Source organism: Petaurus breviceps, unplaced genomic scaffold (assembly GCF_028583685.1).
Source record: "Petaurus breviceps papuanus isolate PSGF00001 unplaced genomic scaffold, PetGlider_PUasm1.0 207, whole genome shotgun sequence".
Classification (NCBI taxonomy): domain Eukaryota; kingdom Metazoa; phylum Chordata; class Mammalia; order Diprotodontia; family Petauridae; genus Petaurus; species Petaurus breviceps.
In genome coordinates, this window is record NW_027185850.1 from 35,727,879 (window position 1) to 35,872,057 (window position 144,179).

A 144,179-nucleotide genomic window follows, 5' to 3' on the forward strand; every position below is an offset into this window, starting at 1 on the left:
GGAGGAGGTAGGTCCTAAGTCCTGCAGAAGACACCTTTAGGGAAACCAGATATGAAAGAAATAATGACTAACCAATTGGAGGGTATTTAGAGTAGGCTACTCTGAGGCTTTAGAGTCAGTCAATGGGTTCAAGTATAGTGGGTTACAATTTGCATTGGTAGAAGTTCTTCAATTGGAAGCTCCCCACATTGATGAAATCCTGGGGCCAGTTGAAAAAAAATGTAGATCTGCTAGTGATTTGGAAGCTTTCCAATTGGCATTCCGTGGCCATAGAAACCAGAGCAAAGTTAGTTACAAATGAGAGTGGTATTCCAATGAAGAGTAGAAGGAATTCTTGTGTTCCTTCTAACTTCTGTGCTTTCTGGGAGGGGTTTGGTCAACTCAATCACTTTACCAGAAGGCACATCTCATGTCTCTGCTCCCTGGGAGAGTGACCTACTGGAATGCCACTGGTCGGGCCAGGCCAGGGGATGGAAGCAGTATGGAGATGAGGATGTTTCAATCACTGGGAGAGGGGACAGAGAAAAAATGAGTTCCTCTAAGACTTTTCTTTGTCCTCTCTGCTTGAGAGACCTAATCATTCTTGTTCATTCTTCATTCAAGGACAAGGACCAAAATAGAGACCTTGGCCTCTGATGCTCTAAGAGGCCAGTTTGGGAAAGTGAACAAAGCATAGGATGGCAAGTCTAGTTCTAATTTTTAGATTAAAAAGATGTAAGATTAGATGAGATAGTGCCATATGAATACTAGCTAGGATTTTTAGAGATAGGGTGTGTTCATTCTGAGAACTAGGGTACCTCTAGAAAAGAAAGAGGGAAAGAAGGAAACTGGAAGAGAAGAAAGAAGGAAGGAAATAAAATTATACAGCATTTATTTATTTATTTATTATTATATAGTATTTTATTTTTCCCAATTACATTTAAAGACAATTCTTAACATTCATTTTTGTTAAAATTTTGAGTTCCAAATTTTCCTCTTTCCTCCCTCACCTCTCCCCTTCATAAAACAGTAAGTAATTTGATATAAATTATATATGTGCAATCATGCAAAGCATATTTCCATATTAGTTATATTGTGAAAGAAGAAACAGACCAAAAGAAAAATCCACATAAAAATCAAGTGAAAAATAGTATGCTTTGATCTACATTCATACTCCATCAGGTTTTTTTTTTCTGGATGTGGACAGCATTTTTAATCATGAATTGTCTTAGATCATTGTATTACTGAGAAGAGCTATATAATTCACAGTTGCACATACTATAATATTACGGTTACTGTGTATAATGTTCTTCTGCTTCTGCTCACCTCACTTTGAATCTGTTCCTATAAGTCTTTCCAGGTAATAAACGTTTATTAAGAACCTACTATGTGCTGCATTGTGCCAAGTGCTGTGTATATAAAAGAGGCAAAAGATAATCCTTGCCCTCCAAGAATTCACAATCTAATGGGGGAAGACAACAAGCAAATATATACAAACCACCTATATAGAGGATAAATAGGGTATAATTAAGAGAGGGAAGATGCTAGAATTAAGAGGAGTAGAAAAAGCTTCCTGAAAAAGATGAGATTTTAGTTCGGATTTGAATCCAGGTAAGTCAGGAGGAGGAGATGAAGAGGGAAAGCATTTTAGGCATGGGGAAGAGTCAGAGGAAATGCCTGGAATAGAGGAAGCAAGGAAGGAAAGAAGGAAGGAAGGAAAGAAGAAACCCCACAAATTAACATTATTTATGTTGTATTGAAGTTTTTTATTTTCTTAAACATTTCCCAATTACATTTTAATCTGGTTTGGACCCCACTCAGGAAATCAGTTGAGCCAAGATCTGCCTATTTGTAACTTCCACCCTCTGGTCTTAATTCTGCCCTTTGGAGCCAAGCAAAACAAGCATATTCCTGCTTCCATATGATGTTTCCATAAAGGGAGGGTATCTGAAGGAGGCAAGGGGAAAATGTCATAGAATAGGACAAAGACACCATCTATAGGATCCACTTGGCCTCCTGTATAAATGATCCCAGGAAAGATTTTTTTCTCTGCCTCTATCTCTATCTTTCTCTCTCTCGCATGCCAACTTTTCATTTGGGTCAGTTCACTCCTACCATTGCTTAGACTCTCTCTTCTAGTGCTGTTCAAATTACTCTATGCAGGAGCTCTACAGGTTGCTTCTGTAATTGCTTTACCCATGGGAAGCACTGCTACTGAGACCGAAGTCACCTAAGCATTTCCAGTTCTCACACATTCTAGACATATTAAAAAAGAGGCGGCCCCATCCCAGGCATAGGTTTTACCAATGCAGGTCAGAGGACTGCTTCTGCTCCCCCCACCCCATACTCTAGAGCAGCAGTATCGAACTCAAATAGCAATGGATCTCTATGGGTTGCATATTGACTTAGAAAACCACAAATTAACATTATCTGTGTCATATTTCATTTTTATTTTGTTAAACATTTCCCAACTACATTTTAATCTGATTTGGGTCCCACTCAGGAGCTTTGTGAAGGGACCTCAGAAGACATCGAGCCTAATACTCTCATTTTACAGATGATTGCACTGGGATCCAGGGAAGGCATCTTGCAGAGGACAAGAGCTTTGTTTATCCTCTAGCTGACAGAACAGAGGATTGATTCCATTTGGATGCTTTTTTATATACCAGCAGTAGAGGGAGCTAGAGAGCAAAACATGTTCTATTTCCATTCTTATTGAAACAAACAACATGTTTTTGTTGGAAAGGTGTAATTTTTCATCCAGTCTTCTTAATGGAAGGGTTTTAAAGCTAAACTGTGGCAGAGCTGTCAGTCTTGCTGCCTATGCACCGGAAGTGGCCTGCAGAATTTCCAAGTGCAGACTGACCCAGATTAAAATGTTTAAATAAATAAAAATACAATGCAACATGAAAAGCATTAATTTGTGATTTTCTTTTTTTCCCACTTTTAAAATTTTAGACAAATACGAAAACTTAAATACATAATAAGAAAAGAAAAAGAAACATTATAAACTTAATATCAAAGAAATATAAAATAAAAAAATAAAAATGTCACACGCGCTGCTGAACATAGGAGAGGACTCAGAATATATAGCAATACTTATCATTTCAAGGAAACCTATATGTTCAATACTGTGCCTTATGTTGAAAGCTGTTCGTCTTCTTTGCTTCCTTGTAGGTTTTCTCATGTTCTCTGTTGTATACTTTTTACTTTGTTCTTCCCCCCCTCCCAAGGCTACAACTGAGGAATATATTTATATGTAGGTTTTGATATATACATATACATATATAAACATATACTTTCCCTGAGAGATTCTACTCCAAATCTAATTTTTATGTTTGTGCATATCTCTTTTTTCTTTTTTCCTATCTCCTCTACTTTGCTTCTACCTGCTACCTTGCCTTCCTATTACTTAACCTACCTCCACTCCAGTAATCCCTCCCTTATCCTCCCATTCCCCTAAATCTAAAGACCCTTCTACCATGTTTCCCCGATAATAAGACACTGTCTTATTATTTTTTTTGGACAGAAAAACACCAGAGGGCTTATTTTCAGGGGAGGGCTTATTTTAATGAACATTGACAGCAATTTTAATAAACAGGTAAATGTGAACAAAAAAATGTACCTTTATTCAATAAGCAAATCACTGGGGAAGAACAGGATGATGCGCTCACTGCTGCAGCTCTGATTGGATGCAGCTTGGAGCGCGGCGTGCGTTTCGTGGGGGGGCACGGTGCATACAGAGGGTACCGTAATGTAGCGTGTAGCGCAGGGGATCACCTTCACTACAGCAGCAATCTCAATAGGGCTTATTTTCGGGGGAGGGCTTAATTTAGAGGAATCTTACACAGTAAGGAGAGGGCTTATTTTCGGGATAGGTCTTATTATCGGGGAAACACGGTACATCCCACTTTTAACCTATTCCCTCACCCTCCCCTCTAAAGATCCCCCCTTCATCCTCTCCCCCCCATCCCATTAGAGTTTTATTTCTTTCTAAATTTAGAAGACTCATACACTTCTAAACATCTATGTACTTTCCCCTCTTAAGCCCATTCTTGATGTAAGCAGACTTCCAGAATTAACAGCCCTCCCTCCCCCATCTAATTCCTCTGTATCAGTTTTTCCTTTTGCACCTCATCTGTATAAGATAATTACTCTTTTAGCCATTCTTGAATGGTTTTACCTTTTGAAGTTATATCACACTCAGGTCTACCTCAATCTTTCTTATAAGCTACCTAACTACTAGTAACAATCTGAGACATAAGTTTTCCATTTTCCATTAAAAGGTAAACTTTCTATCCTTATTTAGTACCTTGTATTTCTCTTGGCTCTTGTATGGTATTTCAAATCTTCTATTGAGTTCAAGTTTTTTTTTTTTTAACAGAGTCCTGAAAGTCTGACATTGATCATTCAGAACTATGCTTAGCTTTGCTGGGCATGATATTTTCAGCTGTCACCCCAGTTCTTTTGCTCTTCAATTAGTGTCACCAATGCTAGGTCTTGTGTGATCCTAATTGTAGCCTCATCATATGTAATTTTTTTTCTTGTTGCTCGTAATATTTTGTCCTTGATCTGGGGGCTTCATAATTTATAATATTTCTGTGAGTTTTCCTTATAGGATCTCTTTCAGCTGGTGATCAGTGGATTTTTTTTTCTATTTCTCCTTTCCCCTCTTGTTCTAATGCTTCAGGACAATTTTCTTTAATTGTTTTTTGCATTATTGTATTAAGATTATTTTTTCGAGCAGAAATTTGAGGTAATCCAATTATTCATGTTTTCTCTTTTTGATCTGCTCTCTAGATCCATTATTTTTCTTATGAGATGTTTCACATTCTATTCTTTTTCATTCATTATATTTTGTTGGGTTTAAAAAAATTCTTCATCTCTTATAACTTCACTGGCTTCCCCTTTCCCAATTCTGGTTTTCAAGGAGTCATTTTCTTCCTTAAGATTCTGAATCTCCTTTTCTAATTGGTTGACTTTCTTGTCACAATCTTCTTTTTCTTGTATTATTGTTATTTTTCTTTTTAATTTTTCCTCAGTCTCTCTCATTTTATTTTTAAAGTCTTTATTAAGTTCTTCAATGAATTCTTTTTTGGGCAGGTGACTCTTTGGGGTAGAAGAGGGTTCCTTTGCTTCTGTATCCTCCTCTGAAGATGAACCCTGGTCTTCCCCATTGCCATAGTAGCTCCCTATGCTTGGATTCTTTCTCCTTCACCTGTGCATTTGGGTAGGGGATTGGTTTGTTTTTATAATCCCCTCTAGTCCTGGGGGATGGTGCCTCTGGTCTTTGATCATCTCTCCCATCTGACCTTGAACTCAAACCAAGGCATCCAGCCTCCTGTAGGTACCCGCACAGCCTGGGGCTTTCTGCCCCACTGCTTCTGCACACACTGGGCATGCGCTGGTTCCTTCTTGCCCCCGCTGCTCTTGGCAGCACAGCTGGGTCTGGCGCTCCTGGGCAGCACAGCTGGGTCCGGCCCTCATGGGCAGCAAAGGTTCTTCCATAACCAACTCCCCTCACTGTCCCAGGGGCAAATGTTCCTGTAGCTGGGGCCGAGGTAGCCCCTCAAACCAACTGACCCCAGAGCTTGCTGCTTGTTGTTAAAGCAGACGCTAACCCAGAGGTGTTTACTCTTCATGGGGAGTAAACCTAGTCCTGGGATTTTCCTTCCAGTCTTCTCAGATTGTCCCAGGAGGACCCCAGTTCTGCACTTCTCTTATTTGTTTTCAGTGCTCTATGTTCACCCAGAGGTGCTATCTTCTCTCTTTTGTGGAGGAAAATCTCGAGAACTTGAAGCTTTCTGACCTACTCTGCCATCTTCCCAGAATCCTCTCCTAATTTGGGATTTTCTAGGTCAATATGTGGACCCCAGGATCAGGTTCTATTAGCGATTGAGACCTCATCATTTGCACTGGCCTGAATGGGAATAGACATCTAAACAAATACAAAAGAAATAAATAAAAGCTGGCATTTATATGGTTCTTGAAGATGGCAAAGGCTTTACAAACATGTAATAGGAATGCAAATTTGGAAGATCTTCCCTGCCCCTAGGCTAAAATGCACCTGAAGCCTGGGGAGGGAGGCTTGTTTTTCAGTAGATACTTCTTGATTGGCCAGTGAGTCAATAAGGTTGTTATATTCTCTGAGCCAGGAGAAGGCTATATAAGCCCTGATGTGTAGCTTTGTTTTGGGGCTCACTTTGAGAAGTGTTCTGTGATTTGATCTGAATTCTGGGAAGCCGTTGTTGAGAGTCCCCCGGCTTTGAAAAACCCAGATGTGGAAACCCAGATGTTGACTGGGTATGGATGTAATGGTTGGACAGTTTGGAAATCTGTCTACTTGATCTGTTTCTGTCTTGATAATTCTGCCTGTATACTTTGAAGTTTGGGGTGTTGACCTTTTCCCCTGAACAAGGTAAACGATATATGTCTGACTGATTAAAGTAAGCTTGTTAACCCATTTTGAGTTGCTTTCCTTTAACAAAGCAGATCCAAGAACCTGTATGGGCGGCAAACCCTGAGGACACTTGGGGTGCTTGCTGCTACAAAACATTAACTCATTTAATCATCACAATAACTTTAGGATGTAGATGCTGTTGTTATCCCCATACTACAGATGAAAAGGCTGAGGCAGGCAGTGCTTAAGTGACTTGCATAGTGTCATTTAGTTAGCAAGAATCTGGGGTTGGACTGGAACTCTGATCTTCCTGACTCCAGATTGAATTGAATTCTACCTCCCAGGGTTGTGATAAGGATGACATTAGATACTATTTATTTTGCAAACCTTTAAGTGTCATATAAGTGGTGATGATGATGGTAATGTCGAATTGTCAAGCGCACTGACCATAGGGGACATATAATAATGGATATTTGGAAAATGTGGCCCTTTTTCTTCTGTCAGACACTCAAATTCCTCCAATTTAGGGATATTTTGGAGGCAGCTTGTATTGGCTTAGGAGACCAATGGCTAAATTTTCAGTGTGTGCATTTCCACCTCATTAATTGGCACACATTATAAATCAGGGATTAATTTACCGTTTTCTTGATTGTTTAGGCTTTAAAAAGTGCAGAAGAAAATGTTGATAATGTGGATAAAACTAAAAAAGTGTGTTGTGAATACATTTCTTCCAGAGAGTTGGTTGTTAAATATTTAGTAGCACACCACTAAAGCTAGTTGGGAGGAGAAAAAAAAAAGATAAAGAATAGCCAAGAAAAAGAAACGTTACCTTCCTTTTTGATATTCCAGAAGGAGATATCCATCCACTTAATATTCAATCAAATGAAATTCATTTCTGAAGAGAGGAATGCTATACTATACTATATATTATAGTTAATAGTTATAATAGCTCATCTTAACTTTCAACTTTAATGGCTTAAATCCAAGTCTCTGAGGACACCCGTTATCAAAGAGATTGAACATGGGGGTTGTTCAAAATAGTCAACCAGAGGATAAAAGGAAAGAAAAATATTAAATAATCCACAAATTGGATCAACACCTGAACATCCAAGCAGGGATACATAATGTTAAGTCATGTATTGTATACATTATGTATGTATGTGTCCCACAATGACACACATCATTTTATTCAGCCAAGACTATTAAAAAATGAACTTCAAAAACTTTATAGAAAAACAAAAAAAGCTTTCCTGATTATCAAAGTCTACATTTACAACTTCTGAATAATCTATAATTTTATACTATTGTATACATATTATAATAAATAGTATATACTATAAAAGATATAAAAGATGTATATCAAAGTATTATACTTTTTGTTGTGCAACTTAAATATGCTCATTGCCACATACTGAGAGTCTACACATATTTGTCATTTTTAATATTTAGAATTTTAGATCTATTATGGCAGTATGCTATCATTTACATGGAAATGTTTGCAAGTCTCCTCTACGGAGAATAGCTATTTCTGTGGCTGTTGTATTTTTAAACTTCAAGTATAACATACCCTTCATCATGATGGTATCGTGAGTGCAAATTTTACAAAGATGAATTGACGAGCAGGATAATCATTTGACTATCAAGGGATGCTGTAAAGGGTGCATCGAGGGGGAAGTTATGGACGTGGAAGAAGAAACCTTGAAGTCTAGTGATTCAATGAAACAAAACAAAGCCAACTTCTTTCAACATTTAATCCAGTTTTATTTTTTCATTATAAATGCCAACTTTTTATTTTTCAGAAAAGAAACTTTAAAAACTCTTAAAGAATTTATCAAAATACTACTGTAGTTGGTGGAAATGGATTTCCACCAAAAATCAGGTTTCCATCAAAAACTTGGGGTGAGGAGGGGAGACAGAAAGATTGTCAAACCATTATAAAATTCATCTTTTTTTAAAAGAACTCATTAGGAAGAGATTTCACACTAGATTAAAAAAAATGATCTTCAACTGCACATTTTCCAGAGGTTTGGTTTTTGTTTGTTTAAAAAGCAAGAGATGCTGGCAATCACAATATGAAGAACGCAGCCAAATGAAATTTCCTCCCAAATTGATTTCTTAACATTGGTGCAGTATTCATTGAGGAAAGTTCATTGGAGTTTTTAGAGATCCTCTCCAAGATTTAGGCTTTATACATTTCTTTACACACACCCACCCACGTTTGCACCCTTCCAACTGTAGTACTGCTCTTGGGACCAACATACAGCACCCAAGGGTCATCAGTCACTTCCTGTGCCCACCTCTGAATTAAATAACGCTGAGTTCTAGAACTTCTGGAGAACTCACGTGCAAAATGCATCATCCAGGTTCCCTCTGGCTTCCACTGCAGCATATGCTTGCTCAAAAACTTCCCAGGGGCTTTCCCTATCCATGACTTTCTATCTTCTATTCAGCATTGACTCAGGAGTGCTAATGGAAGTTATTATTTTTGTTGTACAGTCATGTCTGACTCCTCGTGACCCCATGTGGGGTTTTCTTGGCAAAGATCCTGGATGAGGAAACTTAGGCAAACAGGTTTAAATGAATCGCCCAGGGTCACACAGCTAGTAAATGTCTGAGGCTGAATTTGAACTTAGATCCTCCTGATTCCAAGCCCAGTGCTCTATCCACAGTGCCACCTACCAGCTGAAAGTTGCTTTACTGTATTTCCTCCTAGTGAACACTAACAGGACAGGTGGAGAAGCAGGAATAAGCCAATTAAGTGAGGTGATGGTGGTGGTCTTTTCCATCCTGCTGATTTGCACACCAAGTGCTCGGAAGTCTTAGCTTTAACTCTAGATATCTGACATTGCTCATTCACATATACCCCAGCAGATCACTTAACCCTGTTTGCCTCAATTTCCTCATTTGTAAAATGAGCTAGAGAAATGGCACACTACTCCAGTATCTCTGCCAAGAAACCCCAAATGTGGTCATGCAGAGTTAGACAAAACCGAACTACTAAGGTAACAAAGCCTTAGGTACACTGTCTCTCTGATCCTCACCATAATCCTGTGAAGTAGGGATGACAGGCAAAATTACATATTCATTTTACAGATGAGGGTACAGACTTAGAGAACTTCTAAGTAACTTGCTCCGGGTCACATGGAGAGTTGGCAGCCATGCTAGATGGTAACCTGGGTTTTTTTAATTCCAAACCCAGGGCTCTCTCCTTTCTACTGGGCTACCTTCCTTGTTTATCATAGGAAAGCTTCTCAACTTGAGATTTCATTTCAAATATTTTACAGGAGTCCTCTAGCACTAATGGAACATATTTAAAGGGGATTTAAGGAGTGCAGGAAAGGTTACTGGCCCCCATAACTTTTTGGACCAATAACATTTAACATTATTTGTGACAGAATATTTGGAGTTTGTTGGGAGAAATTGACAGATGGAAGGAAAATGCTGGGAAATTTAGAAAGATAAAAGACAGCAATAAGGTCACAGCGTTCTCATCCAGCCATTTTAATAACTTCTGAACCAATCACACAACATTCAGTATAATTACACGAAATTCTGAATCATGACATCATAGAAATGGACGGTCTTTCTCATCAAACAAGATCCCATGCCAACAAATCCTCTGTGGTTCACACTCCTGAATCATCCATCATTTGGGCTATGAATCTCTTCAGTTGAATCCCTGGGGAAATCAATTCATCCTGTTTCACTTCCTAAATACATGTTAATGTCCAGTGACAGTGCAGAATCTGCTTAACTTTCCCTTTTCTGCATGTTGTCTGAGAACAGAGACTAGAAATATATGGTTTACAGAGAAGAACTACAGATGGCATCCTGTAAATGGTCTAGGAAAGTAAACTAACTTCTTATTAGGAAGCTCGAACTATCCCATGTGCAATTTGAATGCGTTTCAGTATTTACCTTCCCTTCAGTTATGACTGAGGAAATGAAACACTTCGACATGAGAGATCATGGTGAAAAGGGAAATATTTTAGAATAAATCTACTCATTTTTGGAAGGAAAAACAGTTAGGAAAAATAGAAGTTAGTTATATTTTGATGAGGTTATCTTTTAAATGGAGCAAAACCATTGATGAAGCCACATGTCTTTGTAAAAAGCCATACTTTTGGCTGAAAATATACGGTTTTACAATTTTTAAGTAATTTTTAGTTTTAAAAAAGATTTTAGTGGCTACAACAGTTTTTAAAGTGTATTTTAACACACTTTCTCCCAATATTTAGAATTCTCTTAAATTAAGTTGGTTGTAGAATAAAAGCTTGCTTTTAAAATGATCTTAAAAGTTCTTTCTTCACCAACCTGTCAACCAGTAGCTCAAATTTAGTATAACCATATTAAAAAAATTTAATTCTGCCTACACATGAGGATTATAAGTGTGGACGACACCTTCTTCTGGTGGCACAGATAGCACTGTTCTAATGCCAGGATATTGCCAACTGAGTTACCTCGCCATATCCTCCTGCTGGTAACTTCTTTCCTGAAAGTTAGTGCAATTGGGGGGGGGGGGAGGGGGAGAGGGGACGGGGGTTTGCATAGATACAGGATCACTTGGAGAGGACATTAGCTATCCAGGTCTAGTTGCATTAATTCAATCTAGTAGCTTGCTACTCACTAAGAGCAAATCAAATCTGGTTAGCTGGGTTGTAGAAAACTCACATTTCATTAAAGAAAACCTACTTCCTATTTTTTAGTGGGGTGGAGGAAATAAAAGTATTATCGGCTAATTTTTGTTGTTCAGTCATCTCAGTTACATCTGACTCTTCATGACCCCATTTGGGGCTTTGACAAAGATACTGGAGCAGTCTGCCATTTCCTTCTCCAGTTCATTTTACAGGTGAGGAAACTGAGGCAAACAGGGTTAAGTGACTTGCCTGGGGTGTTTGAGGTCAAATTTGAATTCAGAAAAATGAATTTTTCTGACTCCAAGCCTGGTGCTCTATCCATCATCCCATCTAGCTGCTTTTATGTGCCAATTATGCTATCTGAAAGCATTTCTACAGCTCCCCAAGAGACTGAAAGACAGAGAAAATGACCAAAAATTGGGGTAAAACTTATGATAATATTTTTCTATTAAAAAAAATTAGATTCGGAAGGTTTTGGTTCCATATTACATAAATAGTGAGTGTGTGCATATATATATATATATATATATATATATATATATACACATATACATACATAGATATATGCACTTATATACACATGCAGCAAATATCTCTAGATCACCATATTTGCCTATGATCTATGAGTTGGGTTATTATTTTTGATCTAGACCTGGGTTTCATCCATTTGAGGGTAATCCTGGAAACTCCCTCCACTGAAACATCAGTAACTTATAACTTAAGAGTCTCAGAAAATTGCCTAGGGTTGCTGGAAAATGGAAAAAATTGCCCACAATTACAAAGAGTGAAGTGTTTGGGACGAATTTGAACTTGGATCTTCCTTTTCACTAAACCATGGTGCTTGTCATTGCTTATGACTGGAAGGCATCTATCTCTATATAACTCTCCCCATCTATATGTATTTATCACTATTTGGATATGTATATCTGCATGTGTGTGCACACATGTATATATGTATACACATATATGCATGCATGTACATTTGCACATATCCATACACACATATCCACAGAGACATATGGATGGAAAGTGTGTTATACAGATATATACATCTTTTGGGGATGGTATGTCTACTGCCTATGAGTTTTTTCTAAAGTCTCAGAACAAAATCTGACCACCCTCTGCTTGGATCCCTGAGAATGTGAATGCCCTGACTGTACGGTTTGGGTAAGTCTGGGTATGGAGGGATATTTCACACTGTTTGCCTAAGTAGCTCTAAGGAACCTTGCTCTTATCCTCTGGCCATCTTTTTTTTCTGGCCCCCACCCCACCCTAGCCCTTCTGTTATCTGTATCACCATTTTAGAGAAAAATAAATAAAATAAGTAGACCTTTCCATGACTGAATGACTAACTTTTCACTATTTGGCAAATTAAGAAAAACAAACCAAAACCCTATGTTTATAGTGCTCTAGTCCCAAAATGTTTTCCAGTCTGAACAAAAGACTATATAGATTAGGTCCTCAATGAGGCATTTTAATGCCATGTTACATTACAGAAAAAGACTTTAAAATGTATACTTCCTGAAAGCGTGCCTATCAATTTTATTATTTATTTTTGCAATGTTGCATACAACAGAAGGCAAAACACAAAGTTCTTTATAGGAAGAAGCAGATATATTCTTAAAGAACTAGATAAAGATTAAGATAAATTTGTGTTTAAGTGACATATTTGCAATTTTGAGAACTCATCGTGAGCAAACATCAGGATATGGCAGAAAATTTTTATGTCACTAACTACAGATCATGCAAAATGGAAAAATTGAATGTTTTGAGTTAACAGTTACTAATTTTTCTGTATTTAATTAATTAAATTAAGATTAAAAAGCTCAATTCTGTACCTCCCTTCTCCCCTTTCCCCGAGTTTTTTTTTTTGTTTTGTTACATATTTTTTGCAAGTAAATAAAGAGTTTGTACCCGTACAATAGTTCAGCAACTGGGGAAGAGGTAGACTTTGAGGATCTCTCTTCTTAGATGCAGGAGTCACTAAATAAATACACCAGGGGTCCCCTTATCCCCTAATGAAAGACTAACCATGCTCCTACCAACAGTAGCAGATGAAAGCAATTGATTATAGACAAGTAAAACACTGGTATACTGAACGCAAAATAGACCTGAGAATCCCAGTAAAGAAGCAAAAACAGGAACTATGTTACTAGCAGGTGCTTAAAAGAAATAGGAGATTTCCCTAGATCCTCTGTACCTTAGAAAAACGAATCTCTTTGGATTCGGAGTCCCCAGTTACGTGATCAAAAACAATTGTACGCCATACATTCCATGAATAGAAAACTTTGGGGTTGATTTTTAAAATGGTGCTTTGGGGGAAAATGGGAAGAAGGGAAAAGATTTTTAAAGAGCATGCAAGTTTTTCACCTCTCCCAAATACCCTGTTCTAGAGTTTGTGCAATGGCCTAAGGCAGGAGATTTGTCAGTCAATGTTCCTCACTTATTTCCTCCCACAGTGAAGAGTAAGGAAGACTCAGTCAATGAAAAGAAGTTAGTGTTAAGAGGGGAAAAAAATCCACCTCTTCAATAATGCATCTGGGTTAATATGTTTTAAGAACATGAATCAAAGTTGGTGGTGAGGATATTTCCAGACACTTACTTGATGATCTTGGTCTGAAAGGTCAAAAGGGAGTGAAAGCCATTTAAAACCAGAGATCTCAGAGAGCTAATGGGGAAGGGGAGGGAAGGGGAAGACCACCACTCAACTCTTCCAGTTCCAAAGACAAGTTGGGGATGGTTTCAGTGGCTGCCTCTCCCCACATGACCATGGACATGAGGAACAGCTCAGTAAGTTAAAGGTGGTCACTCCCAGAAAGCACAAGCTCTTCATTGTTACTCTTTTTTACCCATGGGCTTTAGGGCTAGCTGAGGCATTGTGTATATATGTCTGATGCATAGATCCTCCGCTCAGTTTTTCCTCTTTTCAACTCAAAAAAAAAAAAAAGGAATTAAAAAAAAACAACTTTTCATTCAAAGTCCTAAGGAATATTTCTTTCTCATTATTATTTTGAGATGATGCATCTCCATCCTTAGCTCAACATTTATCCAAGCACGTCTGAAGCCGTTCTGCGGTGGGAGGAGACAGGGTGTTCAGCAGGCTTTCTTCCACAAGCACACAGCTCCGCTTCAGCGACGGGCATGCTTCCAGCTCTGGAGGGAGGGCCTCCAGGTGGTTCCCAACGAGCTCTAGCTGCACCAGGTTCGTCAACTCCCCAATGAGGGGGGGCAGAGAAATCAAGCTATTCCTCCCCAAGAGTAAGGTCTGCAGCTTTTTGCACTGAAACAATCCATTGGGCAGCGTCTCGATCTAAGGAGAAATAAAGAGAACATGGAAACTGAAGGCTCAGCTCACAGAGGGAGAGTCTCCCTTGCTCTAGGAAAGACGCCACCCAGACCAGCCCCTAGAGTGAGGACCTTAACCTAGGGTCTGGGAACTTTCTGAAAAAAACAAATAAACAAACAAACAAACTTCAATAGCTGAATTTCGATACAATTAATTAACTTTGCATTTTACTTTATGCATCTAAAAACATGCTCACGGGAGTCCATGATGACAAAGGGTCTCTGCCAGCAGTCTTTCCTCAAATAGGGGTTGAGGCAGAAAGCAGAGGGGCAGGCTTGTGTGTTAGTAAATATGTGGTAGTCAGGAACCGAAGGGCTTAACTGAACTCACACCCGGCACTGATTCCTTGCCTCATATTTCCATATTTATTGCATGTTATTCTCCTGTTCATGTACTGTGTTCCAGACACAGGCCAGACTTCTGGCTAACTTCCCATACAAGGCATTCTACTTCCTGCCCCTGTGCTTTTGGAAGCCTGACCCCCATTCTGGAATGTACTACCTCTTCACCTCTCTCAGAGTAAGAGTAAATAGCAATGGTTTCTGTTCTGGCCAGAAACCCTGAGAGTCTTCCCCTCCCATGTGACTTTTTTTTTTTTGTGACTAGTTAAAAGAGGTCATTCTTTGCCTCATTTCTTACCTAGCCTTAATCACTGAATGGGTGTTTCCTCAATCAAACTGAGACCTGGAAAGACCTTCGTTTAAAAAAGACCAAGGGACCATCGCCAGTCATCCTGATCTATATATCTTGCCCCTGAACTCAGATGGTTCCAGAGGAGAGAATGAGGCTGGTGACCTTGCACAGTCCTCCCTCACTTAAATTCAATTCACATGCAAGTCATAGCATCACCTTCATAGTCGTCTTCAAGAATGAAGGACAGATAACACCACCTCACCTCTGTCTTTCTTCAAGGCTCAGTTCAAATGTTCTATGTTCATAGAACCTCAGTTCTATGAGTCGATCTGTCTTGATCTTTCCCTACCCCAGCAGTTACTGATGTCCCACCCCATCTCAAAATTACCATAAATCAGGCTTAGAAAGGTACTAGAGAAACCTGTGACATCATTAGGGAAAGTAAGGAACTTCCTCCACCAATGCCATTAAGGGCTTTCTCTGCCACTTGGCCTCAGAATTAGCTGTGGCACTGAGGGATTAAATGGGCTAGAAGCAAGACCTGAAGAGAGTCCCTTCTGTCTCTGAGGCCAGCTCTTTACCCATGCTCCCTCTGAACTATGCCTGGGCTAGGAAAGTCCCAGCTTTCACTCTGTTTCCATGAGATTCTGCTAGCATCTGCAGAGGTAAAAAATTTGTTCCTCCTTCTTTCTTCTCCATACTCTCAATTTTATCCACCCCAGCCCTGCCTTTCCAGTCAACATCCTCTTCCAGACTCCCTCTGCTTTGTGTACTTCAGAACTCCTGGACAAGATCCCCGTCATCCAGCTAAGAAGAAAATGGCAAAAACACGCCAGTATCTGTGCCAAGAAAATCCCATGGACGAAAGTCCAGGGGGTCATGTAGAGTCAGTCATGGCTGAATGACTGAACACCAATGTCCAATCCAGCTTGTAGTCAGTCATTTATAGACCTGTGTCATTCTTTTTCCAGAGAGTTTGATGCCTGGATCACACTCTTCTTTCTTCTCCACCTTAAACCTTATGTTGATATTTGGGATGTCGAAGGGGCATCAACACTAATCATATCCACCCATCAGTCCCCATGACCTCAAGCTTCACTCCATGCTCACAACCCGGACCTCAACATTACTAAGCTGTCCCCTTTCCCAGACTTGCCTATCTCTATCCAAGGCATCACCATATTATCTTCCTCTCTTTGCTCTCCTTCATTCCATGTACCCAACCTGCGGCCAAGTCTTGCTGTTTCTCCCTTTGCAGCATCTCTCAGATGAGACCCCTTTTCTCCCCTCATGCAGTGACCACTCTAGTTCCAGCCCCTTCCACTTCTTGCCCAGATTATTCCAACAGCTTCCTCCCTCTGCTCCAGTCCATCCTTCACACGGATGCCAGAGGAATTTTCCTTTCGTGCAGATCATGATTCCTCTACTCAATTTACCCTCAATGGCTATCTATTGCCCCTAGGGTAAAGTAGAAATACCTCTACCTAGCTTTTAAAGCCTTTTCTGACCTGGCCGCAACATGCCTTTGCACCCTCACTGGATTACACATTGTGTGATCCAGACAAACAGCCCTCCTCTCTGTTCCTCCTGAAGGACATTGCATCTTCCATCTCTGCACCTTTGCACTGGCTTTCCCCCCATGCCTGCAGTGCACTCCCTCCTCTTGGCCTCCACCACACAGAATCAGTCTATTCCTTTAAGATACAACTCAGGCACTGTCTGCTCCATAATGCCCTCCCTTCCAAACTATCTTGTGTTGGATCTATTTATATTTATTACATATTTAATATCTTACCCATTAAAATGTAAACTCATTAAGAGTAGAGATTGTTTAATTCTTTACAGATACCCCCAGAACCTAGCAAAGAAAATGCTTCATTAATATTTGTTTCTTGATCAATGATCTGAAACTCTGCAATTCCTCTATGATTGTAAACTCCTATTCTGGCATCATTCTGTTGAACTTATTCTTCCCAAACACAGGTGAGACTTGGCTGGAAGGGGGCTGTGGAGGCCATTGAATCCAAGCTCCACATTTTACAGGTAAGGAGGCAAAGCGACTTATTTAGCATCATACAGCTAGCAAGTATCAAGAGCAGGATCTGAGCCCAGGCCTTCCTAGCTGCAAGCTCAGAGCCTGATCCACTGTACCAGGAGGCCTCCCACTGACATGATCTTCATCTTCCCCATGGCTTCCAGTCCTCCTCCTCATCCATGTCTTCTCCAACCACATCCCACCTTCTCTTCTTGAATCTCTCGGCCCACTGTCCTTCTGCATTTCCTGCCTTGCCAAACCCCAACATTCAGTCCTCTTCCATTCTCCTACTCAAATGCTGTTGAACACTGCTATAGAAGCTGAGTAACCTCTCCTACTAAGTTTGTTATGGATTTACATTATTTAATTTTAATAGGGCCGTCACTGCTTCGTGACCAGCCCTTTATCTTTCCCTGGCTGAACTCTGCACAACACCTATTACAAATCTTCATCTTCCCTATTCCCTACCGCATGGTTCTTTTCTCCTAGAAAAAGCTGTCTAAACTACTTAACCCTTTCACTTCCAGACCTCCCTCTTAGCCCCTTGCAATCTGAATGTCTCTAAAGCACTTCCAAAGTCAATATGTCTGGCCTTCTATAGTGCGGGGTGGGGAAGGAGGAAGGGAGGGAGATAGTGCAGAACTTAAAATGCAACAAAAATAAATGAATAATTTTTTAAAAAAGCAACAAATTCAACACATCCAAAGCAGACATCATCGACTTTCCTACTAAACCCACTCTCCCAAACTTCCTTATTCTTGCTGAGGGCACCATCATCCTTCCAGTCACTCAGGTTTGCAATATTGCTGTTGTTTTCAATCTTTTATTCACCCCCTATATCCAGTTTCTGGGAGGAGGCAAATTGTTGGGTTTTATCTTCTTAACTATCTGGTCATTCTTGTATATTTTATTGGGAAGTTTAATCCATTGACAAAGTTATAACTGTTGGATATTTATTTTCTTCTACTTAATTATATTGTATTGATTTTTCACTTTCCTAGGTCTCTGTGATTAGCTTTGCTTAGGATAATTTGATTCCAGTCTCCATCTCCTGGCTTTTCCTATCTCCCCCTCCTGTTTCTTGCTGTGTCCCAAGTTCTTGAATTCACTTAATTTTTTTTATTTATTTATCCTTATAGTCTATTTCCTTTTCAACAATACAGCACAATTCCGAATCCTTAACATCTCATTCCATCCCCACCCCAGCCAATCATTCCTTTTATACTGAGTGACATTCACTTGTGGCATCCTTTCCCAGTAAGTATTAATTAACTTCTCTGTGTTTATTTCTTTCCACTTTGGTCTAATCTGAAATCTAGTTTGCCATTCACAGCATCATGGGACCTTTTTTAGAGCTTACTCTGAGAAATGTGTCTCCTGAGATACATACCCCCTCCCCCAACAAAATGAATTTTTATCTCACTCTTCCATATTCCCAGGCAGGTCAAGGAATCCAAAGGATGGAAGAGACTGGCTTTGTCCCACTTCCCCTACAAACACAATGATGCATTTATAATGTAATGTAGATTTTAGTCCCCAGATTATTAATTACATTCTTTATCCTTTGTGTGGCCTGATTCTTTTAAATAGTTGTAATGGGAATGTAAATTTTAAAGATCTTCCCTGCCTCTAGGCTAAAGTGCACCTGGAGCCTGGGGTGGGAGGCTTGTTTTTCAGTAGATACTTCTTGATTGGCCAGTGAGTCAATAAGATTGTTACATTCTCTGAGCCAGGAGAAGGCTATATAAGCCTTGATGTGTAGCTTTGTTTTGGGGGCTCACTTTGAGAAGTGTTCTGTGATTTGTTATGGAATCTGGGAAGCCGTTGTCTGGAGCGCCCCCCCCTTCCCCCCTGCTTTGAAAAACCCAGATGTTGACTGGGTATGGATGTAATGGTTGGACAGTTTGGAAATCTGTCTACTTGATCTGTTTCTGTCTTGATAATTCTGTCTCTATATTCTGAAGTTCAGGGTGCTGACCTCTTTCCTCTGAACTAGGTAAATGATACATCTATGGCTGATTAAAGTAAGCTTGTTAACCCATCTTGAGTTGCTTTCCTTTATCAAAGCAGATCCAAGAACCTGTGTGAGCAGCCACCCTGAGGACGCTGGGGTGCTTGCTGCTACAATAGTCCTCTTAGATCTTTTCTCTCTCTCAATAGTGGATAGAGCACTGGACCTGGAGTCAGGAAAACCCAAGTTCAAATCTAGTCTCAGACATTTACAAGCTGTGTGACTGACCTAGAGCAAGCCACATAACTTCTGTCTGCCTCAGTTTCCTCAATTATAAAATGGGGATAATAATAGTACCTACCTTGTAGTATTGACATGAAGATCAAATAAGGTATTTGTAAAGTGCTTAGCACAGTGCCTAGAACACAGCAGTGGCTATATAGATGTTTACTCCCTTCTCTTCCTTTCCCTTTTCTCATTAATTCTTCCCCCATGTAAGAAAAACCCTGAACAATAGCCTAGTCTTGATCTAGAACCACGAGTTAACTTTCTTGCTTAGTCCTTCTCTGTTGATGGTACTTACTTAGCTTTCTTATGTTTCTCCTCTTTAAAATGTTTACATGCTGAAGTCTGTTCACCTGTGGTCTCTTTCGAAGGAATGACCTATTTGTTGAATGTCTATTTTCATTGGAAAGAATATTCAGCTTTAAAAGATGTAATTTTAGCATGCATCTCATCTTTGGAAAAAAAAAATCATTCTGAAAATTAATCCTTTAAGTTGTTATTTCCTTGTAGATAAACAGGTATCTTGGATTATGCATATTTATTTTCTTAATAATTAAGGGCTATCTTAATTATTCATAATACTTTTCATTTTGACACAAGTATAACCACTGTATTCCCTAGTGACTGAACCATAAGGTTATATTCTTTAGGTGATTTGTGGATTTTGTGAATCAGAACTTTTCTTTCAGTTTTCAACATTTCTGGGCAATTGTCTTGTATTTTTCTTGTACTTAGGCTCTCTACTTCATCCTGTTTTTTTTTTTTCCATGAGACACAGGTCTCATGTTATTTCTGAATATACTATCCTCAATGTTGGTAACTTTGATTAGAAAATGCATGTAATTCATCCAATTTTATTTTTGCCAAATCTTCCTCTGAAAAGTATTTCTGAGAACTATAGTTGCATTTTGTCTTCAAAGTCTCTGTTTTGAAAACATCTTCTGCTATATGTTCTAAATTACCTATTATTTGCATTTGTCTTATTTTTCAGATTTCCCCTGCTATGACATTCCTTTCCTTCCCTATCTTGACCTTTTTTTCTAGTAATGTCTGATTCTTTGTGACCCTTTTGGAGTTTTCTTGGCAAAGATACTGGAGCGATTTGCCATTTCTTCTCTAGCTCATTTTACAGATGAGAAAACTGAGGCAAACAGAGCTAAGTGACTTTCCTAGGATCACACAGTCAGTGTCAGAGGCCAGATTTGAACTCAAGAAGATGAGTCTTCCTGACTCCAGGCCTGCTACTCTCTGCACTATGGTGCCACCTAGCTGTCTAATCTTGACCTTACAGTTAACTTCACCCAGTCTTTCGCTCTTGAATTTCTTGCTCTCCCTTTCTTAAACTCCAGCCCATATGCTCCTCCACTCCTGTAATCACATGCTGAATCAAGCCAGAAGTCATGAAAGTGTATATATTTGGTGTGCTACAAATCCATATTCATCCAACTTTGACTGGGTGCCCTTAATACAGCAACGGAATTCTCCCTAATTGATTTGCTGCTTCAATCCCCAAAGATGCTGTATAACATCTTTTTTCTCCTTTCAATTACTGCACTCAGGTAAGTACCTCACCTTCTCTTCCTCTTCCTTAGCTCCTATTTCCTCTCCTCGACCCTTTTCGTTCTATTTTCTGACCTCATCATTCAACTGAAATGCTCCTTCCAAAGTTATTTTCTCTCAAGAATTAACTAATAGTATTTTCTCAGGTCTCACAATTAAAAAACCCAAAATTTCTTCTATTTTTCCTGTTCTCCCTTAGTTCTAGTGCATTCCCTTTGAGATGACCTGCAACACATCTTGTATGCACCTAATTATTTGCCCATTGCTTCCCCATTAGGTCGTGAGCTCCTTGAGGACAGGGATTATTTCCATATTCCCAGCACTTAGTACCTGGCACATAGCAGCTGCTTGAGAGATGCTTGCTGATTCGACTCTGCCCTAGCAGTTGGGGCCCAAGGAAGGGTGGGTGAGGAGTTGGAACTGGGACAACCTCAATGTCTACTAAAGCAAATTCCAGAAGTGAAGGTTGGTTGTTGATTGGTACAGAATGATGGAGGGTGTTCAGGTGCTTCAAGTTACTCAGGGAAAGCTCCTCAAAGAAGCAGATTTTGAGCTGATTTATCAAAGATGAGAAGAGTGTAGCAAAGTGGCCAGAAGAAAATTGGCTTGGTTGGGGCAGTAACGCCGACTCTGGAGAGGAGGACAGCAGTTAAACTCATAGGAAGAATGGGAGAGGGATGCCTTAAAGAACCATTGACTCTGCACATATCTAGTGTACATTCAATTGTTTACATGTTGTCTCCCCCACTGGAAGGAGTTCCTTGAAAGCAGGTTCTGTTTTTGCCTTTTTTTTTTCATTCATCCAGCGCTTAACCCCATGCCTTGGCACACACAGTAGGTGTTTGGTAAATGACTGGTTGACCAAATGACTTTGTATGGACATATCTATTCTATTTCTCTATATAGCCTCCTTCTTCGATGATAGTTTCTGAGGCAAGAGTCAGACAGTAAATAATCTGAGAGCATCTCATCAGCCCTATGACTCCTACAGGCATTTTCCAATTTGAATCCATAAACATTTGTTCAGTATTGATTGTATGGGGGCCCTGTGCTCAGTACTGGGACTGATGCAAAATCACAGAGAAAAGGTGTCCCTTGTCCTCATGCAACTGAAGGGTTTACATATGGGGACATGACACAAATACAAAAATGCCTATAACAAAAACACTACACCATTTTTCTTATGGTCATTTATGGTCCGCAAAGCACTTGGCAAACACCTCAATAATACCAGGAAATGAAGTGCCATTATCTTCATTTTTCAGAAGAAGAAACAGAGGCTAAAAGGCTGACCTTCCAAAGAGCACACAGAAAGCAAGTAGCGGAACTGGGGCTCGAACTCAGCTCTTCTTATTTCAAATCCAGAGCTCGCTAAGTTATATGGGAGGTGGAAACAAAATGAGATATGATGTCAGAGGGAGAAAATTCATTAACAGTTGGAAGGCAGCATGATGCAGTGGGAAGAATATTAAATATGGAGTAAACGTAGTCAAATCCTGGCTTTGCCATATCTCTCTGGGCCTCAGCTTCCTCAACTGTAAAAATGAAGAGGGCAAACTAGCTGGCCTTGTTTTAAGGGTCAACAGACCCTATCATCAAGGAAGGTTTTACGGGATCAGATGGCATCTAAACTGGACTTTGAAGGAGAAACATTCAATGACTGGAAGGTGGGGGGGGGGGGGTAGGGAGAGAAGAATATTCCAAGCATTCAAGGCAGCAAGACCAAAGTATGAAGGTAAGAAAGCTCAGGGTCTAAGTGGGAGAGGGAGGGTGGAAGGTCATGGGATCATCTCCTTGGAGAGAGGACATACAAGCAACACTGCATCCATTTTATAGAGGAAGGAAAGTGTGGTTGAGAAAAGGAGATGAGTTACTGATGGTTGAGTGTTTAGTAAATGTCAGACCTGGCCCTCAAGCCTTAATGTTCTGGCTACAGTTTAATTCTTTCCCCTTCTTCTAAAATAACCAGTAATCACTGGGTGGTAATGCCATATAAGCCCACATGTTCCTAAGGAGAATTCTGCCTTAGGGGATCAGTTATTTGGACAAATGAAAGTACACTTGAATGGAAGAGCCACATTTGTTCAAGGTACTTTTTTTTTAATGAATATATGAGGATCCTATTCCCATGACTTTCTCATAGAACATAAAAGCACATATTCTGATGGCCAATTCAGATTTGAGTCTTTGAATTTCCAAGTTTGGCAAATGTCAGTTACTCCATGGGCTAAATTCAGCCTAGGCTCAGATAACAAGTAAATCAATTGTAGTTTATGAGTTCTGCCCTGATGACAACAAATTCATGTTTTGGTGAGTTTCTTGTAAAGTCTCTCTGAGATCCCCTTGGGAAGTGGTGCATATCTAGACAGAAAGCCCCTGAATACTTAAGCTTCCTTGGCTGGGAACCCCTCTCCAGGCCAGTCCTAAGGAGCTTTAGAACCCTGTAATCTTTTAAACTCTTGAATTTTCCTTCTATTTTCAGAACAGCTTTGCTCTTTCTTTTTAGAGGACCAAAGTGTCAAAGGGATAAGATAACTTATCTTGCCTGAAAAATCAACTTTAACATTTGCCTTCCTAATTTTCTAGTAAATCTCTTATGTTTCATGGCATTCTCAAATTAACTGCATGGGGATGATGCACAGAAACACAACAGAGGTGGCTTAAAAAGGAGACATTTTGGAAGACAGAGCAAGGTGCTTCTAGTGACGTTTTACAAAAAAGGCAAAACAGTCACGATCATATGTCAGGTCTGGGATCCTTTTGATGTAAGAATTGTAAGAAGAATCCTTTGATTCTCCTACTGAAGGACAGACCTGAGCTCAGAATACTTTCTACAGCATGTACTCTAGGCTGCCACTCAGCACCTCATCGCAATGAAGAGAATGCTGGTCCTGGAGTCAGGAGGCCCCAAGCTCACATCAAAGCTCAGACACTTACAAGCTATATGACCCTGGGCAAGTCACTTCATCTCCGCCTGCCTCAGTTTCCATATCTGTAAAATGTGGATAACAGAAACACCTACCTCCTATGGGGTTGTTGTGAAGCTTGTAAAGTATTTTTTTAATTAATTTTTTTTTTTTTGCTTTTTGGAGGGCAATCGGGGTTAAATGACTTGTCCAAGGTCACATGGCTAGTTTTTGTGTTAAGTGTCTGAGGCTGGATTTGAACTCAGGTCCTCCTGACTTCAGGGCCAGTGCTCTATTCACTGCACCACCTAGCCGCCCGTAAAGTATTTATCAAACCTTAAATCACTACAGAATTGCTGTCACCAGATCCTAATGCAACAGCTCTCAAATTCAAAGTATCCAAAACACAGCTTGGAATCTTCCCCTCCCTCCTTTCCTACTCCTAACTATCTCCACTATGTCTGTTGAGGGCATCCTCAGCCTTCCAGTCACCCAGGTTTTCGACCTTGGGAGTCAAACTCCCTGACTCTTCCCCTTTCTCTTCACCCCTCATATTCAAGCAGGTGTCAAGTCTCAGCAATTCTACCTCCATAATATATCTGTCTCTTCCCTTCTCTCCTCTCATATGGTCACCACCCTCTTTCAGACAATTATCTGGTCTACTGCTATGATATTCCTAAGAGATTCTCCTGAATGCCATCTTCTCTCCCCCCCGCTCCCCACCTTTCATTTCGTCCTCCAATCCAATAGTAGGCTGTTATTCCTAAAGCAAAAAGTCGGATCATCTCACTTCTCCTGATCAAGAAGTTCCAGTGCCTTCCTATAATGTTAATGGAATAGGAAGATCTTCCCTGTCCATTAACTGGCCTATGCAACCCCACATCAATCACAGATGTCTTCCTGCTTTCACAGTTGTGATACATCCTGAGTCACACAGAGCCCCTTGGGGGAGAAGCTTGCTTGGTGGGGCGGGGCTTGCTTGCAGGAAGGCTTTCACACCTTTTGGTACAGAGCTAATTAGGCACTGAGCCACCTTGGGTTGTGATGCCTTCTGGCTCTGAGCCTACACTATATACTGGAAGGCTGGTATTTTACTTTGGGGAGTTCACTTATGAGGACTTCTTGATTCCCTGGACAGGACCCTGAGTAGCCTTTGTTAAAAGCTCCCCCCAATTACTCAGAGGTTTGCGCTCTCTCAATCTGGTGGTGTATGTAGGTGGTTGTATTAACTTTGTTCAGACAGTAGGAGCCCTGCTTGTTGAATCTTTGTGCTAATTTCTCTGCTTGTATTTTCTACTTATCTATAATTAAAGTAAGATCCTTAATCCCTTTAAAGCTGAATTTCCTTTAGCAACTTGTATCAAGAACCTGTGCTAGCAGGCCATCCTGGGTGTGCTAGGGTGCTTGCTAATACATATTAATATATAATAATATAATATTAATACATATTAATATAAATATAATATATAATACATATCAATAAAACATTAAATTAACTTATTATTTAGTTTATTCAATTAAATTATTAATTAATAATATGTATTAATAAAATATTAAAATGTATTAATATAATATATACTACATATTAATATATAATAATATAATAATAGCATTTCCCCCTTTGGTTTAAGGGTCTGCTGTTGTTTTTGTCTGGTTGTTTTTCATTCTTTGTGGCCCCATTTGAGGTTTTTTTGGGCAAATATAATGGAGTGGTTTGCCATTTCCTTCTCCAGCTCATTGTACACATGAGGAAACTGAGGCCAACAGGATGAAGTGACTTTCCCAGGGTCACACAGCTAGTAAGTGCCTGAGATCACATTTTAAATCAGGTCTTCCTGACTCCAGGCCTGGCATTCTAGCTGTACCCTCTATGAACTTGATGGTCTAAGGCAAACAGGTCTAAATGTTGCACCTTCCAGATGACATTCCATCTCCTCCCTGGCCCTTTGCCTAGGCCACCCTTGTGCCCACAATATAATCTGTGTAGTTTCACCCTTAGCTTCCTTCAAAGCTTAGCTCCAATGTCACTTCCTAGAGATATTCTATTCTGATCCCCTCCCTTATTAATGAGTGTCCCCCACCCAGAAATCACCTTGTACTGTACAAATTCTAGCATGCATGTTCATGCTGTTTTCTCCCACAACTAGTATGCAGTAAGCATGTAATAAATGCTGATTGAAAGACTCTTCTGGAGCAGGCCCAGAATTTTCACATCCCCTCACTAATATATGTGCGTGGCATTCCTCCTCCACCTTTTGAAATTCTACCCTGATTCAAGACCTAGGCAATGATACTTCATTCATAAAAAGGGATCTCCCCCTCAGTTGGCCTCAGCACTCTGAGCCTTTATCACACTCTGTCTGGCATCACCTTTGCACAAGCCCCCTTCCCAGAATGGAGGTGTCTTAAGGCTGAGGCTTAAGTCTAAGGCTGTATCTTCTTAATGACAACAGCTTGCATTTATATACATAGCAATTTAAGGCTTGAAAGTCCTTTCTTCACAACAATCCTTTGAGCCAGGTAGAGTGTTCTCCCCCATTTTATATGTGAGAAAACAGGCTCTGAGAGAAGCCCACGGCTATACAAGGTTCCAGATTTTAAGTCTCACACTTTCTTGTCTAAGCCATGCCCAGCTGCTACTCACTGATGCTCATATCCCCACCAGGCACAGCAGCAAACATAGGAAGAACCCAGGCCTTCCTGAGGGCCAGGATGTCCACCCCCAGCTGGAGCTCACAAGCCAACTGTGACCCCATGGATAAAGCCTGGGGAGCTGCTGGAAGCACATAAGGCTTAAGTGACTTAAACACAGTCACACAGTCAGTGGCAGAAGTGGGGATTTGAACCTGGGTCTTTTTGGGTCAAGCCCAGCACCCTAACCCCTGTGTCATGCTGCCTCGATACCCAGGACACATCTATGTACCAGATATCTGTTATTTCATCAGTGTGGGACACTTCAGGTGAAGAAACTTCCTCTAGACAGAGCTCTGGAATCTCTGGGTGACTCAGAGATATCCGGGGTTAAGTGACTTGGGCAGGACCACAGAACCAATGTATGCCTGAAGGAGGACTTAAACCCACATGTTCCTAACTCCCAGGGTCTGCTCTTTATCCATTATGCCACTCTGTTTATCAGCTGGCACTGTCTACCTACCTGCCTACTTTTCTGCCAATTTATTTGCCTCCCTCCCCACCTATCTGCCTCCCTTCCCAAATATCTGCTTCCCTTCCCAAATATCTGCCTCCCTCCCCACCTATCTCTTTCCCTTCCCAAATATCTGCCTCCCTCCCTCCCAATCTTCCTCCTTCTCCACCCATCTGCCTCCCTCCCCACGGATCTGCCCATCTGCTTTTCTGCCTACCTCTCTACCTGTTCACCTGCTTAACCTATCCACCTATCTATAGTGCTGAATACCTTCCCTGGTCTTACAAGGACACTGGTTAAGTGGTGGAAAATAATGCCAGAACGCTGGGAAAAGGAGTGAGCCAAGCCACTTACATAGTTGTCTGTCACTGCAAAATACAGCAGGTTGGTCAGGAACTGGATCTCCTCGGGGATGAAGGTGAGGTTGTTGTAGCTGAGGTCCAGGTGGGTCAGTTTGGTGCAGAGGAAGAGCTGCAGCGGCATGTTCTCGATCTTGTTGTGGTCCAGGTACAACTGCTCCAGGTTGGCGAGGGTGCCGATCTGGGCGGGAATGTAGGCGATGTGGTTGTGCCACAGCTTTAAGCAGGAAAGGTTCTGGAGATGCTGGAAGCTGATAATCTCTTCGATGGTTTTGAGATTGTTTTCTTTCAAGTTTAATTCGTGCAGATGGATGAGGCTGAAGATGGAGTGAGGAATGCGCTCCAAGTCACAGTTGATGAGTTCCAGACTTTTCAGATTTATCATCTTTTTTAAATTATTCAACACCACCAGCTTGTTTCCCTCATTGTCAAGGGACAATTTCTGCAGCGCAGGCAGCGTGTCGGTGATCACCTGGGGGATGCGGGACAGAGTACTCTTTAGGTAAAGTGTCCTCAGGCTCTTGAGGTCCTGAAAGCCCTGGGAGGGGCTCTGTACTGGGCTCAACGGGCTCAAGGTGTCAGATATTATGTAGCCGGAGAGATAAAGTTCCTTGAGGTTTTTAAGGTGAAATATCCAACGCGGAATCTTCCCCCTCTCTGTAAATTTCAGGCGCAGTATTTTCAAATTGTCTTCCAAAAAGTTCAGCGCGGGGCGGTCCACCAGGAGGGAGGAATGGTAGAGGTTGAGCTCTTTGAGGTTGACCAGCGTGGAGATGGAGGGCGGCAGCTTGACCTCGGGGATCAGCTCCAGGGTGAGCACCTCGATCTCGGTCAGCTCGAAGATGTTGTCGGGGAGCCCGCTCAGCATGAACAGATGGAGTTCCACCTTGTCCTGGGCGTTCCGCACCAGCTTGTTTTTCAGCTTCTCCATCGTCCATTCGTTATTGAGGTTGATCTGTTTCAGCTTGTTCTCACTCACTTCCGAGAGAAAGATGGAGAAGCGCTTGGAGTAGAGAGGGTCGTATTGGTCTGCCAGGTGAAGGATGAAGGCGAAGTCATTCTTGACATCGGGGATGTCGCTGTAGTTGCTTTTCTCTCGCAACGCCTCGAAGGAATATTCCTTGAGGGAACTCCTCAGCATCCACCACAGGCTGTATGAGGACGTGAGACCGTAGAAGATAACCATGATCACGTAAAAGGAAGCGAGTACCTGGAATATCTCCGCTAAGGCATAGACGCAGTGGTAGCGCTTATAGCCCGTGAAGGCCTGCATGTCAATGATGCAGTCGATTTCTAGGGTGATATAGGTCAAAAAATACGGGACATAAGCTATGATGATGATGAATAAAATGACTTTGATAATGATCTGCCTCATGTACACTCTATAGATGACGTCCTTCTGTTCCACGTGAAGTCGGAACCTTTTTACTTTTTCAAAGATGGCTTTCGCCTGCTCCCCTTCTTTTTTGTCCAGGACGCTGGAGGTTGGGCTTTCGAGACCTGACTCCATGCTTGCCTGCCCGACCAGTAACGACTGCTTGCTAGTATTGATGTTTGCAGCTAAGCCAGAGGTTGAAAAGAGACCCCTGGACTTTCTGAGCGGGACACTCACAGACTGTTCAGCTACGGTTTCCGAAAGGGCGCGAGTGGTCCAGGGAGAGTCGAAGCACTTATGAAGGATGGAGACGAAATGCTCAATTCTGGAACTGGTGCTGGGGTAGTGAAGCCAGAAATTACTGCACGCGGCAAAAATGAGGGTGTGCAGGAGCACCAGGTAAGGGAAAAACTTGGCGAACCAATGGAGCTGCTTCTCGTAGCACACGGCATCAATGTAGGAGTACTGCTGCCTGTGAAGGTCGTTCTGGATCCGGATCGGCGGCGTCACTTGGGACAGGGAGCTCGAGGGGGTGCTGTTGAGTTTAAGCACATCCAAAGGCACTACACAACGATTGTTGAATTCTACTTTACAGGGAAGACAGCACAAGATTTTGGTATCAGCAAGCTGAAGAGCTCCAGACAACACCGCAACCAGCAGCATGATTAGGGTGAGATAGTACCAGAAGACGTCCCACCATGGTTTCAGTATGTGACAGGAGGACTGGGCGTCTGCTATGTATTTGAGCTCTGATAGTGAGAGCATGGCGTTCACTTGGAAGGAGACAGCAACTGGAAAAGAAGAGCAAAGGAAAATCAGCGCAGCAGGGATCTCCATCGCTTCCAACCACATGAGGTAATCATGGACCTCCATAACTAGCTATAGACAGCCCTTTAAGGTCCACAGGGCACTTCACAAAGATCATCTCGCTTGGTGCTCACGACAAACTGGTCTGCAGGTGCTATAATTATTCCCATTTTTGAGATGGAGAAACTGAGGTTGAATGACACAAGGTTAGGATATGTCAGAAGCTCAAGTCTTTCTGGCTCCAAATCCACCAGTCTATCCACTGGGCCACCTAGCTGCCATAATGATAATTGATGATAATAATAATAATAGCATTTATATAGTGTTTTAAAGTTTTAAAAAAGTGCTCCAAAATATTATCACCTTTTATCTTCATAACAAATTTGGGAGAGAGGTGCTATTACCCCCCCCCATTTTGCAGATGAGGAAACTGAGGCAGGCAGAAATGAATTAAATGACCTGCCCAGGGTCACACAGCTAGTAAATGTTTTGAGGATGGATTTGAACTTAGGTCTTCCTGACCAGGGCCAGAGCACTCTGTTCACTGTATCACCTACCCCTCTCCTCCTCTTCTTTTCAGTTTTTTTTTTTCCAGTAACGTCTGACTCTTCTTGGCAGAGATACTAGAGTAGTTTGCCATTTCCTTCTCCAGCTCATTTTACTGATGAGGAAACTGAGGCAAACAGGGTTAAATGACTTGCCCAGGGTCACACAGCTAGGAAGTATCTGAGGTCAAATTTGAACTCTACCCACTGTATTATCTAACTGTTATTATCAATCCCCTATGTCACCTACCTGCCTCTAAATATAATCTTTACATCCCAAAAGGAGATGATGGGATAGCTAAACAAGTTTTTTATTAAATACATCACCTTTTTAAGAAGGAATAAGTTGAAGGCAGGTGGATGGGTTGACTAGCCAAACCACTTGCCTGGTTTTTACTGGGACTCTCTCAAGGCTGTCCTAGGCAGGTCAAGTCCTCTAGAAGGAAGAGGCCAGACTTGGCTTGGGGACCTTGGGAGAGAGCCTTCTTCTTACATGACCAGATCCACACCTGAGCCTCTGGGCAAGGAGGAAAGGGGTGGCACTTGATAACGGACCCTTTACCCTCACCAAATTCTATTCACAGTTGAGCTTCTAAAGAAACACAGGCCAAACTTTTTTTTTTAATTAACAGTAGGTACGTTGTTCTCAGAACATTTCCAGTCTATTTTCTTTTCCTTGAGGAGTCTGAATAAAATCCTCAGAATTTGGGGTGTGTTATCCCCCATGAGCCTGACCTTTACTCAACCCAGTGGATCTCCTCTGCCACACACAGCCCTGTGGAGCAGCAATTCTCAAGCTGGGGCCCAGGGACAAAGTCCATAGAAAGAATTCAGGGGGGTCTGTGAACTTGGATGGGAAAAAATTACAATCTTATTTCATTACAATCGGTTTCTTTGACAATCCTGTATATTTTATTTTATATATTTAAAAACATTTTTCACAGAAGGGGGGCCATGGGCTTCACCAGGTTGTCAAAAGACATCCAGGCCACAAAACTATTAAGAATTCTAGCTCTAGAAAGCTTCCTCCCAGCTTATCAATCCACTTAGCACATGGTCTCATTTAAACTCTACTTAGGGAATACATCACAGTTCTATTCTCCTCTGAGCAAGTGATCTTTGAACATTCTGGTTCCACGTCAAACTTCAGAGTCTTTGAAAGCTTGGAAATAACAGGGTCAGCCACCAGAAGGGATGGAAAAGAGTGACCTGCCCTGAACAAATGGCTGCACTCTGAGAAATGTCTCTCATGCACAAAATTGTCTGCAGCTTTGAAGATGAGACCACTGCTTCTGAGTCACAGATTTTGACAAATGATTAAGTGCTTGGCATAGCTGTTATTTAAGTGGTGTTTTCTCTTTAGGAAAACAAACTGGATTTTCCAGCCCAAAGTTAGAAAGTTATTTGTTCAATACAGAGAAGAAAATGCTCCTCCCCCTTGTTCTCCCTTGCACTCATTACTAGCTCTTCCAGAATCATTCATTCCTCAAGGCTAAAGACCACCACTCACTGGCATGTGGAAAGATCAGTAAAGTGGAACATGGGATGCCCAACATCTAAGTCTACACATGCAGCCCCAAACTGACCGCAGTCCCACAGAGTGGGTCAGTGAAAGATGTAGGTTTGGTAAGAACTCCCATCACAACTGTGTTCTCAGAGGATGGGTGGTTAGGGAGGGGTTGAGATTTGCACCGCAGGAAGGCACATCCCCACGGATGAGATCTGAAATCCCCTGGAGTCCTGGACTGCTACCAATGATGTCGGGCTAAAATTGCACTAACATTTTGTTTTTCTGTCTTCACAGATACTGAGGGCTCTTGGATGAGGTTTAAAATGTACAAAAGAATAAAGGAGAAGCAATGCCCCAAACTGGTATTAGCCTATGGTAATACTGCCAGGAAGGCAAAAGCCTGCAACGAGGTAAGGCTTGTGAAAACAAGAAAAACATAAAGGGAACCAAGAAGAGGAGAAGTGAAAAGACCAATGGCCAGAGAAAACAGCATGCAGCATAGACAGAGAAAACAGAAGGCCAACTCTTATATTGCTTGATCTTCCAAATGGGACAAGGAGGAAATGAAACAAGTATGTCTATGTGCTAGGCACTGGGCTAAGATCTCTACAATTATTATCTCATTTGGTCCTCATAATGACTTTGGGGGGTAGACACTATTATTATCCCCATTTTACAGAGAAGACAGCTGAGTTAGAGAGAATGTTAAATGAATTGCCCAGGGTCATACAGTTAGCAAGAGTCTAAGGCTGGATTTGAACTTGTCTTCTTGATTCTAGGTCTAGTGTTCTATAATTATTAACATGAAATTGAAGCTTAAAATGGGAGAAAAGAGGGTGTCCAGCCACTTTAAAAATGCCCAAATGTCTAATAATAGGTGGCATTTCTATTGGACTTTAAGGTTTGCATAGCTGTATATGTGTGCGTGTGTATACATACCCCCACCCCCCCAACACACACACACACATTCACACACATTTCCTGCTGGATATACAAAGAAAAACATGAAATAGTCTCTGATCCCCAAAGTACTTATCTTCATTTGGGAGGCATCAGCATATACACATATAAGTACATACAAAGGAAATACAAAGCCATTTTAGTGGGTGGAGAGTGCCAACAACTAGAGAGGTCAGGAAAGGCTTCCCATAGAAGGTGGCACCTGAAAGGAGCCAGGAATGGTGGGAGATGATGGTAAGCAAAGGAGAGTCCCCCAGGCCCTAGGGACAGCCTTTACAAAGGTACGGAAGTGGGAGATGGAGCTCCCACTTCTGTGCAGCATGCATGCCCATGTTTGTACCCGTGCGCGCGCACACACACACACACACACACACACACACACACACACACGGCATCCTCAGCTTTATAAGACTTTTGGGATACCCTATATGACCTTACTGAATGTCAAACCCAAATGACTCGGTAAAGATGGGAAAGACATCTTTAAGGGTTTGAAGGACCGTCTCCTAGAAGAGAGGTTAGATTTATTCTGCTTGGTTTTACACCATAGAATGGAGTGCAATGGGCAGCAGATGTTGCTTGTCCTTCATTCTTTAAGAGGCCCATGTAACATGTAAATGAACCTACTTGCTTCTCCCACATGGAAGCCCATCTCCTACTTGCCTGGGTCTTGGCGGCTTTCTTTCCTCTAGGTCACCTTCATCTCTGACCATCCCTGGTTTCCTTCAGGCTCATTCAGATACCCCCTCCTAGAGGAAGCCTTTCCTGACCTCTCCAACTCTTAGCACTCTTCACCCACTGAAATGACTTTGTATTTCTTCTCTGTGCACATGCTGACACCTCCCAGAGGAAAGCAAGATCCTTGAAGACGGTGGACTTTGTTTTTGTTACCCAGTGCCTAGCACAGTTTTGCCAAGTGCTTGATAACAGGTGCCCAGTAAATACCTATGGAGTTGAGGGAAACCTTTCTACCTGAGTTATCTAAGTCTGGTAGAGCTGGCTGCCTTTAGGGGGTTTCTGTGCAGTTGAGGTTTTCAAACCAACATTGGGTTATCACTGGATGGGATGGACAAACAGCCCATCGTAGACCCTTCCAACTCCATAATTGTGCACTGTATCCTGCAAATGGGACAAAACAAAACCAACTGGAATATGCCATCATATGGTATTTGGAGAATATGGTAATTTGGAGAAAATTAGAGAGAATGGGAAAGATGTAGTTTTGCCATTCAAGGAATGTCAAAGGAAGAGAGATAAGATTCCAGAAATTTTAGAATGGTAGTTCTAATATTCATTTCTGGAAAAAATTCTACAAGGAAACAGAATTAAGTTGACTAGGAACATGACATGCCAAATGAATACCACTGGCCCCTACTCTAATATCCCATACTTATGGCATGGAGGTAACCTAAAAAAAAAGGGAAAAGGAGAGTCCAGAAACTTGAGAGTGGTAATCTTGAGATCTGCCTCTAGAAAATTCCAGAAGATGCTGGAACAAACTGATTAGAAGATACCATGCTGTGACTTTTCAAAGCATGAAGTCTCAGTCTGAGATTCTAGAAGGCTTTGCCAATGGAATTTCAGCGAGGAAGGTTCTTAGTACTTTATGACCTAGAACAGACTGCGTGTCTACTATCTAAGGAGCAGTCTAGCCATATTTAGAGAGGTTAGCTGCAAAGAGATGGCTTTTTATTTTGGCCATGCAACTCTTGAAGGTCAATGATGGTTTGTGATCCTTTACTGAGGGACAGAGGATCCCTATTTTCAATTCTTCAAGGATGGGTGATTTTGGAAATGTGGGTAATTCTCCTGCTGACCCTGATCAAAACTACAAGTAGCCTGGTAGATTGTAAGAATGACAGAGATGCAGGGCACTTGATTTAAACAAGGCCTAGGAAAATGTCATGGTTTCTTTGTGGGAAAAGATGGAGAAATGTAGGGAAGAGAAGGCAAGGCAAGAAGAATTTCTTTATTACCTGTGGTGTTAAGTACTTTGCAAATATTATCTCGTTTGTAAAAAGCACAATGTAGACTGGATGAAAATGCAATCAGCTGGATCTGCTGCTGCTTTACTCGAAAGAGGGCTGCTTAATGGACTGATATAAGTCTGGAGGGCTGTGGAGTTCTAGGGCTCTTGTCTTGTTTATCATTTTGTTGGATGAATCACATTAACCAAATTTGCAGACGAAACAATGCTAGGAGTGGTAATGAATACAGTAAAAGAGAAAATGAGTATTTAAAAACTTGGGCAAGCTTGAACAAGCCCAGAACAACAAGATGGATTTCAACAGGGATAAATCAAAAGGCCTGCATGAATTCTTTAAGTACAAGATGGAAAGGCCTGAACTGGACATGGGAAAGAAGCCTCTATGATTTAACTGAGTCCACATAAGCTGGCCGTGTGATGTACAAAAGCTGATGCAATTCTAGAAAACAAAACAGAAGCGGAATGTTCAGGAAAAGGGAGCATACACTCTACATTGGTCGGGCCACAACTGGAGATGGGCATCCACTTTTCAAGAGGGTCACTGACAAACTAGAGTGCATACAAAAGGAGGACCCCAATGGGACTTAGAGGATTCCCAAAGACATCCTCCGTGAAATGATTGAGGAAACCAGGGTTTGGTGTGGAGATAACAGAGCTGTCTAAGCATCTGAAAGGCTGTTATGTAGAAGGAACCGCAGGCTTATTCTGTATTGAAGTGCAGAGGGTACAAGTCAAAAGGGAATGACATCTCTAAAAGAAACCAAATAGCTTTAATACTGATGATGGCATATACCACATATTAACTGTTCAATAGTGATTTTACTAAGTGTCCTCATACATTATTGGAGTATAGGACAGCACAGATGGAAATGGACAGAGTTTCAATAGTTATACTTACTATAATGGTAAAAGGGAGAAAAGCAGGTGGACTACTCTTCAGTCAGGAGGTCTACACCTTTTGAAGTTTCTTAGGCACACCATCTCTGCCTTTGTCTTCATTCTAGATGGAAAAAAATAGAGACACCTTGAAGTGGTGACAATTGGAACAAATTTATCATTTTTATTGCAAGGCATCCCCTGCAAGCCAGGTTGTAGAGAAGAGAAGTTCTTCTAGTTTCATTTCATCTATACATGACACACCTTTTGGGAAAGTTGTTTCTCCAGAGACTTTGCCTGACTTCCATTGCACACCCATAATCAATGTTTTCACATGCAAGGTCAATTTCACTTCAGGATCCTAACATTCTATACATGAGCTTTCTGCTTATGTCAACAGTGATCATTTTCCCCCCAACCCCCCATTCATTCCCAAGTAAATTACTTGACCCACACTAGTTTTTGAATATGTGATCAATCCATACAATCTGAGGCCCTCCTATGGGGCACATGCATTAAAATCCATCACCCAGGGAATTCCTAATTCACCAGAAATCCTTGGCCTTGAGTATTTAACCAAGCACTTCTTCCTTCAGTCTGGCTTCTGACATGGAGGAGACATTACTAATTGGAAAAGCCTCCTGGAGAAACTTTTTCAGATTCAGAAAATGGAAGCAGGGACCAACTTCTGCTCAATGGATAAAGATGTTACTATCACTTCTTGTGTAAGGGAGCCCTTAATTTTTTTTAATCAGTCACTAGGTCAAGAAAGAGTTTCTAGACCCCTAAATATAATTTTTATATTGTCTGATTCAATTAAACAAGTACTTATACTATAAAGCTATTTTGAAAAAGGCACCAACCATGCTATGAGCTGAGGGCTGAGTTAATAGGGATCTCTGATTATGTCTGGTCCATTCCAAATGGGAAGGAAAATTCCAAACATTGATATGGCAGTGGCCTATGGACATTTGTAGACAGAGCGCTGAATCTGGTTAGATCTGGCCTCAGATCCTACTAGCTTGTATGACCCTGGGAAAGTCATGTAATCTCTGTCTGCCTCAGTTTTTTCGCCTGTAAAACGGGAAATAATAACAGCACCTACTTTCCAGGGTTGTTGTGAGGATTAAATGAGAGGATTTTGTGAAGTGCTATGTAAACCTTAAAGCATTGTATGAAAGTTAACTACTGCCCCCACCACCATTACGTTCAATAAAGTACTCAGTGTCATTTAGACTTAAGTTGAGAGACATCTCCATTCTAAATGTTCATACAGGCCTTTTGTGCCCAACCTGTGGCAGAGCTTTCCAAGCTTATGTTGGTCTTATTAGACACATTTGGACACACTGTCCATTGACCTTGACATAGTGATACCATTTTGGCCCTCTTCAATTATGAAGGACAACAACTGGTATCATTTAGAGGTAAGAGGATAGATTTTCTGCCCAAACCTGATGTCTAAAGTGAAGAGTTTTATAATGCAATGATTGTTTTCTCTCTTTAACACTAACTTGTGCATTTTCTCTCTCCCAATCTACTAATTGCCAGACTAGGAGTGTCTAGAAAGCAGAAAGTCCATTTTCCTGCCTTCCCTCAACCCCATCTAAACCCCAGGGGCCAAGGGAGCTGGCCTATAACTTGATCAAACGTTTTTTTTCTTTTGTGTGGCCATCAGGATTAAGTGACTTGCCCAGGGTCACAGAGATACTAAGCATCAAATGTCTGAGGTCACATTTGAACTCAGGTCCTGCTGACTCCAGGGTTGGTGCTCTACCAACCTACCACCTAGCTGCCCCGATGAAGCATTTTTTAAAGGTAACTTTAGCAATTCATATTAGCTTTTCATATTTGTAAACATTTCAAAGACTTAAAAGTGACAGTCATATCATTTCAAGCAATAATACCACAAAGTCCTACCCCTGGATAATGTAAACAGAAATATGTTAAACCTTTTCTCTTCGTTGGACAGAAATGAAAATAGCTCCTCTTCCTAACAGCATGAACAAGTCAATAAATTTGAGAGCAGAGCTCTCTACTTAAACTAACCACCCAGTGCCATCCTTGAATGAAAGCTAGATCATAGGACAGTACTGAACGGACAACAGCAGCTAAGGGCCCTCACAGAAGCTGACATTAGCAAGCTCTTGTACTCAGTTATCCTGACCCTGTCAGCCTCAGTTCTGTGGTCTTCAGGTAGGACACAAGACTTCCCAGTCACCTCCCAGGCTGACAGAAGGCTGTAAAGATTAGATATTATCTAGAAAGCACTTCAAGAGTTGGTCCAGAAGTCAATATATGAATGTATATACCAAAATAATACTAATGCTCAATTAAAAAACTTTATTAAGCCCTTTGTAGGCACTTAATAACTTTATTGATCGCAAAACTTTCAAGAAACTCAAAGCCCTTTGCAGTGAGGCTAGCTAGGAAATTTTCAGGCCATTAAAAAATATTGATTTTCTTTAAGTTATATAATTGAGGGAAAAAAAGAAATCAACCTAGGCAGACCATGTCAGAATTAACTAGCTGGAATTGATTGCTAGAATTAACATCACCTAGTTGACTTTGAGATCTTTAGGTCATATTTTTTTAGACTTAGAACAAAAAGCACCTCCTTGAAAAGGTGAAAGAATTAGACCTGCCTGGTTTTTTTTCCTCCCAAAGAGAAGCAAGAGAGCTCTTTTAAATGAATCTTTGTAATGAGCTGTGTTTATCTGTCTATCTGCACCCCCACAGAGACTGCCTTGGGGCTGATGATGTTTCCTTTGGGAACAGACTATTGCTTCAGTATGGTCAGCTGGATTCTGATAATTCCCTTGGTTGAGAATGACTGAGCCAATGTTAGAATTCAATTCAATTCAACAAGTATTTATGAAGTGACTTCTATGTATGATGCTGAGGACTGAGAATACAAGGACAGAAGGAAAAAAGTCTTTGTTCTCAAAGAGCTTACATTCTACTGGGGAGGGAGGAAGAGAAACAATATTTACATGGATTAACGATAATGATAGCTAGCATTTATATAGCATTTTAAAGTTTGCAAAGCACTTTATAAACATTACTTTAAATAAATAAAATAAACATAATCTAATTTGAGGAGGCAGAGTTCACTAAAAACCATGGGAGAATCTTTCAGAGGTGTTGGCATCTGCATTGAATCCTTAAGAAATCTAAAAATTCTAAGAGATGGCACATTCCAGATGTGGCAGGCACAGCCTAGGCAAAGGTCCTGAGGTGGTAGATGGGAGAATCTGCTACAGAGCTGGCAGAGTTTGGGGAAAAGCAGTTTGGCCATATTGGTTGCACTATTGAATTTGGAATAAGGAGTTGTGTGAAATCAATATGGAAAATAAGGCTGGAGCCAGGTTGGAACAAAGAGTTTTTGTACCTTTTCCTAGAGGTGAGAGGGTCAGTAAATATTGTTCTTAAACAGAGGAGCGATGACATCAGACCAGGGCTTGAGGAGATGGATTTTGACAGCTATGTAGAGGACAACTGGAGAAGTCAGGCAGGCAATAAATATTTATTAAGTACCTACTATGCATCAGGCCCTGTGCTAAGCACTTAGGACACAAATACAAATAAAAAAATAATACTTCCTGCCCTCAAGATGCTTATAATCTGAGGGGAGTGAGACAATACACAAAAAGAAACTGAAAAGGGGGAGGGAAAGAAGGTCCCTGAGGTCTCTGGGGGCATGTTGAAGTCCAAAGAAGTCCTAAAGCAGTGGAACTGGTGGGAAAAGGGGAGAAGATTGGGTTAAGACCCTTCTTTAAACAGAGGACCTGGAACCCATGGCCCTGCCTATCAGTCAGAGTAGCAGAAGGCACTGATGAGCTGTGAGTACAAACAGAAGATGAAGAACCAGAACAGATGCAACATGGAGTCTGGTGAGATCGCTACTGGAATAGTTCAGGTAATTATACTTTTATGGCTTGTGGCCTCGTTTGCAGCCTTTTCATAGAGCAATAATATTTAGGAGCAGCTATTGCTAATAGTCTCCTGTTCAGGTATCAACTATGGGAAGTTTTACTTTCTATTCATAGAAAGCAAGACTAAAATTTTCTAGGTTTTGGTCCTACAAGGATGACTAACCATAAATTCTAACATTCAGATAAACTAAGTGAACAGAACCATGAACTGACCTCATTTCACTGCCTGTGAGAATGACCACAGAAATAGATACACTTAGACACTAACAGTGCTGACTGCTACAGAGGATGCACTTCAGACATGGGCACCCTCCTTGGGCACATGGGAAACTTCGGAATCTGGTATAATGTAGCCTTGGAGGGATTCATTAAGGCAAATAGACTATGACTTTAAAATTCTTCTTTTAAAAATGGTGAGTGGCAAAAGTTCTAGTCACAAGTAATGCTTTAGCAACAGAAAAACGATATGGGCATGGGGGACACTCAATTCACGTGTTTCCCCTAGAGGGGATCATGTTTGGAACAAACAGCCCACAGAGTTTTAAGGAAGGAAAAAAACTGGTCAGGGCATTCACCATTTCCCTAATTAACACAGGAGTAGTAACACACCTCTGACTATCTGAGACCACTACCAAGAACCAAAGAATGGGATGAAAATGACAGCTTTACTCCAGCTACAGCCTCTCATTCTCTTGCTGAAATCATCTATACAAGGTGCTATGGATTCCACAACTATGCACCACCCCAAATAAATCAACATCATCTATATAAAAACCAGGTTGTTTTATTACTCTGAAAACCCTCCTCAAGACCACTGTCATGGGGCTGTGGTCCTCACAAGAGGGAAGAGATGTTGGTTATGACATGCTTGAATGGTATTAGCTATCATTTCATGGAATTAGTTTAAATAAAAAACAATGCCCAATCATACGCATGTATGGAGTGTGTGGCAAAGACATTTTGGAATGGGAACAGTTATTGCACATTGAGTTCCATAAAGGAGACCAAAGATAATTAGTGCATAAATCTAAAGTCTTATGTCTTATTTGCTCTTTGCTTTCTTCAATATATTTGCTTGAAATATATACTTTCTCCAAAACATGATTCTCTCTCTCTCTCTCTTTCTCCCTCTCCCACCCCAACACAACCTACACTAATAAGAGGGGAAAATGAGCTCCTAAAAACTGGTGATATTCTCAAATGATCTTAATGAGATCACACTGTAAACTGATCTGCCAGGGAACAGGATAGGAACAAAAAACCCCGGGGGATGCAATCTGAGCAGTGACTTTCTCCAAGCTTTCCTTTCACCAGGTGTTCCGTGTTAAATGTGTGTGTGTGTATGTGTGTGTGTGTGTATTAAAATAAACTCCTACATCTGAACTCCCATTGACATGATCCTTTATCGACCATTGCACAAGATACAGCAAAAACCCAATGTAAATCTCCCCAAGGTTCTATAGGATTTTAGCCAAATAAAGTGTTCCACATATGCAGTCATGTGTAGAGTGCACCTCTCTCATTAAAATAAAGGAAAAGTGTAAAAATGCTGTCATCCTTGTGACTCAACAACCATGTGTAATGGGAATGCAAATTTGGAAGATCTTCCCTGCCCCTAGGCTAAAGTGCACCTGAAGCCTGGGGTGGGAGGCTTGTTTTTCAGTAGATACTTTTTGATTGGCCAGTGGGTCCAAAAGGTTGTTATATTCTCTGAGCCAGGAGAAGGCTATATAAGCCCTGATGTGAGGCTTTGTTTTGGGGGCTCACTTTGAGAAGTGTTCTGTGATTTGATATAGATTCTGGGAAGCCGTTGTCCAGGGCCCCCCCGGTTTTGAAAAACCCAGATGTTGATTGGGTATGGATGTAATGGTTGGACAGTTTGGAAATCTGTCTACTTGATCTGTTTCTGTCTTGATAATTCTGCCTGTATACTTTGAAGTTCGGGGTGCTGACCTTTCCTCCTGAACAAGGTAAACGATATATGTCTGACTGATTAAAGTAAGCTTGTTAACCCATTTTGAGTTGCTTTCCTTTAACAAAGCAGATCCAGGAATCTGTGTTGGCAGCCACCCTGGGGACGCTGGGGTGCTTGCCGCTACACCATGGCATAACAGGTTTTCTACTCCTGGAGGAAAAAGAATTTGGATGTTGTATTTCATGTGTTATGCCCATTAATACAGGTGGCCTTAGTAGGTAAGAGTGTTGGACTTTGGAATCAGGAAGACCTAAGTTCAAGTCCTAACAGTAGATACTTATTAGCTGTGTAACCCTGAACAAGTCACTTAACTTCTGCCTGCCTCAATTTCCACAACTGTAAAATGGGAAAAATTCTAGCTGTGTGACCCTGAACAAGTCACTGAACCTCTGCCTGCCTCAGTTTCCTCATTGGAATTTACCTTCTAGGTTTGTTGTGAGGATCAAATGAGATATTATATTGGAAAGACTTTACAAACCTTGAAAGCTTTCCATAAATGCTGGCTATTATTATTAGATTATATAGTATGCTCTCTACTTTCTCAGTGTAGAACCACTATTTTACCACAGAATTCCACAATTCTTCAGAATTAAGATTTTATTTAGAATTTAATACTGTGAAGAGCAGGGATTTTGTTGGTTTGGACACTCCCTTTCACCAATACAGATCATCTCCTGCTAGGGGCTTGGTAAAAGGTTTTCAAGAGTCAGCTTGGCTGAAAGTTTCCTATTCCTGAAGATGACCTGGCAATGAGCTCCTCTGACCTTTGTTAGGTCCTTGGACCACAGAGATATAATCTCTTGCCAGGCCCTTACTCAAGGCTTTTTGAACTTGGCACAGACTGTCAAGGCCTTGTGCTCTTCTTCTGACATAGACTTTGAGGTGCCAAGGCTTTCTTCTAAGTCATGATTGGGCATCAACCCGGATCTTCTGTAAAGTCTCCAAGATTTTAATATTTAAAAGGATGTCCACCCCAGCTGGATCTGATGCTAGATAACAAATCTTAGAGACCTCTGTAGTCTATCTGATGCTTGTTTCTCATTCCAGCGCTAGTTGGAGAGTATTCCAAAAATACCCTTTTCTGATCTTGCTGCAGTTATTTAGTTCCATGTTTTTAAGGCACTCCCCCCTCCTTCCCAGCTCCCAACAATATCTTAGCAAGCCACCAGGATTCAGTCCAAATCAGATCTTGATTGTGAATATATGAATGTACTAAATCAGATCAAAGAAACAATGTGAAGCGAAAGGGGTTTTGTGGTCTTAATCCTATTCCCTTTACTTTTTGTCTTCATTATAAAGCCATAAAAGCTTTTCAAAGTAACATGAATGCATTTGGCAGTCTCACCCCTCCTCTTTCAAACCAGAATAACAACAATAAAGCAAGGCATATTTATGTCCCAGTAATCTGTACTTTACAGTAAAAACTCTCTAAAATAATCAAAGAAAAAATACACAAATATGAACTACAAGTATTTATATTCATAAGATCCCAAGAGCTTAGGGCAACTTCAAAGATCATTTAAGTCTCGGACCCTGGTCTCTAGTCAAGGCTTCAGCAAAACAATTCGAGGTAGGTAGCATAATGGTTACAGTGCTGGACTTCTGAGTCAGGAAGACCTGAGTGTGACCCTGCCCTCAGACACTTACTTGTTTGACCCTAGGCAAAGTCACTCAACCACTCTGTATGCACATCAGTCTCCTCATCTGTAAAATGGGGGAGTTGGACTCAATGACCTTTAAGTCCCATCCAACTCTAAAACTATGAACCATCAAAAGCTGTTTACTCTCATCTAAGGTTCTTAAAAGATTTAAAAGTAAGAAGCTTACTATCAAGAACTCTTCTCGTATCACCTTATTACATTTCTCTAGACCATTCCCTTAGCCCCATCCCTCAATAGATCTTTCCTCTTTTCAATAAATCTACAAGTATTCTGAAATCCATGCAATCTTCTTCCCCTCCTTCTTGCTATGATGTCTCTACCCATCTCTCAGTTATTCTCTAACCTTTCTCCATGACTTCTGGATTTGGATGATGGCTTTTCCTCACCACCTCATCCATCCCTTGATCCCTGTCCTTGATGGACCCAAAGTTTTCACATCAATAACCCTGCTCATATCCTACCAGAAAGCTCAAATCTAACCACCTCCTTTTCCCATCTTTCTTCAGCAATTCAGACGTGATCATATCTATCTTAAAGTTCACCCTCTCACCTCCAAGATCCAGAATGCTGAGATGTCACTCTTCAAATGCAATCTTCTCACAGTTTCTTCTCTCCCACATTCTTGCCTTAAGCTTGCTCACTCTTTACCCTTTCCAGCCTAATCTCATACTCTGGTCTCTATCCCAGCTGGCTTACCTTTTGACCTCGGAATGCATAGAGGGCTTTCCCATCTTTATATATTATTGCATATTGTTCTTTACCTTTGGTTCCCCCTAGTCCCCTAAATTACTACCCATCCTTCAAAGCTCAAGCCACATGCTGACTAGCTACTCTATAAAGTCCAAAGCCTACTTCCACTGAGATAAAGGCATCTACCAAACTTATGGCCTTTTGGGCAGAAGGATGGCATGACTGGAGTGGTATATTCAGTGGGTTGGAATTGGAACAGACTGAAGGCAAGAGGACCAAACAGGAAGCCAACAACAGAAGAGCAGAGTTCCTGTGTTTGATAAGCCTCGAGTTCAAAATTTTCCTTACATCCCATCCAAATTCTCTCCTGAAGAAAATGAATCACAATCCTTCCTGTTCAGTATTTTGTGGAGACGGAGAGCAACAGCAAGTATTCTCTCAATAGACTTTCATTTTCTTAAATGTCATTACTCAGTTATCCTTGAGGAACTTATTTCTCATCTCTGCTAAAGACCCTTCTTGTGGCATGGATGGGACTCCAGTTTTTCAAAGGTTTATAAAAGCAAAATACACATTCTTTTTTTCAGTTCAGATTAAGTAAGACCAGAAAGAAAGTGACAAATATGTATCCATCCCCTGAGGCCAAACTCAGATAGGAGCATCAGGATAGAGGTGATCATCAGATAATAAAAGGACCAGGGGCAATTCATTTCACTTGCATGGGCCTCTGTTTCTTCATTTCTAAAATAAGGGGTTTGTAACAGATGAGCAATGCAGCCCCTTCAAGCTCTAAATCTATGGTCCTATGAATTTTTTAAAATCATAATTCATGAAAATCATCTACTAAGATATAGAAGTATTGTTATTTGTAATCACAGAGAGAGTACACACACCTGTAAAATTATAGTTCCTTTAAAATGGAATTATTTTCTTATGCAGATATTAGAATTAATATACTAATTAATTTGCAAATACAGGCCTATTAGTTATTCCAGATAAGCTATGTACCCAGAGACAATACATTGGCTCGATGTGTGAATTAACCAATGACCTGCCCAAGTATTGCCTATAAAATTTAGTCTTAGGAACTGGCGATGATCCCAACCTTCTGGAAATAAAGTCTGTCCTAAAATACATTTCATAAGATATGTACAAGCCTGAGTCATATTTGAATTTTACTATTAGAAGCATGGTCACGATTTCAAAAAAATAGAAATAATCAAGCTGCGCACAGTTATAGAGAAAACCCTAGAAGCTTTCCAAGGTCTGTTGGGTATTTGCAGGCCTTCTTAGGAGTTGTATATTTGAAATAAGATGCTCCCAGAGCTCGGAGTCAAATCAGGCTTTTGATGCCCAATATTTTTCATAAGCTGTTGGCACTTGAACACAATTTTCCAAAATGTTTGAAGCCAATGTATAAATCATTCATCATAATAAACTATAAACTTTTGTAACAGAATTAAAGGAAAGATTCATCTTTCAAAACTCTAAAAGCAAAATAATGCTTTAAAGAAGTAAATCTAAATGACCCAGGATTTGTACCTTTTCCACACTGTCCTCTACAGCTGGGGGAAAGCAAACCAATAGTTCTCAGACAAAGAGCAATGCCCTTAAATCATGAGTCATGATGATGGGAGAGTTGGTTCAGGCCCTTCTGACGTTTTAAGTTTCCCAGCATTTTAAAATCTTTTAAAGCAAGTTTTCAAATGGAATGACTTTTTATAAAGTAAGGTCATATAGCTGACTTCTTTATTGAAACCTAAGTAGATGATTTTTTAAAAAAGCAATTGGGGTTAAGTAACTTGCTCAAGGTTACAGGGCCAGTTATTTCTGGGTGTGGTGCTGAGTGTCTGAGCCTGGATTTGATCCCCAGGTCATCCCGACGCTGGGGCTGGTGCTCTTACTCGCTGTGCTACCTGGCTGCTCCGAGATGATTTTTTTTAATCCCAAGAGGTTTATTCAAAATCTCTTCAAAACAGCAATAACAACTATTAACTAACAGTAATAACTGAATGGTAAAAAAAAAAAAAAAACAAATACAACTAATCAGTGACTTTGTATACCATGAATTCTTTCAAATATCATAAGCCAGTCCTTACACTAAGATTACAGAATATTAAAGTAGCAAGGATACACACACACCACAAAGTAGAATGTAAGAGAGGTAACAAAGAAGTATAGCAGGTGAGGGTAACCAAAGATTGTGTGTGCATGTGTGTGTGTGTGTATGTGTTGGGGAGGAGCTGAGAAGTCAATATCAAGGAAGTTTTCAGGAAAAAGGCAGCATTTTAGCTGTGTCCTGAAGGATTATTTCAACAGGCAGGGACAATAGAGAGACTATCATAAGTTAGGGCACAGCTAGAACAGGGCACTGAGGCAGGAAAGCAAAATGTGATCATGGAATTTTAAGTAATCTAGTTTGGCAATTGTGTGCCAAAAGACTTACTATTTTAGGTAATAACCACCATCATCATAACTGACTTTTATACAGTACTTTACACATATATAAGCAATATGGAGAGGCTGGTTGTAGCCAGACTGAGCATATCCTTTAATGCCAGGATAAAGAATTTATACTTTATTTGGTGATAATTAAGAGGTAAGGTTATCTGCTTGGAAAGCAAATTTGGAGGTTCAACAAGAATGGAAAAGATCTGGAACAGTCACTGTGAAGAACGCATTACAGAGTCTATAAGAACAAAAGCTTGTTTGAACAACAGTCAGGGCCCAGGGGAGACCAAGACAAATTTTCAGACAATCAGTTTCAGGGCAGCTAGGTGCAGTGAATAGAGTATCAGCCCTGGAGTCAGGAGGACCTGAGTTCAAATGTGACCTCAGACACTTAACACTTACTACCTGTGTGACCCTGGACAAGTCATTGAACCCCAATTACCCTGCCTTCCCCCCTCCAAAAAGACAAAAAAAAGAACCAGTGTCATGACAGAGTTACAGAGTTGAAAGGCACGATCATTTAGAACAATATCTGTGAATGAGTTGCCTCTATAATATTCAACAACAAGTCCCCCAGTTTGTTCTTGAAGATCTCCATGGAGGGGATACCCACCATCATCTGAAACCTACTATTCCACTTCTGGACAGCTCAAAAATCCTTACACTGAATCAAAATCTATCACTCGGTCAAACTTCTACCCTCTCTGGCTCCTAGGTCTTCCTTCTGGAGCAAATTAGGATATAATCCTCCCACATGACAGTCCTTTAAATACTTGAAAACCATGACTAGATTCCCCTAAAGAACTTTATTCTCTAGGCTGAACAAAAAAAGGAATAATTCCTGACCCTAAAGAGCTTATATTCTGGCCAGGAAAACACATACACTTATAAGTTGATATTAAAAATATACAAAGTAAATATAAGATTTTTTTCACTCATATAGATGATGGTGCTTCAGCTGACCTTTGAAGGAGGCCAGGGATTCTAAGATCTGGAGATGAGGAGGTAGTGTATTCCAGACATGAAGGACAACCTGTGAAAGGACATGGAGAAAGAAGATAAAATATACACTAGTGACAGCAAGCAGGTCAATGTGGTTACACTGTAGAATGTATGAAGGGTATATCATAAAATTTGGAAAGGCAAGCAAAAGTCAGTTGGGAGAGACTTTTGAATGTCAAGCAAACACATTTTTATTTGATCTGAAGAGCCAATGGGGGCCAGTGGATCTTCTCGAGCAAGAGAAGAACATGATCTGATATGTGCTTTAAGAATATCATGTGGCCAACTATGCAAAGAATGGATTGGAGAGAGGAGAGGATGGAGGAAAGGGGACCAATCAGGAAGCCATCATGATAATCTAAGTGAGGTATTCCAAGGGCCTGAAGTAGGGTGGTGGTTGTGTGAGCACAAAAAAGGAGAAAGATGTGAGGGATGTTGTGAAGAAATGAGACGACTTGACAACTAATTAGATGAAAGGGTTGAGGAGTGTGAGTTGAGGATAATTCCAAGGTTACAAACCTAGAAGATCAGAAGAATGGTGCTGCCTTCAACAGAAACAGGAAAGCAGGAAAGAGGGATGAATTTGGGAGAGAAATATGTGGAGCTATTTTGGACAGAGTGAGTTTGAGATGCCTGGATAACATCCAGTTGGCAAAATCCAATAGGCAATTGATGGGGTAGAACTGAAGCTCAGAAGAGATTGGGCCCAGATACACAGCTCTTTGGGGAACATCTGCACAGAAGTGGTAGTCAGATCAATGGAAACTGATGAGATTGCCATCAATTGAGAGAGTGTAGACAGAGAAGAGGTCCCAGGACAAAGCTATGGGATGTGCCGACAGTTAGTGGGCCTTAGCTGGATAATGTTAAAGCAAAGGAAACTGGGAAGGACTGGTAAGAAAAGCAGGAAGAAAATCAAGAAAGCAGTGCTGAAAAAACCCAGGAAGGAGAGAAAAGCCAGGAGGGTTATGTGGCCAACAGTGTCAGATGCTAGAGAGTTAAAAAAAAAGAATGAGGATGGAGAACAGGTCATTTGATTTGGGAACTATTCTATTGGTAACTTTGGAGAGAGATTTTTCAATTGATTTATGAGGTTAGATACAGTTTAGCAAAGGGCTGAGGAGAGGAAATGGAAACAGTGTATATGCCTTTCTTCCTGGTTTTAAAGTGAGGGAGTAGAGATGGGATGGTATCTGGAGAGGATGGCAGGTAGGATCAAGTGCTTTTTTTTTTTTAATGGGGGGGGGGCGGAGACCTGGTTGGTGTGCTTGCAGAGAAGGAGCCAACAGATAAGGAAAAACTGGGTCTCATCTTCCCCATTAGATTATAAAGTCAAGGAAGCCAAGGACATGCTGATCCTTGTGTCTCTCTCCAAGTATCTGCCGACCTCCCGGCTAAACTAACACCTGCTTTTTGCTGTATTTGTGTGCTCATACGAGTGGGGGTGAAGCATACATTTGTATTTCCTTGTTCTTTTTCATGGTCAGTGAGTACGGGGAAGTTAGATAGCAAGTAACTACGTAGGAACATTAACAGAACATTCCCGAACCTGCCGTATATTCAGGAGGCTTCCTCCTAGGCAGACAGTGAGCCTGAGATTACAGAACGGGCCAATGAGTTCGATCTAAAACAAAAAAAGGATGACTTCATCCATCTCAAAAGGCGGGGGGGCGGGGGTATTTTGGAAGGGAAAACAGAATTTCTCTTCTGGTTCACAAGAGATCCTGACACTGGGATGTCGGACTTCTGACCCACAGAAGATATTGAGTGAAGCTACATCTGGGGAACTTGGGCGAGGCAGACTTGGAAAGTTTATCTACCTTGACGTAGTTTTCCTGTATATGCACATCTAATTACCTTACCAGGCCATTCCATTTCTAATTTGTTTTTGCAAATAAAATATAGCAACACATTTCTTATGATCTTGAGTGTGTGGTCTCAGGGGATAGGCGAGGATAGAGATACTCCAACTGAGTACAGACTTGCAGGGGGCAGTGGTGGCAGAAGGGGGGAGCTATTGGGTTTGTCAGCTCTCTGAACTCAAGAAGCTAAGCAGACCCAGGGACCACAAGTTTCAGGAGCTCAGACTCCTCAAACTGGGGTTTGGCAGTAACGGCGAATTTGGGAAAAAAAAGTGAAAGGCAGATGGCCTTAGAGTCCCCTCAATGATAAGCTGTGGATTCCTTGAGTAAAGGGGAATACTGTATCTTTGTAACTTCAAGCCTAATAGGCTGCCTTCTATACAAAAGATACTTATTAAAAATATCTGTTGAATTTAAAGAAATCTCAGAAAGTTGTCTTTCTTTAGGCAAGGCCTAAGGGGCAAGACTAGATCCCTCCCAAAAGGCTTTTTAGTTTGCATTTCCTTATTTGCATGTGCCTAATCTTCTGCTATTAAAAGGTTTCTTTGACCCTACTGGGGTCCAGTTATTGATCAGAGACATATAGGAAACCAGTAGACAAGATATAAACTGGGAAAAGTCAGTGACTGATTTTTATATGTTGGAAACTCTGGAACCCTAGAGACTCTACTGGGGGGTGAAGCTAGTAATGGATTACTCCAGCAGGTAGGCAAAATTGGGGGACCTGTGAGAAACAAAGTTCTGGTGTAAGTCTGGGGCTCAAGAACAAGGAATACAATTTCCCTTTCCCTCACTGGGATCCAAGTTCAGTCTGCTGGACTTACCCTCTGAATGTCGTTCAGCTAGAACCTCAACAATTACAGTTTCTGCTGGAGGAATTCCTAAAGAGAAATCAGAGGCATGTTGTTATATTTTCTGTATGCAGTACAAATATCAAACACAATCTATTTATCTGCCTATACAACAGCTTTAATTGTGATAAATTCATAAACATGTACAAGTGTCGGATTTTAAATTTCCACTATTTCTAAAGAGCTCACTACCTCATTCTATTTTTAAAAAAAAGCTTTTGAAATGATATGAAGGGTGTTTCCCTAAATAAGAAATCATTGAATATACTATGCTAATCTAATTCTGTAGGAATTTTGAAGGTTTTATCCTCAAAAAAGTTGAAATAAGACTACATTATTCATGTAGAACATTACAACTAATAAAGTATGCATTATGCTCCTGAGGCCCAATCCATTCTGAAACTGCAGGGTCCAGCTGCTGTGCTCTCAGACATTTACCCCTATCCACAGGGACATTTTGCTGGGAATATATGCATAATGAAGGCTTTCTCATGGTGTTGATAACCCATCATCCCAGCTTCCGGATATTACTCTCCAATGGCAGAAACAGTGAAATGTGGCTCCATTTTCCAATTAAGGTTAATATTATACCATGTGGCCTAATTTTAAAATGTCTTGTTGGTGCCTTTTGTCTGTACATCATTGTCATTAGGAGGAAATCTGCTCTCCACCCCACCCTTCACACACAGACAGACTAAACTTCCCCCTTACTCCATAAGATAAAAATAATTAAGGAGAAATATCTGATACAGTAACCACATCTGTCTGTATAACATTCGGCCCCAGTTACTACCCTGCTTGCTTTAGCTTTGAAGAATATAAATGCCAGCTATATGCAACCCACTTTCAAAAAGCCACAGCAAATCATCACCCCTCTCTTCTTCCCCTCACCAGTGACACACATAAAGTAAAAAGAAAGGAAAATTGAAAAGTCTGCAGATACTTGTGGTCACACAAGAATGAGAAAAGAATACAGCGGTCCCAACAGAATCAGTTGCCTATACAGTCTGCCAGAATGACTATTCTGTTGCCTGAATGCAATACGTTGGAGTCAAGACTGCAGAAAAACTGACTTTAGCCAATTCACCAAAAGAAATTAGGCGAGGGAGGGAGAGTTTGTTTTGTTCAGGGCTAAGAGGCAATATCCCAAATGACTAACTAATATTTATACTGGAGGATCTGTAACTGATGATCAGAATGCCACCCTTTTCAACATATTACCTGTTGTTTTCAAGTTGCCAAATGACACCCCAAGGAGAATAGCAATGCTTTGCATTAGCTAAGGATAAGAAGGCCACAGGAGGCTAATCTGCTTTTGAGTAGAACACCAGGCCCAGGTATCTTCATCGGGAGAGCTGAGAGATCTGCCTTTGACACCTGCACCTGCTTTTTTCTCACTGGCTGAGATCCTATGAACTGACAAAACCTCCTGAAACCCAGCTCCACATCTTGGAGAAGGTTCTCCAATACTAAGCATCTGTCTTTTAGTTTAAGTTTGGGAAATCTTGCAAGACGGAGGGCTAGAAGGCCCACGAGAATGCCAAAGAGGTCTGAATGCCAAGTGAATGGATGGGTCTCTCCCCTCCATCTCTTCTGTCTGGTGTAGAATGAACAATCACCTAGAGTTCACAAGCTCTTCTGGGTTAACCAAGGGGGCTAACCAACTTACAGGGCCATTTACTGGCCTTTAAAGGTTTGCACAGTGTTTTCTAGGAAATAATCTTCATGGATAAATAACAAAAAGATTCCCATAGTAGCTCTATTAGATTGTTAGAATGAAGAGTTGAACTTTGAGTGGAAAAAAAACTTGGCTTAGTAGAGGAATTTTCTTTGCTGGAAGTTCCCTCTACCAATAAAATCAGAGGTCTAGTTAAAAAAAAAATTACCTGTCATGATGATGAAATAAGGTGAGTCTCTAAGCTGTAAAACTTAAGAGTTCACTAGAAATGTCCACCTCTCTTATTAGTGGGTAAGCTGACTGCCTGCTCTAGGCCAGGGTCTTGTACACCACAGCTATTTGCCAGCTACTCATAACTAATTAAAGGCAGTTTTGTTGTTTGCTTAGACTGCATGGGTTTTTAACCTGAGGTCCATGAACTTTTTTTTTTTTGCTTTTTGGAGGGAAAAAGGCAGAGCAATTGGGGTTAAACGACTTGCCCAAGGTCACACAGCTAGTAAGTATTAAGATTTGAACTCAGGTCCTCCTGACTTCAGGGACGGTGCTCTATTTACTGTACCACCTAGCCACCCTGTCCATGAACTTTTAAAAAAATGTTTTGATAACAATATTTCAACACTTGGCTTCCCATATAATCTTATTTTATTTTATGTAATTGAAAATGTTATTCTGAAAAGGAGTCCATAGCCTTCACCAGACTGCCAACAGGGTCCATGAAACAGAAAGCACAAAAGTTAAGAACCCACAGCTTAGAGATGTTTGTTCTTATTCCCTTCCAAAACTCTACAGGAGTAGGATAAAGGTGTAGTTAAGACCCTAAAGGAAGGCAAAAGAAAGGAAACTTGGTGTGGTTGCCAAGGTGCTAAGGGGCCAAGAGGGACAATGACAGCTGATGACCCACCCTTCCCCCCCATACCCAAAAGAGCAGTTTGTTACATCAGTCCATAGGGGAGTTATTAGTGAAGACAAAGAAAAAGACTGAGGGTCTTATTTTCAGCAAGTATGGAGAGCACAGTGGATTCTGTAGGTATCTGCACTATGTGATGCTAGTGTTTCTGATATGGTCAAGTAACTCATGGATATCAGTGCATTGATGTGATTCAATGGAAAGAACATGGAATTTGGAGTTGGAAGATCTGAGTACTCCAGATCTCCCATGTAATGCTTGTGTGATCTTTGGCCAATCACTTAAGTTCTGAGGTTATAACTGCTGTGAGAAGCCCATTCCCTCACCTAACAAAAGAGGAGCTTGGACTAGATGACCTCTAACATACTTCTATAAGTCTATGATACTGTGACTCTCCCCCCGTAAGAGACTGTGATGAGGCTCAAGGATCGGCCCTTGCGTCTGAAGATTGCGAGGGAAAGTGAAGAATTCCTTAGGTGAAAACCAAAGGGAAGCAGGAAGCGTTTCAATGTGAAAATGAGAAGAGATAGAAGGGAATCCTGACCTGTGTGAAATGGGGTGAGTGTGTGTGTGTGTGTGTTTGTGTGTGTGTGCACACATAGGCATGTGTGTGTATACACACAGGTGCCCACACACATCATAGTATGTACTGGTTTAAATAAGAAAAAGAAAAGCCTTAAAGAAGAAATAAGAAAAGATGCCCAGGATCAGAAACTATGGGGAGCAGTTTTTCACTCAACAATTATTTTGCCTTTGTTTCCTGTCAGGAAGAATGATCTTTGAACTGGAAAGTTAAAAATGACTAATAGGCAGCTGAAACTCAAACTAAGTAGGGAGATGGTAAGAGAGCACTCAGTTGCCATAGTAAGGAAGCACTTAGTTGCCCCTGATGAGTTCTGAAGTCTCCAGATGCAAATAAAATTACATCCTTTGGTATTAAAAGAACTGGTGGAGAGATGAGTGCTGAGCCATTCCCTGGGGATGCTGGAAGTACTGTCAAGAACAGGAGAGGGACTGAAGGATTGGAAATGGGCAACTGTCCTGATTTCCATCCCCACCCCACTCCCAAAAAGGGCATGGGTGGAGTAAAGAAGAGATTCTAGGGGCAGCCAGGTGGCTCAGCAAGTAAGAGCACTGGCTCCAATGTCGGGATGACCTGGGTATCAAATCCTGGGCTCAGACACTTAGCACCACACCCAGAAATAACTGGCCGTGTAACCTTGAGCCAGTTACTTAACCCCGATTGCTTAAAAAAAAAGAAGAAGAAGAGATTCTACAAACTAAGATCAATGAGTTTGATTTCAATTCCTATTGGTGGGTCCATGGGCCAAGAGGTCCAGTAAGGATCAGGCCATTATAAACTTTTTACAAAGGGTGGGAGAATACAAGCACTGCCAGCCTACCTCCCATGGCATTATTTCCCACAGATCTGAAAGGATACAACCTACCAAATTCAGTACCAGTGATTCCAGTAAGCCAATGGGCTGACCTATACATAAGGGAAGAGATGCCAGGACATTTGTGAATAATCTGTATAACCTTAGCATGAAAATTAAGATTAGGGAAATCCACTGTCAGAGCAGCAGAGCAGATAGTGGCACTCTAGGGCCAGGAGTCAAGAAGACTCTTGTTCCTGAGCTCAAATCTGGCCTCAGACACTTACTAGTTGTGTGACCCTGGGCAAGTCACTTCACCCTATTCACCTCAGTTTCCTTGTCTGTAAAATGAGCTGGAGAAGAAAATGGCAAATCCAATGTCTTTGCTAACTCCAAATGGGGTCACAAAGAGTCAGATATGACTGACCAATTGTCAGAATAAACATGGAGGCAGCATTGATCCCACATCCCAATGAATCATGTTTTGACTAACTGGCTTCCTGAAAGTTCCAGCTAAAATCCCAGCTTCTAAGAGAAGCTTTTCCTGATCTCCCCTAATGCTATTGCTTGTCTCCCCCTTATCACCTCCAATTTTTCTTCTAACTTTTCTGTATACAGCTGTTGCTTTCATGCTGTCTTCCTCATTAGACTGTGAGTTCATTGAGAGCAGTTTCTGTTTTTTTTGCATTTCTTTGTATTCTCAGCATTTAGCACATAGTAGGAGCTTAAGAAATGCTTACTGACTGGTAAAGTGCCCAATATCTCTTAATAAAGTTATTAAGTTTATAATAAGACTGCACGTGGTTTAGCTTGGTGGTTCAGTGGATAGAGTGCCAAGCCTGAAGACCTGAGGTCGAATCCAGACTCAGGCACTTACTAGCTGTTTGATCCTGGGCAAGTCAAAAACCACTCCAATGACTTTGCCAAGAAAAGCACCAAATGGAGTCGCGAACAGTCAGACCCAACTGAAGTGACTGAACAACACGTAGAAATGTATAAGACAATAGGGGATTTGGTTTTCTACCTGACTTAGCAACTTCCATGCTGAGATTCTGACACAATTATTTCTAATTCACCTTACAAAATGCATAGTGTAGGCAGTTAGTGTTTGAATTAAATGATTTCCAAAGAGCTTGGCAACATAATCCACAGTGATAGAAGAGCAGCCCTAGCTATGTTGAGGCTTCATTGTAAAAAGGCTGGTGACTAGGTGATAAAAATTTAGGCTCCAGCAACTCAAGAAACTACCTACTAAGGTTTGGAAGAATTTTAGGTGGAGATTATACCCAAAGTTGTAATGAGGGTGAAGTGATTAGGGCTTTGCCAGGGTAGGGTGGAATATTTCGATGGCTCCAATGGTACCATCTGAGGAGTTCTTCCTTCACTGACAGTCCTGCCCCAGCAGCTACTTTCCCCATATTCCGAAGCTCCTAGTTAGAGCTTTAATGTATATGTATACATGAATGCAATCTCCCATCTTTACCCACACAAAGACCCACGTACATCCCACGTTCCCCTAGAGCCCTGCACCAACCCATTGAGATTACCTTGGTTTTTCTAGGGCAGTCACAGAAGGGTTGAAAACTGGCAGATCATATCAAAAAGCGGGAGTCAAAAGAAACATCAGATGTCATCTTGTCCAACCCCTATAACATTCATTACAAACAGCCATCTTACCACTCTCATTCCTTCCTCTTCTCCCTCCCCTCCCCTTCCCACTGCTTAAGGTCTTATTCATTTATAGCACAGTGCTTGCCACGTAATAGGCACTATATAAATGTTTATTCTCTTCAATTCCCCTATATTTTAAACATGGAGAAGTAAACTTACTGCCTCACGAGTTAGCCCATTCTACTCTGGACAGCTCCAAAGGTTACATCCTCACCTTTGGATCCTTGAATGTGGGTGTTTCCCTAAAGGTCTGTTCTTAACCCTTTCTTTCTCTATTTTTCATGGCAATTCTGTTCTTCCCTCTTTACTACCTTTTCCTTCCTTTCTTCATTCTTTCCCTCCCTCTTCCATTTTCTTTTTGAGACTAAGTCCCCCCTCCCCACCCAGGCTAAAATGTAGCAGTCATTCATAGGCCAGTTCCATCACTGACTGGCACAAAACTTTGACTCTTTCCAATCTGAGCTGGTTTATTCTACCTTAGGCAGCCTGGTTCCCCCTTGTCTGCCTCCTCCCTGTTTTCCCAGATTCTCATCATATCCATACCAGAGACTGAGTATAGATGCCTGATTGACTTTGGTCCTGCCACAACTTAGAACTCTAGAGTTCAAAAGATCCACCAGCTTTAGCCTCTCCAGAAGCAGGGATTATGGCTGTGGGCCACCATTATTGGCTATGGCAGTAGCTTTCACTTGCCATGGTCTCAACTACTACCCTACTGCAGATGACACTCAAATCTTAACCACAAGCCATGACCTCTCTGAGCTCCAGGTGGTTTCTAAGACATATCCACCTAGATGTACTATAACTCCTTCAATTCAGTAACTAAAACCAAGCTCAATAGATTTTCTACCAACTCTTCTCTTTCTCCTTCTCAAATGACTATTTCTGTCAAACAGTGAAGGCAATAATCTCTTAATTTTCCATGTCTGTATCCTCAAGAGGTCATGATTGTGACCCTTCCCTTCTCTCACTTCCATTCAACAAATATATATTAAACACCTCTATTTAAAGCATGTCCAATCAATGACCAACTCTTGGTTATCATTTTCCACATCGGTCTTTTCCTTTCTAGTCCTATGTCCACTACCCCAAAAAAGGCCTTCATCACCATCTGTCTATGAAAGAAGTTTTCAAACTTTTTGGTCTGATGACCCCTTTACAGGTTTAAAAATACCAAAGCCCTCAAAGAATTTTTGTTTGTTCAGGTTACATATATTGATATTTAAAATGAAAAAATTTAGTATTATTATGAAAACAATTTTGGCCTTGGAAATCCCCCAGGAGTCCTCAGACTTACTTTGAGAACCATTGACCTAGATTATTGACTCTTTAAAGAGCTTCTGCCTCAGTTCTCTTCCCACCCACTTCCAATCCATCACTCATCAGCCTAACAGGCCAAGATGGCATAAGCCTATATCTGATTTTGTCAATGAATGTTTGAAAAGGGATTATTAAACACTTCTGATGTGCCAAGTATTCTGCTAAACTCTGGGATACAAACAGAAAAGGGGGACAGGCCTTGCCCTCAAGGTCCTTATGATATAATTAGGAGGCAACACATATAATAGTTTAGCTGCTGAGGACCAGAACTTAAAAATTTTGTCATTTCCTATTAACAATCAAGCTAAGTTCAACTTCCTTTCCCTGGCATTCAAGGCCCCTTGTGATCTAAAACAATTCTACCATGGATCCCCTCCAAACCCTCGACATCCAGCCAAACAATGACTTTGCTCTCTCTTACATTCCTGTGCCTTTATTTACAGAGTTCCTTTTTCCTAGAATTCCCTTTTTCCTTCTTCACTTGTTGAATTTCTATCATTTTTTTTGGGGGGGGGGGAGGCAAGTGGGGGTAAGTGACTTGACCAGGATGACACAGCTAGGAAATATCTGACACAGGATTTGAACTCAGATCCTCCTCTCTTTGGGATTAGTGCTCTATCTACTTAGCTGCCCCCCATCCTTTAAATTTGAATTAAAATGCTATCTCTTTCAGGAAGGCTTGCTTGCTTCCTTGGGTCAGTAATAACTTTTCACTTCGGACTTCACATCACACACTGCCCTTCTCTCACACTTACTAAAGCTGGCTACAGCACTGGGCCTGGAGAAAGGAAGACTTTAATTCCAATTCAACCATATGTGAGGTCTAGTTACCAGCTATGTGACTCCAGACAAGTCACTTCATTTCTGTCTGCCTCAATTTCTCCATCCATTAAACAGTGTTAATACTAGCATCTACTTATCACTGCTGTTGGGAGGAGAAGAGGTAAAATGCTTTCCCAACCTTAAGGTGCTACAGAAATGCTCCCTCTTATTCTATGTGTGGTGCAGTGAATACAGCACTGAGCTTCGAATCAGGAAGACTCATCTTCCTGAGTTCAAATCTAGCCTCAGACATTACCTACCCATTTGACCCTGGGCAGGTCACTTAACCCTATTTGCCTCAGTTTCCTCATCTGTAAAATGAATTAGAGAAGAAAATAGCAAAACACTACAGTATTTTTGCCAAGAAAACCCCAAACGGGGTCATGAAGAGTTGGACATGACTAAGACAATTCAACAACAAATTCTAAGACAGCGATAGGTAACTACTCCCTCTATTTAACTGTAAGCTCCCTGAGAAAAAGGATGTGGACTTCTCCCTTGCTCTTTGGACAGCACTCTCTCAGAATAACAAACATTTGTTGTTATTTATTGTATGTCTTTGGTGTTTCTCCAAAACACCCAAAACCTAACTGCGAAACATCAAATGCTTAACTACTGTTGTTGAAAAGCATGACTTCTTGTGCCCATCCACCCAATGGAAATGGGTGTGGAAGAGGTTAATTCCCAAGGGCAGCACCTTAATAGGTCCTTGTCTGGCAAAAGGCCCCCTTTGAAAAATAGTTTGAACAGGAGATTGTCTATGACCTTGGGGATTTATCTTGAAAGGAAAGAAAATTGTTTAGAGAATGAAATTTATTTTCAGAACTTGGTCTGCAAAGAAGACAAAATAGCTAACATCTCAAGGTCAGTGTCATTCTCTAGCATCTAAACTCTTAACCGGAGTCGAAAGAAACCTCCCAAGGGTTTAGCCAGAAAGAGAAGCAGCTCCTTCTTTCACTGTTAAAATCCAACAATTTCTGGGTCATTCTGCTGCTCTTCAGCCCACTTATGCAGGGTAGTCACAACAGGCCATTATTTTTCTTAAATGTCATTTCATTCAATCAGATGTTTTTAAATCCCCAATTTTTCTGGCTCCTATCATCAATGTTTCATGCACTTGTCAAAAACGAGTATTGGCCAGTGGCTCTTAACTACACCAGAAAATCAAAGTGACTTTAAAAGCATTTTCCTGAAAAAATTGCTCAAACCGATACTTGCACATTAAGTTGACCAAATGGGAATGACATATTGGCCAGCATTGTACTGGAATGGAAGTCAGAACCTGGGTTCAAATTCTTCCTCTATCACTTCCTAGCTATGTGACTGACCTTGGGCAAGTCACTCAAACCCATCTTTGGGTTAAATAAGAGGGTTGGAAGAGATGTCCCCGAAGGTCTCTCCTACCTTCAAACTGGTAATCTGATGACATCAGCAGGAATTGCATAGGTCAAGAGGGCACATTGGGGGGGAGGGGAAGCCCCCACAGAGATGAGCTCACCACCTCATCAAGGTATCCAAGGATGTTGTTCATGAGGTAAAACCAAATCAGGCCCTGCCACTTCTTTACCACATCCCAGAAGGAAAAATATGGAGAGGTTCTGGGTATGAGCACTGGGTTAGAAATAGGTCACCAAGGAGAAAGTATGCTTCTATGCCGGGTAAGCTTTTATCCTCTTCTAAGCAATCAGTCAAAGCTGCACAGCTATCTCCTCTCTGCCTAATGGACTGCTTCACTTTGTCAAAATCACTGGTTCTCACATTACTGCTCCTGCTGGGTCAAGAGTACTTCTGGCTTCTATAACAGTGAGGCTAGGTTTTTCTTATACAGAGTTTTTAACATGGCATTATGCATGAAAATTGCCTCATTTAAGAGTTCTCTGAATTCAGAACAGCTGACTCACTGAGATGTGGTGAATATGGCACTGGACTTGGAGCCAGAAAGGCCTGAGTTCAAATCCTGTGTGCTCTTGGATAAGAATCTCTTTGTGTTTCAGTTTCCTCTAATGTAAAACAAGAAGGTTGGACTAGCTGTCCCCTATGGTCTTTTCCAGACCTTAATCTAGGACTCTTTAATCAATCCTATTCTATAAACTATTCTTTTTAAGACCACATCCAGGTCTCCCCAATAACTGCTTAATATCTTCAATTATTTATTTATGTTAACTAAAATCTGATCTCTCAGAAAGGCTGGAAGATGGCAAACACCACAATCGCTAAGGTATCTGCCACAACAGTTTACTCTCCTCCATATTGGCTTCCTTTAGTGTTCATCTAAGAATAATACAGGGAAGGAGACATAGGAACATGCTAGAAATATCCAGGGTTAGTTCTATGGAATTGTTTGGGATAGAACTGGTCTGACCTGACAGATGGGCAGAAGGATGTTCAGTTCATACCAGGAAAACACAAGTAATTAAAAGAAGTCAAGGGACCAAACCCATTGGCACTGAGCATCAAGTATTTGGACAAACTCTTGGATCTCTCTGCAGATGACTCCCAAATCTATCTGTCTCACCCATATCTCTCTGGTGAGTTCCAGTCCCACATCTCTAACCGTTGGCATGACATGTCAACCTAGATGTCCCATTGGCATCTCAAATTCAACAGATCCAAACAAAATCCAGCATCTTTATTGTAAGTTTCCCTCTGCCCCCTAAGTGCCTTCTTTCTATCCAGGTTGCCACTATCCTTCTAATCACTCAAGTTTGCAACCTTGGAATCATTCTTGACTTGGCACTTTTAATCATCTCCACAACCAATCTATTGCCAAGTTTGCCGATTCTGCATCCATAATATCTCTTGTATCTTTCCCCTTTCTACTCTACCACCCTAGTTCAACCCCACCCCCTTCACCTGCACTACTGCAAATGGCCTCTTAATTGGTCTCCCTCTCACTAACAGTCTCTACTCAGCTGCCAAATTCTTATTCCTAAAGCCTAGACATGACCATGTCACTCTCCTGCTGACAAAGTCTTAGTGACTCACTCTTGCCTCCAGACTCAAGAATAAATTCCCTGAACATTTAATGCTTTTTACAATATGACTCCAAACAACTTTTTCCCGTATAATTACATATCACTTCCCTCATGAACTCTATGTTCCAGCCAGATTAGCCTACCTACTGTTCTCCATATATGACATTCCACCTCTAGCCTCCACAGCTTTGTCCAGGCTGTGCCTTATGCCTGAATTGGTCTCCAACCTTAGGTGCCTTGAAGTTTATAAGTCACTTTAAGACTCAGTGCAAATTGTACCTTCCACCTAAGGTTTGAGGGAAGGGGATTAGAGCAGCAAGTGGTGGTTGGAATCGAGTGACCCACACTGACTTCATTCAGTTCTGGAGCTAGCTCAGTTCTCCATTCAATTATGGGTCTAGTTCAATTTCTGTCCTATGAGAAAAGTTTATTCAGTTGTGGAAATTGGAAGAAAACCCTATAGCATTGTTTGAACCTAGCCCCTGTTTGGCTGGGAAACTGCACCACCTTTCTCTGCTGTTTAGAGACCCTTGACCAAGGACACAGGTTATGCTGACCAGAAACACATTTAGATCCAAAGACTGATTCAAGCAGTTTTCTCACAACTGTACATCTCAAGCAATCCAAATGGCCTGCACTGATCAGTTATCCCCAGCTCCTTCAGTCATCACATGGCAAAGGTGCTAGTCATCATCCTGGTCACCCTCCTCTGGACACTGTCCATGTAGTCATTGTCCTTCATTCAGTGTGGTGCGTGGAGCTGAACACAATTCTCCAGAAGCGGTAGAATCACAGTAGAGTATTCTGGGAGAATGACTGCCTGTGGTCTGGATATGATGCCTCCTTAAAGGCAGACTAGAATCTCAGAAGCCCTTTGAGTCTCAGCGAGACTCCTGCAATGACCTTCCAGTTGGTCTATCTCACACCAACCCATCCTCAACTCAGCTGCCAAAGTGATTTTTCCAAAGGGGAAGATCTGATCATGCCACCCTACACCCCCCCATTCAATAAAGTCCAAATATAAAATTCTCTCTGGTCTTTACTGCCCTCCACAATATGGCCTGGTCCCTTTCTGTCTTTTCAGCTTCTTCATGCAGTCCTTTACTCTTAATTAAGTCAAGTAGTCCTTCTTCCTATTGCACACATTCTCATTCTGTCGCCCTGTGTTTAGTGGACATCCACCATCAATGGACTACACTCGTTCCTCCTACCTTTCTACCAACATTTCTTAGAAATCCCTTACTTCTCCAATACTCAGTCCAAGTACCACCTTCTGTACAAAACCATTGTGATCCTCTCTCAAAATTATCTCGTGTGTGTGTGTGTGTGTGTCTTCCTATGTAGAATATAAGCTCTTTGAGGCCAAGGATTGTTTAATTTTTATCCCTGTATTCCCCCAACATTAAGCACATAGTATGTGCTTAATAAATGCTTAATGGCTGACTGGCTATCTGTTAAGCCTAACATTAACTGACCACAACATATCATGGCAGGTAGTTGGAAAAGGGTCCCTTCATTCTGAGGGCCAACCTGGGAGCTATGGCTGTGGAAGGGAGCGTAGAGGAAGAGTCTCTCCACTTGCACAATAAGTTTGGGATGACCTTCCCTATATAAAACCATCTAATATAGGCGTTACCTGGAAATATAAGCACAGGATTTTGGAATCAGGGCAAGGTCGTGCTGTGGTGCAGTGACCCAAATTAAGACATGGAACACTAATGACACAACTCTGGAAAATAATTTATCTTCCCTGGGAACTGATGCCCAGTGATTGCCTAGGAAACAGATGTGTGAGGAATGGGAATTTTTCCCCCAAATTGCTATGACATACTTCCTTCTGTTTTCATTTGTCTTGACTGTATAATCCATATTCAAGAAATATTTTTCTATTTATATTTGAGAACACCATCTGTTTCCATTCTCCTTCTCCCAGAGGAGGGCATTGGCTGTGGAGGGTCGGCTTCATCTTTACGGGCTGAGTTGGTGGGATAGAGCTGTGTGTGTTAGCCCCAAATGTAGCCAGAATCATAGCACCAGGGGATTTTAGAACTGGAAGGACCCTTCCGAGAAGAGCTAGCCTAGCCTCCCTCATTTTACAGACAAGAAAACTGAGTACTCAATAGGTGAAGTGCCTTGCTCAAGGTCCCCCAAGAATAGAAGGTTGAGTGCAGGATTCAAATCTAGGTCTTTTTGACCTTGGATTTCATGCTCTTCCACTAACCCCGGGGTGGGGAACCTGCAGCCTGGAGGCCACATGTGGCCTTCTAGGTCCTCAGGTGTGGATTTTGACCAAGGCCAAGTTTTACAGAACAAATTAAGAGGATTTGTTTCATGAAGTTTGGATTCGGCCAAAGGGCCACACTTGAGGACCTAAAGGGCCACATGTGGCCTCGAGATCACAGGTTCCCCACCCCTGTGTCCAAAATTGGAATGGACTGGGTCTCAGGATGTAGCAAGTTTTCCATCACTGGAGATCTTCAGTCACTGAAAGGTTGCTTGCAGCACAAATCCTAGAATCACAGAATCAGACACTGAACAGCAACACTTACTATTCTGTGTTGAGTGCAGCAATGGGGGAGAGACAAGAAGTCAGTAGTCAATAAACACTTATTAAGCTCCTACTAACACACACAGGGCTTAGTTCTCATAAGACATTACCTGACATTATGGAGCAGAGGAATGCAGGATTGCAGGTTAGAGCGAGAACTCTGAGGTAGTTTAGTCTAGCTTAGCCCAGTCCAGTCCAGTCTAGTCTAATCCAGTCCAGTCCAGTCTAGTCTCATCCAGTTTTCTTATTTTACAGAAGAGGAAAAGGGGGCCCAAAGAAATAAAGGGAGCTGCTCAGCATCACACAGAGGCAGATCCAGGATTAAAACCAAGGTCACCCAGAGCCTCAGAATGCAGGGTTTCTTCCAGTGCCACTCTAGTCTGGGAGGGTGTAATGATAATGGTAATTTGAAGATCTTCCCTGCCCCTTGTATTCGCAATCAAACAGGTACTTAGCCTTTTGTTCCAAGTTCATGATTATGTCAAGTATGAAGACCCAGAACTTGGAAATCCCACAGTGGGATGGACTTGTTGACATAACAGGAAGGGTCAGAACAGGGAGGAGCTAATACCATATATAAGGAAAAGCCCAAGGGAGAGAGGCCAGAACTTCTAGGAGCTTGTAAGCATCTGGAGGCTGCGTTGCTATTGCTGGAGAGAGAGAAGAGAACTGAGAACTGAATTGAGAAGAAATGAGAAGAGAAATGAGAACTGAGGACTGAACTGAGAATTGAGAAGAATTGTGAAATGAGAAGAGAGGAGAACTGGAAAAAGGCACAGCTGTGGTGCTAGAACTTTGTCTGGCTGTTTTGATGTTACTTTGTCAGATTCGTCTCCTGATAGAAGATGGTGCTGTTGTTAGAAGCCCTGGGACCTTGGTGCTGATTCAGAAGCCCCGAAAGAGGCTTTTCTTGTTGTATGTTTATAGAAATCCTGGAGGAGGGTCTTCCTGATGTTTTCAGAGGCCCAGGAACTATACTGATGATTTGTATTGATTCCTCAGACCTTGTTGTTGGGTCTATGTTGATTTCACAGGCAGAAAGTAAATTGATGAGGATGCCGGCAAAGTATATGAATGTTATTGTGGATTTGTTAAGCTTTGTCTTCCCAGGAATAGAAACTGTGAAGGACTTGAGGTGGACCAGACACTGTGAGCTTCAGTATGGAACAGGAACTGAAAAAGAAGCTGGACAAGGAATTGAGAGCTATCTGTCTTTGAATCCAGGTGGCAGTTAGATAGATTCAGGCAGGAGCTGGGACCATGGAAGAAGAACCATGGAGGCTGAGAGCCTGCCTCAAGTCAAGATGAAAAGACCTCTCCTTGGGTATTTAATGCAAACTGAGAAAATCGTGACTTACTGTGGCCTAGGGGTGGAGAACTCTGACCTTTGTACTTTGTGTCAATTAAGGAGGCAAGCCTCCTTAAGGATGGTTGAATTAAGGACTTACTAAATGAATGTTATCTTTTGCTTAAAACTATGTGACCACTTTGGTGAAAACGATGTGGCTACTTTAGTAATAAGTTGTTAAGTTATAACATTGTGAATGCTGTACTTTGATTTCTGTGAATGTTTTGTCTTAGTTTGTTACTGAATAAATAGAGAGTTCACTACACTGCATAATCAGAATCTTGAAGCTGTTCATAGCAGCAGTACTCTGGAAAGCTGCCGGGTTAATACACAAACATTGAGGGGAACAGAATGCACAGCCCTATGTAAATGAGGGTGTTACTGCACCTCAGGGATAATGGAGAAGGTCCTAGGTTACTTAACCAGGAAGGAGCAGTCAGAAAGGTGGTGGCTTTCCAATGGGGCTTGAAAGGAGGAGTAAGAATGCAGCAATTAAGTGACTCAGAGCAGGGCCTGGAGTCAGGAAGACTTATCTTCCCGAGTTCATATCTGTCCTCAGACACGTACTAATTGTGTGACCCTAAGCAAGTCACGTAACCCTGTTTGCCTCAGTTTCCTCATCTATAAAATGAGCTGGAGAAGGAAATGGCCAGCCACTCCAGGATCTTTGCCAAGAAAACCCCAAATGGGGTCAAGAAGAGTCAGATGCAACTGAAAATGACTGAACAACAACAAGAATTCAACAGATAAAAGGAAGGAAGGAGTCTTTAATTTAAAATGGCTGACAAGCAACCTCCTGGTGCTAAGCCTGGAGGATGCAAAAAGAAAAGTGAGGGCTTCTGCCCTTGAGGAACTTACATTCTAACCTGTCTAGACCCATAAATCTCTTCAGCCTCACTCCCCAGCTGAAATATCTATGGCCTGCCCACAGAGGAGAAACTACAAACTGCTTAACCCGACATTGAGAGCCCTCTACAATCTGGCTCCAGATTCCATGACCAGCTGCATTTCATCCTCGTCCCCTTCATACAGCAAGACTAGGCTACAGGCTACTGTCAAAACTGATTAAATTGTTAACATGATGTTAAAATGTTAGAAGTTGGGAACTCCTGCTCGAGACAATCTAGGTTATAGATTGGGGGAGGGGGCTGGATGTCAATATGGGAGAATATGGGCAGGATTTCAGGGAAGAGAAGATGGGCCAGGTTTTGGGAGATGGTTAGAATCTGGGTTGTTGTGGAGGTGGTGGTTGTTATTATTATTGTTCATCCCTCATTCTCCAAGAGGACAATGATATCCGGGAGGTGATGCCATGACAGAAAAGGAGGAAAAGGGGTACAGAAGATCTCAAACTTCAAGGCATCTTACAGACCCTCTAGAGAACCACTGCTCTTTATTGATGAAGAAAACGAGGCTTAGACAGGTTCAATGATTTGCCTCGCATCACAGGGTAGGATTTGAACCCAGGTCTTTGAATCCAAAGTCATTATTCTTCCCAATGCATCATGCTGCCTTTCCATAAAGGCCCAAGGGGTATTCACTTGGCATCAAGCAGGACAGTTGGTTAGAAAAGGGTTTCTTGGGGGTGGCTAGGTGGCACAGTGAATGGAGCACAGGCCTTGGAGTCAGGAGGACCTGAGTTCAAATCTTGCCTCAGACACTTAACACAAAAAACTAGCTGTGTGACCTTGGGCAAGTCATTTAACCCCAGTTGCCCTACCTTCCCCCCTCAAAAAAAAAAAAAAAAGAAAAGGGCTTTTACAGAAAGGAAACAGGAGATATGGTTGGAAAGAGTGCCTGGGGTCAAATACAAAGCTTAATAATAAACGTTTGGGACTTTTTTCTCCTTTTTTTTTTTAATCTTTAAGAGATGGAGCTCTAGAAAGGAAAGGTTCTCTGTGCTTCTTCATTGAAAAAATGTAGGTGACATAAAAAGCAAAAGATAACAATTAGGAAAAAAATTAAATTTTTAAAAGTAGATGCCTATTCCTTGAGGAAGGTTTCAACAAATTATGGTAGAGGCACAGGATGGAAACAATAAATACAATGAAATTAGAGAAGCCTGGGGAAACTTACATGGACTAATGTAACTAATAAAGTCAGCAGAACCAAGAAAACAAAATGTACTGTGACTATGGTGATGTCAAGGGAAATACCACCATAAAACAAATCAGTTAATCGATTAACATTTAAATAAATCATCAATAAACATTCAAATAAATGTTTATTGACTGATTGAACAAATGAAAATGCATGTTGAAAAATTACAAAGAATTGGAGCTTGGCACCCCGATGAGATTGGAAAAGATAACTGTCCTATTAGCCTACTCTTTTGCAGAAGTGGAGGGGTCCAAGGCTATAGAACAACCACACAGAATATCAGATGGTTTCCTTCCTTCCGGCTTTTTGGAGGGCAATTGGGGTTAAGTGACTTGCCCAAAGTCACACGGCTAGCGTGTCAAGTGTCTGAGGCTGGATTTGAACTCAGGTCCTCCTGACTCCAGGGCCAGTGCTCTATTCACTGTACCACCTAGCTGACCCTTTTCTCTTTTCTTTAAAAAAAAAATCCCTTGCTATATAAAGGATGGCTCTCCAGGAAAGGAAGGAATAAGCATGGGTTTTGTTTGTTCTTTGGAATTTTTTTTTGGAAGGGGGAAAGCAACGCAATTGGGCTTAAGTGACTTGCCCAAGGTCACACAGCTAGTGTCAAGTGTCTGAGGTTGAATTTGAACTCAGGTCCCCCTGAATTCAGGGCCTGTGCTCTATTCACTGTGCCACCTAGCTGCCCCAATAAGCATGTTTTCAAGTGCCTACTATATGTACTTTATGTACACTGTGCTAAGCAATTTACAAATATCTCATTTGGCCCTCACAACAACCCTGGGAAGTAGATGCTATTGTGATCCCCATTTTATAGTTGATTAAACTCACCTGGATAAAGGTGAAGTGACTTGCCCAAGGTCACACAGCTAGTAAATGTCTGAGGCTGGATTTGAAGTCAGGTCTGACTCTAGACCCAGAGTTCTTAACCACTGGGAAACTTAGCTGCCTCATGGGAAGGCATGGGGTTGGGAATGAGCCACAGAGGTAAATTTAGGTGATGTTAAGAAAGAGATAACAATAAAATTTATTTTTAAAAATGAAACGAAAGGTTTTAAAATGAATTACTGGGAAAGTCTTAAATGTGATGCTAAGAAGCTTGGCTTTTTCCCCTTTGGTGATAGGAAGCTATTAAAGGCTTTTTAATATTGGGGCAGTGTGACCACGCATGAGAAAGATGAGCCTGCAGGATGAATTTCAGCAGGTAGAGACTGGGGGCAGGGAAGAGGCCATTACAGGTGTCCAACTGAGAGATAAAGCTCAGAAGATCAATAAAAATGACAGTCTTCAAGGAACCCCCGCAGTTTAATGTCTGTGAACACAGCAAAACAGATGTGCTGAAAAAAGTAAACTTTCAACAGGATCATGAAAATAGAAGGGTGGAAATAGGGGCTTTTTTTTTTCTTTCCAAAAAAAGAGTATTTTAAAGCATCGAGTCCTTCTGATGCTTCCTGCCTGTGTAATCTTGGGTCAATCCCTTTTAACCTCCAAGGGCACCAGTTTCCATGTAGTTCTAAGTCAATAAGCACATGTTAAGGGCCTATTATGTGCCAGGCACTGTGCTAAACGCTGGGCATACGAAGAAAGGCATAAGATAGTCCCTGCTCTGAAGGGGTACACACAGTCTAATGGGAGAGACAATATGCAAACATCTTTGTACAAACCAGATAGAGACAAGATAAACTGGAGATAATCCAAAAGGGAAGGACCAGAATTAAGGGGGACTGGAAAGGCTTCTTGTAGAAGGTGGGATTTCAGCTGGGACTTGAAGGAAGCTGGGGCAGTCAAGAGGAAGAGATGAGGAGAGAGGGCATACCAGGAAGGGGGCACGGCCAGAGGAAATGCCCAGAGTCGAGAGATGGAGAGCCTTGTTTGAGAAACAATAAGGAGGTCTTTGTTACTGGATTCCAAGAGTATACGGTGAGGTGTAAGGTGTAAGAAGAAGGGAGGGGCCTGTGCATGGGGAGGGGGAGGGAGTGACAGCTGTGCTTTAGGAGGATCACTTTAATAGATCATACAAGGATGAACTGGAGTGGGGGAGAGACTCAAGGTAGGCAGACCCACCAGCAGGCTGTTGCAAAAGTCCAGGATCATTGTGATGAGGACCTGTCCTGCACCAGAGTGGCAACAGTGTCAGTCAAGACAAGAGGGAGCATCGGAGAGGTATTACAAAGGTAAAATCGACAGGCCTTGGCAACAGATTGGATATAAGAAAGGATTGTTCCTGGCTACACAGTTCTTTGATACATGTTAGAATTAGGTATCTTGAACCCTAGCTTTCTTGACTCAACAGTCAACACTCTATGCCCTATGGGGCCTATGCCAACCTTCCTTCTGACTTTTATGTTTACTTTAAACCCCTCATAGAGGGGAGGCTAAGTGGCGCAGTGAGTAGAGCACCGGCCCTGGAAACAGGAGGACCTGGGTTCTGATCTGGCCTCAGATACTTCACACACACACACACACACACACACACACACACACACACACACACAAACTAGCCATGTGACCTTGGGCAAGTCACTTAACTCCAATTGCCCTACCCTCCCCCCTCCAAAAAAAAACCACTCATAGACCTGAAACAACACCCCCTAATTCCAATAAGTACAACACCCTCTAATTCCAATAAATACTCAACAATAGCAACACATAGGTCACCTTTGTTTACGCATGGACACTCTGTCACCATGAAATATCCTTTTTCACCGTTGCCAGGATCAAGTTATAGACATTGTAATTAGGTAACCAACATTTTATTAGTTTCGGCAACTGGTGCTTCATCTAACAGCTGTTTGGAGGAAGTGATGGTGATTTTACAAAATAAAAGTAATTCACTTAAGGGCCCTAAGAAGAGATTTTTTTTTTTGATGATGGATTGGGTGGTTCAGGTTATCTGAATGCTGAATTCTGAAAAATTATTGCAAAAGAAAAAATCCACTTTGAACTATTTTGAGAAGTGAAAAACAGTTCCCTTCATTATCTCACATTTCATTTCTCAGAAGGCCTGGGGTGGGGTGGTGGGGGAACCAGGAAATGAAAACAGAAAAGTCTATCCATTGTGAAAACCAAGTCAAATGAAAGAGGGTCTTTTGAATGAGCTAAATCACTGTTAGATTTCATTTTAAAATCCATTTCCTTGGAAATATCAATTTAATTAAGGCACTAATAAGAGGGATTCAAAAGACCAAGGTTTTGTTTTGTTGTTTTGGCAAATCTCCTATCGCTGAGAAGCATCCTTGCAAATTCTCTTTTCCCCATAGCATAGAAGGAGTCTGCATGACAGAATTCCTTGGCTGTCCTGGATGTGGCCCTACATGCCATCTTATTTGGTGATTCTATTGTGAATTTCCATGAGAAACCAATTTTAATTAATAACCTAATAATAATACAGGACTTCATGAATTTGCCAAGCATTTTCCTTAAGACAACATCGATCACCATTTATCAATCCCTGCCTACACTGGGGCACTGTGCTAAGTGCTGGTGGAGGCAAAGAGACACAAATCAAAAAGCAAGCACAAAGACAGCATAATGTCACCCAGAGGTGCACAAAGTAAATATGACCGGCATTCATCCACCATAAAGACACTTCAGGAAAAGAGTGCAGAGTCAAAGAAAAATCTAGGGAGAAATACTGGTACATCACCCGCCTGCCCCTTGTCACACAAGCTCCCAGCATACCTCAGCACTGTCTACTTCTGAAAACTAAAGGAAACAATTTCCCTGTCAAACCAGCGAGCTCCTTACCGGAAGAAAGACTAAAGTTAATGATGAGAGCTAAGGAATTATAGTCAGTTGTGCAGTTGTTTTCTTGCAAGAGAGATCAGAACACAAAACTCATCTCACTAAGGCTAGAAAATTAATCTTTCCTTGCTCAGTCTTCTATTGCCGACTTACCTCACTTTATTGTGCTTCACAGACAGTGCAGTTTTTTGTTTTGATTTTTTTTCCAAATTGAAGGTTTGTGGTACCCCTACATTGAGCAAGTTTATCAGCACTATTTTTCTATTAGCTTGTGCTCCCATCATGTCTCTATCACATTTCAGTAATTCTCACAATATTTTAAACTTTTCCAGCATCATATATCTGTTGTTGTGATTTGTGATCAGCAGTCTTTGATGTTACTACTGTAACTGTTTTGGGGTGCTGTGAACTGCACCCACAGAAGGCTCTGAATTGAATCAACAAATGTATTTGTTCTGACTGCTCCACCGACCAGCCCACTCCCCCATCTGTCTCCCTTTCCTCGGGCCTTCCTATTCCCTGAGACACAACAATAAGGAAATGAAGCCAATTAATAACCCTACAATGGTTTCTAAGTGTTCAAGTGAAAGGAAGAATCAATTGATGGGGCAAACTTCATTGCTGTCTTATTTTAAGAAATTGCAGCAGCTACCACAACCTTCAGCAGCCATGGCCCTGAGCAATCAGCAGCCATCACTGAGGCAAGACCCTCCACCAGCAAAAAGATTATGACTCACTGACAGTTCAGATGATGGTTAGCATTAAGTAATAAAGTATTTTTATTTAAGATATGTACATTTTTAAAGATACAATACTATTATACACTCAATAGACTATAGTGTAAATATAACTTTTATATGTATTGGGAAACCAAAAATTTGCATGACTATCGTGATATTTACTTTATTGCAGTGGTCTGTAACTGAATCTGCAATATCTCTGAGGTATGACTATACTTTGAAGCTGGTGGTTATAGAATTTGTTGGGGCTGGCATATAAACTGACCAAGATTATAGATATGGGGGTGACTAGGTGGCACAGTGAATATAGCACTGGGCCTGGAGTCAGGAGGACCTGAGTTCAAATGCAGCCTCAGACGCTTAACACTTACTAGCCATGTGATCTTGAGCAAGTCACTTAGCCCCAACTGCCCTGCCTTACCCCCTCCAAAAAACAAAACAAAAATAAAGATTATGGATATGGTCTACATTGGCCAATTATATTCATCAGGAAGATGGCTTCCAGTCACCCTTGGTTTCATCTTGATGGGACAGTCCCTCATAACACTACATTCTCATGGCAAAGGTGGTAGAGTCTAGTGGCAGGGAAACAGACCAATTAGGTGGTCACAAAGGTGTAAAAGAATGGCTCTATTATGACCAATGGGAGTTGCAAGGAACCTTCAGTATCACTTACATTAGTCCCTGACTCCAAATACAGAGCTCTTTGCATTATACCAATTTGTGACTTCACTCTGGGCTATGGTGGTAGCTGTGGGAAGAGAAAGGAAGGCGAAGGATTCAAAGAGATATGATGAAAGAAGATTTGGAGATAGATGAGAAACTGGTTGGTGAGGAGCAAGGGAAGATTTTTTTTTAAAGAATGACTCCACAAAGTTTTCACCTTTAATGACCAGGAACATAAAGACAAATGTTAAAAAAATAAATATACATAATACATACATGTACATATATATGTCAGGAAAGGCAGCGACTTAGTTCAGTTTTAGACACTATAAATTTGAGCTGGCAACAACACGTATAAGTGGAAAATACAGAGGGAATTTGGCATACTGCTGTGCTAGCCTGCATAAAGAAAAATCATGCAAACCAGGCAAGAGTGTGGGGGCTCTGGTATTGAGTCAATGGAACTATGGACTATGTGGGCTATACCTTTAAGCCTGGCCAGCCTGTGTGCAAACATGTACCTTGGAACATAGGGGAAGAACCAAGTGAAGGATTGTGGATAAAAATCTATAATCGTTGCTGGGGAAATGACCCCAAAATTCAGGTTCTATGGACAGTCTTGCTGTCACTGGATAATATAAAGGAGGAAAGACAGGACAGTGGTTGGAATGAGCAGTGGACTTGTCAGTAGAAGAGAACCAGCTCTTCCATTTAATTAGCTTGGTGACAAGTCACTCTTAAAGCTAGAAACTTGGAGGTCATCTAGTCCTGCCCCCCATTCTATAGATGAGAAAACTCTAGGAATCAAGGTCACAAATGACACAAGTAGCAGGGGTGGGAGTTGAACCCCAGTCTTGGAAAGGAAGAAGAGTGCTAGCTTTAGAAACAGAAGATCTGGATTCGAATCCTAATTCTGACAATATTTGTCTGAGCCTCAGTTTCCTCATGTGCAAAAGGAGGAAGTTGTACCAAATGGCCGCCAAGACCTCTAGCTCCCTATCTATGACCCTATGTATTACCCTATATAAACCAGGGTTTATATTATTGCATCCCAGTCACTTAAGTTCTTTAAGACTCCGTTCCCTTAAGTGACAGATGGATATGATTATGTGGTCATTATTTGGAAAGCATTTTGTTAGTTATAAAATGCAATGTAAAGATGATTGTTATGCAGGAAGACACTTTCATTTTGTTCTTGGTCATCAGGGAAGAAGGATTTTTGCACTCAGTTGCGCTATCAATATGGTCAAGCCAGGAGAATGATCCTGGATGCCAACTAAAGGGTTCACATTTGAAGCAACAACTCACCATTTTAAGCCCTGTTCCCATTGATGTTACTTCCTTTCCTCCCTGCCTGTTTTGGCCTTTCTACTATCACGGTTACAGGAATCAGAGAGAACTCACCTTCCACACTGCCTAAGTTCTGGGACTACAGGACACCAGAGGTAACTCTAGATCAGAAAGAAACAACATTTGATGGCCCCGAGAATTGCTGACTGTCAAGCCCCATAAATCTGGAGAAAGCTATCAAATCAAGGCAAGTCAGGAAAGGAGAGGCTGGGCGTGCTAAATTCTATTTCATTTTTTTTAAAAAAGGAAGTTCTGTCCTTCTCATCTGACCCTCTGAAGCAGATTCTGTAGGAGTATCTCACTCTTAGCAGGCTCACCTATGGGTCCTAACTACATGCCCTCCTTTCCTTGGCTACATAACCCTTGCTTCATCATTAGGTCCAAGGAATCTTGTTTAGGTGAGGGTGTGTGGGTAGGGGTGGGTAGGAGGGTCATAATCTAGAGGCACTCCTGGGGAAGACTTCCTCTAGGTCTGGGAGCTCTAAAAGAAAAGTGGGTAATGACTTCTTCAGAGACACTGAGTTCTCATAAGACATTTTAAAATGACTCCAAATCTTGAGTTTGTGACAACACCAGGGAAAGAAAGCTTGTGCATGTGGGTGATTGGGCATGTGCAAACAAGTATAGCCTAAGGGTGTGAAAGGTACTAGAATATAGCTCAGACAGATTTCAATGTCCTTCACTTCAGATTCTTCTTTCTAAAGAAGGAATTGTCTCTCTCTTTTTTTTTTTTCTATCATGGATCCCTTTGGAAGTCTGGTAAAAAAAAAAACAAACACCAAAAACCAAAAACAAAACCCCAACCCCAAATTTCAGAATGTTTTTAAATACATAAAATAAAATATATAGAATTACAAAAAAAGCCAATAATATTGAAATATTTATCAAAATATTCAAAGTTCAAATTCATTGATCATCTGCAGATCTCATGGGGATCCATGGATCCCAGATTAAGAACTTCCATTCTAGGATATCTAATCATGGTCAAGTCAACAAGCAATTACTAACCAAACAGACTATTTGACAGATTTGGGCAGCTAGGTGTTGTAGCAGATAGAGCACTGAGTCTGGAGTCAAGGAGATCTGAGTTCAAGTCTCCATCTTAGGCTCTATCCCCTAAACATAAAAAAAAAAAAACCCAAAAGGGGGGAAAGGGGGGGGGGGGGGGGGGGGAGAAGGAATCACTAAGCTGAAACTTTCATGAAGCTATGCTGAGCCATCTGGGACACCACCTGTTTTTATATGTGATGGATTCAAAGTGACCATAACTTCATTGCTTACCAAAAAAAAAAGGCAGTAGCCTTAGTCAAAAATTTCTTAGGTACTGAACCAGATTTCTACCTCCTGTTCACTGAAATTCTGCTGCCAAAATCTTTCGATAAGATCTTATCATTCAATTTGGAAGCCATTATTTTCTTAACTGGCTCACACAAATGAGTCTGGGTTGCAAAGCCTGTTTTCTCATCAAATAAAATCAGGACATTGCTATGTTCAGTTTACCATTCCATCAGGCAGAGGAATCAAGCTACAGACTCCCTAGGGTGCTGGGAGAAAAAAAATGTAAAAACCAAAACAAACTAAGAAAACCAACATTTTTCCCCCTTCTTTGCAAAGGGGATCGGGGTGGGGAGAGTCTATCTATGTATGCAACCCCAGCAGCGCTAGGCAGGAAGAATGAAAGCAAGTTACTGCTCAGCTAGCCGCAGCCACTCGACAGCTGTGAAGCCCTCGGATTTATTTTCAGTTTAGCAGAATTGAATCATTGCCAAAGGAAAGGAGCAGAGCTAGGCCAGTGGGAAGTGTGGCTGTCAAGAGAATTGTCTTCTGTGCAGATGGCCTTATCCTGCGCCAACGACTGATGGGTCTGGAAATGAGTCAGGCTATAAATGAAATTAAGGCTCCATCGGAGGGACTGAGGTCATAGCTTAGTTTACATACAGTCCAGGTTTTCAGAGAACATAGCAGGGCAACAGGTCTTTCTAATTAGATGTGTGGGCATCAGAGATAACTGGAATGCATTCCTCCTATCTTATCAAGTATAATCAGTTAACTGAATGGATGTATCTTTCTCTAACATTCTGTGAGTCTATTTCTTGATATGAAACTCATCATATATGTAGCTTTCCATCCAGAAAAATTAGCTTCTTTATATAGAATATAAATTCTATTTATATTTACCCATATAAATTCCAGTTACCTAAGCAAAAAGCATGCTGGGGAAGGAATGGGATACTCCCATTTTACCAGATAGGAATATAATAAAATTACTTGCAGTGGTGAAGAATCAGGGCAAACAATATCCTTTGAGACAATGCATGTCTGTGACAGAGAGATCCGAGACAGTCATAGAGATACATGGATCTTGTACAGGGGATGCTTCCTGCTCAACAATTATGGCTGGAAGGTAGGGTAATGTCCACAAACAAGAATGGGAGAACTCTACTGTCAAGCAATGAATGGAACATCAAGAGTTGTGTTCAGGTCACCAGGATGGAGTGAGAGAGAAAGAAATCAGGACAGGTTAAAGAAGATATATAACCAGAAATGAGGTCAAGATCACTGGAGGTTAGAGTTCAGAAGGATAAAGGAAAGACCAGCACAACTCAAAATAGATAGAATATGACTTGTTTTTCAGTCTTCATGACCCCATTTGGGGTTTTCTTGGCAAAGATACTGGAGTGGTTTACCTTTTCTTTCTCCAGCCTATTTTACAGATGAGGAACCAAGGCAAGGGTCACACAGCTAGTCAGTGTCTGAGGCCAGATTGGAACTCAGATCTCCCTGACTCCAGACCAGCACTCTATCCTCTGCACCCCTAGCAGCCCTCATAGAATATGAAAGGATCAGAGAATTAAAACAAGAGTAGAAAAACTGAAGGTTCTTCAAGACCTGGCTGCTTCAATTAGCATCTTCCTGGTTTGAAGGTTAAAGACTGTGTGCCTGGCTCTCCTCATACCCTGTAGGGTGCTGACACTGTGAGACACAGAATTCCTTTACAAGACACGAACAGAAACTACAGGAGGTTATTAGAAAGCAGCAAAGGAAATGAGAGTGAAGCTCTAAAGGTCATTTGTGTTCAAGAGAGACAGCTGTAGTGGAGTAGAAAGAACCCCAGCCTGGGAGCCAAGGGAACACGTTTCTAATTTCATCTGGTCACCAGGCTGGGTGACCTTGGGCACTGCACCAAGTCATCTTGGGCTTTAGAGGATGCGATTTCTAAATTCCCTTTCAGTTTTATGGTTCTCTAAGTCTAACTCATCATATATATATATATATATATATATATATATATATATCTAGTTGAGTAGGGGTGCCCTAATTGATACAAGAAGCCACACTGGATTAGGGGGGAAAGTCTGATCTTGGATTACCTAAGAATATATTTTTCAGCTCTTATATTATGAAAGAGAATGCTGCCAATTTTAATTTAAAAAATTTTTTTACACCCACAAATGTACAGACTGAATTTGAGATTCTGGAAAGTTTTCTAAAAACCTAGTAATACAATTTATCTTAAGTACACTTTGTAACTTCCCCATGCTCTACAAACAGCAGGGCTTAATAAATGCCTGCTCTTGTGGTCTATGTGAACAGCCACTAAAATGAAAAATACGACATGGTGCCCTAGAGTCATTATGATAAAGACAAACTTCTCAGTCTGGGATCTAAAGCCCTCCCTAATCTAGCCCCCACTTACCTTTCTAATTCTTTTTTTTTTCTTTTCATTTTATTACAATACAAAGGACAGAGTCAGGAAGACCTGAGCTCAAACCTCATATGTTTCTTAATTGTGTGACCTTGGGGAAGTCACTGAACTGCTGTCTACCTCAGTTTCCTCATCTGTAAAATGGGGATAGTTCTAACAGCCCCTACCTCTCAGGGTTGCAAACTTGAAAGTGTTAAATGATAACAGTTATGACTGATGATTCCCCTCCAGGCCCTCTTGGTTTGGGTCAAACTGATTTGCTGTTTGTTGTATGCCCCAGACATTACATCTCACCCCCACACCAATGTGCAAAGGGTCCTCCATGTTTGGAACGCTCCCCCCACCCATTCTCACCTCCACTCCATATGATCTGCGGGTTCCCCTCAAAACAGAGCTCAGGCCCTGCCCTGCCCTGCTCCGATCCCTCCCTCCCCCCCCCCCCCCCCCCGCTTCAGGAGGCTTTTCCCAGGTGTCCCACTTGCTAGTGTTTCCTACCTCAGGGAACTGCTTCGTGTCTGCTTTGGTTTGTCGTGCAGAGAAAATGAGAATAGAGGTAGTGTTTTATAAACTCAAAGGTGCTGATAGCATTTATTGACTTCTGTACATGTACATCCCTTTGGTAGAATGTAAATCTACTCCTGGAGAGCGGGAACCTGTAATAATAGTGATAATAATAAAAATAACAACAATAACACTAACATTTATATGGCCTTTAAGGTTTACAAGGTACTTGCCAAATGCCAGCTCATTCATTCCTCTCGACAACCCTGAGAGGCACGTGCTGCTACTATCTCCATTCTACATATGAGGAACCGGAGACAGATAGAGGTTAAGCGACATGCTCAGGGTCACAAAGTGAGCATCTGAGGCTGGATTTGAACTCAGGCCTTCTTGATGTCGGGTCTGTCGCTCTCGCACTGTGGTGGTGCCCCCTAGCGGCCTTTATCTGCCTCTACACCTGTCTCTTTCTCTATTCCTCAGTCATGTTTCTACATGAGGGAAGGAAGCTCCAGTGTGTATGTATGTATGTGTATGTGTGTGTGTGTACATGTCTATACTGCCTCAATACCACAGGTGTCAAGGTTAATATATTTTAATGCCTGTGTACATATTTACACTAAGAAGCAAAGGAAAATCGATTCCCATTGCATTATGCTTTAACAAAAATGCTGCATTTACAATAAATGCTGGATTTTTAAATACTTTGTATTTCTCCTGTTGCTTCTGGATCAAGCTCAATCCAACATCCCATTGTTTATTATCCTTTGAGACAGAGCACATTACACAGCTGATGCCCATCCCACTAAAAATAAATGATGCGACCGACGTCAATAATCTTTTTTTAAAGATATGAGCATATAACTATGTTACCAGAGCAATAAACGAGGAAAGTTGGAAAATATGAAGAGTTAATTGTTGTAACCAAGTGAAACTCACACCAATGGTAATCTCACATTTTGTTGCATTGTAATTGGGCATAGATAATCTCATCTCATAAATTACAATAGGTCGTTTAAAAGTAATGCTAAAACAAGAATTCATTGGGCTTTTTTCTCTTCTTTTAAAATTTTCCCACTTTATAATCAAAGAGAATACTGGGGAATTTCCCCTTAATACCTCGTATACACTCAGCTACATAAAGTAAAAGATGATAACAATAACAATAAGCTTTTATGTGGTGCCTTACAGTTTGCAAAATGCTTTAATGTTATTTAATGTTATCTTATTTTATCCTAACAACCCTGAGAAGTAGGTGCTATTATTATTCCCATTTTACAGAAGAGGAAACTGAGTCAGGTGGAGCTTAAGTGACTTGCCCAGGGTCCCACAGCTAGTAAGTGTCTGAGAGGGGACTTGAACTAAGGGTCTCCAGAATCTAGGCCCAATGCTCTATTTAAGCCAACTAGTCACAAAGATATAGGACTTAGATCTAATATCTGAACATCTGGGGTCCGCTTCCCTTTCAGGGGCCCAAACACGAGATTTCCTGTCAAGACCAGTGAAACCACAGATAGAAGGTACTTTGCAAATGACTTGGTCCCTCCCCCTTATTTTTCAGCTGACCAACATGACTCACCCAAAGGTCACATGGGTAAGAAGTCACACAGCCAGAATATGACCCTCGGCTCTCTGACCCACTCTAGTGCTTTCTCTCCTCTAGCCCAACACTTTTCCCTTCCCCTCCCACACCCACCAATCCCCAGCCAAAAGGGAGCATGGATAGCAGGAGGGGGCTCTTAGGGTCCAGGGCTTAAAATCCTATCAAAGCCACATCAGATATGCTGAACTATCAAGCCTGGCTCAATGTGGCCCAAATTCATTTCATTTCAACTGGGAGAAGAAAGGAGAGCAGTCATTCAACAAGCATTAATTAAGTGCTGACTACTCCTCCTACTACCATTAGTACTGCTGCTGCTACAGCTGCTACAACTGATATTTATTGTGTTTACCAAGTGCCAGGCGTTGGTGCTGTTTGGGGATAGAAAGAAAGCCAATAACATGGTCGATGCTTTCAAGGAGATCAATCTAATGGAGGGAGACAACATAAAAATAATATGTACACGCTCCATATAGCGTAAATATGGGAGGTCATCCTAAGGGAAGGCTCTAGCAGGAGCTGGGGTGGAGGGAGGGATGGGAAAAAGCCTCGTCCTGCAGGAGAAGTGGGAGAAACCAATGGGTGTTCCTTTCTACAGTTAAAATCAAAACTTAAAATGAAAACAACTCAGGAAAGCTAGCCCACTGCAGGAAATGTCAGTTGCTGGGTCCTTGCCTCTCATAATAATGAGGAGAGTAAATAATGGAAAGGTATTAACAATCTGTAGGGGCAAGGGGAGGGCAATAAAGGAGGAAACAGGCAGAAAATGGGAATGTTTTGAAAACAAATTGCTTACTTCAAAACATTACTGTGACTTCAAATGGGTATTAATGGTTTATCTTCAAATAGGTATTAATAAATATAAAATATCTCCCAATACAACTTCTTTCTAGAATACTTATGCTTTCTGGAAGGAATTATGGCTGTGATCACAGGAAATTTATTGCCAAATTTGAATTATTCAAGGAAAATGTTCAGGAGGGAGTGTTCTAAAACCATCTCCTCAGAGATGGAGATGCAGGTGGAGTTGTATTTATTTATTTTAAATTAACAGACAAAACTTCAGACTCTTTGGCATAGCTGCCTAGGAGCCAATGCTGACTTCACGTCTTCAGCAGGAAAGGACAATTAGCAAACCCACCAGTGTTCTGTTTACATTTCTATTCCCAAAACTAATTATTTCATAAAGGGAAGCTGCTTTATTTATAATCATTAGTAATTTACAGTGTTTTCATTTTCATAAATTTTGCATTTGACACCAGAAAGTCAGGGCTTAGATCAATACTATTATACTTTTCCAGTCTAATTTTTTAATCTTTCATTTTTATTGTTTTTTAGTTAACAAACATTTATTTTCTTTCCCTCCCACCCCACCCCCAATTTATATGAAAATAGAAAACAAAAACCCCGTAATAAGTATAAAGTGGCTTTTCCAGTGCTCCATTTGCCTAACATGGGGGTTGCTGTCTCCTAGCACATGAGTGGGACAGTCTGCTTTCCTTGGCTGCCCGCATCTTAAAACTGGTGAGGCGGGTCAATCATTTTTAACATCTTTTGAACAACTCCACCCTGCCTCTCACACAGGGTAGGGCTTTCATGTCCACCAATGAGGAGAGCTTTCCATATCAATGGGCCTTGGGATTGGGGTTACATTCCTCCCTCAAGCAAAAACTCTTTGCAATCCCTTGCAAAAATCATCTGAGGAAAGTCCCAAATCTGCTTTGGGCTCTGGTTCCAGGCACCCTGGCTTCTCAGGTTTTCTATGGGGCCTAGCTGGCTGCACCACCCATCCGGCAATGCTAGCTTCAAGACTGCCACGACTCAAACTCCCAGTTCCCATGGGGATCACCTCCAGCACCAGAAACTGAGGACAGCAGAACAGCCAGAACAGAAACAACAACGTCCAGACCATTTCTTGGAGCCTGGGTAACAGTGGGAGACAAGAGGACAAGTCCCTCCTCCTTCTCGTTGGTTCAGTTCATGGCTTCCATGCTGGGCACAGCAGCTGAGAGCACAGCCCAAAAGATGGTGGAAGACAGAGAGATGACCAGCTCAGTCTCAGCAGTATTAAAGAGACAACTGTTTTTCAGTCGTGTCTGAGTCTTTGTGGTCCCATTTAGGGTTTTCTTGGCAAAGATACAGGAGTGGCTTCCCATTTCCTTCTCCAGCTTATTTCACAGATGAGGAAACTGGGTTAAGTGGCTTGCCCAGGGTCACAGAGCTAGTAAATGTCAGAGGCTAGATTTGAACTGGATTTGAATCAAAGGAGGTTATCCCATTCATGTATGGGGACACACTGGGCTCCATGCAAACTGAGTGCACTCAGAGCCTAGTTATACATGTAAGCAGTCCAGCAAAAAAAAAAAAAAAACAAACCCAAATTTCCATGCCCCAAAACATGTCCCAATCTGCAATTTGAGGTCATCACGTCTCTGGCAAGAGATCGGTGGCACACCATCAGATCTCTGGAAACAAGCTTGGTCATGCAGGAGTCACAGTTCTTAAGTCTACCAAACCCAGTGTCTCTAATATTAAGGCATATAGCTTTCAACTCATAATTAGTATTGATTATAGGAAAATGAAACAGAGACAGAATTGTGAATTTGCTCATTATTCTTTCTTGTTTTGGCTCCAGTCTTGGTCTATGTCCTCCAGATAACTCTCTTTCAAGATTATAACTTGTGGAATAGTTGCTGTTCTGAAGTGGTAGAGGGAGTTCCCTCAACAGGAGTTCCTTATCTTAGGTCCCCAGGAGGAAACCTGCCTCTAGGTCCTCAACAGCCCTTTGACTGAATTCAAACTTCACAGAACAAATTGCCTTAATAAAAGGATTTGTTCATAAAACTTGGACTCACTCAAAAGGCTGCACCCAAGGACCTAAAAGACTAGACTATGGATATTCGTCAACCTTTCCCAATAGACAGCATCCTAACAAAACTCACCTCTCCCTTCTCCCTTTTTGGTATCACATCAATTACCGTAGACTGTTAATTTTTCCTTCTTAACGTAATTTGAGTTTTCCAACCTTTCCTTTCCAATCTCAATGTCGTCAGGCCAGTCTGGGCCTTCAATATCCCACCCAGTCTTCCTGCCTTCACTCTTTCCCAGTCCCATGTGTACTATATACAACCACTGCATTAATTATCCTGAGATATTTTCAATATATCCTTCCCTGCTAAAAAGTCTATGTATGGTAGCTCCCCATCATCTTCTGAATTAAGATGATATTTTTATGCTGGCTGGGCCCTACACAATCTGCACAACTCCTGCCCCACATTATCTGGACAAGCTCTTCTCCTGCTCTTCCATAGTGTGAATCCTCCCTTCAAACCATATCTCTTCACAGAGACATCAAGCTAAAAAACTACCTCTCTCCCTTTTTGCTTATGCATTTCCCAACCTAGGATGTTCTCTTTCCTCTTCTTTGCATATCCAAATCCTACTTAATCTTTACATCCAATTTTATAAAGCCTTCCTCTATCTAAATCCAACCACTTTAGCAGAGACTGGCTTTTACCATCTTGAAAGACTATTTTTAAGTGAACAAGCATTCATTAAGTTCCTACTATGGACAACCATTGTGCTATGGCACAGGTGGGGAACCCATGGTCTCAAGGCCACATGAAGCCCTCTAGGTTCTCAAGTGCAGCCCTTTGAATCCAACTTTCCTTGAATGAATCCCCTTAATAAAAGGATTTGTTCTGTAAAACTTGGACTCAGTCAAAAGGCTAATCCAAAGACTCAGAGGGCCATATATGGCCTTGAGGCTGCAGGTTCCCCACCCCAGTTAAGGGAGATATAACTATTGCTGCCTGCCCTCAAGGAGCTTAAAATCCAGTGAGAGTGGTTATATATGTACACATATACATTTAATACCTAACAACTACTGGGAACTTCTCAGCCTTTCTCCTTAGAGCAATCTCCTTTCCCAAATGACAATGACATTTTTTTCTTTTAAATGTCATTAATGTTTATGTTTTTTTAAACTAGTCATTTTCAGATTTCTGTCTCTTTCCTATACAAAGAAAAATCAAAATCAACTAACACAGAGAAGTATGTTTCATTACCATGTCCTCTGGGAACAAGATTTATAACCATGTAATAATAGGAGAGCAAGGAATTGGAGTTCAGTTGGGTCCCTTGGTCAATCTGCCTGGGGGCAAGACTAACCCAAACTGCCACGGATCAGCACCAAAAATTCCTCACATGCAATTGATATAGCTGGGGTTAGGAGAGTATAAATGTGGATGTGATGGGTCAAGAAGAGGGGCTACTTCCTATCTATCTGATTTCACCAATATCCTGACCCACAACTGATTCCTATTGGACATCAATTCAAGATGTACACAAGGCAGCTGGTGATATAAGACTGGAACTCAGGAGAAAGCCCAGGGTTGGAAATAGAAATCAGAGCACCATCTACATAGAGATAACTAAAACCATGGGAGCTAATGAGATCACCAAGTGAGATGGTTCAGAGTGAAATGAGAAGAGGGTCTAGGTGAGAGCCTTGGGGGGAACCATCCACAGTGCATGATATGGATAAAAAGCCAGCAAAGGGGCTTAAGAGGGCATGGTCAGACAAAACTAAGAGGGAGTAGTGTCACAAGAACTGAAAGAATCTCCAGAAGGCAGAGAAGCCAAGGAGGATGAAGACTGAGAGAAGGCCATTAGCTTCAGTAAATAACAGAACATTAGTGACTTTGGGAAAAAACAGTTTCAGTTGAATGACGGTGTTGGAAGCCAGACTGCAAGGGGTTTAGGAGAGGGTGAGCGGTAAGGAAGTGGAGGCTTAAGTATGGCCAGCTTTCTCCAGGAGTTTAGCCACAAAGGAGAGGAGGATGATCTCTAGCTGGGATGAAGGGGGTCTAATGAAGTGTTTAAGGTTGGAGGAGACATGAGCATGTCTGTAGCAGCAGAAAAGGAGTCAGGAGAGAGGGAGAGATAAAAGATAAGAGTGGTGATGAAAATGGAGTCAACCTGCTATAAAAGACAAGGGGAATCAAGATAGTATGTAGAGGGCCTGGTTCTAGAGAGAAGAATGGAGTGAAGGAGGAGATAGTGGTGGGGAGGGGGGAGATGTTTGAAAGATGTGAGATGAAAATGAGGAGAGAAAGGAGAGATCTCCATGAATGGTCTCAATTTTTGCCATGAAATGTGAGGCCAAGTCCTTAGCTGAAGGGGAAAGGGGGGAGCATGCCATGGGAGGCCTCAGGAAAGAGGAGAAGATTTGGACCAGTCAGTGTAGGGAACAAGATAGCAAACAGATTGTGATCTGCATTGGCAGGAGTTCCACATGCAAGACAGTGTGTATTCTCATATTAGCCTGGTAGATGAGGGTCCAGGGAATATATTTTAATTTTACATATCATTAATATATATTGATTTCAGCAACATATGTAACAAAATTTCTCACGATATCTTAATGGTTAAGATGGACAAGAAGAACAACTAGATGACAGCATAATTGGTGAATTCATATATCGTTATACATCTGTGCCCAAAGATTGGGGATGAATTATTGACTGTTTGGAGGGAAGGCTCTAGTCGAAGGCCAAAGAGGTTTTTTTTTCCTTTTTTTTTTTTTTAAAGCAACAACCCTGAAGATATAGAAGACATGTAACTAATACAAAGTTGGGGGAGAACAAAATTATCAAGATAAAATTTGGATAGGGAAAATTTAAAGTCTCTCGTTAGATTAAATGCCTACGTTTAATAGAGAGGGAGATCTGGCTTGGCAACTCTTCATGTGAAAGGTGAGGGTTTTAACAAGATCTCCTTAGGGTATAAGTCCAATAGAAGCATTGCTGCTGGGCAAAAAAGGTTAAGTTTAGGGACTTTGGGCACATATTCCAAATTGCTAGGCCAATCTACAGCTCCACTAAAAGTGTAGCAGCATTTGCCGATATATTTTAAGAAGGCCATTGACAAACTGGAACCCCTACAGAAGAGAGCAGATGTGAGCTCTGGATGAGATCTGAAAGAAAGCATGTCATGAAAGGAATGGGTGAAGGAAATGAGGGTGTTCGACCTGAAAAAGAAAAGGCATCAAGGCGTGACAGCTGTCTTTAAGATTTGAGAATTCTGCTGTGGGAAAGGGTTTGGGCTCTTCAATCCAAGTGACAAGCTAGAAATGATGGGAAAATAGACAGCATTTGATAAGTATGAAGAGTTCCAAGGATAGCAGCCCCTCCCCCAGCTCTCAGATCATCAGCCCAGCCCCCACAGCCACAGTCCAGGGAATCAACATGCAATTGTCTTTGCAGGGGTTGAAGCCCTCCTCACCTAAACATCCAGACGACTAAGAAAATTCTCATTATCAAAGTCCTTGACATCATCAAATGATTGGACATTAGAAAGAGATATGAATTTGTCAATGAAAATGACTTTAAAGATGGTGGATCATCATCTGCTTTGCTGCTGCACCCTAAGGGCCACTGGGCCTTTCAACTTGCAAATGAAAACTCTTACAAGTCTGGTCTCCCTGTATTAGAGTATGAGCTCCTTGAGAGAGGAATTGTCTTGATTTTTTATGGGTATTCCCAGCTGGGGAAACTGAGGGAAATGGGGGGATTGAAACAGTAAGTAGTGGTAGGACTCCATCTTGTGACTCAATTCTGGAGCTAACTCAGTTCCCTTTTATGGGTCTAGTCCAATTTCTGTCTTGTGAGAGAACATTTATTCAATTGTCGGAATTGGGGGAAAAAAAACTCTGTTGCATTGTTTGAACCCAGATCTGTGTGGCCAGGAAGCTGAATCACCTCTACCTGCTGTTTAGAAAACCTTAACCAAGGACGTAAGTTATGTTGACCAGAAACTCAGTCAGATCCAAAGAGTGATGTAAGGAGTTTTCTCCCAATTGTACTTCTCAAGCAGCCCATATGTCTTATTTGAAAACTGTTCCATATTGATCAATCAGTTATTTTTCAATGGTCCTTTGTTTACAGACACTTTAGGGAGTGGGACACCTCCTTTTTTGAATTAAGGGAATGGCACCTGTTCACTCTTCTCCCAACTTGGAAAGTCCCTAATCTTTCCTCCAATTAGAGATCAGATTAGCTAATATTATATTTTATTTCCTTCTAATTAATTGGTCTTATCAGATTAATTATTTTTAATGTGTAACAGTTTGTCTCTCTCTGTATTTGGGGTCCAGTGCCAAAGCTGAGGAAGGTACTGGCCCCAATTTGTTGGGCAGTTGTCATGTGTTGCTTAATAAATCAATATGTCCTCAGTCATTTCATCTTTTACTCTCCACACAGCACATAGTACAGTGCCTAACACATAGTAAGAACTTAATAAGTGAGTTAGTTTATTCATTCATGGGCAGCATAAGGACTAACAATGAAAACTGAATAGACTACATCATTAAATAATGAACTTCTGGGCAGGATCTATGAAAACAGAGAGTGGATAATTACCTTTCAGGGACACTGCTGATCCCTGAATGGGGAAAGGTGGGATTAGACAGCCTGCATGGACCATTACAACTACATTGTAGTTTCTATTAGTGATGCCCCAAATCAAAGACAAAAGCTAAATAGTCTACATCATCAAGAAACCTAAATTCTAATGTGGAGTCCCACATTTATAAATAATTGAAGAAATAATTGGGGAAATTGGGGAACTATACAAAACACACTCGGAATAGTTGAGTTCAACATGAATATTGAGACCTAGAGGAGGTCGGAGAAGGTAATCCTGTTGTCCTTTCAGGCGAAGTAAGTCTCACGTCTCTCTCGTTCACACCCAAACTCCCACAAAGTTTTTTATACTCACTGCCTCCATTTCCAAACTTTCACTACTTCTCAACCTTTGAAATTTGGCTTGGGACCCAAAATGACTGAAACTGTCTTCTCCAGAGTTGCCAGTGGTCTCAACCCTCCATCAAGTGGTCTTTTCTCAACTGCCCCCTAAACTTAGATCCTCTGAATCCAGGGCCAGTGTTTGTTCCCCTGTGCCTACTATGTATATTCTGTTCCCCCCAACCCACCCCCAACAATATTAGCAATAACTCAAGGGCAACTACTAAATTGTGTATTTTAGGGGGGGGGGAGAAGAATGTTGAAGGGGATAAATACCATCCAGCACCAAGTACAATCCTAAAAACAAAGGATCATATAAGCAGAGCTGGAAAGGGACTTAAGGTTCCTGCTAATGTAACTCATTCACTTAAATGAGGATAAGAGAGGAAATGACTTCCTGTGACAGTCAGGATTTTAATAGGGACTCCCTATTAAAGCAACTAGCCCAATCAAACAAACACACAAAAAATCCTTGGCATTCCCAGAACAAAGATCTCAGCATCGACATCTTTTGTCACTTCTATGAGACACCCATCGAATCATTCAATTTTATTTTTCCTAATATTATCATTGCTCATATGACTGGCTTTCCTGCCTAGATTATAAAAAAGTTCTTTGAGAGCAAGGCTTTACCTTATTTTCTAATATACCTAATTCTGAGGCCACTGGTGGCACAGTGGATAAACAGGAAGACTTAAGTTAAAAACCAGCCTCAGCCACTCACAAGTTGTGACCTTGGCCAGGCCATTTCCTTCCCTTCCCCTTATTTTTTTCATCCATGATCTGTCTCGAAATGCTGGTAGCTGCTTAATACACTTTCAAATTAACTGCTAATTTCTCCAGGGTTTAGATCAAATACAGCTTTTTTTCTTTCTCAAATGTGATACTAACATTTTTAGGGAGAATCTTCACCAGTCATCTGTGCTAGAAATGTTTCAAGAGAGAAACTGGCCTGGCTGTTGGCCTTGGAACACAGGGGTCTTCTATTGCTTTGGGCTCCCCAAGTTTCAGAAAAGCAAGAGTGAGAGTATCAGCAGAAAAGAGTGTCAGATGAGTCTCCCTATTAGTCAGGACTTAAGATCTACAATGGTAACAGCAGGTTTCCTAAGTGATCTTGGGGCTTCAGAAGGGAGAACAAAGGGACACACATAAGAAACACCACTCTAGACAACTATTTGATGCCTGGTGCACCACAAATTATACAAAATGCAAAGTTCCTCAACAGCTGACTCCCATTTTCCCTAACATATTAGAAACAATGCAATTAGCATCCCCGAGGCATTTTCCAGTTCTTTGACTTTCAAACTCTATTCTAACATATTCACTCTCTTTTCAAAAGCAATCCATTAATATCAAAATACAAAATATAAAAGCTGCCAGGTGATGCCTTCATCTAGGAGAGAAGACAAGAAATAAGTTTTTCGAAAAAGCTTTAGAAATCACATTGGAGTGGTTTGTATGGAAATTAGAAGGCTGGTTGTCTTTCAAAATAATAATAGCAATCATAGGAATAGGCTTTAAGGCTTGGGAAGCACCCCAATGTTATCTCAGCTGATCCTCATTAAAAATGCTGTGAGGTGGGTGTTGTCATTACCTCCATTCTAGGAAACTGAGGCTGACAGCCTTTAGGTGAATAGCCTCGCCCATCATGACTCAACTAGTAACAGGTCAACTTAAAACTCAGCTCTTCCTGACTCCAAATCAGCACTCTATTCACATTGCCATTCAGCTGCCTCAAAAAAGAAAAAGAAAAATCATAGATGGTAGATTAAAAGGTGGTGGAAGGGTCTCAGAAGTCACCTACCTCTCTCCCCAATTTTATAAATGAGGAAATCAAGACCCAGGGAGATGAAATGACTTGTCTACCAAGGTCCCACAGATATTCAGGTCTTCAGACTCCCAATGCCCTATCCCTAACCACTGCACACCACCTCTTATCCTCAAATTTTAGTAATGCTCTTCTTATAAACTGGAACAAAAATGCTCCAAGTTGACAAAATCTATTTTGCAATTATTTTAAAAATGGGAGAAGCACTCACATGTTCTAAAACAAAACAAAAACAACAACAACAAAATCCAAACCATAGCTATTATGAGGCTTGAACAAGATGATATTTCAGCAAAGAAAACTGGTGGAACTGAATACCAAAGAGAAAAAACAACAGCTGTTTGACCAGTAAAGTCAAATGATATTAGCAGGTCAAAAATGAGAAAAGACACACGAATGTCAAATTCCCAGGATGCTAAAAATCCAACGATTAAAATGGACTCTCATGAGTGAAGGAAACACATTGTTTAGGGAAGCTGGCATCATATTTTATCTTGCAGAGGGCTTCCTCTAGGGGAAAAGTACACCAGGACTTTTTCCAAAATGGTCCTTCCCTTGATTATATGCTGAAGGAGCAAGTACTCTTGAAATACACTTAATACAAAAGTCAGAGTTTCTGTGAAATGTGAAAAATGGTTCTAGGCTCTAAAGTGATTAGCGGCTTTTTTAATTCATGTCTGGGATGGCCATTTATTTTAATGTGTCCTAAGTGTTCCTGTTAGGTCAACAATTAAGCATCTCTAACTTTTTACAGCACCAAGTAATTTGGCCACACTTCAAAAACAACCTAGGAAGATTAAATAAAAGCATGGTTAAAAAAAAAAAAAGGCAGGTTCTGAATCGAAATAAGTAAATCCATGAGAACTTGCCCAATAAGTCAGGGGTAAGGTATGTGCCGGAGGAGGTGAAAACAAAATCAGTCGAGGATTAGCATGTACATCCAAAAAACATTTGATGAGAATCTGAAAGAATCAAATAATCCCATGTTTAAAGGGCCACCCTCTTAAACAAATGAACTCCCCTCAGGAACGAGAGTACCATCATTAATCAAAAGATGATACAGTAAAAGGAAGGCTGGATCTGAAGTCAAAAGCCTCAGTTTCAAATCTTGTCTTACAATCCTTCTTTACAATAGGTGTGGAATTAGGCCAGTCATTCAACTTTTCTAAGCCTCTATTGCCTCAGGTGAAAATGAGGAGATTGGGTTTTAGATGCACATAACAGTCCTCCCTTCCAGACCTAAAGCTAGGACCTCTATGGGACAATTTGAGGAAAGAAGGGCAGAATCTAGACCACAGAACCTAAGAGGGTCCAGAACAACAGGTACCTAAACAAAAATCCCCATCGACCCTGGACACTAATCACCCACCAAGCCTTTTTTTGAAGGTCTCCAGTGAAAGGGCAGCACCATGTCCAAGTCAGCCCATTTCACTTGTAGACAGGGTCAGAATGTTAGTAAGTTTTTCTTCCACAACAGCAAAAACATGGAGGAGCATGTTCATGTCTCACAAGCCAAGACACACACTAAAGTGAGTCACAGGAAACAAAGGGAAGAAAAGCAGCCCAGGGTCATGTTATGGGAATGGGAATCTAAGATCTTCCCTGCCCCTTGGCCCATTAATAGGCTTAAATGACTCTGAGAACCTTCCTTGATTTGAAAATATACTCTTCCCCCTAATAGGTTGAATGTGGTCACATGAAGCCTTGTTTTTTCAGGAATGCCCTTACCTTATTACTTTGTGATTGGGCAGTGGGTCAAGAGGGTTGTGACATTCTCTGAGCCAGGAGAAGGCTATATATACCCTGATGTGAGTTTTTTGCTTTGGGGCTCACTGAGAAGAATTGTGTGATTTGACCAGATGAGATTCTGGGCAGCCATTGAGCCCCCCCGGCTTTGAAAACCCAGATGTTGGTGCTTCCCTCTCTGGTAACTGACTAGGTATGGATGTAATGGTCAGACAGCTGGAAGCCTGTCTGCTGATCTGTTTCTCTGTCTGTATTTTTTGTCTGCTTGTAACTTTTGTCTGTATTCTCTGAAGTTCGGGGTGCTGACCTTTTTCCCCTGAACTAGGTAAATGACATACATGTGTTTGATTAAAGCAAGATTGTTAACCCATTTTGACTTGCTTTCCTTTAGAAAAGCAAATCTAAGAACCTGTGTTGGCAGCTACCCTGGGGATGCTGGGGTGCTTGCTTGCTACAGGCCAAGAAAGACTGCCATAACTCTCTAGGCTTCTCAGTTTGTTTACAGGCTCATAGAGATAGTTGCTCTTAACCCTGCCTAGCTTCCCAAATCAACAAAGCCCTTCCTTTAAAAGTGGCTAATTACCACTCCCACAGTTCCAGGATCTTCAGGTGGTGTTTCCCAGAAAAGGGAGCTCCACCTGGTGATCCTGTAAATGTGGCTTCCTGTTCATGCACCTCCAAGGACCCAAAGCCTGAGACTTCTCTACCTTGCTTCCAAACTCACCCCACCTCCCTTTCAGTAGGGTTACTTGGGATTGAGGGGATGCCAAAGCCAGTCTATATTAATATTCTTCAGCATATGATCTGGTAATCTCTGTGTAGCCCTGTGGACAAAAGAAGAATTAGGGGTTGGATGATAGGACAGTTAAGTGGCTTAAGAGCTGGCTGGACAACCACACCCAAAGAGACTCAATACCAACACTATCTCAAATCTCTTATTGCACCATAGGGGGTGATACTTGGCCTTGTCTGATTCAACTGGATGATTGTTCCTTCCTATCAATTTCATTGGCACAAATTTGCAATTTCAAAACAAGCATCATAGCAGAACTAAATGTACAAGCCTCACCATGCTATTCCCTTCCTCAAAGAAGCTTCCCCATTGTCTTTCTAGTGTTTAAGGCTCTAAATGGTAGTCGTTGAAATGGAAAGACGTAGAATACCGGGCCTAGAGTTAAGAGGACCAGAGATCAAATCTGGCTTCAGACCCTTACTAGCCCTGTGACCCTGGGCAAATCACTTCACCCAGTTTATCTCACTTTCCTCTTCTGTAAAATGAACTGGAGAAGGAAATAGCAAATCATTCCAGTATCCTTGCCAAGAAAATCCCAAATGGGGGTCACAATGAATCAATATGACTGAACAACATTGAACAGGCACCTAGGCAGCTCAGTGGACAGAGTGGTGGACCTGGAGTCAGGGAGACCTGAGCTCAAATCCAATCTTAGGAACTTAGTAGCCATGGAACTCTGGACAAAAAGAAAGAGTTCACTTTGCACTAGAATTTCCCCCTCCTTTCCCCAGTAATTTCAAAGTTAAATGACATGACTGAAGTTCATTAGAATAGGTCTATTCCTTCATGGTTATATTCATTATCTCATTAATTGTTAACCAAACAGAGTTGTCTGCCACCCTTTTCCAAGGGCATATAATCTGTGGGCCTGTGGCCATGATTGTCTTTGGCATTCCAGAGTGCCACTGACCTCTTTTATTAAAATGCTTGTCTTATTAATAAAATGACTAATTGCCCAGAAATTATGTTTCTTGAACTTCTGAAACATCACAATCCTGTAGTCAATTTTCCTTTGCTGATTTAGAGATACAAAACCATCACAAAGAAACTGAAAGGAACAGAATAGAAAGGACAAGAAAGGGAAGGAAACCTTGTAAATTTTTGCTAAGAAAGAAGTATCTCCGGGCTCCTGCATAAAGACAGATCAGTAAGACCTTCATTTCAAACAGTCACACAATGAGATGAATGGTTTTATTTTTTTAATTTTAAATCATTTTATCAAAGTCTTAGGTTACATTATTTGTAACTTAAAACCATGAGTTTTTGTCACTTTAAGCAATGCTGAAATTATAGACTGAAACTGTAATTCAAGGTGCTCTTTTGTTTCCAAGTGGACACTCAATGCTGGTGACCTCAAACTCCTTGAAATAACACGTAGGCTTTGACCTGACTAAACATACCCTCTAGGCTGTATTTTCCTCACACAGAAAACAAGATCTCTGCCATCAGTTACTTTTATGAACCCCAAATAGAAAATAAGTCAGTGTCCTGGTTCCATCTGACTTCTTCCCCCCAAAAATTATGTCAGTCATAAAAAAATAGACAGTAGCATCTTTTCTCCCATTTCCTATTAGTTAATTTTAGGGGAGAATTTTTCAACCAGTTCATTCATCCAATGTTTTATTACTGCCTGCTACATACACATTCACTATCTGATATTCAGGGGTGAGGGTGGTGAGGAAGAGACCCAAAGTTTAGAGAAGAAATAGCCTCATGCTCAAGGAAGCTTGTAGGCTGGGTGGGCATAAGACTCAAACACAAATAATGATCATATACAATATTAAGTAAGTTCATATGAAAGCCATAAAACCAAATGCTATGAAAGGCTTAAGGAGAAAGGTTGCTGCTGAAGGAATATGGAAAGGTTCACAGAAGAGGTCATATTGGAATTGAGAATTCAAAGATGATGAGGAAGGCAATACATTAAGGTAGCTGAGGGTAGGGCAAGAAAATCTTAGGTATGGGCAACAGTGGTTACAAAGGTGTGGAGGCCAGAATGTGTAAGGCATGCTAGGAAGTTGAGTGGTTGGAGTATAGAATGCCCAGAGAGGAATCATATGACCTAAGTCTGAAAAGGGAAGATGGCCCTGGGCATGGGAAGGCATGGAGAGTGGCATCTGGGAGCCACTGAACATTGCTGAATAAAGACCACATCCATCCCCAAGAAAGGTTATTTTGGCAGTGGTATGAAAGGCAGAGGCCAAAGTAAAGAATGTTGGATAAGTAAGGAAGACAGGTTCAAATCTTGTCTCTGACACGTGCTGGTTATATAATCCTAGGTAAGTCACTTAACCAGTGTTTCAGGTAACTACCTGAGATTATAAATTGAAGGGAAGGTGACAACCTACATTAATAGAAGGAATTTCACCTCCAAGTTCCCTAGAAATGAAATCACAGGATCAGTCCCTATCCCATGAAAGAAAGACTGGAGGCAGGAAGACAGTGAAGGCTGGAAATTGTGATACTCTGATAAATACTCTGGTGACTTGAAATTTGAAGACTCTGGAAGTTCAAAGGACAAAGATATGTGTAGAGTAATTCTGAGAGGGAAACATCCATGTTGTTTCTAAAGGTGGTGGTCACTCCTCCATTTAGAACCATGATTTATGTCTAGCTCCCTTTTATTGAGGAAAGTGAGGAAAAATCTTGGCTTGGACCATGCAAACCTATTACTTAACAGAATGCACTTTCTAAGTGTGTGAATCATTTCTGTGTTTTCTTCTCTGAAACTTCCTAAATCTTATATTTTTAAGGCAACAATCACTATTCAGCATCACAGAATCTGAGCTGAAAGGACTCTAAGACACATCTTGTCCATCAGCCACTCAACAAATATTTACATGTGCCAAGTGCTTGAGATACAAAGCAAGGCACACAGTCCCCACTCTCAAGCTCATAACTGAATTGGAGAGAAGACAAGCAAACAAGTATGTACAAATAAGGTATAAACAGCCTAGATTCAGCATAGTCTCAGCTTGAAGGCACTAAGATTAAGGAGGAACGGGAAAGACTTCTTGTGGAAAGTGGGACTTTAGTTAGAGACTTAAAGGAAACCAGAAGGCAAAGGTGAGGACACATGCCATACTGGTACTGATGGACTATCACAAGATCAAGAGGAAGGCCTCCAGCATACAGAGTGAACACCCTATGGCAGGCTTACAAGAGGAAAGGGATAAGAACAGTACAGGTAGCTTGTGACCTGCATCATTTGAGGGAAGGACCACATGGATGAAATCATGGATCTACTGAATTATCTGACTATAAACCACTGAGGGAGAGAGGGAAGGAAAAAGGGAGGAAGAGAAGGAGTGGAGGAAGTAAACAAGGAAGGGAGGGGAAAAGGAGGGAAGGAAAAGCGTAAGAAGGAAGGAGGGAAGGAAAAATGGAAGGAAGAAAAAGGGAAGGAAGGAAAAAGGGTAGGAAAGAAGAAAGAAAGGAGGAAGAGAGGGAAGGAGGAAGAAAGGAAAGCCTTCTTTGTTGTCTTCAGCAGGTCTGGGAGCTCTTGGTTCATAAACGATTCCTGACTGTATTCTTAAAGGTTCAAAATATTTCTTGACCAGCATCCAACAAATCAGTCAGTCAATAAGCATTTATGAAAGCCTTTACTGCGTAGCAGGAACTATGCTAACAACTGAGGATACAAAGAAAGATAAAAGAATAAATAGTCAGAAATCCAGGTCTTTGCATGTTAAAAACAGGACTCCTAATCCATGCACTCAGTGTCCTGAGAAACAAAAACAAAACTACACAAACAGAAACCACCCTCCAAACATATGAAGCTCAGCAGCAACAGGGTTAAATTTCTTGTGCCCAGCGAAGCCCACACTCTCAGTACTCCCTGTTCCTGCCTCCCACTGCCGAGCTCAGGCTGCTTCATTCATTCAACAAGGAAGAAAAGTCGCCCAGGGGAGACAGAAGCACTGAGATGCTAAGTAGATTTCTAAGTGGTTTATTAAGCAAAGTGCTGGGACAGGCCAGATGATTCCAAAGAGATTTTGGTGGCAAGTCAATGCCTAAACAGTCCCAGTGTAGCCTCCCCAAGTAAGAGCAAAGGTGCTACATGCTGAGTTACAGACCTAAGAGTTTGATGGGACCCTGAGAACCTTTCCTTCTTGCTCTCACTCTGGAAGAGACATGCAACCTACTTCACATTAATTTCCATTTTTTTTAAACCTGAATTGCTTTTTGTTAAGGGTTTCCATCTCAGGGTATGTATACCAAAAGGGGGGACAAGAAGCTTGTCAAAGGTTATGGGAAACAGCTGAGAAATAACTACATTACCCAATTTAAATTAAACTACTTTCTCTTGTAGGTATGCATGGTAAATTCTGGAATTTTTATATCCTTTTGTATTGAATAAGGGGCATGGGAAGGAAGGTTGTACCTAGAGCCAAGAAGTAAGGGAACAGAAAAAGTCTGGGAGCTCCTGCTTTGGAGAGTAAACCTTGGTATCAGCAAGATCTGGGTTCAAATCCCACCTGCGACACATACTTGAGGTATGATTTCTCATTGACCTAGTGCCCCTGAGCTAAAATCCCCTTCATAGAATTCCACTTCAGTCTACTAGCCGGTATGTCAGTCAACTATGGAATGAGAAGCTGCAGAAGAGGGAGTGATTTGCATCAGCATGAAGGGAGTTTCTACATTAGGGCTCCCTGAGATCATTGCTTGAGATCTCCACTACCCAACCCACCATACACACATGCAACTCCAAAAATGAAGTACCCTCTATCGAAAAATCATTTTTGTAACTGATTTAAAACTTCAAGCGATCCCATAAACCCTAAAAGATATGTTAAATTTAATAAATTCAAAACTTACTCCCCCCCCAAAAAAAGTACATCTAGAAAACAAAAGGAAGTGAATGAAATATTATAGAAAAGAGGCGCGTTCATAAAATCTTACTAAAAGATCACTCATTGCACATTAACATTCACGGGGTTCTTGAAGCATTGTGCTTCTGATGAATAAGGAAAACTATTAATAAGATTGCTATTTTGAGTATAAAATTGCTCAGGTTACTTCTAGAAAAGTTACTTGTGGGTAATTAATCTCCACCCAGCCTTTCAGCAAGATGGTGCCTTTCTTTGTAACTTTCCCCAGCCCCTTAGAAATATTTCATCAGATTCCAAAATGAGCAGAAATCATGGCTCTAGCCAAAACTTATTAGTAATTTACCAGGTCTATAAAAATCCTGAGCCAGGCCTATAGTCAATAATGTTGATCTGATTCACTAAAGGAACACAGATGTCTGAGAGGGGAAGGGCCCAAGTTAATAAATGGTCTTCATTTGCTCACAATTGGACAAAACATGAGCAACAGGATGATAGAGAATGGGAGGAGAGAAGGGAAGTTGGTGAATCTCACAGCCAGTCCAAATTCCACAGCATCACTGCCCCAGTAGGACCAGGTGGCTGAGCACTTGGGTTCCTTCAATGGGTAAAGGAGGAAAAGTCAGTACTTAGCAATCCTCTAGTCACTTCTATGCATCCTGAGGGGAAGGGTGAGGTGGTTCTGCCAGGGGTTTCCCACTATCCCAATTATGCCTGTGCTCTAAAGCAGCTATATCCAGCTACACCGGTCTAGTGATACCACCGAGAAAGAACATGTCATGCCGAAAAAACCTGATCTCTTTTTAGAATTGTAAAACATGTTGGGAACATATATTCCATCTGCTTTGTTCTCTATTTCTATGGTGCCTATCGCCATAGTAACAAGGCACAAAGATGGAACAGCAGGCTAGAAATACCCCCAAAAAAGGCACAAGGGAAAAAGTGAGCCAAAAGCTATGTCTAACCGTGCAGGAAAAGGACTGAATCCAGTCGATTCAATCTGTAGGAGTTTTAGAAGCACTGGAGGGAAGTTTGGATGAAAAATCAATTCAATTAAAATATTTAAGTACAAGGAACTATGTTTGGCACTGGAGATTCAAACACAAAAACAAAGTCATCTCTGCCCCCAGGGATCCAACATCCTACTAGAGGGGTACAACATGTGTTTATGTATAGCTATATTATATAATTATAAATATACATACATGTGCATAGGCATACATATATATAGACTATGTGTATACACCCACATATGTATGTGTATGTGTGTGCATATATACATACATATATAATATATTGTCTATATCTCTACATACACACATATACATATACATTTTTTGTTTCTGCTTTTTGGATGAAATAACTTGCCCAAGGTCACGTGGCTAATAAGTGTTCAATGTCTGAGGCTGGATTTGAACTCAGGTCCTCCTGACTCCAGGGCCGGTGCTCTATTCACTGCACCACCTAGCCGCCCCACACACATATACATATATACAAAAATATATATAAAGATAATTTAAGAAGGGAGAAAACATTACTTGAGGTGGAGAGGGTAGTAGCAGGAGGAAGAGGAATCAATAAAAACTTGAAAGTGGTCCTAGGATGAGCCTGGGAAAAGGTTACAGATTTTAATGGACAGAGGTGAAAGAGAAGCATATTTTGGGCATCTGGAGAAAAGCCTGGAGGTACAAGATAAAATATTAAATTCCATTAACAGCTGGGACATAGAAAGTGTAAGAGAAGTGACAGGTTTAGGGTACAGAATGTATCTTACATAGTTTTATATATAACCAATGAAGAACTTTGTTTTTTCTTGATGATGCATATTTGTTGTGAGGGGTTTGTTTTTCATTTCTTTTTTTTTTCCAATGGGGTGGAAGGTAGGAAAGAAAATAGATTTCTGTCACTTAATTTAAAAACAAATCAAGAGGGTGGGGGGGGTACTACAGGTGTGGAATGTTGCGTGCACTTTCAGATGAAGTCATTGTACTGTTAGTTTTGCTACCCAGGGGTAGGCGAAGCCGAGGAGGTGTTAAGTTTCAAGATGATGAGTTTTTTGGGATTATGAAGTTCAGCAGAGGAGCCAGGTGGGAAACGACAACAAAAGTGACCAACTATAACTCCAGAGTCCCAAGAGGAAACATGCTACCCACCTCCTGATAATAAAATTGATGAGCTCAAGGTGCAGAGTAAGTCACACATTTTTGTAAGTCACACATGGCCAGCGTGGGGATCTGTTTTGTCTGACTGTGCTTGCTCATAAAGGTTTTCTTTTTTCTTTTTCTTTTTCTAGTGGGGAAGGAGTGGGAGGAAAAAGGGAGATATCTATAAAATCACTAAAAAAGGAAAGAAAAAAAAAGGAAATAGGGTCATTGGAGCATTTTTTAAATGCACAAAAGGGAATATAAGGTCAGAGAAATCACAGACAAGTAGGATAACTTTGATAATTATAGGTTGAATTTATTATACATTTAAAAGCAACTTTGTATAAGGATTTGCAATTTCATGCACAAGCAACCCTCTTTTTTATTCTACTATATATATGTATGGAAATGTTCATTTTATTTGGTGTTAATTTCAGAATAAAAAATAAAATGAAAAATAATTTGGATTGGAAAGAAAAAGGAAAACAAGGTAGAGATGATTTAGGAAGCCCCTGAAATAAACCAGGCAAGAGGCGATAAGTGTCTGAAGCAAGTGAAAGGAGAGAAGGAAACAGAGATGGGAGGTGTTTTCAAACATAACTGACAAAACTTGGCAATTGATTGGATATCAAAAGTAAAGGATAAGGAAGATAAAAGGATAACACTAAGATGACTAAGGTTAACTTGAGGAAGTTGAATGATAGTGCCATTAAACAGTGAAGTTTAAAAGACAGTTGGATTTAAGGGATGTGCTAAGAGCTGGGTTTTATCTTGTATCCCAAGTGCTGAATTCACTTTATTGTTTTTGTTTTGTTTGGGGGTTTTTTTGTGAAGTAATCGGGGTTAAGTGACTTGCCCAGGATCACACAGCTGGATTTGAACTCAGGTCTCCTGACCCCAGGGCCAGTGCTGTATCCACTATGACACCAACTGTCCCTCACTTTATTGTTGATTCTTTGGCCACTTCAACGATGTGACAGGCAGTTGTCAGAGCAGCAAAATTTGTGAAAGGACATCAACATACATAAAACCAACATGGAAATCTGACTCTGCTTTCCTTTTAAAGTGGCAATAACAAAGCTCAAATTTTTAAGGTTACATTGACAACTCAGTCCCTTTAATCAAATCTACATTGGTTCTGATTTGAATCAACCAGTACAAGAGGTAAGGAAGAGTGGGTTCGGCTTGAGGCAGGCATGGATGTGTCGGACGTGGTTTTTTTTTTTTTTTTTCAAGAAAGGCCTGCTTCCATTTGTATTCTTCAAAATGCCAGTCGTGTGATTAAGCTGTACCCACTTTTGGGAAACATGTGCCTCACTGCGCTAAAAAGAGATGAGTGCTGCTTGGGATTCTTTACTTTCGAAAGGCTAAATACTAAAGACATCTGTAAAGGAAGTGTGCTTGGGAAGATAAATAGATACAATGAATGCTTTCTTGAAGTTAACAAATTTATCTTCCAAGTATTATTTTTGGATAAAAAATGTGCATATTCTGCCCAAGAGGAAATCGGCTGGTTGGGGGGGCGGGGAGGACACCTCATGTTTCATTTTCAGATGAAAGTCACTGAAATTCAGGAACTCACTCCCCACTTCAAGTCCCTTCAAGGCCCTCAGATGCATCTACAGCTGCAGAGTAAGCATCCTGCCTGCAAAGCCATCAGATACTCTCCATTCTCTTAAAGAGATTAACTGTGGACTCTATGAAAGGAATAGAAAAAAACAACTCTCTCATTCCCTCTCAAGATCTGTCTAATTATGCCATTTCTTTGCCATTTTTCCTTCCTCTGCCCACACTCAGTTCTTTCTTTGGTCATGTTTTTCCCTGAAAACATCAAAAATACTTGGGAACCAAATGATAGTTGACTTTACTGATTCCTATAATGTCTGACTATAATGTCTAACTAGGAAAAAGAATGAGTGAGCTAGATACAAATTATTGAAGTTTTATATTCTGAACAGAATAAAATGGACCCACAAGAAAAGGGGACAATGGCTCTCTACCAGTCTTTCCTAAACTACTTTGGCCAAGGAACACTTCTGGATTTGAATTATTTTTATACAACTCAGAAATATTGGTCTGAGAAGGCTGGAAGTATGGAATACCCCCTAAGATAAGAGGAGGGTCAGGAAAATTTTAGTTCAAAATAAAGGAAAATAAACCAATTTTCAAATTAAAAAAAAAAAGACCACATTCTATTCTGTCCTCTACACATCATTTCAGACTTAATAGCAATATACAAAAAAGAAAATGCTGCCAATGTTGAAATTCTCCCATAGACTGTTCACATTCATAACACACTGAACACCAGGGCTCCATAGAGCACACTTTGGTAAATGTGGCTCTATAATAATTCAGTCTTTTTTTTTAACCTCCCATGTCTGCCAAGACAGTATGGAATGACTCCCAGGTCACTGACTTTGGCAGCTCTAACGTAAAGCATTTCACACTTTGGCACTTATAAATATAAAATGGGAGAAAGTGTCGATGTGTATGCATGGAGCAGGGCAGGGAATGAGGATGATTTTATAAGTTAGAGATAGGTGTTCTTATGAACTTAAGAGACAAGAACTTCTAACGAAGGATTTCTCAGCTTTTTTGTGTCATGGACTCCTTTATCAGTCTAGTGAAACCTCTGGGCTTCTCAGGATGAAGTTTTTTAAATGAATAAAATACATAGGCTTACAACGAAGACCCATTATGATCTATAAGTGATCAAAATATTCTTAAAAACAAATGGACAGATTCCAGGTAACAAAACCCTATTCTAAGAGTAAGGGGTGCAGGAAGTAGCTCAGGTGGTTTAAGAAAAGACCAGAAGGTTTGTGACAGCTTAGATGAGCTACTGTGGTAGGTATAATAGAGAACCAAAAAGGTAGGGGAAAAAAGGGATGCCATTCAGCAATGAAGGTCCAGTTGAGAATAGATAAGGCAATGTAGCATGATGTGTTGGAAAGAACACCAGAATGGAAGATAGAAGACTTTCTGGTCCTGCCTCTGCCATTATATGACCTGAAACAGATCATTTCAACCTTGGGCTGCAATTTCTTCGAGGGCTGGATTAGAATCTCAGCTATTCAGGCCACAGAAGCATAGATCTTTTGAATGCCTTCTGCATCTTTACAATGCATTTTTTATTTTGTTCTCAGATCAACAAAGTGAGGCCAATTTAGCTGTTTGACATGATAAATGTGATTATTATAGTTAAAAACACTGGTTCTAGCCTTGCTTCTGAAACTTATGCAGCTGTGACCATGGGCAAGTCACTTCACTTCAATGTTTCCTTGTCTGTAAATAAGGGGAATGGACTACATGGTCTCTTGGGTCACTTGGTACTCTAGACCTAGCATCTTGCCATCCCCAGCAGCTCTAAAGCTATGACCCTTCCTCTCCTGTCCCAAGTCCTGTTCAATACCACCCAATGCATTGCTGCCCAAGCACTCTTCTGCATAAATAAATGAAGAAAAAATGAAGAAAGACCATAGCTAGCTAAGAATTAATGAACCTAGTGGTGGCTACGGGCCCTGGAGTCAGGAGGGCCTGACTTCAAATCTGACCTCAGATACTTAACACTTACTAGCCATGTGACCTTAGGCAAGTCACTTAACCCCAATTGCCCTGCCCCCTCCAAAAAAAAAAAAAAAGAATTAATGAACATAGCATCCAAGGCTCCTTTCTTCTGTAATTTGACTAGATGCAGCCTTTGTATATTTCTCACCTTCATGCTCTATTTCACACCGACTACATTTCAAATTGGATTACTACTACACCTCCTTCTTCCTCATCTTTCTCTTTCCCCACTTCCCTTTCCTTACTCACACATGTCTTCTTAAATGCCTAAAATGAACTTCTCTTCCTCTCTTTCTCTTCATCTGTGGGCTAGAATACTGTCTTGGAGGAAGGGGGAGCCTAGTTCAAATACCAGCCCCAGATAATTGCTGACTGTGTGACTCTGGGTAAGTCACTTAAAACTCTTGTCAATTTAAGTTTCCTTATCCTAAAGTGGGGATAATAATAGACTTACCACCTCCTAAGGTTATTGTGAGAATCAATCAGGTGACATTTGTAAAGTATTTTGTGAAACCTTAATGTGCTATACAAACACTAGCTCTTATCTATTGACATCCTTTCTTTCCTTCAAACCCCCAATCAAATGCTACCTATTCCCCACGATGCCACCCTGACATGTCTAAGGACCAGCTTAGCTAAATTGGGAGATCATCACTGGAAAAGTTAACTACTGTGTGATCAATTTGTTTTGGACACATGAAAACTTGCCAAAAGAGCATAAAGAGACTGCAAACAGCACAAATCCTTGTAGTATTTAATATTTAAGTAGTTCAACTATGTTAATGATACTACCCTAGAGTCTGGGTCTAGGGGAGCAGGAGAAATGAAACACAGTAGGGGTAACCTTCATTTATACAATTAACCTTAGGCAAGATTTTTCAAAATGAAATGTGTCTTCTGCTTGCTAAGACTTCCCTTCTTTTCCATTCTTCCAATCTCCCACGTGCTGGTGCCTTTCTCATCAGGGTCCTAGGGCTGGTATACTACCCATCCTAAGCTGCGTGAAAGCATGAGTCTCAGTTTCATCTGCATAGTATAGAAAACAATGCCTGTCCCACCTAGCTCGAAGAGCTGGTATGGAACAAATTCAGTAGCGGATATGATTATGCATTGGTAAAATGCTATACAAATGTAAGGCATTATAATGATCTTTCTGGCAGTTCTGGTGAGAGGACCTTTTTTTTTCCTTTAAACTAGGTAAGCTGTCAGTAAAGGCATCACTACACAGAAGGTACATCTGAATCTCAATTTCCCCATCTGTAAAATGAGCTGAGGCACCAGGAAGATTCTTCTGGTTCATTCCAGCACTAAATACTCTAATCGGCTTCTTGACCCTGACTGCTGCTAATCAGCAGATTAAAGGATTTTGAGTTGGAAGCACCTGATCGATCCTTTGGTCCAAACCCCCTTATTTACAGATGAGAAAAGTGAGACCTAAGTCCATCCCCTCTGGTGCTCTGACACCTTCCTGTGTGGATAATTTACCTAATCTCTTCTTTATAAGTATTTTCACTGCCTGAACACACAAGTATAACACAGCAATTCCACTGAACTTTTTTTTATCAATGCATGTTACAGTTATCCCTTCTGCATCTCGACTTTCTCCATGAAAGTTTCCATGTATCACATGAAAGTTTCCATGTATCACGGGTAGGCATAAGAAATTAAATGGGAACTTGGGAGGAGTTTTTCATTTCATTTTCTTAATAGCCCCATGAGAAAGCAAGACAAATATTACTGAGCCAAGTTATACAAAGAAATGTTAATACAAATAATGGGACTTATCTAGCTAGGTGTGAGGATGCAAACAAACACACACATGCTTAGAAATAGCTTAGGGCAGCTGGAAAGCTCTGGGAGCCTAGGAAGAAGGGCAGGAGGAGGAAATGTGCACATCAAGGCTGGCTGATGAGTGGCCAAGATAAAGAACAGTCTGCTTCAGGCTAACCCTGTAGCAGAATTAATAGGATCACAGATTTAGAGCTCAAAGGGGGCTTAGAGGCCCAGTCTAACTTTTTTTTTTTAAGTTCTCAGAGGAAACTAAGGCATATATAGGTTAAGTGACTTGCTCAGAGTAACACAAATAGCTGATGTGCAATAAGGCGACATTTGAACCCAGGCCTTTCAAGTTTCCTAAGCACTATGCCTTGCTGCCTGTGATGCCATCTCAGAAAAAAGGGAGGAAATTCTCTTCCTCCTCCTGATTATGCCCCAAGTTCCTTGGCTCTGAAGACTCAGAATCCAAATTACTAGTGTTAGTATAGTATGACCACTTTTTAAATATTTAACACTATCTGATTTTAGTTGTGTGCTTACATTCTCCACCGGTGCTTGATGACAGCCCCCTTACGCCTCTAAAGATGCATGAGTCCTAGAGCAGGATGATCTGGGTTCAAGTCTCTGCTTGCCACTAACTACCTATGTGGCTTTGGACAAGTCATTTTACCTTCTAGGGGCTTAATTTCTTTACCCCAAAAATGAAAAAAGTGATTGGTTTAGATTAGAGGTCTCAAATAAGGCTACATGTGGCCCATGAGACTTCCCAGTGTAGCCAGAACCAGATAAGAATATCATTGGGAAACATTTAGTTAAATAAATAAAAATACAATGTTACATTTTACAACTAAGTCAATATGGAGCCCACAAGGATCCTTCAGTATAAATTAGTGCCCCCATTTCTACCTGAGTTTCATACTATTGGTCTAGGTGGTGTATAAAATTGCATTTGTCTCTATCTATTATCCTATGTGTGTAAAAAAAAAAATCATACTGCAGTCAGCTCTCTGATGGTGAACCTTTCCAAATTTAGCCATTCTCATCCTCAGTCAAAATTCAAACATATTATAGATTAAATGGGCTTTTGTGGGATTAGCCTGAATTTAACCACCATTTACAATATTATTTTTATGGGATGGTGTGGGGAACACACTTCATGTTCCAAGCAATCATATTACAGAGTGACTTTTGCAACACTATCCATTCATGAGTTGGGGACTTAACCCAAGACCTCCTGCAGGTGCATGTATGTGCACCCATACACAAATACACACACGACAAACCTCAAAGAAACAGTTCCAAATGTGGGTAAAACATTAGGTATTCAATAATTGAGAGAAGAGGTCATGTTTAGCTGGGATGGCATTTCTTTTATCATCATGGATTTTTGACAGGTTGAATAGGAGGGAACGTTACTTATTCTAGAGTGAGCAAGAGAGGACAGAGAAGAGTGGGGGAGTGAAAACATCTTGAACAAAAGTAGAGGAATGAAAACAGATGGTGTGTTGGGGATGGGGCAGTAAAGTGTATCACACTTAACCAGGAGCAGAAGATTTACATAGTACATTTGTGGGTGATAAGGATGGAATGAGAAGGCTGAAGTCAGATCACAGTGGTCTTGAATTTGTTAATCGAAGAAATGTGAGCATTTATCCTATAAAGGGGGTTGGAACCATTGGATGAATGTCATGAGGGTAGTGGGAATGAGTAATCTAAAAGCAATTTCCAGAAGAGATTGGAAGCTGAAGGGAAGGAAGACAGATTATGAGGTTAAGTAAAGAAAACTATAAGCTTTATTCCCAGCTATAACAGGGAAGGCCTTGGGAGCCTGCCATAATGCTTCTGAATATTCTGAAGGGTGGCAGTCTTCATTCTTTGCAGGGGGTGGGAGGGATGTGTGTGTGTGTGTGTGTGTGTGTGTGTGTGTGAGTGAAAAAAGAGAAAGAAACAAAGAGAGACACAGAAAGAACTTTGAGTTTTAGCAAAATCGGGTGAATATCATCCATCTGTGTTAAAAAAAAATCTTGGTTAAAAAAAGGGGGCAGTGACTATAATGAGACCACTTTTTTTTTCTGGCATGACGTGCAAGATCTTTCTAAAGACTATTCTAAAAGAAGATGGCTAAAAATAGTTAAAGCAGTGGCAGCATCATCAGAGTAAATGTATAGCCTCCCAAAGAGAACATTTGAAAGACAACACTCTTTTGGTTCCATAAGTGCTGGGGTGCTTGTTCAAATAATCTCATTACTTTACAGCTATGCTAAGTAGAATCCGACATTGTTGTATAGGAATAGAACATTAGACTTGAGTCAGAAAGACCTGGGTTCAAACCTCCACCTTTTACTCTTATCAACTGTGTGCATGAGAGCTCTTTGTATCTCACTTTCCCCATCTGTAAAATAAGTTAAAAACAAATCCATTTTTGTAGCCATAGCACAGAAATGCTGGAAGGAGATCGTGTATGTATAGTATTCTGTGAAATTTACAACTCATGTTGTGTGTATGTGTGTGTATGTGTGTGTGTGTGTGTGTGTGTGAAAGGGGGGGGGGAGAGACAGACAGACAGGAAAAACAGTAATCACTAGGCTTTACTAGTAGATTCAGGCAGATTTTGCCCATAAGGAGAGCGGAAAGGACTAACGTATTTTCCTAGCCCTGGGCAATATGGCAGACCACAATATTCCACAATAGCCACTGACCCTATTCAGTACTCAGCCGATCTCTATGAACAAGGTGGGCAAGTAGGGATTGCTGTTCCCACCTGACAGATGAAGAGGTTGAGCCCCAGAGAATGTGACTGAACCAATTTTAAACATGCAGCTCAAGACAGCACAAGAGCACATGTAGCCCAGGGAGAAGAGCCTTAGGAGGTGGGAGAGCAGTACAGAGAGTGAAGAACCAAGAAATTGGACCTATTTTAAGATTTTTGCCTAAGGCCAAGTAGCTGGGGGAAGTAGAGGCTCTCTACAGTTGCAGCTGACACCAAACTGGTGGGGGAAACACTAGAACTGGATACTTCAGGAACCTTGCTGCCTGCCAATCGATGGTGACTCTCTTCCTTTGATATTAGCAGACCATAGCCACAGTTTTACTACCGAGATACAGGCAGGGCAATAAGTTCGAAACCAATGAGGTAGCAAAGGGGATACACCAAGCCAAGCCAAAATCTGGGGCTCATGTAATCTGTACAAAATGGAATGTCATGTGTGAGGGAAGCCAGGTTGACTGGACTATATAACGTGAGTTCGATAGATTAAGTCTGGAAAAGTGGGGTGGCACCAGGCACTGACGGGCTTCAAATGCCAGAAAGAAGTCTGTATGTGAATTAAGACTATCACTTTGGCAGCTGTGTAGATCCACACTGTAGAGGAGAAACCGGAGATTGGGACACACTTGAGTCAGGGAGACAAATTAGGAGACTGTTGTAATAGGTGAGAGGAAAAGAGCCTGAACAAGAGTGGCTGGAGTGGGAGTGGAGAAAAGGGGACAGATGGAAGACATGTTTGGGCACGATCTGGTAGAAAGAGCATTGGCTCTCTGGGCACAAGATCTGCATTCAAAGCCTGTCTCAGATATCTACTGCACATGTGACCTGGGGCAAAGACACTTAACCTGCCTGAGCCATCAATAAGATGAGAAGGTTGAACTAGATGTGGCCTCTGTGGTCCCTTCCAGATCTAGCTCTAGTATCCCAGAATCCACTTGACATCTTATTGGGTATGGGAAGTAAGAAAAAGGGACACTGAATTTGATGTTGAGAAACTGGGTCAAGTCAACAACGATTTATTCAGCACTTATTATATGCTAGGCACTAGTCTAAGCTTTGAGAATGCTAAACAAACAAACAAAAAAACATAGTCCCTGTCCACAAGTTCAATGGGGAAGATAACATACAAAAAAAAACCCCATGTAACTAAAAGAAACATACAAGGTAAAAAAAATTAAGTGTCCTAGACAGGAATAGGGCTGGGTTTGGGGGGAGGAGATACAACGTTTCAAATGACAGCAACAGTTCTTCATACAACATAGTTGGTAAAATTTGATGCCATCTAGAAGGCCTACTCAGCTCTACCCCGATGGGTCTAGTAACTTCAATCCAGTCAGGGAAAAATCTAAATTCAGTCTGTGGAACTATCCTGTGTGCTCCTCAGTTGGGGAAGCACATGAAATGTGAAAGCAGATTGAAAACAACCTCCCAGAAACCTACAGTAAGAATGCTTTCACTTTTAATCCTATCAGTTTCTTCAACAGGCATATATGCTGGAGAGGGACTGGAGAAGGGAAAATAGGTGACTGGATGGATCCATTTATAAGAAACTAAATCTATACCAGGGAGTGTAGTTGAACTGGTCTTTGGTGTCTTTGAAAATATGAAAAAATACAAAGAACATAAGTAAAGTGTAAACACAGTTATTTCTAGACCCACACCAAGGAAATGACACAAGCCCCTGATGACAAATACTCAGGCCAAATTAATAGAAAGGATGTGCCTGGTCAGGCATCAGAGAATTTCAGATATTTAGATATTTCAATTTTCTCCTAGGTTCTTAGACAAGCAAAAATGTTGCTCATTTCAGATCAGTACCAGATAAACAGGAGACCTTAAATACCAACACAACTTGGTGTCTCTATTGCTGGAACAGGAAGGTTTTTATTGTGTCAGTGCCCTCCTTTTGAGAATCCTGGCAACTGAAAGAGCTCAAATGAAGAATCCCCTCCCTTTTAAAGGGCAACCAGTCAGCCACAATCAGCCAATAAAATGTGATAATGAAAATTCATCTTAAGGATAGACATGTTAGAACATCTTTCCAATTCTAAAAACAGGTCTGGTTTCCACCAGCTGTGGAGTTTGGGGCTAATTTGTTATTAAGTGGTTATTTTGAATGATAATGTAAAATACAGAAGGTATCTAGGAGACTATTGGAGCTCAACTGATTAGCTCCTCATTTGTGCTCCTGGGCTGTCTGAACCAGCAGCTGACCCTTTAGCTAAAATAAATTTAAGCTTTCACAGATAGCACTGAAAGCCTTGAATCAGCTGTCACCTTACTCTCAGTCCAAGGAATGGCCCAGAGGATAGAAATGAGTTTCAAGGATTCTAGCCAGGGCCCATTCAGCAACCACAATCCAAACTGATCAGTTTTTACTTGGAGTGTCTAGGGTGTAAAGGGTTGCTTGTAGAACAACTGGAAGTCTTTGTGATATTCCCTACTTATATTACAGTGAAACTGCTTTTGTGTCCTGAAATGGTAAATAGGAGTGGTGATGGGAGAGAGGGAATGATTTGCTTTGGAACATTGGACTATTGAGGTCCTGTTCTTAGAATATATTGGGTACGCTGTCTATTTTGGTTTCAAAGGATATGGCCTTAATATTTCTTACAGATACCGGTTTACGGGCACACTTTTGAAGACTTTAGAAAGAAAGAGGATGAATCCATGAAAGCTTTTTTTTTTTCTTTTTTTTATGAACAAGCAAGTTATGTACAAGTATCATCTGAACCTAAAGACAACCTATGGACTTTGGGAAGTCAGTTGAGGACACAGGGCTGTGAGCCAACACCAAGCTTTTTCTTCTGACCCCCAGGCACCTGCTTTCAGCAAAACCGCAGCAGAAGGGTTTTGGGGATGCGGGCAGGTAAAGGGCCAGGACTCTATAGTAATCACGGAGGTTTTAATGTGTGATAAATAGTGGCTGCTCCTTAGCACCACTCATATACCAACAACAAACATTAAAATAACACAAACCTCACCAAGTTGTGGGTGGACGACTAAGACCTAGAACAGAAGTTGTTTATCTTCAAAAAAGGACCTGGGTCGGGATACAGGGAGCGGGACCACACCTGGGCAGCATCCAAAGCCGCGCTTAGCTCACCTGCGCCGGTCAAAGATGCAGCGGACGAGTGGACCCCAGTCCCGGGGATCTCACCTTAGGAAGCTGGGGGAGGGTAGGATTGCGGTCCCAGGACCTTCGTTTTGGGGGTTAATAACCTGCTCTTCTCCTCCTACTGAACCCCTCAGGTTCTTAGAGAAGAGGCACTCTTTCCCAAGAGGGGAGGGGGCCTCCCCTAGCTCAGCCGCATCCCTGCACCCCAGCCCGAGTGAGACTCGCGGGAGGTGCCCGCAGGCCCCATGCGCACCCAGGTGAGACACCAGCAAGTAGCTGCAGCAGCACCTGCCCAGCCGACCCACCTGCTGCTGCTGCCGCCGCCGCCGCAGCTCCAGGTCTCAGTGGTCCGCCCTTCTCCTCCTCCCTTTTCCCCACCTCGCCTCCGTGCCTCGAGCCCCGGCCCCCTGCTCCCGGTTACCTGCGAGCCTGGGAGGGCTCCGGCCCCCAGCCGCGCCGCCGAGCTGCGGCCGCCCGCTCCGGGGCCGGCGGGCGGGCAGGCAGGCAGGCTAGAGATCGGGCGAGCAGGCTGCGAGCCCTGCGCCCGGCACTTTCCCCGGTTCCCCGTGGCTTAATGGGAAGCCCCAGCGCAGCCCGGCTCGCCGCCTCCAGCCGGCTCCATTGTGACGCGACGCGTTCCAGCGGCCAATGGGCTTCGGGCGGCGCGAACCGCTGACTAAGTTCGCTGTGGGGGGTGTGGGAAGGGGAGGGGACGCGGAGGGGGGGAAGAAGGGAGGAGGAGGAGGAAGGAGCAGTAGCAGCAGCAGCGGCGGCGGCGGCGGCGGCGACGGGGCGGCGCAGGCTGGGAGCCAGCTCCCTGTTGCTGCTGCCGCCGCCGCGGTTCGTGCTGCAGCCCGGGAGGACGAGGGCAGCTGCCCGGCCTGGGGGCTGCGGGGGCTGGTGACTCACTCGCTGCGGGAGACAAAGCGCAGCTGCTCTCCTCCTGGGGCGCTCCACGTGCCTCCCCAGGCTCCTTGCGCCTTCCGAGCAGCAGACGGGCAGGTGGTGGCAGAAAGCTACGCATCACCGGAGAGGCAGTACCGGGGGTTAGTGGGCGGCTGGACCCTCCTTGTGCCAGGCGAAACAGCGTTCTCTCTCTGCCCACCTCCATGTCATGTCATGGCCTCCACCCTCCGACAAACATACATACACACACACACACACACACACACATTACCCTCCCCCCCCTTCCCAGGGGGCCACAAAAGAGTTACTAAAAAACTTCAGTTCTTTATTTAGCCTTCACTAGACACAAAGAGAAAGTTGTGGATGTCGCCATTTGCCCACGGGGCTCCTTTTCCCACTCCCTTCCGATCTGAGACCTTGGTTGAAGGGGAAACCCACTGAAGGGGTAGTCTCTTCCGCTCTGGGACAACTGTAATTGTTCGGAAGTTTTCCTTCTATCAGAAATCTGCCTCCTTGTATCTTCTGGTTCCATCCTGCTGTATAAGTTAAAATCCTGGGTTTCCAAGCAAAAAATGAGAACTTTTTCCATTCCCAGCATACTTCTCTCCCCACAATAGTCCTTTCTATACATCTCATGGTGGGGCTAAGCATGGTACTTGAGCTCTTACCCATGCCTAAAGGGAAGCCATGTGATATACAGTAGAAAGAACACGTGCTCTTGTGTCAGAGGACCTCTGCTGAAATCCAGCCTTTGGTACTTATTTACCTTTGTGATTTAGGCTAGTGACTTAACCTTCCTGGGCCTCAGTTTCTTCACCTGTTAAAAGGAAGGGGTTTGACTACAAGGTCTCTGACCTTGTATCTGTGACGTTATGATCCAGTCCTTTGATTCTGTCTCATATTTTCATGAGAGTAATAGCAGAGAAAGTTCAGCACCATTGGCTGCAATCCTTTATAGGAGTCCTTGAACTGAAATTGTATATGGGGGGAAATGGCACAATTAGAGACCATCTCCATCCACTAAGTGCACTTAACATTTCCACCACCCACTTTCCTATGATTCTAAGTCAGGGATTTGCTTCTAGTTTCAGCTCTGAAAGTTCCTTCCCCAGAGTACAATCTACAACACAATAATTCAATTAGTCAAGATTTATATCTCCAGGTTGCTATGGAGATTGACTCTCCATGTGTATTCAGGGACTCTCCCAAGAAAGAAGATACAGGTTTTAAGGACTCAGCATTTGTGGGTGGATGGGGCTGGATTAATTCAGGTAAATGAGAGGAGAGTCCAAATTGTATCCTGAAGAGACAAGGTTTAGAATAAAGACCTCAAACCCAACAACCCTAGAAATAAAACAAAAGAAAACAAAACTTTCTCTGGGGGACAGCTACATCATTCTGGGTTATCTTCTTCAGTGCCTTGGGGAGAAGGGAGGGAGAGAGTGCTATGAGCATTCTCTCCCCTATCTCAGGCTACTAAAACCCTCTCTTCCTTCAAGGTCCATCCCAGATTCCACCTTCCCAAGTTGCTATCCACAAATTTTCCCAGACTCTTTTGTCTGTCTCTCCTTTGCTAACACTTTCAGCCTTGTGTTATGCAAGTGCCTGGCACATAGTAGGTGCCTGATAAATACTTGTGGATTAAGTGATATTATATGACTATTTAATAAAGTGTGAGGAGCAAATGAGAGAATATTGGTAAAGTGTTTGGTAACCCTTAAATCAAATGCTAGCTGAATACAAAAAGGGAGGTAGTGTGGTGAAGTGAAAAGTGGTCTGGCTCTGGAGTCAGAAGACCCAAAACCTGATTCTTAGGAGTCCTTGTGTTGCAGTTCAAAGCCAGGGATGCCAAAAATTGTTGAGGTGGGGGCTCTGCCCACCCAAAAACTGTTGGGGTGTCATGATGTGTTGTGGTAGAACTGTCTCCAAGAATTCGTTAGACCACCTAGTCTAATCCAAATATAGGCATTTATTGAGATTGATGCCTCTCATGAAGTGAGCTAAATTCCAAGAGGAACCAGCAACTTTAGAGAAAGCAAGATGGATTTGTATAGGATAGAGATGCAATTAAGGACAGAAATCATGAACATTAAAAAGGCAGGAGGGGTTTGTTAATGGATTAGGTAATGGAGGAGGGGTCCCATATATGGTTATGTGGTTAAACATTCTGGACATGCTGCCCTCCAATTGGCTAGCTATTGTGATCCTGTTTGGTCAAGATAGATAGTTAGGTATTGTGGTCCTGTCTTGGACTAGATGGATGGTGTTATTGTGATTGAGTACAAGAATACACCTGTTTCTGTGGGAATGGGTCTGGGGGCAGTGACTAGGTAGAGGCAGTAGCTGGGTTCCCATCACATGGACACACCTGCTGTTTCTGTGGGAACTAAGAATTCAGGGACACACCTGTTCTAGTGAGCAGTTAGGCATATATGAAGAAGTTAGGACATTGGTGGGGGGTGGGGCTAGGTACAGTGGGGCCTATAATGAAGTTAGAATATTGGGGCTGGGGGCAACTTTATTAGGATTCCATCACATAACGAGTCACTTTTGGGGGTTCAACTAGATAACTTCTGAAAACTCATACAGCTCTAAATCTTTGATCCTCTGGCTAGCTCACTCTCTCAGTGGTCTCATCAGCTCCCATGGATTCAATAATCATCCTTATACATGACTCCCACAGAAATTTTTAGATCCAAACTGTCATGTCCTTTTAGAGTTCCAGTTCCAACTTCCTGCTGGACATTTGCACTTAGATGTCCCACAGACATGTACAAAACAGCTCATCATCTTCCCCGCTGCCCCCCAAACTACCATCCTCTAAGCATCTGTTTCTGTCAGGAGCCATCCTTCCAGCCACTTCAGAATCATCCTTGACTTCTCATGCTTCCTCAGTGCCAAGTCCTCTTCATTCTAGCTCCATGACATTTCAAGCAATACCCTCTCTTTTCTCCACTGCTGCAGTGGATGACCACCAGCCATTGTGACTTTTGTCTTGCTGATGGACTTAGATGACTGTGGAAAAAGTGAGACTGATGGCTTTGTGCAGACTGGCCTCACTTCAACTCAATTCATGAGTAAGTCAAGACATCACCCTCATGATGTCCTCTTAGAGAAGGAAGGACAGCCACCATCACCAATAATATCAACTTCCTTAGGAATACTAATTGGTTTCCCTGCCTCCTCTGTCTAGCTTTTTCCATTCCCTCTCCAAACTATCCTCTTTGAAATTGATATTCCTAAAGTATAGGTCTGCCCACCTATGTCACCCCACTACTTAAGAAGCTTCAAAGGCTCTTACTTCAAGGCTAGTACACAAACTTCTCTGTTGGGCATTCAAAGCTTCCGCTCCAACCCCTCACAAAGTTCATGTCTAGTTGGATAGGCCAAATGGCCATTTCCTACACCTGCAGTCCTGTTCTGGTCACCTCTTTGCCCAGGCTGTCTTCCCTACCCAGAGTGTTCCCTCTCCTCACCTCTGACCTGATGAATCCCCAGTTCTTTCAAAGCCCAGCACAAATGCTGCCTTCTACAGCAAGCTTGTCCTGACACCAGGCTGCCACTGTTCTTCCCCTCCCCTGAAATTACTTTATATTTGCCTGCATATATATTATATATTCTTCTGTGTACATGTTTCCCCTTGAAAGAATGTAAATTCCTTGAGGTCAGAAATTACTTCATTTTTGTCTTGGTGTTTTTAATGCCTAGCACATTCAGTTCCTGATGCCTTCTAGGTACTTAATAAGTGCTTGCTGAATTTAATTTGATTGCATGGGCACATGACTAGTGAATGGTGGAGAGTAAGGACTTGTAACCTGGGTCTTTCAGATGAGGGCTCTCGCTTTAACCACTGAGCTGTGGAGCCAGAGACACTGTGATTAGCTTCTCTGTCTGCCTTCAAGACTCAGATCAAATCTGCCCTTATTCAAGACATCTTTCTCATGCTTCCTATCTCCCTCCCTCCTCCCCCCAACTGCCTTTTCTCTTAGTTTACTTTCCACTGTCAAATAATAAATTTAGAGCTATAAGGACCCATAAAGGTAATCATTGCCTGAGCCTTCTAGGACTATTGAAAGCCTAGGTTAGGTAGGGCTACCAGGCTAAAACTAGGACCTTGGCCCAGCCACAGGCCTCTTGCCATCTGATGGTCTATCCCTGAGCCTCACCACCAAGTCACATGGACAACAGGTTTAGTCAAAGACTTGCTTCTTCTTCCTCCCTAGTTGGAGAAAAATCATCAACAGAGCTGGGCCCTGGAGCTGAGCTGACCTCTCTAATGACTGAAGGGAGAGTAAATCAATCATGGACAGCTAGGTGGAATAGTGGAGAGAGGGTTAGTCTGGAGTTAAGAAGACCTGAGTTAAAATCTTGTCTTGGACACTATCTGAAAGCTAACAAGTTCTCCTTTACCCAGAATCCTTGATTTGGAGTTCTAAACTGCCAGTTTTAGTTCCTTTTTCCTGTTGCTGCAACTCACACTCCATCATTCCACCCATAACCACTTCTGGTTTCCTATCCCCAGTACTCTCTTTCCATTATAACCTGTGGAACATCACTAGATTGTTCACAAAATGCCTTTATATTCATTCACACTACCCCTCTCCCGTGTCTTCCTTTTTCTCGCAATCTAGGAAAACACCCAAAAGACCATGCATTTTTGGTCATCCTCTCAAATATTTTGGCACTTTCTTTCACCACTAACATCACACACATTTGGCCCAGTGGGGAAGAGGGATGCTTCCTGTTCCTCCCTGCCACTTCCAAACTCTCTCCCTAATAGTATCAATGAGCAGCATCTCCTCCTTTGTGGTTCCCTCAATCTGGATATGTTACCAGATCCCAAGCCTATTGCAACTATCTGCTTACCCTCCTTTCTCAAGGAATTCAATACATTATGTAGTTTGTATGCTGAGCATGTATGACATAGCATATACTCATGAGTTTTCTAAATATATAAATATATGGCCCAAAGGGAGGTATTAAAAGCTATGAACTGAGGTCTTTAACCACTCCAAGGAGAGGAGGAAAGCTAGCCTCATAGCTGCCATGGGAATAGAGGGGGAAAATCTGGAAAACCCCAAAGTCCTGTCAGAATGGGCAAACTTTCCTGCAGTCTCCAGTGGGAAGTACCAGACTAGAATCTGTTCCCCAAAATATTCCTCGTCTAGGAGTACAATAGCTTTGAAACAAAAGCTCCTAGCTTCCCTGGCCACTGTCCCTTAAAGGAAGAAAGGTAACCTCTTGGCTTAAATTCATCGGGTTGTCTCCACTAAGTACTAGGCTGCACAAAAGCCAATCACAAATAGTGAAAGGCAAGAAAACCAATTTATTCAAGCGAATATAAAACAGCAATCAGAGAAATCATCCAGATATACCAGAAAATACACAATGAAAAACCTTTCTGCTCCTCAGTGGAAGCAGAGACAGAGGCTTGAAGGGAATCACACCTGAAGGGAAATTTCCTGAAGTCTCTAGGGGGACAAACTGAAAATCAGGGACATGGGGGCGGCCAGGTAGCACAGCAAGTAAGAGCACTGGCTCCAGTGTCGAGATGACATGTGGATTGAATCTGGACTCAGACACTTATTACCCACTCAGAAACACCTGGCCGTGTAACCTTGAGCAAGTTACTTAACCCCAATTGCTTAGGGGCGGCCAGGTGGCTCAGCGAGTAAGAGCACAGGCTCCAGTGTTGGCATGACCTGGGGATCAAATCCGGGCTCAGATACTTAGCACCACACCCAGAAATAACTGGCTGTGTAACCTTGAGCAAGTTATTTAACCCCGATTGCTTTAAAAAAAAAAAAAAGAAAGTCAGGGACATGGACATGTTGCAGAGCTAGCTTCCCCTACACATCTGTTACTTACAAAGTATTTTCTCTTCCCCACGTGTCTAGAACCATAGATGTTTCTCTCTAAAGCTTTTACACTGACTCTGCCTCTTAGGTATCTCCTGGTCCTCAGCATTCTCTCCACTAATCCAGAGTCCCACATGCAGCACATAAGCCAGAGTTGTCTTGAAACCCAGGTTACATTTATTCACAGTCTTCTCTGCCTCAGCCCCTGCCCTTGTCCTTGGGGACTTCTATTTAGATGATGTTGTGCCCTCAAACTCTCTGGCTTCCCACATTACCATCCTCCTAGATTCTCTTCAGTTGTAACAACTCCATTTTCGCCAAATAAGCTATGGTCATACCCTTTGCATCATCAACACCCACAAGAGTTCTAACATCAACAACCCTGAAATTGCTCATTCTGACCATAACCTCCTATCCTTCCATCTCTCCCTCTGCCTTACCCTTGGGAAATGAATCTTTTATGTTCACTACAACCCTAGGTTAGCTACCTTTAAGGACTGTTCTCTCCGGGGACTAATCATTTCCACTCACTCCTCCATTCCTACAATGCCTTGCCAGGGCCCCAATAGCTGCAGCTTCATCTCCACCATGGTAAGAGCCTGTGTTCTTAGTCACCCCTAGCAATACTGAAATTATCAACTGATATCCAGTTACTTCCCAGCTGTTTAGAATGTGAAGAAGGGAGTATAATGACTTACTCTTCCCCCAGTCAGCTCCAATCAGAATAATAGGTCTCAGAAAAGTAAGCCGTAACATGAGGCACCAGAGAAGATTGAAGAGGCAGTTTTCTGTCACTGCAAGGGCAAGACCCCTTTCAATCAACATAATGTAGCAACAGCAGCAGCAGTTGGCATTTATATGATGCTTTAAGATTTGCAAAAAGATTTACAAATGTTATCATATTTGATCCTGATAATAACCCTGGGAGGGAAGTGCTATTATTATCCTGATTTTCCAAATGAGGGAGCTGAAACAGACATTAAATGACTTATCAAAGGTCATACAGCTAGTAAATGTCTGAGGCTGGATTTGAACTCAGATCTTCCTGACTCCAGCTCTAGTAGTCTTTCTATCCCCAGTAGCAAATTTGATGCCTCTATCAACTACACTTGGAAAAAGGTACCTCCATGGACTCTTATGGGGTTGCAGATTTAGAGCTGGAAGGGACATCAGTGAGTAGCTCACCCATTTTACAGGTAAGGAAAGTAGGGTCCAGAGAAATTAAGTGACTTATCCAGATAGTAAGTGGCAAAGGTGGGATTTAAACCTGGATCCTCTGACTCCAAACCCACTGGTCTTTCTTCTGTACCATATCGCCTCTACCCCTGTACAGAATGTATAATGTGTACGGAGTGGACTAGTACCTCTGGTGAGAGGGCATGTTGAGCCCTTTTCAGGGCTGGTCATCCACCTTTGGTGTTCACCTATCACCCAACTCTCACTTGTGGCTCCAAGACGATATTGCATTTGCAGCGGTCACACTCTGGTAAAAACCATCTCAGTAGACAGGCTAAACCAAACTTGAGGGTAACTGATAGGCCTTAAGCCAGTCAGAAAGTTAAGGGAATGCTTACCCCAAGCATGCAAAGACTTCCCCTGGAGGAATGGGTGGTGTTCTAGTGACCATGAAGGTGGTTGAAGCAGTCTTGGTGGAACACTGAGAGCTTGGTGAGACATTGAAGAAGCCAAGGTCATTCACTGCATCCTGTGGTGGGGAGCAGGGGGCATAGACTGTTGTCTTGCCTTTTTTTTTTTTTGCTTTTTGGAGGGGGAAGATAGGGCAATGGGGGTTAAGTGACTTGCCCAAGGTCACACGGCTAGTATGTGCTAAGTGTCTGAGGCTGGATTTGAACTGAGGTCCTCCTGACTCTAGGGCCTGTGCTCTATTCACTGTGCCACCTAGCTGCCCCCCTTGCCTGTTGTTTTGCCACTGAACTTGGATGACTCAGGAAGAGAGAGTGATGCTGATGACTTTGTGCAGCCCTGCTTCACTTAAACCCAATTCATGTGCAAATCAAGATATCACCAGCATCCATTACTTTATCATCATGATGTCATTGGTCCTCTTTGAAAACAAAGGATGAATGACAACAATAATAATGTCACCTCCAACCTTTGTAGATCAGAGCTGAACAGGCCTGGATCCTATGTAGAAGGGAACTGACCACAGCCAATGTACCGGCAGAGCTTAAAGGCATGGGTCGTCTTAAGATTCTGCTTGCCTCCTCCTCTTCTTCTTCCTGGGTAACAAAAGTTCATTCCTTAGTATTTCCCCTTTTCTCTGTTGTCCACAAGGGGGACAAGACTGGAAGTAGGATGTCATCAACTCTCACCTTCCTTTTAGGAATACTTGTATGTCTGTCTCTCAGCTTCAAGTTATGCTCAATATCATGTTCTCGTTTTATGGATGCCATATTGATGAACTGTAAAAAAGATCACATCCTTGCTGGTCTTCCCTTTTTCATCTCCTACTCAGAAAAATCGACTTTAGTTTTATCAGAGTTCAGCTTGATAAATGTCCCATTGTCCTTGGATGAAAAGCTCGCAGGATAAGAGGGATGGCATTTCAGTCAACCAATCAGTTAGTCTGTCAATAAATACATATTTAGTGCTTACTATGGCCCAGGTACTGCTAATGACTGGGGATTCAAATAAAGGCAAAAACAGTCCTTGCCCTCACGGAGTCTATATTCCTATTGGGGAGACAACTTTTAAATAACTATGCTCCTGCAAGGTAAAGACAGAGTAGATGAAAAGCAATCTCAGAGGCAAGGCACTAGCAGCCAACTTATTAACAATTATTTATTAAATAGTTACTATGTACCGGGCACACTGGGGCTACAAATGAAAAAAGAAAACATGCTTGTCCCCCAAAGAGATTACATTCTATTGGGGGAGACAATGTATATATGTGTGAGTATAAACAAAGTAAATACAGTGGAGTTGGGAGTGGGAAGGGGAATGGCAGGTAGGGAGAGAGGGATCAGAAAAGGCCTCCTTTAGGAAATTTCATTTAACCTGGGCTTTGAAAGGAAACTAGGGATTGGAAGAGGTGATAGTTAAAAGGAAATGTATATGGATAACCAGAGTGGTTCAGTGTTTAGAGAACAAGACCTGGCATCAGGAAGACCTGAGTTTAAAACTGTCTTTGGATACTTACTTGTTGTGTGACTCTGGACAAGTCTTGTAACCTCTGTTTGCCTCAGTTTTCTCATGGATAGAATGGGGATTACAAAAGCACCTATCTCCCAGGGTTGTTGTAAAGATCAAATGAGATAATAATTGTAAAGTACTTATCACAGTGCCTGGAACATAGTAAATGCTATTTAAATATTAACTCTTATTACTACCTATCTCCAGTGGTATTTAGGAAGATACAATGAGATCATATTTGTAAAGCACCTTGCAAACCTTGAAGAATTATATAAATGACAGCTGTTATTATAATTATTTGGAATGGTAAGTGATTTGGCCTAAATCGTATAGCTAGGAAGTGTCAGTTGCTGCTTCAGCTTGAAAATGCTGTCTCAGAAGTCAGCCCTGTCCTCCTCTGGCTTCCCTGTCTGATACCCTTCCCTGCTACTTCTACCTTCTCACCATGGACTTCTCTGCCCTATTCACTGTAACGGCCTTTATAGAAAAGACCTAAACTTAATTTATTTCCCTGGGTACTTTATATAGGACTTAACAGTTTTTTAAAGTTATTTTATTAATAGTCTCCCTATCTCACCCAGAAAGGAAACACAGGAGCTTTTCAAGGATTCAGGGCCACTTTGATCAGCATAGGATCTTTGACCTGCTCTGTTTCCAATGTGGGCCCCTTAGGGGGCCTAAGGCTCCTTCTTAGGCAATCTGGTGGCTCCCAAGGTCTTAGAACTCATTTGATGCCATAGACACCTATCTTATTGGTTACAACTGCAGAAATAGAGCTCAAGAGATCCATCAGCCTCAGTCTCTCCAGGAAGAAAGATTATACCATGTCCAGTTTAAAAAAAATTATGATGAACTTATGAGACAACAACAAACATGATCATTTCCAAAGACAAAGGAGAACAGAATGAGAGAATTCCCATGTGAAATCATGAATACCCAATAAATACTGCTTGGGTTTTTAAGTATATAATAAATTTCACATAGCAATTCCAGTGCTGTCCTCATTGTCTGTGCCTCTTTGTGGGCTTCCTCTTCCTCTTTTCTGTTTGTCTTAGTATAATGGGAATTTAGTAAATGTTTGCTATTGTATGACCCTGAGCCAGGGCCTCATCGACAGCTTTCCCCCCTCCATCCTATCTCCAGTGTTGCCTCCCTTATAGACATCAGAGAAAAGGTGAAGTGCTAAGGAAGGAACTTTTATTGTCCAAGAAGAAGGGCATTTGTCAAGTGGTATGGTAGAAAAGATCACAGGCTTTTGAATCAGAGGACCTGGATTTAAATTCTAACCCCCACTTACTAGATCTAAGATTTTGGGTAATTTATTTAATCTTTCCTTGCTTCAATTAATTGACAAAATGGAGATAATGATACCTGTATTACCCATGTTGTGATCCCAAAATTCCACTCCACTGTGCATTTTCCATTATTTTGATAGTGGATTTTGACAGGATAGTGAGGCATTTTCCGGTTATTTTAGGAAGTCCAGAGGTCCCTCATGGATTGAGTCCAAGATCTTCCTCACAATCAGGGACCCTTCCCCTTGGGTGCTAACTACTTTTATGTACTTGGGAGAGCACTAAAAATGGAAAGAAGCAGTACAATTTCATGATTGGTTAGCACCAGAGGCAGGGGAATCTCTATGATTGGTTGAGGTCCATCAATCTTAACCATTTTGTCAGCTGACTGTAATGCCAAGCAAAAGCAACTTCCCAAGGTTCAGAATACCAGCATAGGTGCTCTCCATTTTATTCAGTGACAAACCAAGAACAGAGAAGATCAAAACATGACATCATTCCAAATACAGCATTTACTAAGTGTGATTCAATAATCTTCAAGTACTACCCCACCCCTGGACATTACATTGATTTAATCAATCACAAAGTCCCTCTTCTAAATACTGCTCCACCCCTAGGCTGTACCTTCATTTAGTCCACCACAAAAGCCCCTCTTCTCAAATGGAGATTAGTTTCCAATCATAAGTACATTCATTTGTTTAATCACAGAGCACAAAAAAGGTCAAAAGTTCCCCACCCTTGGATCACAATTGAATCTACCCCAGAGTTACAACAAGTTTAAGCACGGCACTTAATACCCAAATGGAGGTCTGTTCTTCATCTTGACAGAGGCAAGTTCTCAGCAATCTTGTTCCTGGGGAGACAAAGCTTAGCAAGGCCACAAAATACATTGCCAGTGTCTTCATTAATTCATTCTCTGTCTGCAGAACAGTCTTAGGACCCCTGAAAACATTAGCAAAACCCTCTTCCAGGATTTCTATAAACATACAACAAGAAAATCCTTCTTCAGGGCTTCTGAACCAACAGTAAGGTTCCAAGACCTCTGCAACAACAGCACTGTCTTTCACCAGTGGACAGAGCTGGCAAAACAACATCAAAACAGACAAAGTACCAGCATAACAGCCATGTCTCCTCAGTCCTTGGCAGCTCTGGGTGGCAGCTCTCAAAAGTCCTGGGCAATTCAAAGTGGCCCTCAGCAATCCTTTCCGTCTCTCTCTGCCTCCAAGATGCTGCTTCCAAAAAGTTCTTCTGCCTCTCTTCTTGTGTCTCTCTAAATTTACATCATCAGCTCCTCCCAGTCCAGCCCTCTCTTTTCAGGTCAACAAGTCCATCCCACAAGTGGGATTCACAAGCTTTGGGTTTTAACACAATCAATTTGAAAACCAAGCCAATACAGGGGGGGATCTTTATATTCCATTACTATTACACTGACTTCTGAGCTATAAAATTACAGGTTTCCACCTACACCTCAGTACAGATTTTCTTAGGAAATTAGACATTTGGTGTTTTAGTCAGTGGTATCCTAGGAAATAAGGAAGTGGTAGGCGAAAGGAAAGGTCACCATGCAGTAGCGGCTGTGATTCATAGGGGTGAGGGGTGACACTGATGTTATAACAAACTTTAGGGTGAAATGTAATGTGCTACTCTATAACAGGCAGTCATATGATTTTAACCCATAATCTACAATGATGCCATTAATACATAATATCAATATCACTAATACATAAGAGGTTATATGGTCCTAACTTATATAACTCTTCTAACAGCATTAACATTCATTACTAACTTAAACGTGATCCTATTCTACTTAATTCACCATACAATCACTGATACCTAGCAAATCATAATAAACTGAATAAATGCTGTTTTTAGTAGGGGATATCAAAATTATTGTCGTAACATTATGTGGTTATTTTAAGGATCAAATATAACGATGCATATAAAATTATTTTTTAACCATAAAGCACTATTGTTAGGTATTTTTATTGTGGCTATGATCCTTTCTGGAAAAAAGGTACCCAGCATCAGTTCCAAGAAATTCCCTTAGAAGAGATATCTGATACTTGACAGTGGTGTATGGATAAATACTTTATAACAATTCCTTTTTTTTAACGTGTAATTCAGGATGCAATGGGGACAGAAATTCTGATTGTAGACAGTAAAGACTGCAAACAGCTCTTAACTGACTAGAAAGAGGAGGGGGGAGAAAGAAAAATGGCTGGGAGTTTGGATCTTTTTTTTTTTTTTTTTGCAAAGTCATCTTTTAGCTATGAGAAAGGTAAATATCTTTGGCCCCAAACACTCCAGAGTGTGGCAAACCAGATTCATATGTAACTGGGAGATATTTAGCAAAACCAATAAGAACACAATAGAACATACATAATGTTAACATATAGTTTTCTAAGTCAATATGTGGTCCCCAGGGATCCTTATATGTGGTTTGGTTTCTCTCCTTCCCCCTCCCCCACCCCCCATTTTCTCTTTGATTTTCACTCCACTGGAACATCGTACCTGAGTCTGAATCTGAGTGATAGCTAGTCTGACTAGCTACATGAATGTGGGCAAATGAATTCCCTCTCTGGGCCCCAGCTTCCTCCTCCTAATAGGACAAAGTTGGACTCAATGATCTCCAAGTCCTTTGTGGCTCTAACATTCTGTGATTTGCTCATTGTACCTGAGGGCAACTACTGGTGGCTGGAGTATATTAGGATTGCCTGCTAATTACTAATGATTAACTATGATTAGTATCATAAGGTTGATCCTTGAGGGCCTTTGATATCTCTGTGTCATTAAAATTGTACTTTAGTATCTTCTTAGGAGATGTTGAAAGGGGGGGGGGATTGGAGGGGGCAAGAGGGACTTCCTCAGAAAACTTTTTCTCCCTCTTATTGTGTTGGGGGGTCACAACCCCAGGGAAAGTAAGCAAGCAGCTAGATGGCTCAGTGGCTAGAATGCTGGACCTGGAATTAGAAAGACTCATGTTCAAATCCAGCCTTAGACACTTACTAGCTGTGGGACCCTGGGAAAATCTCTTATTCTCTGCTTTATTTCCTCATCCATTAAAAAGGTGTAATAGCATCTACCTCCTAAGGAGTTGTTATAGGGATCAAATGAAATCATCCTTATAAAATGCTTTACAAACTTTAAAGTTCTAGATAATGCTATCATCATCATATATATATTACATATATCTATTTAGAGACAGAATCATGAAATTTCAGAATTGGAAATGACCTCAGTGATCATCTATTACTAGAACCTCTACTTAAAATAATCCCTCTGTATGACACACCAGAAAAGGAGTCATCCAGCCTACAAAGGGGACCCAGTACCCCCTGAGGTAGCCCATACACATTGGCATAGCTCTAATCATTAGGAGGTATCCTGACAACTTAAAATTGGTCTCTTTGTAACTTCTATCCATTGCTTCTAGTTCTACCCTCTGGGGCTAAGCAGAATAAAGTCTAATATTTTCCATATGACAACTTTTCCAATGCTTGGGGACAACTGTCCTATCATGCCTAAGCCTTCTCTTCTGGATGACATCCCAGTCCCTCCTACTGATCCTCATTTAGCATGGACACTAGGCCCTCACCCCTCTGATTGTCCTTCTCTGAACTCCTACTTATCAAAGTCCTTTCTAAAAGGCGACTCCTGAACACTAGAGCATTGTTGTTGTACTTTGGTCTAATCATTCTGGAAAGCAATTTGAAAATAAGTTTTAAAAAATGACTAAAATTAATTTTAAAAGTGATTGGGTGCCCTTTGACCCAGACAACCCAATTCTGGGCACAGGAGGTCAGGGATAGGAAGAAATTTTGTCTTTCAGTTTTTTTTTTTTTTGCCTTTTGGAGGGCAATTGGGGTTAAGTAACTTGCCCAAGGTTACACGGCTAGTTTTTTTGTGTGGGTGTTAAGTGTCTGAGGCCAGAACTGAACTTGGGTCCTCCTGACTCCAGGGCTGGCGCTTTACTTACTGTGCCACCTAGCCACCCCCCATTGTTTTTCAGTCTTGTCCAACTCTTGTTCAACCCCATTTGGCATTTTCTTGGCAAAGATACTGGAGTGGTTTACCATTTTCTTTTTCAATTCATTTTACAGATGAGGAAATAGGCAAATAGAGTTAAGTGACTTACCCAGGGTCACACAGCTATTCAATGACTGAGGTCCAATTTGAACTCAGAAAGATGAGTCTTTCTGACTCCAGGTTCAGCACTCCATCCAATAAGCCACCTAGTTGCCCATAGAAAGGTCCAATATTAATAAAATACTTATAGTGTCACTTTTTGTGGTAACAAAGAACTGGGGAAACATATATGTTCATTGATTGGGGACTGATTGATTATGGTACATGAATACCATAGAATTTTGCTGTGCCATAAGGAATGACAAATGTGACAAATACAGAAAAGCATGGAAAATGTTAGATTAAATGATACCAAATAACAGAAGGAGAACCAGAAAAATAATCTTCACAATTAGTATGAGGCAAGTAGAAACATCAGCCACAGCAACAGCTACAACTTGGAATTACCCTATGTAATTATTGCAAACAAGTTTGACACCAAAGGAGAGATAAGAGAATGCACCTCCCTTCTTTGCAAAGAAGGGCAACCATAGGTGTAGAATATTGCACACATGGTCAGACTTTTCTGATGATTTAATTATTTTTGCTGAACATAGTTTTCTCTCCTTTTCATATTTCATTAAAAGGAATGCCTCTAGAAGTAGGGGAGCAGGAAAGGACATATTTGTGGGTTTTTTTTCAATACTTAATTTAGTTTTAGTTTTCAACATTAACTTCCATAAGATTTTGAATTTTAAATTTTCTCCTCCTCTCTTCCCTTCCCCCTCCGCAGGATGGCATGCAATCTGATAAAGGTTCTAGTTATATATTCATATTAAACATATTTTCACATTAATAGTGCAGTAATGAAGAATTAGAACTAATGGGAGGAACCACAAGAAAGAAGCAAAACAAAACAACATAAGAAAAGGAGAGCAAATAGTATGCTTCCATCTGCATTCAGACTCCAAAGTTCTTTCTCTGGATGTGGATAGCATTTTCCATCATGAGTCTTTTGGAGTTGTCTTAGTCCTCGAATTCAGTTATCGCACGATGTGGCTGTTACTATGTACAATGTTCTCCTGGTTCTGCTCATTTCACTCAGTGTCAGTTCATATAAGTCTTTCCAGGTTTTTCTGAAGTCTACCTGCTCATCATTTCTTATAGCACAATAGTATTTCATTAGATTCATATACCACAAGTTGTTCAGCCATTTTCCTCAATTGATGGATATTCCCTCAATTTTCAATTCTTTGCTACCACGAAAAGAGATGTTATAAATATCTTTGTATACATGGGTCTTTTACCCATTTTTATGATCTCTTTGGGATATAGACCTAGACGTGTTATTGCTGCATTTGCACAGTTTTATAGCACTTTGGGTATAGATCCAAATTGTTATCCAGAATGGTTGGATCAGTTCACAACTCCACCAAAAATGCATTAGTGTTCCAATTTTTCCACATCTCCAACATTTATCATTTTCCTGTTTTGTCATGTTAGTCAATGATCATGATAGGTATGATGTGGTACCTCAGAGTTATTTTGATGTGATTTCTTTAATCAATAGTGATTTAGAGCATTTTTTCATATGACTAAAGATAGCTTTAATTTCTTCCTCTGAAAACTGCCTATTCCTATCCTCTGACCATTTATCAATTGGGGAATGACTTGTATTCTTATAAATTTGACTCAGTTCTCCATATATTTAAGAAATGAAACCTTTATCAGAGACATTGGATGTAAAAAACTGTTTCCTAACTTTCTGCTTCCCTTCTAATCTTGGTTGCATTGACTTTGTGCAAAAACTTTTCAATTTGATATAATCAAAATCATACATTTTGCATATCATACTGTTCTCCACCTCTTGTTTGGCTATAAATTCTTCCCTTCTTCACAGATCTGACAGGTAAACTATTCTTTGCTCTCCTAGTCTGCTTATAGTATCAGCTGGCACTATCTAAATCATGTACCCATTTTGACTGTACCTTGGTATAGTGTATAAGATGTTGGTCTGTGCCTAGTTTCTGTCATATATTTTCCATTTTTCCCAGAAGTTTTTGTTAAGTAGTAAATTCTTTTCTCAGAAGCTGGAGTCTTTGAATTTATCAATTAGTAGATTACTATAGTCATTGACTTGCATACTGAACCTATTCCACTGATCCACCACTCTATTTGTTAGCCAATACCAAGTGGTTTTGATAATTGTTTCTTTGTAATACAAATTGAAGACCTGGTACAGCTAGGCCACCAGGAAGGAATGTATTTGGAAATGAAAATGATGGTAAAAAGAAAAGATTATTAATTACAATTATCACCACCACCACAACAACAACAACTACTACTACTGCTGCTGCTGCTGCTGCTACTACTACTACCACTACTACTACTACTACTACTACCACTACTACTACTACTACCACTACTACTACTACTACTACTTCTAGTACCACCACCACCACGACCACTATTACTATTGGTACTGCTGCTGCTGCTCCTGCTTCTATAACTTTGGAATCCCAAAGATCACTCCTGAGGTCATTCCTGGTTTCCACAATGAGAATAAATTGCTATAAAAATCCTAGTATATGTGTTTCATTTCAAGTCTCTTTGTTGTCCTTCACGTTTTATCTCCAGATGCTTTCCAGAGAGTCTAGTTTTTAGCTAGATCTTTTGCCAAGTTCTCTTTAAAGTTTGTATTTACTCAGTTTCTTTGTGAAATTTTGTCAGGCAATAGTGCTTATGCTAACATAAGGTTTTGCAAATGAGCTCATAGTCTAAACTTGTATTTCTGTTGGCTAACACATATCCACTTAGCAAGGCAGATAAGTGCTTATAGATTGAGACGGCTTCTGGGCTCTTTCAACATACTCAATGTTGCAAGTGTTTTGCCTCAATTATACATCTCTTAGGAACTTGTGATAGCTAGAGTCCAGGTCTTTACTTTAGCTAGTGTCCTTCATTGTTGAATCAATAGCTTGTTCGCTACCCTGATGAGGTTTTCCAGACCACTGGGCCTTGTCATCCACCCAACTGTTTCTCTCTCTAGACTATAGCCTTGCTATCTGTCTTGTACTCTCCTATAAGTGTTCTTTTCTCCTATTAAAATATAAGCTCCTTGGGGACAGAGACTGTTTTACTTTAGTATTTGTTTTCCCAGTCCTTATCTCAATGCTTTTCATTTGGAAAGTGATAATTCTTTTCATTCATTCATTCATTCATTCATTCATTCATTCAAACAAGTGAGATTGGAGCCGTTGTAAAACCACAAAGTACCATCTTTATCCTTTCTTCTAATTTGTTTTTTTTTTTACTTTGAGTTTTTTTCTAACAAGCCCATCATCTGAGTAAACATATTTTTTTTAATTGACTGTTATCTCTAAAATTAAGCTGTACTTGTCCATTGAGACATAGCTAATTTCATTTAGAGGGGAGTAGGGATAGTTGCCACATCCTGTACGATTCAACTCATAGAGGACAAGTATTCGAGTGATGGTCAGAAGAAGTGATATAAAGACACTCTCAAGAACTTTGGAATTGGTTATGTGACATGGGAGACACTGGCACAGGACCACTCTGCATCGCGTGCTCACGTCAGAGAAGATACTGTGTTCCATGAGCAGAGCAGAATTGAAACAGCTCAAAGAAATGCAGGATGTGCAAATTTAGAGTATCCACCCCAAAAGATCACACATACTATTTGTGTCCGACCTGACAAAGAGCATTCTGAGTTTGCATTGGTCTGATCAGCCATAGTCAGACTCACTGAAACTTGACGTTAGCATTGTGAGGTCATTTTGGTCCTCTCTGAGAATGAAGGACAACAACCAACCAACCATTCAGCTCTCTTACAATGCCAATATTCATGACATGCGAGTAGAAGGATTCTGAGTACTATTTAAGCCTTCGTTCTCTTTATTTCTTGTTTGTCAACCAGATTTTCCAATATAATTTTTGCAAACCTTTTCTGAACCTATTACAGTATTCAAGTCATCAGATATCAAAGAGTTTACATAATCTGGAAGATTTTTCTAAATATTCTCCATTTCTTCATCTTCTGTGGTTGGAGGCAGACAAGCTCCAATTATTTTCATAGAGGTCTCTGTGCATACATTTGTCATGAACGTGGCACAGCAAGATGGTCAAGTATTCTAAAAATGATGGTTCTTGTGTGTACAATTAAACCAACCTCTAGTTTTGTTTATGGGAAAACATGTCAATATGGATGTAATTTAATTTCTCCAGTAATGTGTCAACTTATTAATCATTGGTCAATTATCATGCATAGGGAAGGCCAATGATTAAATTAAGGTTTGCCAAGAGTCTAAGAATGACATTATTCTTGGTATGTTCTTTCTCCTTTTCTGTCATTGCACTATCACTGGAGAAGGAGAAGAATGCCACATAGAACTGATAACTGTTTTGCATTTTTGCTGTTTCATTAATTATTGTAATACTCCCTTCCTCCCCTAAGAAAATCAAAGGGGATATTGACCCCAACTATGAAAGATTATACATAGTACTTTTAAAAAATAAAAAATGGAAACCAAGAGGACTTGAATTGTTGTCTCCTCCATTACTAATTGTGAGCTCCTTGAGAGCCAAGGACTGGGTTTTTTTTTTTGCCTCTTTTGAACCCTCTTTGCTTAGAAACGTGCCTGGCATATAATAAGTGCTTAATAAATGTTTAATAACACTTAAAGGCTTATATTTAATAACAAGTACTTAATAAATTCAAAATAAACCAACAAACATTTATCAAGTGCCAAACTCGTTATCAACTATTATCCCATGTCTACTTTATCATCTTTATAAAATCTTTACAAGAATGGCCTTTGTAACCATCAAGTCTATTCTCATTTAAAGCATGGGAGGAGAATGGATGGGATGAGTTGGATCTAGTTGTGATGGAGTGGGTTCAGCTTTCTGGATATCTGCTGGAGGTAGTCTCTCTACTAAAGGAAGAGGGACTGATTACTTCTTAACTTTCCTTGGTGATAGTTTCATATTTTTAGAGGAAGAGAAAGTAACAAAGGGAAGCTGTCATTCTAGATCTGATTATAACCAATAAGGAAAAACTTTTTAGTCAAGTAGAAACAATGGGAATCCTAGGAGGCAGTCACCATACCATCTTAGATTTCACAATAGATAAAGAAAGATTATACTGAGTATAGTCTGACATGTATCCTAGGCTTTGCTTAGTCTTGATATGCCTTAATTTACTCAAGTATAAATGGGATATAATAATCCTATACTATCTCAAATAGTTATTATAGGGCTCAAAAATGATGATATGTGAAACTATTCCAAAACTGTGAAGTGTCATATAATTTTAAAGTATTCTTACTGTAGTTATTCTGCCTGGGGAAAAAGATATCTCAAGATTTTATGAGAGTGGTTTCAAGGGGTTAAAATATAGGATGTTTAGGATACCATGGCCCCAGACTAACCACAGAAGTAAATTATGCTCAGGAGGCTCCCAGGAATGAAATTATAAATATGTAACTATAGATGATCTCTAGGAAGAAGAAAGGGGGAAGGTATTAAAAGAAATCAGTTGGGCTGTCTATAAATGAACTAGCTCAGATTTTGAGAGAATGAAAGTGAACTGAAGATGAGACATATTCCCATGGGAACAAAGTCAGGAATGAAAAGAGTCATTCAATAAATACTAAGGCAGACAAAAATTACTTTAAATGAAAGCTCTGCTGGTGAATAAAGAAAGAATAAGAAAGGTCTAAGAATTGTTATTTGGTGTAGATTGAACAATAGTAGATGACCAAGGGGGAAAAACAGTGCAGAACACAACTTAACTCTTTTCCCCAAGGAGTTGGAAAGGTCCTTGGTCACTAGTCCAAGCCACACCTGAAAAGGAATTCCCTCTATGCAATAGACCCAACAAGTGGCACTCTAGACTTTCCTTGAAGACCCCAAGTAAGGGGGAAACGGCTTCTTTTAGATATAGTTCATTCTCTCTCTCTCTCTCTCTCTCTCTCTCTCTCTCTCTCTCTCTCTCTTTTAAAGCAATAGGCGTTAAGTAACTTGCTCAAGGTTACACGGTCAGTTATTTCTGGGTGTGGTACTAAGTATCTGAGCCCGGATTTGAACCCAGGTCATCTCAACACTGGAGCTGGTGATCTTACTCACTGTGCTACCTGGCTGCCCCTGTTCATTCTCTTTTTTTGGGCAGCCCTACTTGTTAGGAATTATTCCTAAGAACTGGTTGTCTGGACTCTTTCTATAGCTCAATTATTGCTTTCAACCTCTCAGTCCCTTCAGTTCATGTGTATTAGTGAGTAGTGGGGGGAAAAAAATGATACTGGGGCAGGCCAATCTTCAGCAGCATGTTTCCTGCCCATTTCATATGCATGAGGGTATCTCTGAGGGTCAGTGTGATACTTCTCTAATGCTATCACCCCAGGGTGTCTCCCCAGTACTAACTTCCAAGGATTAATGCCCCAATTGATTACAACCAATTAACATCAGTTGACTTTTACAAGAGATATTCGCTGACAAGATGTAGCAGGAACAGAAAAACAAAACATTTTCTCCCCAAACCTGGGGCCATACTCTTGTCTAGATCACCTTGATCCCTAGGGAGAGTGGGCTCAACCTTGAAGCAGCTTCTGCTTCTCATTTGCCCACAAAAGTTCACTTCATATTTGCCATAGTTGATGTACAAATCACTGTAACTCACCCTTAGTTGCCTGGACCTATTCTGGACCAAAGGGGTGACTCAAAACTTTGCTCCTTACCATCTGACTTCTGGCAAATTCCAGCCTGGATTAGGGCTCCCAGGTTTCTGGGACTTGATATTCCAACCTTATGGAGCTCATAGGATCACAGCCATCTCCAACACTTCTTCATCAAAAGCAAGAAACAAGTGTGAAGAAGCAAAGAATGGGAATTCATATTCAGGAGCCTTGTGTGCGCTCTAGGTGGGGAGGGCCTGAGTGAGACCTCTGCCTCTCCCTCTCTGGAGCCTCATAGTAGTCAGGCAGGAAAGAAAAACGGCTCACTTTGGTCAGTTTTTACCTTTTGAATTGGTTCCAGTTCCAGGTTAGAAGCCAATCAGAAGTCTCTCTCTTCATCACATGGCTAGTAGAGCAGAACCAGTTACAGAAGGTCTGTTTGTTCATGTGGGATTGCATCAACTGCCCACAGTACATATGTCCATAAGGACTGGACTTGGCCAGGCTTGTTATAGTAGAATTATGGGTCTGGGGTTGGACCCTCACTTTATATATGGAGAAACTGAGGCATAGAGGACTTGTGCAGAGTCGTGTAAGTAATAAATAACAATGATGGAATTTGAACCTGGTCACTATGGCTTCAAATTCAGCGCTCTTTTCCATCACCATCCTCTGTCCCTCAGACTGGAGGGTGGGGCCATGAAATCCAAAGCTTCCATTTAAGAGGGGAGTTCATTTCTATGGGACTTCGGTAACTTTTCCATTATGTCCCCAAATTGGATACCTCCCCCACCCCCACCTTTTCAGCTTTCTTTTGTGTCTTTCATTGTCTTCCCTCATTAGATTGTAAGCTCCAGGAGGGAAGGGACTATCTTTTCTTTTTTTTATATATTTATACCATTAGTATTTAGCACAATGCCGGTCACATAGTAGACTCTTATTAAATATTTATTGACTGACTGAGTATGCCAGCCTCCCTTACTGGTAGTGAAAAATGAACTTTGAAAACCTTAAAGTACTATATAGACATGAATGATTGTTGTTGTTGCTGTAGCATACTTATCAAATGATCAGTTACTAGGAAACTGGGAAGGTTGGCTAATATACTGGATGATAGAAGTAGGATTCACAAAGGTCTCCATATTTCTTGTAATCTTCCCTTTCTCTCTATTCCCACTAACTAGGCCATAGCCAAACTGTCAATCTGCCTGTCTCTATTCCTGTACCCCTCAAAAGCATCTTTGTATTATAGCCAAATCAACCATCAAAATAATTCTTCTGCTCAAATCCTATAAATGCACCCCCCTGACTGCCTGCTAAATAAAGTTGAAACTCTTTTTTTTTTTTTTTAAGCAATCGGGGTTAAGTAACTTGCTCAAGGTTACACGGCCAGTTATAAAGTTGAAACTCTTTACCCTGGAATTTGAGACTCTCTGCAATTTGAAACTTATCTTACAACCATATCTCCCATTACTACCATTCTTTGCTCCCATTAACTTCGCTTCTGCCCAACTGGATTATATAATATCCCTTGTATATTTTCTTAAACAATTAAGGGCTCAAATAATTTCATAAGTACAGGATGGGGACAATATGGATAGTAGAAGGAAACAAGTATTCATTATACACTGTGTTAAATGCTTCATAAATATTATTTCATTACATTCTCATAACAACCCAATGAAGTGGAGCTGCTGTTATTATCCCTATTTAACAGATGAGAAAACTGAGGTAGTCAGTACTTAAATGATTCACCCAAGATTGAAAAGCCAGTAAGAATCTGAGGCCATATTTCAGTTCAGGTATTGCTGCCTCCAGGGCCAGTGCTGTACCCATTGTACCACTTGGCTGCCCCTAAATGGCTAAAAAAACCATCCATGTAAAAACCGCCTAGGTATTTTAGCAGACTCAATATGAGTAAGTAGGGAGATGAGGCTGCTGGGAAAATGAAAGCAAACTTGAGATACGTTAATAGGAGTGTAGTTTCTAGAAGAAGGGAGGTGATAACTTTGCTCTTCTCTCACTCGAGTCAGGCCACATGTGAAATCCCGAGACTAGTTGTGGCTCATTGGTATCTAAAGTATTTTCTCAATGGTACCAATAGTAACTGCTGTGTTGTGAAGGTCCAAGCTGTTCTGATACTTGACAATTTGAGGGGCCTCCCCAAAACTAGTCCATTTGATAATTGCAATTTTATTGGATTAAATTTATATTGTGGCTGTTTATTTTCCAGGAACTGTTTTTGCCTTTCCTGGTATTCCTAACACTTAGTGTCGTACCTGGCAGGCAGTACGAATTGAATAAATGCTTGTCGACTCGAATAATTCAGTCAAGACCCTGAGCAAGACGAACCTAGAATGGAGCTTAGCCCAATCTCAAGAGCCTTCGTTTCAAAGTCAAAATTTCTTTTTTTTTTCTTTTTTTAAAATTATATTTTAGTTTACATCATTCATTTCCACAAGATTTTGAGTTACAAATTTTCTCCCCATTTTTCCCCTACCCACCACCCCAAAACAGTAATCCCACTGAATATCCCCTCCCCCAATCTGTTCTCTGCCATATATTCCCCCATCCCCCCTCCGACTTTCCAGTAGGGCACGGTGAATCTCTATGCCCCAATGCCTGTATATCTTATTTCCCAGTTACATGTCAAATAATAATAATATATTTTAAACATTTGATTTTAAAACTTTGAATTCCAGATTCTTTCTCTACCTCCCTTGTCACTCACCCTTACTGTGAAGATAAGCAATTCAATATAGGTTGTACATGTGTAGCTATGCAAAACATTTCCACAGTGGGTATATTGTTAAAGATTGACTATATTTCCCTTCATCCTATCCCACCCCCAACTTGTTCGATTCTTTACTTTTTTTTCGATCCTGTCCCTTTCCAAAAGTGGGTGCTTCCAGGGCAGCCAGGTGGTGCAGTGAGTAAGAACACCAACCCCAGAGTTGGGAAGCCTGGGATTGAATCTGGGCTCAGATACTTAGCACCACACCCAGAAATAACTAGCCATGTAACCTCGAGCAAGTTACTTAACCCCAATTGCTTTAAAAAAAAAAGTGGGTGCTTCCAACTTCCCTCCCCTCCAGCCTGCCCTCCCTTCCATACCCCCCTCTCATCCCCTTACCCCCTACTCGCCTGTAGGGTGAGATACCCTATTTAGTGTGTATGTCATTCCCTCCCTAAGCCAAATTCAATGAGAATAAGGTTGACTCATTCCCTTTTACCTTTCTGTTCTTCCCCTCCATTGTTAACAGTTTTCCCTTGCCTCTTCTATATGAGATAATTTACCCCATTCTATCTCTCGCATCTTCTCTCATTATATTCCTCTCTCATCTCTTAATTTCACCTTTGAAGTATCATCCCTTCCTATTCAGTTGGTCCTGTGCCCTCTGTCAATGAATACTTGTACACACACATATACATACACACTCACATATGTATTCATATGACCATATACCCTCCCATATAGACATACATATATATATATATACATTTCTATTCCCTTCAACTATTCTCATACTAAGAAGTTTCATAAGTTACAATTATCATTTTTCCATGTAAGAATGTAAGTAGTTCAACTTTGATAAGTTCCTTATGATGTTTTCCCTGTTTACCTTCTCATGCTTCTTGCTTCTTGTATCTGAATGTCAAATTTTCTATTCAACTCTGGTTTTTTCATCAAGAATGCTTGAAAGTCCTCTATTTCATTGAATGACAATATTTTCCCCTGAAATATGATACTCAGTTTTGCTGGGTAGGTGATTCCTGGGGGGGGTGGAGTCAAGATGGCAGAGTAGAAACAGGACTTCTGTGGGGCTCCAGCTTCCACCGCCTCCAATTCATGTAAAACATGACTCTGAAGAAACTTTGGAGCTACAGAACCCACAAAATGACACAGCGAAGCTAGCCTCCCACTGAGGACAGCCCAGCAGGGGAGAAAAAGATCCCAAAAGAAAACTCCTAGGAATATTATAGCCAGGTTCTGGAGTTCCCAGATCAAGGAGAAGATATTACAAGGAGCCAGGAAGAAACAATTTCAATACTGTGGAAACACAATCAGGATAACACAGGATCTGGTAGCTTCTACACTGAGGGATCGAAGGGCCTGGAATATGATATTCCAGAGGTCAAAGGAGCTGGTCTCCCTCCCTCAAGTCTTCCCCGACTCCAAACCATTCTCACTCTGGTTCATCCTAATCCGAACTCTTTCTCACTCCTCATATCTAAAGTGTTGTTAAATCTTGTCCTTGGGGGCAGGAATTGTGTTTTTGTCTTTCTTTGTATCCTTGGCACAGTGCCTGGCACATAGTAATCACTTAACAAATGCTTGTTGATTGAAAAGCAGGAAGGTATTGGGCAAAAATCCCCAAAGCAGCATCCTACAGGGTTTGGACAGGAGGGAGTTACTATAATGAATGAAGAGGGTAAACAGCTTTCTCCTGTAAACAGTAATGGTGAAATAATGGTGACAGTAAGGGAAAAAACATTATTAGAGACAATTTCAGGGCCCCTTATGAGATGGAGAGAAAGCTTTCTTCTTTAATGTATATTTGATGAAGTAAGACCCATAGGGACCATTTTTTAAAATAGTCAGTTGGACTTGAATAAGTTTTAAAGAAATCCAAGTCATCAGTGGGTAAAAAAGAGTGAAACTGATGCTGAAATTATGAAGTTGCAGCCAAATTAGGCTTCGTTCCATTAGTTTTGTCTATTGAAAAGACAACAACATTTGAGCAATCCAATTCAATGCAGTACAGTAAGTATTTATTTAGTATTTTGGATGCACAAGATTCTATGCTAAGTACTGTGGAATATGAGGACGAATGGACAAATGGACCCTGTCCTTGAGGAACTTACAATATCCTGGAGAAAGCATTAGCTCTGGAGCCAGGAGGATTAGGGTTCAAGTCTTGCTTCAGATACTTAATAAGCTGTGTGACCCTGGGCAACTCACATTACCTCCACCTGCCTCTATTTTCTCATTTGTCAAATGGGGATCATACTAACCCTTTGCTCACAGGGTTGTTGTGAGGATCAAATGGGATAGCATGTGAAAAGTGCCTCTCAAATTTTAAAGCACTATAGAAATGCCAGTTATTATTGATCCAGATTAATAGAGCAGAATTTAAGGAGGAATAAAATACTAATAAATGGAGAGATCAAAAAAGGTTTCCATTAAGACATCACCCTTTTTGTATCACTGACACCTTTAGCTGTCTGGGGAAGTCTATGGGCCTCTTCTCAGAAATGTGCTTCTAATGCATAAAGTGCATAAGAATACCAAAGAGTCATGTTGGAATAGTTACAGAAATATTTTTCTAAAATATTCAGAGACCCCAGGTAGGAACTCCTGGTAGAAGGATTGTTAGATGCAAATATAGTACAAAAAGCAATAATATATAATATTAGAAGAAGCAAGTGATCCGACTTCATCAGCGTGAGGAACACCTAGTATTGGAACTCTTTCTACCATGATCCCCAATCTGTTTGTTACTTGGTAAACGATTCTTATGGAGTTGTCTGAGACCAGGGGTCATTAAGTTGCTTGAGGTCACATTGCTAGTAACTTTCAGAAATAGGATTTGAAATTTTCTTCCTGACTCCAAGTTCAACATTATTCAGCAATTTCATCTTGCCATTCATAATAAGCAATATTACATAAGGAAAGAAGAGAGGAAGGGAGGAAGACAAGAAGGAGGGAGGAAAGGAGGAGGGAGGGAGGGAAGGAAGAAGGAAGAAAGGAAAGAATGGAAGGAAGAAGGTAGGGAGGGGGTGAAGGAAGGAAAGAAGGAAGGTGAAAAAGAAAGGAGGGAAGAAAGAAGGTAAGGAAGAAAGGAGGGAGGGGAGAAGGAAGGAAAGAAGGGAGAAAAGGAGGAAGAGGGGAGGGAGAAAGCAAGGAAGAAAAGAAGGAAAGGAAGGAAGAGGCAAGGAAGGTAGAAGGGGAAAGAAGGGGGGAGGAAGGAAGGAAGGTAGGAAAGAAGGGAGGGAAGAAAGAAGGTAGACAAAGAGGGGTAAAGGAAGAAAAGAAGGAAAGGAAGGAGGAAGCAAGGAAGGAAATTAGCATGAGGTGTTTATTATTTGCCTGGCACTGTATGAAGTGCTGGGAATACAAATTCAAGCATTCAAAGCTTATCACATTTATCACATTATCACATTTCTTGTCTTCTTATACACCTCTTACAAGAGATGGGAACTGAAACCCGGTCCTTTGACTTGCAATCTAGTACACTTGAGACTTTCCCACACTGCTGGATGCCCTCTGAGGTCCCTTCCAATTGAAACTGTGTGGGTGTAATGAAAGGAGACTGGAAAGGTAGGAGGCACCAGATTATAGAGGCGATTGAGGGATTATTTAGATGAGCTGCAGACTGTTAGCCACCTCTACAGTCTCCTAGCTTTACCATATGGGGCGGGGGTGGGGTGTCTTTATCAGATCCTAAGTTCCTAAGCAGGTATGCCAGGTTGCCTGCCCACATTTGTCTTCACACTCAGCTTTGGATATAGCATGAGAAGATATGAGCCCAGAGCTCTCCCTCAGCCTAAATAGGGAGAAATCCCATTGGCATTCAATTGTGTCTGGTGGATGCTTGTGCCTGAGGCCCCAAAGGTTTGGGTTACTCTGGGGAACTGAAACACTTCTTTTGTCTTGAACCCAGAAACCTGAGAAAGTCTTTCTACCGAGGGCTGGCAGCAACTCTTACTTGGAAGCACACTGGCCCTAAGGTTCACATCAAAAGGCTTTATTAAGAGAAAAAGAGAATTCACAAACACGAGGGATTTTGACTATATAGGAAGAAGGTAGGGAGGGGTGAAGGAAGGAGAGAAGGAAGGTCGACTGGGGACTATATAGAATCTCTGGTTCCCTTAAAGTTCTAAATCTATGATCCAATGATGTGGTCCCATTTCCAGAGTCCTGAATTCATCCCTCTCCAATTATTTAATGTTCATTATTAGGCAGACCTATGATATGGTAGAAAAAAGTATTGGCTTTGGAGTCAGAAAAAATGAATTCAAAGCTCTATCCCTCATTAGCTGTGTGACCTCAGATAGGCTATTTCACTTCTGTGGGCCTCAGTTTCATTACATAGATTCAAATCTCAGTTCTTATATTCGTTACCTGGGAGGCAGCATGGTGGGTGAACTGGAAACAACATTGCCTTGGGAGTCAGAGAACCTGGGTTCAAGTACCACCTTTGAGGCTCAGTACTTGTGAGACCTTGAGCAGATCTCTTGGCCTCACTGGGCCCTAGTTTCTTCATCTGAAAAATGAGAGGGTTTGATTGTGTAGCTTCTGAGGTCCTTTTCTGCTCTAGATATATGATCCTACCTATGTGATCCTAGAAAGTCACCTCTTTTCTTGGGGCTTCAAATGCAGGGGACAGCAGGGCAGGTTGGACTGGGTGGTCTATATTGTGATGGTTCTTAGGAGATGGTGACTTAGGTGAGGAAAGGACAGTGAGTCGATCAGGTAGGAAGTTTCAGAGGCAGGGATTAGTTCTGAATTCTACCCTCTCCAATGGGGCTCAGCAGTCTGTATTTTTAGCTAGGAAAAGGAAGACCTCACCTGAGCCTTGAAGCTGTCTTCCCTATTTCTCTTAGAGGTGAGTTTCCTTAAGGGACTAATCCATAGAAATCTAGGGATTAAGAAGCATCAATTATTCTTCAGTATATTCTCCTTAGGTAAAGTTAAATCAAGTCAAGAAATATTTATTTAGTGTCTATTATGTGCTAGATACTGGGCCAAGCTCTGGGGATATAAAGAAAGGGAAAAATAGTTCCTGATCTCAAAGTGCTCATATGTCTAATAGAAAAGACAATATGCAAATAGCTATGTGCATACAATATGTGTATATATGTACATAAACACACAGGCATGTATACATATATGTACATATTTTATACTTTCATATGTAGCTATTATATACAGATATGTATAGTATGTACACGTTTGCATTTAATATAGAATAAGTTAGAGATAATATCAGAGAGAAGGTAGCCAAATCAATCCCTGTGGGCCTATGTTTTTCAGGAGCAACTAAAGTGTAAACAATATTGCCAGGACTTGCCCATGATTTTGTTCAAACCTAAGCTTCTGTCCACCATAATCTTTTATTTTTCAGTGTGAAGAATGGTAATATGAGCAAAGCATATCTTGATTCCTAAGGGCAGGGTTGGAGAAGAGAGTTATAATACTGAATTTTTTCATGACCAGTACAATTCATAGCCAGTACCAAGACAAAAAAAAATAAGATTTAGTTTAAGATTTCCTAAAGGAGTTGCTGGAAAAGACTGCCACACAGACGAGAATCTTATTCCTTTCCTTTCAGTTCAGTTAATTCAACAAAAAGATTATTTGTTAAGTACTGATTATGTGCAAGGAACAGTGCCAATCCTTAGAGAAACAAAGAAGAGAACATACAATTGAATAGGGGGAATGCAATAAAGATGATACAAGGTCAAATGTCAAAGGGGTAAAGGAGAGAACCCAAAGGGTACTAAGAAATTTGGAAACAGACTGGATGGTGACTTATTGGGTAGGTCATGGATGGGATGCTTTTCACGAATGGGAGTGACTAGATTGGCCACTGAGATCCAATTCTAGGATTCTGTGACTGCAGAGATCACTTTCAGCTTAGATAATCTGGGATGGTTTCATGAAGAAGATGGCACTTGAGCTGTGCTTAAGACAAGAAGAGGTATATCCATCTCTCTGTCTCTGTCTCTTTCTCGTCTGTGTCTCTGTCTGTCTATCTGTCCTGTTTGTCTATTTCAGTGAGCTCCCAATAAAAAAGGAGATATTTGGGGTGCTATATCTGCAATGAGTCAGTCATTTTATAGTTATAGAGTGGATGACAGCACTGGAGTTATAAAATTAATCTGCTGGAAAAGCTTTAAAAACATTGTCATATATAAAATAAACCCAGTGACTATATGAACACAATTATAAAATACTTTTCACATGAATAGTGACAGGTCTAAACAACTGGGAAAATATGGTTCATGGCTCATGGGTAGGCTGAGTCAATAAAATAAAAATGACAATTCTATCTATGTTAATTTATTTATTCAGTGCCATACCAATCAAACTCCCAAGGAATTATCTTATCAAGCTAGAAAAAATAACAACAAATTCATTTGTTTTGTTACCTCAACATACCATATAAATGCTAATGATTATTTATTATTATTAATATTATTGTGATGTAGTATGGGATGTTTGGATTTCAAGAATGCCAGAGTTTCCAGATATCTACAGAAAACATACATAGTAAATAAAGCATTGGTCTTGGGAGTCTTGAGACCATGGGCAAGTCAATTCTCTCAGTTTCAATTTCCCACTATGCTTTAAAATAAACTATAAAAGAAAAAAAGTGAGATGTTTCCTATTAATTCTTATTACAACGTAATTACTTTATTATATTATAACATTTATAATATTTATATTATATATCATATAAATATATTAAGTACAATATAATGATTATTATAATATAATAAATATTTTTATTCTATTGGTCAGTCAAACACTAAGCTTTCCAGGTTTTACTCAACTTTTGTTCATTAGTGCTGTACCCAGAACCAGCTTAGGGCAAAGTTTGTCTTAAACTACCTTCCATTCCTCTTTCTTTGCCCCTCACTTTTTTTTTTTTTTTAAAGCAATTGGGGTTAAGTAACTTGCCCAAGGTTACACGGCCAGTTTTTTTTTTTTTGTGTGTGTGTGGGTGTTAAGTATCTGAGGCCAGAACCGTTCCGGGTCCTCCTGACTCCAGCGCCAGTGCATTTGCTCACTGCGCCACCTAGCCGCCCCTTTGCCCCTCACTTTTTCAGTTTCATATTCACCTAACCTATCATCTGGTTAGTTGTCCTTTGTTCTCAAAGAGGAACAAAATGACAAAATGTTAGGTCAAGGTACAGACTGTGGCTGATTAGACCAATCAGACCAATATGAGCTTGGAAGACTTTACCACAGCTAAGGCACAAATAGTAGGCACTTAATAAATGCGTGTTCCCTTAATACAGGCTTAGATTATAGGAGTATTGTAAAGGTTTAATGAGATCATGTCTCTAAAGTGCTTTGCAAACCTTAAAGGACTGCATAAATGTAAAACTATTATTACGGTATTCTGATGAATCAGGACTTTTCCCAGAAATCATAGAACTTTTGGTATGCAGATCAAACCATCCAGCTAAAGTGAAGGAAGTAAAGAGTGGAATAATTTTATTTTTTAATTGATTATGAGAAGAGGAAAGAGAAAGGAGGGAAGAAGCTGAGCTCTAGAATGCCATTAATTTTCCTTTCCCTTCCTGTGGTCCCCTACTGCCATCTGGTGGCAATGTGCACAAAGTTCAAGAACAATTATACACAGGCATCAATTAACAAGCATTTGCTAAGTACTTACCATATGCTAGGCACTGTGCCAGACAACAGGGATATAAAAACAAAGAATGGAAAGAATGAAACACTTCCCGCTTTCAATGAATTTGTATATGTGTGTGTATATCCACATTTACATATACATATACACATGCATACCCATGCAAATGTACACATACCTATATCCTTAAAAATACAGACACAGCCCTGGATAAACATACACATAGACTTAGACCCAGACACAGTCACAGTCATAGACACAGACATAAACATAGACATAGGGTTGGGGGAAGGGATGCTGATTGTCCAGATTTTAAAAGCTGAAATCGCAAAACAAAAGTCATCAAGTGACAACCCATCTCAATGTTCTGCTGCTGCCAAGAGTAGGATCACAGAATGATGAAAAAAGTCCTTTTCTAAAGATAATAATAATAAATAGCTAGCATTTCCATGACACTTTAAGTTTTGCAAAGCACTTTATAAATATCCTCTCATTTGATCCTTACAAAAATCCTAGGGGCAGATGCTGTTTGTCCTCATTTTACAAATAAGGAAACGGAGGCATATAGAGGTTAAGTGACTTGTCCAGGGTCACACAGCTAATAAGTCTGTGAGGTTGAATTTTAACTCAGATCTATTCACTCCTGCTCCTCCCCACTGGAGTGTTGTTTTTGTTTTTAAGGGGCAAATACCCTGATAACTCTTCCTTAGGTCACATCCATGTTCTATTTAACCCCTGTTACATATTTATCCTCGCAAATATTATCAAATTAGGTCATATTTTAAAGTGCTTAGCACAAATCTGAACTCATTGTAGTCACTTAAAACATGCTTGTTCACTCTATACCTCCCCCTCTTTCACAGTCAAAATTCTAGAAAAAAAAGCTCTCTTTATCCATTACCTTCATTTTTTTGCAACCATTAATTTTTCAACCTCTTGGAATCTAGCTTTCAACTTTTATGATACAATTGAAACTTCTTTCTCTGTGAGATTGCTAACTCTCTTTTTAAAAATGTAATTAATTTCTTCAATGAATGAAATTTTCTCCAATGAACAAAAATCTATATTCTATTTTTTCAAACTCCTCCCACATTAAAAAGGAGAACAAAATCTTTGTAACAAATATGTAGTCAAGCAAAACAAATTTCTTTATTGGCTATGTTCAAAAAACAGGCTTCTTTTTCTTTGTTTTAGGTAGTCCAATGATTTTTCAATTATCTTTGCTCAATCTGTTTTCCAGGTCAGTTGTTTTTTATATGAAATACCTTATGTTTCTATTTTTTCAGTCTTTTGACTTTAATATTTCTTGTTGTACCATGGAGTCATTAACTTCTGTTTGGATGGTTCTCATTTTCACCACATCTTTTGAACTAAACTATTGATTCTCTTTCCTTTTGTCCATAGTTCTTTCTTTTATGATTCTTTCCTCTAGCACTTTGGCTTCATTAATAGCATCATTTAAAAAAACTATTTTTAAAACTTTCACTTAATTTCTTTTAGGGATTTGAATGATTTTGTATTCATAGTCTATTTTTATTTGGGGCTTTGCTTTAGATGTTCTGGAATTATTATCCTCTTCTTGGTTTGGATGTTAGGCTTCCCTGGCATCATAATATATCTTTATCTTTGTTTTTATTGTTTATTCAATCTTCTGATCTTCTTTCTGGATTGGGACTTTGTGTTCGACCTAAACTCTGTGCACTTGTGGTGGAACCATAGGGATATGAATTGCCTTGGACCTTCTTAACTGGTGACCCATTGCTGAGATCAGAAAGTGCTACAGTCCCGTTCTGCTACCAGGATCTGGCTCCAAGATCCTGACCCAATCCTATACCATAGTTCTTGCCCTGGTCACTTGCCTGTAGTTGAATTTGGGACCTTGAGCTAAAAAGATGACTCATTATTGTTTCTCCTTGGACTGCTACTCAGTCTGACATTCTTAGATCCTTGTGGGAACAACTGTGTGGTAGTTCCAACTTACTGCTTTCTCCTCAGTCATCTTGGCTGATGTGCCAATTTATCAAACCCCCTAAGAGCAGCTGTTCTTACTAGATTCCAAAGTCTCAAAATTCAATAATATTATATAGAAACTTCCTCACAAAACCACCAATAACAAAAGATCCCCAATGACTACTGTGCTTTCTGTAGATTCTAGTACAATTTAACACATATATTACTAGGTTTGAGAGTTTTTAGGGTTACTTGTGGAATGTCTATTTGTGGTTAGTGGTCTGTGGTCTGTGATCTGAGTACGATACTCTAAAGCAAAAAACAATGTTCTATAAATTAAAGGTACAGACTCACCTGTCACGTTCTTGGATTAAAGGATTCAGTGTTTACTACAGCAGTACTGAGAGAAATGATTATTAATAACCAATGATTTGGGGAGAACCAGAGTTCCCCCTTTTTCTGCAGTCCTCATTTCAAAGTTCAGTCTCTTGAAGGACATTACTGATAATGAGGTTGAATTAACATTCTTTAGCAATCTTGTTCAGACCCCACCCAGGTAGGGAAGCTCATTGTGCTCTACTCAGGTTTGGGTGGGGATAAATTCTTTGAACAGATTGCCCAAGTCTGGGGGCAACTTAGAAGGAAATTATATAATCAAAATTCACTAGAATAGGCCTAGCCCTTCATGTAATATTCATTCTCTCTCATTAATTGTTAACCAATAAGAGTT

The 144,179-nt window shown here is 41.1% G+C and overlaps 1 protein-coding gene across 5 annotated transcripts; it reads right to left on the reverse strand.

Annotated features, from left to right (window-relative positions):
• Positions 1-12,538: 12,538 nt before the first annotated feature.
• On the reverse strand, positions 12,539-109,659 carry LOC138165103 (volume-regulated anion channel subunit LRRC8B-like). 5 transcript variants are annotated; one of them, XM_069093272.1, is made up of 6 exons: positions 109,567-109,659; positions 49,694-49,750; positions 46,969-47,038; positions 35,319-35,420; positions 27,232-29,402; positions 12,539-14,326 (listed from the first exon to the last, which is right to left on the reverse strand). In XM_069093272.1, exons 5-6 carry the CDS (start codon positions 29,374-29,376, stop codon positions 14,054-14,056), a joined length of 2,418 nt encoding a protein of 805 aa, XP_068949373.1. In that variant the 5' UTR covers positions 29,377-29,402; positions 35,319-35,420; positions 46,969-47,038; positions 49,694-49,750; positions 109,567-109,659; the 3' UTR covers positions 12,539-14,053. The 5 variants fall into 5 exon arrangements, with proteins under 5 accessions (XP_068949373.1, XP_068949375.1, XP_068949374.1 ...); XM_069093274.1 differs by lacking the exon at positions 109,567-109,659 and adding an exon at positions 77,167-77,289; XM_069093273.1 differs by lacking the exon at positions 109,567-109,659 and adding an exon at positions 55,229-55,449.
• Between the last annotated feature and the right edge of the window lie 34,520 nt (positions 109,660-144,179).

Coding starts and splice junctions, on each gene's coding strand:
- LOC138165103 (XM_069093276.1), bottom strand. CDS start 29,376: ATGCTCTCACTATCAGAGCTCAAATACATAGCAGACGCCCAGTCCTCC. Junction 14,327..27,231: donor TTGCAGTGACAGACAACTAT/GTAAGTGGCTTG, acceptor ATTTCTCCTTAG/ATCGAGACGCTGCCCAATGG.